Source organism: Rhinichthys klamathensis, unplaced genomic scaffold (genome assembly GCF_029890125.1).
Source record: "Rhinichthys klamathensis goyatoka isolate OS25496 unplaced genomic scaffold, OSU_Roscu_1.1 h1tg000407l_1, whole genome shotgun sequence".
NCBI classification, from domain to species: domain Eukaryota; kingdom Metazoa; phylum Chordata; class Actinopteri; order Cypriniformes; family Leuciscidae; genus Rhinichthys; species Rhinichthys klamathensis.
The window spans coordinates 66,277-177,905 of record NW_026606908.1 but is presented as its reverse complement, the minus strand read 5'-3'; the positions used below and the strand labels follow the sequence as shown (position 1 = coordinate 177,905).

At 38.4% G+C, this 111,629-nt stretch overlaps 2 protein-coding genes across 4 annotated transcripts; both read right to left on the bottom strand.

Annotated features, from left to right (window-relative positions):
- Positions 1-294: 294 nt before the first annotated feature.
- On the bottom strand, positions 295-14,435 carry gsdmeb (gasdermin Eb). The gene is made up of 10 exons (XM_056234900.1): positions 14,364-14,435; positions 13,363-13,604; positions 12,355-12,547; positions 8,484-8,652; positions 8,172-8,298; positions 7,833-7,949; positions 6,620-6,747; positions 4,617-4,788; positions 4,397-4,470; positions 295-608 (listed from the first exon to the last, which is right to left on the bottom strand). Exons 2-10 carry the CDS (start codon positions 13,568-13,570, stop codon positions 378-380), a joined length of 1,419 nt encoding a protein of 472 aa, XP_056090875.1. The 5' UTR covers positions 13,571-13,604; positions 14,364-14,435; the 3' UTR covers positions 295-377.
- Positions 14,436-16,969: 2,534 nt separating this feature from the next.
- On the bottom strand, positions 16,970-107,672 carry osbpl3b (oxysterol binding protein-like 3b). Of its 3 annotated transcripts, none has more exons than XM_056234895.1 (23): positions 107,303-107,672; positions 68,262-68,492; positions 55,918-56,034; positions 55,300-55,353; positions 53,883-53,996; positions 46,694-46,858; positions 45,470-45,581; positions 45,228-45,331; positions 42,631-42,723; positions 42,125-42,284; positions 38,412-38,542; positions 34,686-34,793; positions 32,836-32,973; positions 32,016-32,109; positions 30,813-31,057; positions 29,869-30,006; positions 29,413-29,476; positions 29,237-29,315; positions 21,864-22,008; positions 19,868-20,012; positions 19,537-19,663; positions 17,696-17,818; positions 16,970-17,477 (listed from the first exon to the last, which is right to left on the bottom strand). In XM_056234895.1, the coding sequence occupies exons 2-23, from the start codon at positions 68,355-68,357 to the stop codon at positions 17,381-17,383; spliced, it is 2,649 nt and encodes an 882-aa protein (XP_056090870.1). In that variant the 5' UTR covers positions 68,358-68,492; positions 107,303-107,672; the 3' UTR covers positions 16,970-17,380. The 3 variants fall into 3 exon arrangements, with proteins under 3 accessions (XP_056090870.1, XP_056090871.1, XP_056090872.1); XM_056234896.1 differs by lacking the exon at positions 107,303-107,672 and adding an exon at positions 68,606-68,681; XM_056234897.1 differs by lacking the exon at positions 34,686-34,793.
- Positions 107,673-111,629: the final 3,957 nt, after the last annotated feature.

The window sequence follows — 111,629 nt, the reverse complement described above, 5'->3', positions numbered from 1 at the left end:
TTATATATGAGAACAATCTTATGCACATCAAAATGTAAAATGATTTAAGGCAGGAAACTGGATACAGGGAATTACAAAAGCAGCCCAAATATGTGAATTATTATTTTTTTGTACATTTTTTCACAGTATTGGATATTCACTTTAAAAGATTTGATATTACAAAAGTACTTTAAAAACAACAAATATATAAATAAAACATATTCAAAGACCAATTCAAATTGATTACGGGTTTCACTAGATCCTCCACAAAACAGCCGAAAGGCCTCTTAAAGGATCAATGATTTTTTCTTTTTTCATCCCAGAGTAGATCATCCACCTGCAGGCTTTAAGGCCCTTTGGTCCTTGTAACTTAATAGCTTGCACCTGTTGTACTCCAGTCAGACAGGGGGCGCTAGAGATGCCAAACCTTTGACTGCAATGCATAGCATTAGGGGAAGGCGATCCTGTGGGTTGCTGATTTTTGTAACAAGTGAATCCTCCTCCTTAAGCAAGGTCACATTACAAGAGGCAAAGAGTGCTGTAATCTTCTTGAAAACCTCCGCATCGGCTAACACGGCCAGAGCAGCATCTTTCCAAGAGGACTTCTTATTTAGAGCCATATTTTGCACCTGCATGAAAATGGACAGGCAAAGAAAGGAAGCTCTGTTTCTTACATGTGGTACAGAACTGCTCAGTTTGTGGTACTACTAGCCAGAAGATAGATGTTCAAGCCAGTAATAAGGGGTTAGGAATTTTCTGTGGGTTTTAACAATGACGATTCTGGATTTATGAGTAAATTAAGGCCTGTAGTTAACATAACTTGAGACTTTTACAAAATGCGTGTGAACAAATATCAAGTAAAAATGTGGCGCTGTTGCTCATTCTACAGGCTCACGCTTTCAGAGCACAATCAAAATGAGCAATTGCTTTGATCTACCGTTGATGAATTATGGTTTTTATATCATACCCGCCTTTCTGTTTTGGTTGCATTTTCTTTTATTACCTCCTTGCATTTTCTTTTATTACCTCCTTGTATTTCCTAATAAAGTCATGTTTATAGAAGCACAGCACTACTTTGTTTGCTGAAGTAACTGGGGAAACTTCTATATTTCTGCTGTTTCATAAGTGCTATCTATTGTCAAAATGAATTTGCTATTTTATTAAGCGTGTCTGCCGTTTTTGTTCAGACAAAATGTGAAGATCGACACACATTTTACTCTGATTACACAGTGTTGTAAATGTGAACCTGTGGATTGATAAGAAGCTAATGTGCATTTAAAATCTGTAGAATAAAGGATCTAGAATATTATATATAATCATTTTAAATTAATAATATATAATCATTTTGACTTGTGCCTTTTCTTTAAAATGCAAAAATCTTTGATGTTTTTATCAAAAACTTGTATTACCGGTATTTGAACTGTGAAGTTGTTTAAATCGTCATTTTTACAGTCGCTTTATGGTTTAGGATGTTAACATAAACACTGACCTTGACCCAAAACATCAATAAAAGTCATTTTTACGCTGCAAAGTTATCACGAGCTGCATTTAACAGGACATTTATGTGTATTTACACAACTGCATTATGTTGCGTAATGTAAATAGCCTAAAATTAAGTATATAAATTAGAAAACAGGAATTCATTGCAGGGTAGGGGTGGATTATTACAATAATCATCGTCAATTATTGCTCTTGATATTATAATTATTATTAATGTTGATTTAATGAAATACATGAAAACGTTTTAATGTTTCGGGAAATGGCACGTCCTATTGTTGACAAAAGTTAAGAAGTGTATTGCTTCATTTACACTTCACATTGATTATACAGGACATTTTTGCCCCAAGCCCCCATTAATTTCTGACCTTGATGTGCTGTCATTATCACTATATTAAAATGAATGAATTACAAAACTTCTGTTGAAATGGTGTTGAAAATTAGCTAAGGCAGCTAACTGTTTTAGAACTGCCAAATGTTGCATATTGACCCATTTCTGTTAAAACCCTTTGAAGTCGTATAATTCACACACTTACTCGTGAATTTAAGCCATTTTGTGCTTTCAACACACTGCCATTCAAAAGTTTGGTGTCAATTAGATGTTTTTGAAACAATTCTGTTATACCGGTACTCACCAAGGCTGCATTTATTTGATTACAAATACAGTAAAAACAGTAATGTTGTTATAACATGAATAAATTACATTTTACATATATATTAAAATGGAAAACCGTTATGGCAAAGATGGATGCTGAATTTTCAGTGTCAGTGTCTTCGGTGTCACATGATCCTTCAGAAATCATTCTAAAATGCTAATTTGGTGCTCATTTCTTATCACAGTTGTGCTGTTTAATATTTTTGTGGAAACCTTTTTTCAGTGTTCTTTGATAAATAGAAAGTTCAGAAGAACAGCATGTATTTGAAATAGTAGACATTTATATTACAAAACATTTGTCACTTTTGATTTAATGTGACCTTGGTGAATAAAAGTATTCATTTATTTTAAAAATCATTCTGACCCCAAACGTTTGAACAGTAGTGTAAATTACGGACTATGATTGTATGACTCAAGCATGTAACCTCACATCCAAGTGCTTGTCATTTTTTTAACAATTTGTCACCAACTAAAATGCTTCAAAATTCAGATCTGATGTTTGACTGTAATTTGTTGCAAAACAACGTGAGTCTCTTCAAAATATGTTCACCACAAGCCTTTTCACTCATAAATCCAAACTGCCCACAGGAAATTCCAGAGGGACCCCATGGCTAATTATGCTGCGTTCCAGTCCACTTTTAGACATCGCACTTGCAAACTTCCCTAAGCACTTCCTCTTGGGGGAATCCCTCCCGCCATTTTGAAGTGCGTTTCACTTCGTGAAGTGGACGAGGGAAGTTTATATGGACAGACCCTCGTTCCCTCGATTTTGACAGCGGGAGTGAGTCTACTTCATATGTACACTACAGGCAGCTCCATATACCACAATGCAACACGATTGTGATGTCACCGCAGATCTCGTCTAATCACCACCACCACCACAAACAACTCTGATATATTAATTATGATTTTTAAAAAAAATGTATTTAAAGGTACAATATGTAGGATTTTTGCAGTAAAATATCCAAAAACCACTAGGCCAATGTTATATATTTTGTTTAGTTGATTACTTACAATATCCCCAATGTTTCCAACTATTTGTAAATCGTGAGAAAATTGCGATTTTAACCAAGGAAACGGGACGTGTCAGCAGGGGTGAGGAGTCGCCAGTCAATGGCGTTATATCCGCGTTACCCTCGGTTTCCGCTCGTACTGCCATAGTAACCATGGCGACAGACGTGGACAACTGGGTTATGCCTAGCAGGACGCTCACGCTGCTGTTGTTTTCTTCAAACATTTTGGACCATGGCAAGCAGACTTTGAGACAAAAAGAGGACTAGAACGAAGATCAAAATCTTTCGAGATGCCGAGAGCTCCACGTCCGCGACTAACTTCGACTTGATAGAGACGCGAGTGTTGCATGTACTTTATTAGACAGGTGAGCAAATGTACATACAACTAATCAATGTTATTTAGTTCAATATGATGAAATGTTAGAATAGCAGTAAGACATTAGAATAACATACAGATCATAGTCTCATACAGCCAACAAACAACCTAACTAACAAGATTCAACACTCAAATGCCGTTTAGTGTGATAGTGTATCTGTTAGAGCAAGTGAAACAGCGCTGCGTTACCTCAAGCTTCATTCGTCTAATAAACTGACCTGTGAGTAACTTATTAATTCTGCACTTGCAGGTAGTTCGGTAGAATGAAATGTCCTTGTTCCTTTATATCCGCAAGACTCGCGTGTGGCGCTGATATCGGTCTCTCATTAGCAATCGCGCCCTGCTTCATACCACAGTCATGTTAAAAACATCACTGTATTCACTCATCCATAAAAGATCCTTCAGCTTGACGACAAGATCCATAATTCCGCTTGATGCTTTGCGTCATCGATCTACGCCTTTGTTATTGTAAGAGATTAGCGACCCCTGGTGGCCAAAAATTACATGCTGTACGTTTAAAACAACCCAAACACATCTATATACATTTGGATGCTGCATTAAACAAATTCTTAAAGGGTAATTTAAAAAAAATAATAAATCAACTCCATAGCTGATGGCTTAGGACGTTCCAATTCAGCCCATTGCAGTTTCCGCCAGTAGTGGGCACTCATGCAATGACGTACATCCGAGTGAACGAGACGGAGGGAAGTTAGCGAGTGAAGGGCATGTCAATTTTGGACTGGAACGCAGCAATAGCCTTGCAAGACGCTCCATAAATAGACAGCATGACTGAATACCTCTCTTGAACATGCCCTATTTATTACATGTGGTATTAATACTTGTTTGTGATGACAATATTTCAGTAAGGATACTTACAAGATGGAGCAGAGCTTGCAGGGTTGCGTAACTGCAGCAGGATTTGAGCTTAAACAGGGCAGAGTCAGTCATCTCTACATGGAAACATGAGTGTTTATGAGAACAAAGGTCATTTTGACAACAGGTTTATGACAATCAATATGGCCTTGTTGCTGACAAAAATCCATGTCAAGTAAACTTATTATGACCAGATAATAATCCCAGACTTCATCCAACTCACCATCTAAGGAGCTGAAGAGCAGATGGGTGGCAGTAAGAGCGCTGGGTTTGGTCTGCATTCCTGAGGATTTTGAACCAGCAGCCTTCTGTACAAGCTTCAGTGTGGCCTTCAGAGCAGGAACTTCATCTAATGCACTGAGGTCAGGCTGTGTCCCATCACACAGGTCCTCTAGCTGAGAGAAGGACAAACAAGACCAAAGATATCCAACATTGGGTCTTTATCTTTTATTACTATACATCACCATTCAAAAGATCTTTTGTTTTAGAAATAATTAATACTTTTATTCAGCAAGGATGTATTAAATTGGTCAAAAAAAGTGACCGTAAAGATCTCCATCAACCTTCAATTTTTTTTATTTTTTTTATTGACACATCTATAAAAAGATATAGGCTGCAATCGAAATCGCATACTTCCCTACTATGTAGTAGGCGAAAAACAGTGTAACAATGTGACAAAAGAAGTATGTCCGAATTCACAGTACTCATAAAAGAGTAGGCAAAAAGCACCCGGATGATCTACTAGTTCCAGCAAGATTCTGAAGTGTGCATATGATGGACACTTTACTATCCCATGAGGCCAAGGGAGAGGATTTGTGAATGGCAGTGAAGCGACGCAACTGACGGCGGTAGGTCACATGATAATAACAGCATAGCGAATGTAGTATGTTCGTATTACATTCATACTATATAGAACATACTTCACGACTGCTAAAAAAGTAACTACTTATTCAAAATAAGTACCTACTCAAGAGTATGCAATTTTGAACACAGCCATACAGTCACCTGCCATTTTATTAGGTACACCTGTTCAACTGCTTGTTAATATCTAATTGGCCAATCACATGGCAACAACTCAATGCATTTAGGCATGCATTTCCTAAAAGCATTGTTAGCCAACTATGGTAACGACCATATGGCAACTTGCGACCATAGTTGGCTTTGGGAAACACTCTTGCTGAAGCTCAAACAGATGTGCAACAGAATGGGGAAGAAAGTTGATTTAAGTGACTTTGAACGTGGCATGGTTGTTGGTGCCAGACGGGCTGGTCTGAGTATTTCAGAAACTGATGATCTACTGAGATTTTCATGCACAACCATCTCTAGGGTTTACAGAGATCAGCCAAAAAAGAGAAAATATCCAGTGAGCGGCAGTTGTGTAGATAAAAATGTCTTGTTGATGTCAGAGCAGAATGGACGGACTGGTTCGAGCTTAAAGGCAGTAACTGAAGTAAACACGTGTTACAACAGAGGTCTGCAGAAGAGCATCTCTGAACGCACAACACATCAAACCTTGAAGCAGATGGACAGCAGCAGAACACACACCGGGTGCCACTCCTGTCAGATAAGAACAGGAAACTGAGGCTTCAATTCACACGGGCTCACCAAAAGTGGACTATAGATGATTGGGAAAAACGTTGCCTGGTCTGATGAGTCTTGATTTCTAGGTAGGGTCAGAATTAGGCATAAACAACATTTCAGGCTGGTGGTGTAATGGTGTGGGGAATATTTTCTTTGGGCCTGTTAGTACCAATCGAGCATCGTTTAAACACCACAGCCTACCTCAGTATTGTTGCTGACCATGTCCATCCCTTTATGACCAGTGTACCCATCTTCTGATGGCTACTTTCAGCAGGATAACACGCCATGTCACAAAGCTCAAATCAACTCAAACTGGTTTGTTGAACATGACAATGATCTCACTATACTCAAATGGCCTCCACAGTCACCAGATCTCAATCCAATAGAGCATCTTTGGGATGTGCTGGAACGGGAGATTCACATCATAGATGTGCAGCCGACAAATCTGCAGTGACTGCGTGATGTTATCATGTTTCATGTCAATAAAGGCCAAAATCTCTGAGGAATGTTTCCAGCACCTTGTTAAATCTATGCCACGAAGAATTAAGGCAGTACCGGTACTAGCAAGGTGTACCTAATAAAGTAGCTGGTGAATGTACACATCTATGGAATAACAATCTGAAGTAAGATTCCCGGCTCACTCACAGCGTCCTCCAGCAAGCTGATGAATACACTGTTCTGCAGGAGCACAGAGATCTGCTGGAATAATGAGCAGCGTGTGTTGGATGGGAGTTTAGAGAGAACCGCAAACTGCCCTTGGATTCCTTCAAGATCTAAAGAGAGAGAAAGAGGGGGCTGCATAGATTATTAAAAAAGCTTTTAATATACTGTACATCAACTCATTAAAACATTATACTCTACAGTAATCACCAACTCCATGCTCAAACTCCATTAGGGCAAGATAGAACCAATTTGTAATAAAAACAAACAAACTCTTTAAAGGTGATGTGCTTGCAGGGATGACATATTTTTGTAGGCCAAACCAGAAGTTAGCATCACACTGGTCCCCTCGACAAAAACCCAATAGGATTGTTCCATTGGCTTTTGAATTTTTGGAAAAAATAAGCTCGGTGATCATCAACAGTTTATGATACTTAGATGTTTTTTCCATCAAGATAATCTTCACAAATTAACACAACTTTTATGAATTTTGAAGCCTAAATACAATTGCTAAAAATAAAAAGCACACCTTAGGCTATAAACGAAATACACCACGGTCACTCGACTTCAACAATCACCACTACTAATGTGGTCATTCAGTCATTATAAATAAATAAAAACATTTTCCCTATTCAGTGTGATGACGTTTAATATCTCCAATAACCTCTGTAGTCCTATTAAGCAACTTGTTAGGAACCGCCTTTTTCAAGACACATAAAAGCTTTCAAAAAAAAAAAAAAAAAAAATCACGAGTTGGGTATTACTGGTGTGCTTTATTTCATAGAATAAAATGTGAAAATATATTGAGTTTGTGTTAACCACAGACCTTATATTAGGCTTTTAACCACCAGGCTTTGGTTTTGACTTTGGGGACGATGGAACCGGAATTGCTAAAATGCTAACTTGTTCCCAGGTTTTGACCTACAAAAATACATCATCCCTGCAGATCTCAAAAACAGACAGTCAAGATCACACCTTTGGTTGAGCCAATGTTGCTGCGTAAGGCTAGTCATAATGCGCAATCAAAAATGTGTGTTTTGATAGCGCCACAGAGCCATAATCTTCACACTTTTCAGAGATATTAGATTATTTTTATTTTTAAAAGAGGCTTACTTTATAGTAGTCTCTGAATAATTATGCTTAGATAAAAGAAAGTATTTTGTTTGTCAAAAAAAATGACTAATTAAACTGCGGTTACCTTTCTGCAGTTTGCTGGTTGTTTTCCCTGGTGCAGCACTGACGGAGTTAGCTTGCTTCACCTTCACTAGCCCGTCAACTTCAAAACCTCCTTTTACATTTGGCAGCAGACACAGTTCTGACAACATGGTCAATGGTACAATCATATTACTGCTTGTTTGACAGAATTTCTATTCCCATAATGTTTTGTACAATAAACAATTTTGGTACCGTTGCCACTTGAGTTGTTAAAAGTAAATATGGTTTCTCAAGCAAAAGCAGTAATTGGTACAAAACTTCCAATGAGCTACTACAGAATGATGAAACTCAGCTTTAGCAAGACATGCAGAGCAATCAATACCGTAGTGTCCAGTGTGAGCAACCTCTAGTTCAATCACGCTGTAAGCAATAGTGGTTTTAGGGGGAATGTTGATAGACACATTAGTGTCATACTCAACAAAAGGCTTCCCTTTATCATTGACTGACACCTGTGGAGAAACAAGAGAAAAAGACAGGACAGTCTCTATTAGGAGGAGAGGAGACATCAGGACCGGACATGCCTACTCTGGAATGTTGTTACTTGATGTTGATGATACACCCATGGTTATGTCAATGGAAAAGAGGGGTGTGTGATTTTTTTTTTTTTTTTTTTCACAAAAGAAGAAAGCCCGACCTTTATTGTCTTATTAAACCCGAACATTCCAGTGCAGGTACCACCCTCCTGAACCTCCTCAGTGACAGTGCAGGGCTGGGTGGTGAAGATTCGTTCCTTCACTACCGCCAACACCTCCCTCTGCGTCTCCCGTGTCTGCTGGATCAGAGAGTGCTGCAGGTCCAGAACTCTACAACCACAGCAAAGATTTAAGTGTGAGAAGTTTGTCACGTCTTTTTTTTTTTGTTCTACAGTAGGGATGCTAATGAGTAATCGACCGATTAATTGCCGATAAAAACGTAATAGATAAAACATCGATTAAGGTCATCATTAGAGTGCGATCAATGACAAATAAGGCTTTGAATACAATGAAAACAAAAAACTTTTCTATAAGATAGTTTAGACAAAGTGTGTCACACAAATCCTGAAAAGCAAAGCCAAAGCATTTTGATCGCCCTCTGGTGGCTGGTTGCAGTATAGGTCATAAACCCCACCCTCTCCATGTAATCAAATGGAGCGCAAGACAAACAAAATCCAATTGGTTTCTGTCAGTTTAGGTAGTTATCACGCAGACGCATGTTCAAGTGTTCATTTTACCAATATGTTTTGTTTTAGTTAGTTATTTGATGCTATAAAAACTGGGTGTAACGTCATGATTGACATCTGTGCCTTGCGTTTGATTGTGCGGGATTGGGACCTTGATACCGCAGCTCCACCTCACAATCACTACTGTGTAGAACCCGGCTTCGAACAACTGTCTCTGGGATATTTTGGCTTCATTTTTCTACAGTGGAAGGAAGCGGAGATGTTCTGTCCATCTTTTTTTTTTACAGTATGGTTTAGACGTGCACACAGAACTGTAATCTTTGTAAATCATGTTTGTTCCACATGTCTTTGAAAAATAGTTTCAATTACTTTAATGTTATACAAGTGGTATAACCATTAACATTTTCCGTACGATTTGCTTGTAATTATGCATAATTTACTGTTACTATAAAAAATGCATATGTAATTTTACACATTTTACAACTGAAAAAAATGCATTAATCTTTTTTTTAAAAATCTCCAACCCTGATAAAAACTCACCTGCCTGTAGCTTTCTAGTAATCCTGAAGACATTTATTAGCTTTTTCAGGTGTTTGATTAGCCTGGTTGCCAGCCCAAACCCCGCCCACAACATTTTTTGGTCGGGAAGTTCGGTCTGGACTCGATCCATTGAGGAGTAATTATGATCGGTTCAGAATTAGTCGGGCCAATCAAATTGCCAGGGCGGGCTTTATATGATGATGGACAGATGATCTGCAGTTACGTAATCATCACGTTATCAAAGAGCGCTTGGGTTGAACTGGTTTCCTTTCCTTTGGTCGCACTCATGGAGGACCAAGTAAAACACTTATTATTTTACTACTTCTTCCAGCATGCGTGCAGTTGAGTTCTGTTGACAACTTTGCGTAGCTCATAAAAAAACAAACACTTACTGGGTTGCTCTGATTGGTGATTGGTTGTAGGTCTATCCAATTGAGTGCAGAGTTTTTTTTTTCCTGGTTCGGTTAAAGGGATAGTTCACTTTGAAATTAATTTTTGGTATGTTTTAGCTTACCTCAAGGGCATCCAAGATGTCGGTGTCTTTGTTTCCGCAGTAGTTTCAATTTTGATATTTTTAGGTCAAACCGTTCTTGTCTGTCAGTCATATAATGCAGGTCTATGGTCACTTCCTCAAAGAGCATGCACAGAGAAGTCCAAATTAAACATGATTTAATGACTCGTAAATGTAAGTACACATTGATGGCCTAAGACACGAAACGAGCAGTTTGTGTGAGAAAACGAACAGTATTTATATCGTTTTTACCTCTTGTAAACACAGCCACGTCCAAGTGATCTGAGGGCGCCGGCGCTTCGGTCTTTTCCGGAAAGCGGTGGAAGTGATCTCTCGTGCGTGTGTACGTCACTCATTGTTTACACAGAACAGAGATTGTAGGTAAGACGGCTAATTAAAATGGTACTAGTTTGCGCTTATCCGGAATGTTTAAACCGTGAAAAAAAAAAAAAAAAAAAAAAATTTATTGTATAAAAAAAGTATGAGTGACGTACACGCGCGAGAGATCACTTCCGGCGCTTGCCGGAAAAGACCGAAGCACCCGCGCCCTCAGATCACTTGGACGTGGCTGTGTTTACAAGAGGTAAAAACGATATAAATACTGTTCGTTTTCTCACACAAACCGCTCGTTTCGTGTCTAAGGCCATCAATGTGTACTTACATTTACGAGTCATTAAATCATGTTTAATTTGGACTTCTCTGTGCATGCTCTTTGAGGAAGTGACCATAGACCTGCATTATATGACTGACAGACAAGAACGGTTTGACCTAAAAATATCAAAATTGAAACTACTGCGGAAACAAAGACACCTACATTTTGGATGCCCTTGAGGTAAGCTAAAACATACCAAAAATTAATTTCAAAGTGAACTATCCCTTTAAGAGACGCCTCATAATCAAAGCCCTATAGAGCAGTATCAGACTCACATTCTGACTAGAATATGAGTATGACGAAGTCAGGCTAGTGTTTGATGAGAGTTGGAGATAAACTCTGCAGGACAGTGGCCCTGGCCTCCAGGACTGAAGTTGCCCATCCCTGAACCAGGGTTAAAAGCAGGGGTTTGCATGATGATGACCCAGGGTTAGGGCTGCCCCCTATAGTCAACTAGAAGAGGCTTAGTCGACAACAACTCCTCAGGAATTGGCGAAGTCGGACAGATTGTTAACACGGTTGTCCATGTGTCGGGCAGGAATCCAAATGTTCGTCAATCATTCACCGACCTCTAATATGGCTTATCATTTAAAACATGCAAGTAGTAGCCTAACATTGGCCACTTTACATGGCTGCTCGATGTCCATGTGTCCATGCGGAGATCACACAGTGAAAATAACTTAAAATACTCAATTTTTGGTTATACAGATAAGAGTAATACATCATTCGAAACTACTTTCTAACTACTTTCTACTTTTATTTGTGTACGCTCAACTCGTGCTTTTGTAAAATAAAGAAAAACAAGATGTGCTTTCTGCGCCTCTCTCTCTGCGTCAATTTCTTTGATGAAGCATGTCACAAATATTATCATACAAGCAGATACTTGCCTCACAGACATATTCAATATGTCTATAGAAAGCTTGAAATATCTATTATCTATATATCTATATCTAACAAATATTCTCCGATTATGTAATGCAGCAGACTCAGAAAATACTAGTTTACCAATAAAATGTTAAAATGTTCAGTAAGTCTCCTTGTTGTTTTTTCAACACATTCATTATCTTTACTTTCAGTGCTATGTATGCGCTTGAGTGCTAATTTATATTTGAAATGCTCAATATTATGGTTTAGAATTTCTCTGTAATGTAGAACAAGTTTGCAATGTTACATTACATATGTTACACATATCATAAATGTGTTATTAGTCGACTATTCGCTTAAATAAACGACAACTAGTCGACTAGAAAAAACTTTAGTCGGGGTAAGCTCTACCTAAGGTTAAGCGCAGTGTGAAAAGTCCTATAACTGCCTTATATAATAATGCGATATGACAACAAAAAAAGCAAAGCAACGTTTTTAGAGACCTACAATACAGGCTAAATATCAGTTTGTGATCAAGAGCAAACTAAAATGGAAAAGGAGAACTTCACTGACAAATGGTTAGAAATAAAACAAGAATTTTACAACACAAACAACATGCCACGCACTCAAATTTCCCCTTTTTTGATTCACCAGTGCCCGTATCTGTCACTATGGGTGAGATTCACTTGCGTGTAAACCACATTCCCCATCACCACACTCCCTTATCTGACCAAGCTTGAGCTTGAGACCGTGGCTCTAAAAAGTGGTCAGTGACTCACCTAGATTTGGAATCCTGTAAGAGCTTCTGGACATCCATCTCCTGTTTCTTTAGGTTTCCAAACGATGACTGAAGTTTGCTGGAGCCAGTCCCCCCTATATTAATGCTCCCCGGCCCAAGATCCGCTGCAGCACTTCCACTTTTGTTATCCACAACCTTCCCATTATACGACAAAAAGTCTGTTTCAACCACAACTGTGGACAAAAATAACAATGTTGCATCAGTTCTCCCACACATAACACCTTATTAAAAACATCACCGTCAACCATCGCTGGTTGTAATCATCATTTTTGGGAACCATTTACAGAGAACATAAAGCTGGATGTGTTCATGATAATACAGTCTCTTGAGAAAAAGAAATGCACTTAATTCTAATAAATGTGCACTTGTAGAGTACTTAAAATTATAAAAGTATAAAAAGTGTACATGCACATTATATAATATTAATAAAATAAAAACATTTAAGGCCAGTGTACTTAAAGAGAGTATACATGACTATGTTTCTAAACACACTTTTAAAAGTGCATTTTGTAATAATCAAATTAAACTGCTTTAAAAAACATTTTACAATCTTTTGTCGTGCTTTGAAGAAGTACACTTATTTTGATATGTTGACTATCATACTAAAGCAAGTGTAAAGTACTTGATTATAATTTTAACTGTAGTGTAGTATTCAAATGTTCTAAATTGCAACTTCATCATTACAAATGTGTAATTACATATTGAAATGTATTACATAAAAGTTTCAATAGAAATTACATTTATAATTTATTTATCTTACCATAAATCCATAGTTCAAAGAAAATAGAATTATGAAATTACATGAAGATGTACTTAAGTGGGTCAAAAGTTTAGATAAATGCATTTTCATTTAATTGCAATTAACAAAGTATCCAAAAACATTACATTGTGTTTAGGCTTTCAAAAAAGTGATGGATTAATGATTAATGATCAATTCAAGCTTTCATAGACCATTTCAGTAAAGAGTGACAGAAAAGTTGCTCTGTACCTGGATTTATCGGATCTCCAACGAGAACATCATTTAGATTGAAGTCTAATGTCAGGTACTTGGGCCGCTGCCAAAACCAGTAGCGATTACGCTTGATGACCAGGGCCAGAGGAACCAGACCGTCCGAGTCATTCAGACGGGTCAGTGGGATCAGGGAACCTTCAGTGTCAATCTCAGAGAGCACGTTCTTAGTGGCTTTTGCAAACATCTTTAATGCTGACAGGGAGATGTTTGAGGGTCAGCTGGAAAAAGCACAAAACTGCCATAAGTGTATTTCATTTCAAAGTATTACTCCAACCAGTGTGCATTACTAAAAAAAGACAACCATAAGTATCATGGTTCTTTAGACATGTAGCCTACCATGACAATGCCAAGCACTTTGAAGCACCTTGTAAATACAATGTAAATACCATGGCACATGATTATTTGGTACACTGTCCTTGTTACACGTTACATCATGTAACGTTACTTACTCCAGTAAGAACAGTAAATTATGCATAATACAAGCAACTACCCATACTAACCCATTACTTGTTAACCCATACTTAATGTCAGTATTTAATTGTTATAACAAGGACACCTTAAAATTAAGTGTAAAGGAATATTTATAATAAATCATTCAGGACCGTGATATTACAACCATGCATATGGTTGTCTTCTGTACCATGAACGCTGGTCTAGCTGAAAGTTGTAATAAATACGTAACAGGCATGTTGACTATGACACACTTATTCAAATAACTCACTGTATTTACGTAGCGACAACAATATTATGATGTCTAGTTCCGTAGTTACCAGCAGAAAACTAATACATAATTTAGGCACAATGAAACTGACACTAAAGAAGCCGAAAGGTAACGTTGCAATGTAGCGATATAATTATTGTAATCCTTTCTCTTCAGAACATAGCAGTTCTGACAAAAGTGCAATAAATTAATTTTCAAGTAACTAATACAACTTTGCAGACAACAGAAAACTTGTAAATATTGATCCCGCGCTTACCGTCGTCTGCTCTTTTCGCGTGTGTGGCTGAAGAGAAGACAAGTCATCCACTACTAGCTAAAAACAAACAAAAGCCCGGCGAGTCATCGGAGAAGATTTACACACGCCTACTGTTTCCTCAGCCCCGCCTACACGTATTTCATTGGCTCACTCCCAGACAAAGATGATTTCATTCGCTGCACAGTGTGTCAATCAAAGAGCAGACTTTTTATCTTTTGAGAGAGGGTGTACTTGTAAATAAACTGTACGTTCTTTACAAAAGTTATCACCGAAATTCTTTGCTTAATTGAATTTGGAGTTGATTTCATGTAATAACAAATGTATGTAATTTAATCTAGCATACTATCATATAGCAGGTTGTGAAAACAAGTAGCCTACCTTTGTCTTTCTGGGAATTAAAAACCATTAAACGTTGAACCGTAAACTATATATTACTGATAGAAAGATATAAATATCTACTACTATGTAAAAGAGAGGAAAGTTTTTAATATCTGGTGTGGCTCACAGTAGGGAGGGGCAGCCTGGAGGGATGAGATACTGTCAATGAGGGTTATATAAGAGGTTTCTTTGTGTTCAGCAGCAGAAGAAAATACAGGTTTGAAACAACTTGAGGGTGCATAAATTTCATTTTTGGGTGAACTATCCCTTTAAGCAGTAATAATTTATTTTATTTTAATTCCTTTCTATGTAAAGCACTTTGAATTGCCATAGTGTATGAAATATTCAACATAAATAAACTTGCCTTGCCTTGGTTAATAATGGCAAAAAAACTAAAAAAACTAAAACCTGTGGATCAGTACTCAGGATTTTTTGCCTGTTGGCCTCATAAACTGCTTTCTTCAGATCCTTCAACAACATAAGGTCAAGACTTTGACATGCCACTCTAAAACATTATATTTATTCTGCTTTAAACATTCAATCTATGGTCAATCTACTTGTGTGTTTAGGGTGACTGTCTTGCTGCAGGACTCTCTTTCTGTGGAGTTTCAGTACAAAGACTGATGCCATGACATTTTCCTATAGATTCTGTGGCATAACATAGAATTCAGACTAAAGCATCCTGGGCTGCGGTTGCCAAACGCATTGTTAACATACTGTAAGTAGATATCGTGCCAAATGGTTTCTACAGACAGACTTATGATGCATTTGAGAATCTCAGCCCAGGTCCAGAAGTATCAAAATGGCTTCAGTGGCATTCATTACAGTTGAGTGAGGTTCCTAATTTTGAGTAAATTTTTTTTTTTTCAGTCGAGTGAGGTTCCTATTATTGAATTCAGTGTTTTTCAAACGGGACACTTCTCATTTAAACCAGAAAGTACTATTTCGACAAATTTACCCACAAAAACATTCTTCCAGAAGTTGTATGGCTTTAGACAGGAAGGAATTTCTAAAACTCATTCAAGGAAGCCTGGTGAGCTTCAAATAGGTAAGTTTATTTTGGAGGTCCTCAGAAATCTTTATTTAACTGAAACATGGCAAACTTAAACCAAAACTCTTGTTTTCACCACACTCGTTTGTAGATGTCATCTTTATCAAAACAAAACATCCAGTTCCCCACTTTAAACTGTCTCCAACAAATATACTTTATGTTTTTACTTTGCTTTAACTCATCAAAATAAGTTTTTTTATACAAGTTATATAAGATTCAACAAATTTTTTCAGTCAGTTTAATGCAATTTAAGTTGCAATGACTTAAATTTCCAAGGTGATTGTACTTAAAAAATTTAAGGCAGCCACTTTTTTATTTTATTACAGAAGATTTATCTATTGTTTAATTGGATTAGCACCACTATTTTTTTCAAAACTGCACAAGACTGCAATGAAAACTGCAGTTGTAAAGAAAAATCTCCTTTTTAACTCAATGACTCATAATTTCCAGTGTTGCAAAACACTTTGTGGGTCATTAGGGTTTTTCCTCAACCACTATAAAAGCCATTAAAAAGGGGGTCTACAGCTCAGGAACGATGTTTGCATGCAAACTGATTCATAGCAGTATATTTATACTTGAGCTGTGACAGAAAGAAAACCCCAGATCACACAATCTGAAACTTCAGTTCCCCAGATCCATTGCCTCAGCCAAAAAACGCCCTGCAAATGCTTGCACTGTCTCAATCTGAAATAAAAACAACAAAGAACAATCTTTTAAATGAGACTTTATTGAAGGACAGAGGAAACGCTGCAGCGATCAACACGCAAGTACCCCAGTCCCCCAACATTTTTTCGTCATAGTGCGTAGTGAAATGAACACAGGTTACAGGTCAAACTGTGTGGAAGAAGCTTTAAAACACTGCCAGGCTCACTTTTGTGACGGTTATGTTGAGTACTATTGAGCCATCTGTCAGTCTTGTGAATAAGTTAAGATGAATATAAATATTTCTGAGAACCTCAAACATTTTGTTCATTCAAGAGTCTCAGAATAAAAGGCATCATTAAATTACAATACTTTGTTATGATACATTGGTTTTGAATAAAAGTTCTAGCAAAGTATATGTATATAATTTTAAATAAGGCATTATATGTATTATATTCATAGCTAACAATTTCATTTTAAGAGGTAGGCGACACAGTTTTGTTCTGACAACATACTATACTTTTTTTTGTAACGTTTTAAGCTGCGGTCATCTGCAGTATTATATTTCACCACAAGAGACCACAATCCAACTGTTTTTCCTCTTGGTTTCTTGTGCCAGATATTGAGCACATCAACTAAACGAAAATATGAACTGGGCCAAGATTGCATATTTCTCATACTTCCAAGGGATCCATTTGCATAAATGAAACCATACATAAATGTAAGCATAGTAAGGCAACTGAACTGCTGGGACATTAAATAATGAATATTAAGGAATGATTCGAAACGGTCAGATTGTAATTCTGCGGCCATCAGTCTCTCACAGCTTTCTCATAGTCTCTACCTCACTTTAAAAGGTGTTTGTTGTCTCTTGAAGCTGTAATGTTGGCCAGAACAGATAAGAGCAGGCAACGGTGAGCACAGATGTATGTTGGCTTCCTCTGAGTTACCAGAGGACTGGACAGTCAAGGTTAGTGAATCCAGGATCTTTCCTTAAGTCCCAGTATGTGTTGTTGCTCACCCAGGTGTCATCTTTGGACTTCCTGTTGGTGATAAAGCAGAAAATAGTTATAACAACATGGATTTGGACCCCACACACTTTGGCCATGCATAACTCCCGCTGGAGTGGATTTTGTAGCTTTACAGACCTTTTCATGCTCAAACAGCAACATTACACACTAAAGAAAGCTGGTAATGTAAAAAAGCATAATGGGTGGTTTTTTTTTTTAAAAAGACAGTAAGAAGGATAATGAGTTCATACTGGAAGAATCGAGGTTGATGTGTTATTTGGTTCTCTTCCAGGACTCTGCGTCTCTCTCGCTGCAGCTGTTCGATCCTCTGCTTCTGCACCTCTGCAGATTCAACGTTCCCTTCCTCCAATAACCTGCATGCGCACATAAACAGTCTCATGTGAAATCCATTTGTCCTTGCATAAACAGAGTGATGCAGTGATGTCATCGTCTGGAGTCCCTAAAGGTTCAGTATGGTCCCGGATGTGACACATTTAACTCCAACCATGGATTACAAAATTACTGGTAGTTTGGTGCAACGTTTTCTATCGGTAGAATATCGTCTCAAATCGGTATGCGAGTTGCATATGAATATTCATTTGACTCATAACTTAATGAATATTCATGGTATATCAATTTTAATATTGGCATTCCCGGTTCTGCTGAGATATTGAAATTAGTATCGACAATTGTCCAAATTCCTTAGCATTGATATCATCCACTGCAGTGATGTTGTTGTTTAGTAAAACTATTAATTTTTTTTATTGAAATAAAGCTGGAATAAAAATAAAATATAAATATTGGACTGGCAACTGACTGAAATAAAATAATGTTGAGTTGTAAAGTGCTAATTACTAAAACTGAAAAAATAAAAATGACAAAAAATGTAAAATAACACTGATCTCCTGCACTTTTGATTTTCTGACTCTAGTTTCATGTTATAATAAACCATGGTCATAATAGTTTTAAATATTCAATTTAGTTGTATTTCTATTTTATTTTTCATTAATTGTGTTTTTTTATTTAGTTAAGGTTTCATTCACTTTATCATTGTTAATTTTACTTTAGTTTCAGTTTATTTAGGTTTCATTTTAATTTCTTTAATTTAGGGCTTCCAATGTTAATGCACTAACTGGTATCATTACATTTCTCAGCAGTGTCTAGTGTTAGTGCTATAGTGGCATTTTCAAGTTCAAGTTTTGTAATATATTTTGTATAAACGTATTTTATTTTAATTATAGTTATGTTAGTTTTTTTTATTATTTTGTTTTATTGCAAAAACAGTAACTTACACAAGGTAAGAAATCAATGACACGCATACAGAAGAGTGAAAAACAAAAACAAAACAAAAACAAAGAGATGGAAAACAGCTAAATATAGATATATAGATGGTAAGTTGGTAAGTAATGAGATATTTAGTGAGATAGATAGATAGATAGATAGATAGATAGATAGATAGATAGATAGATAGATAGATAGATAGATAGATAGATAGATAGATAGATAGATAGATAGATAGATAGATAGATAGATAGATAGATAGATAGATAGATAGATAGATAGATAGATAGATAGCGGCAATCACCTAGTTTGGTTGTGACCTGACATAACAAAATGTCATGTTTGGTTGCCCCCCTTTTTTTTCCCCTCTCTTTTTGGCTTGGACCTTGGTGTGCACTGGTTAGCTCCCCAGCCAGAGACACCACATTCAACCCAGATAGTTATTTTACATGAGAGAAGGGATTTAGGGCAAAGGCGGTAAAAGGGAGGGGCCTATCAACCCAACAACCGAGTTTGTAATGGCCATGCCAACAGGACATGCCAGTCGCACCCACCGACAGCACCCAGAACAGACCCAGACCATTTATATGTTATAAAATAATGTATACAAATTATAAATATTTATATGTAATGTTTTCTGAAATGTTATTTATATAGGCGAAGATAGGGAAGACAAATACTTTTATAGTATCAATACAAATACAAATACCATAACACAGTTATGTTAAGTTTTTATTTTCACTTGAATTAACAAAAATGTTTTCATATAACCTTTCATTGGAAGCTAAACAATATGGATATAGGTTTTTACCTCTGGTCGAGTCGTAGTCTGGTGTCCATGGGTGGAAGATGGGGTTTGGTAAGAGGGTCGAGCTCATTGAGCTCCATAGCAAACTTAGTGAAACCATAGTACTGCTCATAATCAGGAGGCATGGGATCTGTACACAAACATAAAAGCAGATGATAAATAGATTTTATTTCAATACATTCTGAAATATTAAGCAAATGAATCAATAACTACTAAATACTAGTAACTGTATTGTCTGGAATATGTCAGCCAGCAGGCAACAGAAAATTGGAGCACATCAATTGGGCCAAACCGTGTGTGTGTGTGTGTGTGTGTGTGTGTGTGTGTTTCCTACTCATCCTCCAGATGCAGGTAGCAGAGGGTGGGCTGCCGCAGTACATGCCCTCGTGCCATTTCCCAAACAGCTTATGGATGACTTTTCCTTTGTGGTCTGTGATAGCTCCCTCCACCTCGTTCATGGTGGAGTTCCAGTACTTCGCCTGCAAAGGACATAGATATGTTTGAGCAGAGCGCCTCTGAACAAAGAAGTGTGTACATATTTAAATGAGACCACCTGGGTTAAGTATGCTGATACTGAACAAATGAGTGAAAATACCGAATCAATTCACCATTAAGGTCTTGCTAATGTGGCATTATAAAGAACTGTGACATTTAACAGTAACTGCTGCAATCAGGTCAGATGAAGGAGATTTCCAGCAGATGTCATACTTAAGTCAGACGGTGAACTTAACTAATCTCATAGGGGATGAACCATGAATAATTATCTGACTTATGCAGAATCTCATTCTGTCCTGTTTCATGTTTGATCTTGCTCTCCTTTGCCCTAATTGATCTTTTCTGTCTTTCCTTCACCCCCCAGCAAAGCCTAAGCCGTTGTCCTTGAAGCCTGCTGGAAGTCTTTGAAGACCTCAGCGTCTGAGTTGAGTTATCTTAACTGTGCCACACAGATCCCTCATTAGATGCTAAAGAATGCGGTGCTCTCTGAAAGGCCAGAAAGAGATGACCGACATGTTTTAAGTCCCACAAGTGTGGAGGATGTCAGACTGTCAAACATGGCAGGGCAGAACAACAACTGGTCCAATTCTATGGAAGCTTTTTATCTCGCAATTCAGACTTTATAACTCACAATTCTGAATTTATATCTCACAATTCTGAGAAAGAAAGTCAGAATTGCAATTGTAAACGCAATTCTGACTTTATTGAAATCTAAACTAAGAATTGCAAGAAAAGAGTCAGAATTGTGAGATATACACTTGCAATTGCAAGAAAAATAGTCAGAATTGCACGTAAATATCTTGCATTTTTTTCTCAGAATGTGGAGATGTCAACTTGCAATTGAGAGTTATAAAGTCCTCATTGCGAGATAACTCGCAATTATAAATTGCTATTCTGACTTTTTTCAGAGTTTAGATATAAACTCAGAATTGCAAGAAATAAGTCAGAATTGTAAGATATATAGTCAGAATTGCAAGATTAAAATATTTTTTTTGCAATTGCAAGTTTAAATCTCGCAATTCTGACTTTTTTCTCACAATTACAAGTTTAGATATAAACACACACCCGAACTGCGCACACACAGAGCGGCACGTTTCAGATAGCACGCGATCTCTGAACTGAATCCTCTTTCACGTCTCCATGCACTTAGATGGACACATAGACAATTTTTTATTTTTTGTCAAAATACCCGTCTCGGCAAGTATTCTTGTAAACAGTTGGTTATGTCTTAAGTGAACGTAAAGAGTTGCAAAAGAAATCGGATGTGTATCATTATATTGGATCCGTGCATGAGGTCTTAAAGTGACAGCACCCTATAAATACCTGGTGTTGTCTGTCATTAATGTTAATCAAACCACAAAACACAGCTTTACCAAAGATTAGTCAACATAGTGTTATTTTATATTTAATTATTACATTTCTGTACCCAAAATGAATACAACAGTTAGACCTTACTTTATTTGTAACTTTGTTATATTGTATTTATCTATGCTTGTAATTAGAGTATTTGTTCTTTTTACTGACTGTTCACTTGCCTTTAAAAATGTTTCAACTTAATTAGGCTAGTAGTTTTTGCTGTGGTATGGACACATGGAGAGTACTTAATGTGAGCTTTAAGCAATAAATGGAAAGCAAAGTTACCCCCCCCCCAAAAAAAAGATTCTTGCTGATCCAAAAAATGATCTGATCTGTGATTTAAAAAACGTTATATGATGCGACCCATCATTTTTTTGGGTCCGTTGAACCACTACCTACCATATAATGCAGTGTGGAGAAACCTTAAAATATCAGAAAATAAAACATTTCAGAATATATGGGATGGAGAGGCAGCTGACCTTGATGAAGGTGACTTTACACTGGCATTTCTCACTGTTGTAGTTTTTGATGGAGATTTCACCATAGTGCTCGATCCAGCGCTGCCCACTTAGAATGTTGTGGATACATGATGTCACCTTATTCCATTCATAATGATCCCCAAAGCTGCAGGAAAGAGTAACGTGTGAGAGTGTGTCTACTGTAAATTCATAATTTGCCAGGTTATTAGTGTTAGTTTAAAATAGTGTTTAGGGTAATATTAAAATGGATTTTAAGCAAACATAATTGTTGTGCATTAAATTGATCAAAAATGACAGTAAAGACATTTATAATGTAACAAATATTTCTATTTCACATAAATGTTCTTCTTTTGTACTTTCTATTCATCAAAGAATCCTGAAAAAAGTATCACATTTTCCCAAAAAATGATTAAGCAGCACAACTGGTTTTGTAAAATGTAGTCTGTTTTGGTTTAGTTTTCTCTGTTCTGTTCCCGTTTTGCCTGCCAGATTTGAGAGTTAGTTAACGTGGTTCTTAATTAGTTAACACCTGTTCTGTTTCAGCTAATCATACCTTTGTATTGAAGCCCGCAGTTTCCTGTGTTCCATTGTCCAGTCTCGTATACGTTTAAGTGGTTGTGTTCGCTATTCTAAAGCTATCTCCTGAGTTTTAGTTAGTGTATTATAATATCGACTGTGTTTTTGTTCTTACTCCTTAGTCATGCGCATTCTCTACACCCACGCCTGACAGAAGACCAGACCCATACAATATGGATTTACGAGCGGTCCAACTGCTCTGTATGGACCAGGAGCAGCAGTCCCTCAGGGTCCACACTTGAAAATTTCAACATCTGCTATACAAACTTTCCTGACTGCTCCTTGTGCACTTTCTACCTCACAAGTCTGAATGTGGAAACGAAAGCATGCCTATCCAAAAGCGGCCACCACTATCTGCCTAGCAGAGGATTCCAGCCCCACTCCGAGCCAGAGACAAGCCAGCCATCACCCCCAATCAAAGACATGATGCCAGAGCCTACTGTAGATGGAGGGCTTGATTCTGCCATGATTCACAAGCCAGAGCCTGAAATGAGGACTGAGCCAACCATCACCCCGGAGCCCGAGCGCCCATGTGAGTCTGACGAGGTGTGTGAGTCGGCAACAGCATGTGTCATCATGGGACAGCTAGTGGAGTTGCAGGGAAAGGAGGAAGACCCTGCCCACACTCCCACTTCTGAGCTGAAGCTGATATTTTATGACTTATAAGAGGATGCTCACCTTAACCTCCTATCCCCGATGTTCCCGTCCGCCACAAAGTCTCCAGTGTCCCCGCTGGTTCCGCCCAGCCCGATGTCTCCTGTGTCTCCAGAGTTCCTGGCCAGCCTCACGCCTCTTCTTCCAAAGTCAGCCAGTCCGTTAGCCCTGCCTCCATTTTTTCCCTTCAGCCCCTCGGCTTCTCCTATAACACCACTCTGTGTGGATTTGCCTCGAATCTGCAGGTCTCCAACGTCGCCCAGGCAAGTGGATCCCCCGGCTCCGCCTCTAGCCACTGATCCCATCAGTCCACCTTGGTCCGTCAACCAGTCGGATCCGCTCTCCCTCCCTTGGCCCCCACCAGATACCATTGTCCTTGCAGCTCCACCGGGCTCCCTCGTCCCTCCAGCTCCGCCTTGGTCAGACGTCAACCTGCCTCCTCCACAAACTTACGAACCGTCTGCTGCGCCCCGTCTCTCCACCCCTTTGGCTCCATCTTGCTCTGCCTAGCTAAACCTCGGAAGCTCGTCACTGCAGCTCCGCCTCGCCTCCAGGACCGTTGGTGTCGCCCAGTCCCATCTGTTCTCCGTCTGAGCCTAGGGCTCCACTTCCATCGGCCTAGTCTCCATCAGTCATCCCCCTGGTCGGTGTCGTCAGCCAAGTCTTCACCATGGCTCTCCCTCCCTCGACTCCACCGTGGGACATCGTCCTGGCTGTCCTCTGGGTTCCGGCCTCAAAACTTCTGCTCCTGGATCTGCTCCTCCCACCGTTATCACCGCCTTAGTTTTTCCCACCGTCACCTTCCCCGGTTTCCTGTCCTTCACCTGCTCCACGTCCTCCTCTAGAGCCACCACCTTGGACTGTTACGGAGCAAGGACGCGCCTTCCAGGAGGGGGGGTGTAATGTCACGTGAACCCTGTTTTGGTTCTTTTTTTCCTCACAGAGTTTATATCTCGCAATTATGAGTTTACATCTATATTAAAAAAAAGTCAGAATTACGAGTTATAAACTTGGAACTGCAGGACATAAATTCTGAATTGTGAGATATAAACTCACATTTGCATGAAAAAGAGTCTATATCTGATTTGAGAGTTAGTTTCCATGGTTCTTAATTAGTTAAAACCTGCTCTGTTTCAGTTCAGTTATCATCCCCTGTGTATTTTAAGCCCTCAGTTTCCAGTGTTCCATTGTCTGTTCTCATCTAAGTTTACATGGTTGTGTTCGCTATTCTGCAGCTATTTTATGAGTTTTAGTTTGTGTATTATTATAAACACTTGTTTTTGTTCTTACTCCTTCGTTGTGCGCATCCTCTACACCCACGCCTGACAGTTTTCAACATTGACAATAATAATAAATGTTTCTTGAACACCAAGTTAATAATATTTTACAATATTACTTTTTTTGGATCAAATAATTGCAGTCTTGGTGAGCATAAGAAACTATTTTTTATATGTAAGTGTAGGAATTGAGAGCGAATCAGACAGCAATGACTCCCTCAAACTAACCAAAAAGCAGAATTCCGAGATAGTCCGAGTCAACACTCAGGACTCTAATTCAGAAGACTGTGTCATTTTGTGCATCAGCTAGTCTAGCTAAGCAGGTTTAAGACAATGCACGCTTGTAAGAGATGATCACAGCTAGGAAGAACGTTGTCAACTTTAGGCAGTTTAACAAGACAAATGGGTTTCAGACATGGCACATCTTGAGTGTCACGAGGAAAACATGAGTTAACGCCAAAGGGGGGTTTAATTCCCAAGACTTAAAACAGACCTTCTTCTTAAGACCCCTTGGTAACCTCTGGAACGCAGGACTGAAATCTCTAAAATCCACAGAGACTGCCTTTACATATCAAAATGCATCAGATCATTCCAAAACAATGCTTATAAATAATCAAATGTCATTTCATTGCATAATTCTCTACATAATGTCTGTAACCCACACTTTTGAATATCATTTTGTAATCACACATTGTTTATGTCTTTTTGATAACTATTTATTAATAGTTCATAAAAAGCATGGAGTGCTTGGTATCAGCATGAATGATTTTCCGTTTCTCAAATTGTGTTATAAATCAAATCTGTGTAAAATGTATCATATTTGTATTATAGAAATCATGTCTAAATTATCCCCTGCTAAAGCGGGAAATTTAAGTGACCATGTGACTAATAAGATGACAACTGTAATTTATGTGAGAGGAGGAGAAACCTGCACCTCCAAAGTGTTGGACAAACATCTGAGTTACACAACTCAGTACACAAACAAAGCATTAGATGCGATCAGATCAGATTTGGGAGACCTGTAAAATGGGTTAAGACTGCGGCAAGCCATCTAACTACTCTCGTCTCACTTATTTTTCTTTCTTTACTTAGTTACTTTCCTTTTTCTGTTGAGTCTCGCTTTGTAAGTTAAGTTTTTGCCGCAAAGATTCAGTCAACGACTATATAGTCTTCGCTCGTCTCAAACTTCAAACTTAAGCCACGAGACTCCGCTTCCATTCACTTGCCAACACTCCAACATGATTGGCCTCCTAAGACGTCACTCCAGAACCTCCAATGAATCAAAAAACCTGGGAAATCCCTTCCAGAAAGGATGCCACAGAAGGGAATCCCCATCAAAGACACAAACAACAAAAGAAAGTAACGCCTCCAGATCATAGACTGATAAACACATAGAAGGGTTAAATTAATGATTGATGGTTCATTCAGGTCATGTCTTATAAAGTGCATATATTGCTAGAAACTTGGGATTTCCTCATTTTACTCTCTTAAAACGTATTCTTTCCTCGCTTTCTTTCGGCAACTCGTGTGAATGTGTGTGTGAGTGTGTTTATGTGTTAGATATTAGTTTTTTATGTGTCTGAATAGTCAATAAAGTCTTGCTTGTATTTAAAGAGAAGTGTCTTGTGTTATGTGCTTAAGAATTTAAGGTCTTAAAGGGGTCATATAATGGTACATGCACTTTTACAAGTTGATTGTACTGAAATGTGTGTTGACAGTGTCTGTACACAACCATCATATAATGATAAAAATCCATCCAGTGGTTTTGTTTTAATCTCCTTATATGTTTTTCCCTGCCTCAAATTGAGCCGTTCGTTTTTGTGACGTCAATAAAACGGAAGCCCCTCCCACGATTGTGGTACCAGATATTCGTGTTCCTGCTGAATCTCCAGAAGAACGGAAGTGAGTGAAACGTTTTATTAAACTTTATATTAATATATTAATCTTTGCAAAGCGCTAGCTGCACGCTTCACAATGAATGCGTCTAAGGTTTACACTCAGGGTACATTACGGCATGTTTTCTATGTATGACGTTCTCAATATAATTCATAATTCCACGTTTATACTGAACAACGCGTTATGGTTATTGTGTTATTGAGTTACAAATGGTGAATGCACAGAACAGAGAGGCGGGGTGAGCAAAGCTCATTATCATTTAAAGTCATATGCACTGAAACAGCGTGCTGAAAACAGAGCTGTTTTTGACCAGGTAAAATAAGTGTTTTCTTACAATACTAATGAGAATTTTTAATTAAAGTATATTACAAACTTTTAATTTAGACCCTAAAGAATCATATTAGCTTGTACAAAAATGGCATTATATGACCCCTTTAAACTGCTGATCTTGTTACCGTGCTAACAAATAGTCACTATACTTTTCACTATAGTTTGGAAATTAATATCCACTACAGAGTTGATAGTAACGGCCCGTTCTATTGAGTGCTGGACGGATCATTTGTTCGGGCCGTAAAATAAGTGATTCTTTCAAAATTCCCTAAAAATTTATAAATAATTCCCATTGAGCTAAAGTTTCCTTTACATAAGGAATAATGTACATTCATGTTGACCACTGACTCTTATTATATGGCTACTGATTTTTATTGTGTAAGAAGAAAGAGGCCTTGGAGTGATACGAGAGACATTAAACTTAGCACATCTATTTAAGAAATCAGATCCCTGCGACAACAAATGTCAATTATACTGTTTAGAAGTTATTACTAAAAAACATAAGAAGACAGAATGCAATGATCGACTGATCAGAAGTATTTCAGAGAGCCGTGCAATACGTCAGCTTTATACGGCTTTAAGTACTTGCGATAGACAAATTTCTAATACAATACAAATGTAAATCACCAAAACTATAACACCTCACTACCATTTATAACTTTTACATTATGAGCTGAATTGGGCGGACAACACTGAGCTCTATTCATAGGATCTGTAAAACCTGTAGAACAGTGAAAGCAACGCAACCCACTCATCACAAACAGTCCGTCATCATATGTCATTACAATGTGTGCAGCTGAATAACTGGCTGCTGTTGTCACTGACAACTTCAACACCTCGCTGCCCCAGTCTGCTGTTTCCAGGAAAGATAAAAGCTCCATTGCTTAGGGAGAATGAGGACACTGACAACATCAACCACAGCTGCTGCTATAATTTTGACAGTGCCATCATTCAAGACACCAATTATTGCCCAGACTACAATCTGTTCTCACCTCTATGGTCTACATAGCCCAAAGCTCCAAAGCCCGTTCACACCAAGAACGATAACTCTAAGGATAACTATATTATTGTCCACACCAGTGGATGAAATTGTTCTGTAAGTGATTCCAGTGATATCGTTCCTCTGTGTTGTTGTCGTTATAGTTTCAGGTCGTAGCTAGGGGGTGGCCGTGGCCACCATTGACCTAAGCTTGGCCACACAGCTCACAAATGCTGTTTCTCTTTTTTTCTTGACGAGAATTGAGTTTATTTAAACGTAGAACCGTCTGTTTACGACCACAACAAACGGGAGACTTTTTAGGCACACACTCTAACTTCGCCTCAGTGGCAGGCGTGAGTCAAACGACGCGGAAAAGGTACAGGTGCCGAGGGAGCTTGAGTAGATCAACAGTGAACGCTGAACGGTAGATATACGAGATTGTGAAAGAGTTATTACAACATGATTAAATATGTTAAACATTCAATGTTTAATTTTTTTAGTTGCAAGGTTTTGAAACAGACCTTACAGTCTAACTCTATGAAGAGTTTATTGATTATATAAACTTAAATGAAGGTTGACGGCTTTTTATATATTTCTAAAACAATTTACTCGAGTGCCTTGTATTGTTTTTTTTATAAAGTTGACTAATCTTTGAACTATGTAGTCATCTGCATGCCTCATCCATGAGGATGTTGGGAGTTGGGAGTTTTGAGAACCAGAACCATCTGGCTGAGCAAGTTGAACTTTAGCTATAGGGTGAGCTTCTATTGTTAATAGATTCTAATAATATGCCTGGAGATGAGAAATAGCACAAAAACTGTCTCAATTACAATTAAGTTGTAGGCACTAAAACATCCAGCACTTTATAGTCAAACTACGGAGCCCCCCTAGTCCCACTTTGTCAAAAAAAATTATTATAACTATCTCGTGGCCTCAAGATAAGTAACTGGTGGCCTCAAGATACTATCTCGTGGCCTCAAGATAGTGTCTCTTGAGGCCACGAGATAGTTATAATAATTTTTTTTGACAAAGTGGGACTAGGGGGGCTCCGTATCAAACTCATTTTGATATAGAAATAATGAAGATTTCTGTGCCACCCAAGACTGGTTGTATATTTTTAGAACTATCTTTATCGTTATAGCTATCGTCCTTTGTGTGAACGGGCCTTTAAACATGTGTCTGTCCTGTAACATGTATTTGGAACTGTCAATTAATCTATGTTTTACTGTATGTATGTACAGCCCTGTCCTTAATGTATTAACAGACTTTCAATGTATTAATACTACATGTCTGCTTCTCACAAGTGTGCAATAGACCTGTGGTTTTCAACCTTTTTGAATCCAAGGTCCCACGTTTCCACAACAATATTCAAAGGTCCCCTGACTTTTCCAATTGTTTGTGATTTAGTGGATAAGGATTAAGGATAAGCATTTTTAAAAATGTTACAACATCTCTACCTGACAAAATATTGTAGAGTTTGCCATAACTAGAAAAATGTATATTAATTTTTATTCTGTATGGAGTTTTACGATTGTATTAATTTACATTACTTTTCCACGTCTAGAAATCACCATTTTAAAATTGACTTCCTCATCCATCCAGGAAGCCCAAAAACAGCAGACGGGATAGCATTTGAATAATAAATACACAGAAGAACTTACCCAGGAAGAACCACATGAGTACTTCCTACAGGTACAATCTCCATGGACTTTCCCCAGAACTTATTCCTCCACCTCACGTCTGAAATCAGTCATATATAACACAATCAGCTTCACATCTGCAGACATCAGCTCATTTGTACTGACACAATAAGCCTGCATTATTACTGTGGTGTTACCTTGCCAAAAGATGAAGTTTTTAGAGTCAGCATGACATGCTGATATGGGGGGATGATGGCTGACCTGGAGGAAGAAAACAGAGCAGCTGTGAGATCTGCACACACACACCCAAGCTATGTTTCCGTCCAAAGTTGTGAATTAAACTTCTGTGGAAAATTGTAATTTTGCTTAAAACATTCGCGAATAATGCACCATTTCCATCTCATGTGTTCCTAGGAAATTGGCACCATTTCCAGTTTGCAATCACATCCTCTGTTTAGTCAACGTCGCGTGAGTTTTAATAATTTGTTTTATAATTTATATGCTTTTTTTAGAATTTATGGGCATTTTGGCATTTCCATTCAGCGTTTTTTTTTTAAGCGATAACAAAAAATGTGCATAAAAATAGGTGGATGGAAACATGGCTACATTCACATACCAGTTCACAAAAACAAATCTTACAGAGAGCATCCTACCTGCTCGCCAACAAAGCGAAAGCCTTTGTCTGGGCGATCACACTCGTAGGTTTCGCCCAACACTGGATTAAAGGGTTTTCCTCCTGCTCTGTAGTAACTGGAAGCATAGCCAGACACGGCAAATGTAGCGATGTACACCTACAAACAGATCAGTGCACACTTGGTTAATTATGCGCTGATATATGTTGCCCATTTCATCACACTCTTTATTATGACTTGAACGCGAAATGGTATTCACGACTAATTTTATTTACATAATCTGGGGTGAAACTAAATATTCAACCAAAAAAAAAAATGTAGGAAGACAAAGACTTGTTTTTATCCATTAGGAATGGACTGGATCAGGAAAAGTGTGTATTTTTAGACCTGAATGTGACTTTGCATTTCATTGTGGAGGACAAGTCCTCTTCTGAAACACCGCCAGCACCCGGGAGGCTTTTTGACAGGGATGTGATAGCTGCAAGTGAAGTTCACCCTCTCTAGAGCATTTTGAAGTATCCCAATGGTAATGCTGCTTTATCAAACCTGTCTTTATTTGATTGCTGTAACCTTTGTTATATTAATATTAACTGGCATTAAATTACTGTGATAAGGAAATCTAGTACACCTTCATTTCCATTCAGTACCAGAAACATTTTTTAGCCAATCACCTGAGGGAAAATGTGGCCTATGAGACATCAGCCAAAAAGGAAAGTCATTTCTGAGGCAAAGTCATTAATTTTTTTCCGACCGAAGGCAATTTCTTTTCAATTTAATAATTTGCAATGATGATTCATGCACAATTAGATGAAAAAATGTGCAGTAGGAAAGTAAACAGGTCAATTTTGATTTCATATTGACTTAAAATTCGTTGTCTCTTGTGCTTAAACTACATGTTTTTTGAAATCCAAATACTTTTCATATGCAAACAGGTTTGTGCAATTATGCATGTGACCTCTGCCTACCATGCGCTCAAAAGGGTCCTGTGTGTGTGCGGCCTTGTCCAGCAGTTCGCTGTACTCCAGTTCCTCACACAGTCTCTGCAGTGTGTTAAGCGGCTCATTGAGTTGAACAGGCATGGCTACTTTAGACAGGTCCTTCCCGATGTTGTTCTTCAGTATGTTCCACAGGCTGATGTTGCTGGTATTGGGGCTGGGGGAGGGAAGACAAGACCGCCGCTGTTCTTGAGAACCACCGTTCTCTAGACAACCTAAAAAAGAAAAACGTTTGCGGTTCAGGAAATGCATCTAAGATTGATCTCCAGCAATTCTGTCTCTGGAAGTTTCTGTTCTGGCATGTTAAAATTGCTTGTCAGTGCTTTTTCTGAACATACAAAATGCTATAAAATGCAACAAAATGCTTCATACAGCTATAAAACAGCTGTCAAATTTATGAAACCCAATATGTATTTCATGTATAACACTGGAATGATAGCAGAATATCAATGACTTGAGAAAAAAATGTGGCATTCGAATGTTCCCTCTAATGTTTTTTTTATTGTTAAGCAAAACCTTTTTCAACTGGGTGGACATTCCGGTTACCTAAGCAAAAACGACTCTTATACAGTACCAGACCAGTCCTGCAGTTGCAATGTCTATATATATATATTTTTTTTACCCTTGATGTAACTTATGTGCTTCTATTTCTGAAAATAAGCAGGTAAAATTTCAGAAGTTACTAAATATGAAGCACATTTTTAGTTTACATGATTTTTTTATACAGTACAGCTGTGCCATCCTTTGCTAAGAAATTTAATAAAAACTAATTAAAAAAAAAGTCAAAACTACAGAACAGTTCAATATATCATAATATAATATACAACTGAGATGGTTTGTGATGATACCAAAGTGTTTTTAGTACAGTAAATTATACAAGGAGCTTATAACTTTTAATTACTTTTTCTCATGTTTTTGTGTTCCCCATTGAGATCATCCATTGACGTATTCCAACAATGACAGTTCATTCTTTCTATGAAACCAGTAAACCACATTCACCGGTTCTTTAATAACTCTACAGCGGTTGACCAGAACACTGCAATTATTTCTCATTCCCTAGAACACAATCAAATGGCTTTCCCCACATATTTTGCATCTCCCTTCTGCACAGCATCTCCCTTTCTGTGTGGGTGCGACATCATAAGCGTGCAACTTAGAGGGAACATTACCCACCTGCATTGAGTCTCTCATTCTCTGCCTCGTTGCTGAAGTTATCCATGGATATGTTGTCACTGATGTCACTGATATATGAGTCATCTTCTGAAGGCTAGCAGGAAACCACACATCATCATTACAGGTGTTTGGCTCTCTGACAGTATAAATTTATCAAAGCCTGTCTATTGACCATCTAGCAACTGAAATACATGAACATATGAATCTCTCTGCACCCTCTAATAAACCACATTATCATAAAGATGAAGATAAAGCAGACTTTAGTGCGTTTGTGTGTCCATCACTCCAGTAGAGTAGATGAAGGAAGTTTTTCGGGGTTCTAATTGTCACAGGAGCCAATTTCTTCATGAGGTATTTTTAGAGAGAAGCAATTATCTCAATTTTCATATTACTTCTGCTACAAGAGACGCTTGAGCAGGTCGGCCTCAATGTGAGGCAGAGAGGCAGAAATGAAGTTAGAGAGAAAGCAGGGATGGCAGGCAGGCTGGTTCCTCTAGCTGTGGAATGTCACCCGTAGCACTTATTACATGTTTAATATAATTAGTCCCTTCCTCTGTCTCCTAATAGGGTGTTTAGCTCAATGTCTGCCTGAGGTGAAGGGGAGAGCAGAGGCAGCTGGTTTCTTGAGGAAGTGCAGTAAATTAAATATTTGATGATTTGGTAAAGATGGGCAAAATGTATCAGTCTGTCAAGCTATTTAAAAAACCTGAAACTATATTATAACCTACTTATGACTCATTTCGGTCATAGTGCCCAAGTGTGATGATACTCATATTAGCTCATTTGTGGGACAGGTGAAAAGAGGGGACTTCATCCTTACCTCATTTTCTGAAGAACTAGCCGACAATAGAACTTCCTGTGCATCAAAGAACTCTGATAGAGACTCTGTAATGGAAGCTCTGCTCTCATTGGATGCCTGATGAACAAGGGGGCGGGAAACATCACTGGAGTCTTTCTTCTGTATGAAGAGAAAGCATAGCTTCACTTCACACACTCCACAAGAAAAAAATGTGGATCACATTTGACCCTAAAATTAAACATTATATTAATAAATCATATAAATAAATGAATATAATTCATAATACTATATTAATATATAATATTATATTACATTATATTATGCCTATATTTGGGACCATTCAATTTATTATTCTTTTTCTGCATTTTCACAACAATTAAGCACACTATCCCCCAAATTATCATTACTGTCACATACAAAAGTATCTTCCTACTTCTTGTAATATAGAAATGAATAATCCCGTCCATTTACATTTTTAAAAATAAAAATAATGTTAAAATCAGCATAAATTATCCCTCCTATTGCATTCAGTTCAGTTTTGACCCCGAATAGGTATAAAAACAGAGCATGAAAAACGAGAGCGCCATGACGCATGCGCAGGAACTGAGAAGATGACGCAGGGTCTCGGTGTAGTGTTGAAAATGGTTCTAAAGTGTGCATTTCCTGGATGTCCGAATCGTGAGAAACCAACGAGAAAACGTAAAAGTGCTTTACCAATGCCCCAAAATGAATGGCTTACCTTTAACAGTTTCCCATCAAATGATCGTGAGCGTCATCTTTTCAGTTCTCGCGCATGCGTCGTGGTGCTCTCGTGAACTCTTCGCATTCTCTTCGCTTGATAAAGTTTGAGCCACTGTAGTCACTTGGACTATTTTAACGATGTTTTTACTAACTTTTGTGAGCCAGGTCTCAGATTTCATCAAAAATATCTTAAATTGTGTTCCGAAGCTGAACGAAAGTCTTACGGGGTTGGAACAACATGAGGATGAGTAATTACTAACAGAATTTTCATTTTTGGGTAAACTAAGTCTTTAAATATGCCTAATTGTCATGAAAATGCCAAAAAACTAAAAAATGTATACAATTATTGGTCTTCAAATAGGCTTCATTTTCCTTATACAATACAAGATTTCTTATTTGTTTCTTTTCATTTTGAGGTAAGATTTGTCCTGGATATTTCTTGGAAGCTTTCATGAAATTCAACTCATTAGCTGATATACGAAGCAAACAGGATACAAGGTCCCAACAGAAGATTAAACAAAACAAAAATGCTAAATAATGGAGAATATTTCTCATCAGCACAAGACCAAGCGAAAAAAAAAACATAATTAGCAAACAATTTCTTTTGAAATCACGACTTGTTATGAAGCAGTAAGAAAAAAAAGGAAAGATAGTTGGCAGAGCTTTACAAGATAATTAGCGTAAAAGCATTATGTCGACTAGAATGTCAATTAGGGAAGTTGGTTATTGACAAAGCAATTCCACAGGAACATATCACTGATAGCATGTGAAGCGTGGGTGCTGTATATAAGGTTGTTAGTGTGCATGCAAGTGGGTTTGGGCGTATACTACCCAGAGACATGATTAACTGGCATAAGAAAGTCTGACTCAACCTCTCCAGAGAGTAGCTGTGGATTTAATTAACACAAATCAACTTAAGCCTCAGGTTTTAACCCTAGGTGACAACAAATATTCGGCTGACAAATCTTACACTAATTCTTTCAACAATAATGTAATTTCTTGTGAATAACGAGCAATGACTAATGAAAAGTAGTGTATGGTTGGTGGCAGCTGTAGAAATGATCTGGTCTTTATAATAGTATTGGAGTGGAGGGGGTGGGGGGTAATAATAGCACATTTCCCAGACCCACCTGCAGGGGGCCAGGACTGAGGTTTATATGGACAGAGGGCTCAGAGATGTGCGACTCAGCGTGAATCTTGCACAGACGCTCTCTCAGCTCAGTGTTCTGCGTTAAAGCCTGCAAAAGCAACCAGCAAAAACTCACATGGCTTCCACATAGTGCTCCTAACTATTAAACATACCTTAAGCAATTAACAGAAATCGGGTCATTATTCATTTACCCTCGTGTATTTTCAAACCTTTACGACAAAAGGCATATAGTGTCTAGGACTGTCAAGCTAAGAAAAGAACACTTATTCGGCAAAAAAACACTAATACATTCTCAAATATCGCACTAATTCAAATGTGGTGTGCGAAGATATGTTGCAATGGTTTTGATGTTGATGACATCAAATGGCACTGATTCTTGTTTTTTTTAATAAACGATCAAAGTTTTTGGATTGTACCTGTCAAGTTTGAATTAAAGGGATAGTTCACTTTGAAATTAATTTTTGGTATGTTTTAGCTTACCTCAAGGGAATCCAAGATGTAGGTGTCTTTGTTTCCGCAGTAGTTTCAATTTTGATATTTTTAGGTCAAACCGTTCTTGTCTGTCAGTCATATAATGCAGGTCTATGGTCACTTCCTCAAAGAGCATGCACAGAGAAGTCCAAATTAAACATGATTTAATGACTCGTAAATGTAAGTACACATTGATGGCCTAAGACACAAAACGAGCAGTTTGTGTGAGAAAACGAACAGTTTTATATCGTTTTTACCTCTTGTAAACACAGCCACGTCCAAGTGATCTGTGAGGGCGCGGGCACTTCGGTCTTTTCCGGCAAGTGCCGGAAAGCGCCGGAAGTGATTGTTGCAACAATTGCAATTGTTTTATTTTTTATTTTTTTTAATTGTTTTCTTTTACGACGGTTTAAACATCCCGGATAAGCGCAAATTAGTACCATTTTAATTAGCCGTCTTACCTACAATCTCTGTTCTGTGTAAACAATGAGTGACGTACACACGCGAGAGATCACTTCCGGCGCTTGCCGGAAAAGACCGAAGCGCCCGTGCCCTCAGATCACTTGGACGTGGCTGTGTTTACAAGAGGTAAAAACGATATAAATACTGTTCGTTTTCCCACACAAACCGCTCGTTTCGTGTCTTAGACCATCAATGTGTACTTACATTTACGAGTCATTAAATCATGTTTAATTTGGACTTCTCTGTGCATGCTCTTTGAGGAAGTGACCATAGACCTGCATTATATGACTGACAGACAAGAACGGTTTGACCTAAAAATATCAAAATTGAAACTACTGCGGAAACAAAGACACCTACATCTTGGATGCCCTTGAGGTAAGCTAAAACATACCAAAAATTAATTGGAAAGTGAACTATCCCTTTAAGGGTATCGCAATTGTACTTATATAGTGACATACCATAAAATTAACTATTGATATTGTGTTCATATTACACATATTTATAACATCATAAATAATCCAGCACCAGTATCTAAGCTGTTTTTCTCAAAAGCATCATGAGCCAAGTTGATCGTAGAGACCATTGGTGGCAATGGTTCTATGATGTACTTAGGCTTATAATGCTTTTGGGAAAGGCCGCCCTGGGGTGCGTTTCCCAAAAGCATCATTAGCCAACAACAAGTTCCGTCGTTATCAGCCTAGTTCAACGAGTCTGTGTTTCCCGAAAACATAGTTCTAACGAACATTCGCAAACAGCATCGCAAAGTTGTGTGGTTTGAACGACAGCTCTTGACCTGTGGTTAGAAGCATAGTTTCTTGTTTGCATGACATGTAGACTTAATGAATCCTTGTCTTGAGCAAAATAAGCAAGCTGACATTCAATGCAGTCTGTATCTTTTATTTAGAATACATACAAATTTACGTCTTTTAGTTTGTCAAGAGATTTAAGTACCGTTTATGAAGAGTGCGAATGTGCGAACGTGCTCTACCACGTAAGAACGAGCCTATGATTGAATCTGGAAATAGACCAAAAATTAGAAATAGTCCTCAGATGCCATGTCCGTAATTTAAAGCAAAACATCTATTATTAATTCAATCTCAACAGATTAATTAAAAGAAGTTATTACTCCACCACCTGAGTGACATCATTAAACAACGTGGTTGAACGACCAATTTGCGACAATATGGTTTCGGGGAACCGTCGTGACTAGCTAGTAGGTGATTTCTTCAACGATGCATCGTACTATGGTAGTGAAGCAGCGAAGTTATGTCGTTGTATGGGAAACGCACCCCTGGTTGACACTTCAACATAGTAGGTGGCGCTACTGCACTTAGCCACCAGTCATAGAACTGAAAAGAAAAGATAAGAATACACAGTGGCTGCATTACAAATGGGATATATACACCTCCGAAGGGCCTTTTGAAGTGAGAACAATCATGGTCGCCATGTTAAAGAGTTGTTCCAAACCAAAGTGCTCAAAACTGGCCACTCCAAAGGGCCCTTCGGAATAAAGGATTTCAAAGAGTGCAACTGATACACTTTGCGCCCATGATTCTTTGCACGGACAAGTAGCAGCTTTTTTTTTGGAGGTAAAGCCTTTGAAAGGATTAGGGCAAAGGGATGAGCCCTTCAGAATGGAACACAGGGAGTGTGTAGATACTACTGACACACAAAATCATGTTGGAGGAGATAACAGGTGAAAGCAAGACACTCTATCTGCACCCAAAAAAGTTAGCTCTGCAGTGTTGGAGCTTGATGGATTCCGTCAAAATGACGCAGTCTGCTGGCAGCAGGAAGTGCCGATCAACAATCGTTGAGAAAAAGTTCTGTTTGTGTGATTTTTTACAGCTATGGCTACAAACTATCTTTACGCCTCCCTACCCTCGCATTCCTCGTGTGATTTTTTTTGCCAAACAACAGAAAACGAAACAAAAAAACAAGGTTAAATATAACTTTGACTGATAACATTGTTTTTTTCTAAAAATTCAATCAATATTGCGATAATACTGTTATTGTGAATTCTTTTGGCCAGTTAAACGTGTAGTGAATTGATATTATGACAGCGCTAGTTTGAATATGCAGATCTGAATTTCAGATTTGAGTGCAAAATGAGAATGTGGCAGATAAAGTTAATGACTTTTTTGTCTTTTTTAGACATGTTAGGCATGTTTTCGTTGTGTGGAGAAGTCTAATAGAACACAAAGTTATTGATTTTAAAGTAACTTGAGACTAAATGTGCCCAATAAGGATGGAGCTGGACTCCGAATTTCAAAAAGATTCCCCTGCAGTTCTAACAGACAGCAGATGTTTGCCGTTAATTCTCAGAAGTGCTAGAGTTGGGGTCTGTTTTACAATAATGTGACTCACTAAGGAAGATGAGTCATTATTTAGCGTTACAGAACTCGAATTAGCACAGACTGTTTTTAGCATGTAAAAATGCCTCCTTGGATGGTCAATTCTATTGTTCACAAGATTCTTTAGAAGGTCGACATAATCATTATATTACAAAAGCTCTTCCACAGATAATTCTCAGCACTTTATTAGAAAGCACATCTAAATATTTTCTTATACTTTGGCCATTGTTGAAGATAAGACAAGCATGTTTACATCTGCACAAAACAAGAGCTCAGCTTGAGTAGCATGCAATGCTTTAAAGAAGTATTTAGGCAAGAAACGGAACGATTGTTAGTAAACAGTGTTGAGCATGAGGAAATGCACAGAGAGGAAATGTGTGTGTGTGTGTGTGTGCGCGTGTGTGTGTTTGTGTGCTTACTGCAGCCAGGGCACTCTTCAGTCCTAGGAGCTGGGCCGAGGGGGAGGGACAAGACTCGTGCTCCAGCATCTGTTTAAGTCTCTCTTTCTCTGAAGTCATCATGCACATGGCTGATTTCATGGTTGTATGAACTGGAAACAAACACATAAAAAAAGAAATGAGCACCATTTCAGATATATAAGGCAGACAAATCATTGAAGAATCTGTTTTTTATTCGAACATCTTCATGCATGATTTATAAAACACAATCTGTTTGTAATTTAAGGAAGAAAACATACATATGAATCAAATATCTGGAAGCAAAATGTGCATTTTAGACTAAATGTTGTCTCTGTTTCATATTAGTTAATGTGTACAGAGTAATGTGTAAAGGCTGCTCCACATGAAAACTGGTACACATGCAGATCATTTGAAAAAAGGTAGCTATATCAAGGAAACAGGAAGTGTGCAGTGAAAACATGTACTTGAGTTGATATAAATATACACATACACACACATATACATAAATGTATATATACATACTGTATATATATTAGTGCTGTCAAACGATTTAAATATTTAATCGGGATTAATCGCATTAATGTCATAGTTAACTCGCGATTAATCGCACATTTTTATCTATTCTAAATGTCTCTTGATTTCTTTTTGTCCCATTATTTTTTCTCATTTTAATGCTCTTATCAACATGGAAAAGCGGATCGGCTTGCTTTGTGCAAATGTTTTTTTATTGAAAACAACATTGGCATATACTGTGTTCAATTTCACACTAACATTCTCACTTGGAGCAAATAATCTCTCACACAATGTAACACTGTCCATCAATAAAAGGGTGAAATAAATACTGACGAGGTCCTGATATTGACGAGGGGGCGGAGAATTCGCATCAGCTGTGTGTGTGCTTGGCCATCAAGTGGTATTTCAGACTGGACGTGCTGCGATGATGATAGTTCAGTTCACAATGACAAAACACACAGATCACTTTGGTCTTGTCAATGGGACCATTTGGCAAGTTTTTAAAAGTAAACTTTCAATTCAGAATCTTATTGGCATCCATTTCGGCGTCTCGCGCTCGTCATCCACTCAAAACGTTCGTTAACCTACTATTTGGCCGGCTCGCAGACCCAAACGAGTGTGTGCGGCGTGCCTGTTGTTTTGTTTCCGGTCTAGCTAGATCCGCTTGCGCTTTGGTTGACGAAGCAACAAAACGTCCTCGCGCGGCACAAGCCATTGAAATGAACGGGTTTCATAGTGTCGCGCATGCCTACAAAAACTACAAAGTTTGCTAGGCCAAAAAGCCTGTTAATCGCGTGATAAAAAAATTAACGCCGTTAATAACGCGTTTAACTGACAGCCCTAATATATATATATATACACACACACACACACACACACACACACACAGTCACATGCACACATACATTATATATATATATATATATATATATTCGGCGCTTTACGATGAAAACCGCGTATGTCCATTTTGCCGATTTTGAGATTTTTTGACGGATATAATGTCCAGGTTCATTTACGTATACAGCATGCTTCACATTATCTAAATGACCAATGAAAAGTTGTGAAATCATGTCATCTGATTTTCACGTATATCCATTTGGTGTCAAAGCTGTCAATCACGCCGCGTATTTTCCCACCCTGTGGATGCATCTCGCCGGTCTCGTGAAGTTTTGAAGCACTGCTACTTGGGCACAGAGATATCACGCAACACCTGAAATAAAGCTTGCCACAAAGAACCGGCGAAGGTAATGATTATGCATGAAACATTTGAATTGTTGATAAAGTTGACGATGCAGACTCGCCATCTTCGCAGTAGTGAACGCGCCTATAAAGAGAAATGCACACTTCATATGAAGTGCTTATTTATTAATCCAGGCAAATTTGTTGATGAAACATTGATTAAAATGAAGATACAATTTATACAAAACGAAATAAAATTTAAGGAAAGGCTTTCTACAAAACAAAACTTAGTAGATCAAAATCTGACCCATTCCAAATGTTTTCCGATATAGGCCTAATTGGTCATCTTATGATCCTATCTTACTCATCTCATGCGGTTCCGTTTTCATATAATCAACATAGATGAAATAAAAAAAATAACATTGTATTATTTAAACATAAATATGAAACGTTAACGTATGTTTAAGTTTTTTAACTTATAAGCGTCACACCGCTCCGCTTTGCTCACATGCTATAATAATCAAATAATACCCAGCGATCTTCGAATATTATTTTTGCTTGAAAATTTCGTTTTGTATAAATTGTATCTTCATTTTAATAAATGTTTTCATCAACAAATTTGCAAGCTTTATTTCAGGTGTTGCTTGATAGCTGATCTCTGCGCCCAAGTAGAAGTGCTTCGCCTGTGCTTCCCCCTCATAGTATCAGTCTAGCATTGCCATGTCAGTGTATTGATTCATTGTCCCTTCATAGTTTGCAAGAGACATATAATAAACTGAGCGTATAAATAAACTGAGACGTAGGCTATTTAATAAACTGAGCGTAGCCTATTCATCTGTCAATATGAAACGCGACTGGGTCATTAATGATCGGAAAAACGCGTATCGACCACCGTTACTGTAAAATATGCACGTATGTCCATTTAAACTCAATTTTGGTCAAATGTGGATTATATCATTACACTGGCAAGAATATGGTTACATTTAAAGTTGTCGTACCAAGTATGACAATGCTACGTTCAACTGCTTTTGAAATTACGTGTTTTTTTCACTTCCTGAAAAGTAACCGTTTTGGACATACGTGAGTTTCATCGGGCAGCGACGTGTATACACACACACACACACACACACACACACACATATATATATTTGCACACACACGAACACACACACACACACACACACATATATGTATATATATTACTGAACAAAATTATAAACGCAACATGAGCTGAACTCAAAGATCTAAGACTTTTTCTATGTACACAAAAGGCCTATTTCTCTCAAATATTGTTCACAAATCTGTCTTCTGTGTTAGTGAGCACTTCTCCTTTGACGAGATAATCCATCCACCTCATAGGTATGGCATATCAAGATGCTGATTAGACAGCATGATTATTGCACAGGTGTGCCTTAGGCTGGCCACAATAAAAGGCCACTCTAAAATGTGCAGTCCGAGGGGGGAACTGGGTTTGACCCAGTTAAAAAGACGATCATTAGCATGAGATGCTTTGCTGCTATCCCTACATTTCTTAACTAGCTTAATCAGCAAGATATCTTTTGTCATCTATCTTCACTAGAAATACCATGCTAGTACATTATGTAGAAAAGCACCAAACCAACATAATACAACAGCAACTAGCATTGAAACTCATACTGTCTTCTCATTCTATACTATTTTATTCTTGTTGGTCAGCTCATTCAGAGAAGTTGTGATACTGTCCAATGAAACCTTGGAAATTTATTTGACCATGAGATACTGATTTTCACAATCCTCATGAAGATAAAGTGCAAAAACACATTTGCAATAGACATCTGTCACATTCTTCAGAGTTTTGGCTTTTCCCTCAGCAATTTCATTCTAATGACACATATTTTATATGCAAATAAGACATTTTGAGCCAAAAATGTAGGATTTGGGGTAGAATGATGAGGTATCATTTGTCACGAAAGACACATTCCAGTGATACATCACTTAATGTAGTTGAAAAAGATTCACTAGTTTTCTGTTGCAGCACTCACGGTTGTTTGCGACGCGGCAGAAGTCTTCCTGCAGTTTGGATACGTCTATAGGCGAGTCTAGAGGTTCATGGTAACTCTTCTCGTTGGTCAGGTCTACAGAAGAGAGGTTGGGATTGGACGCGTGGAGACGGACAGAGCCTGCTGAAATACAGCTCGGAACCTAAAAACATCAGAGGAAGGAGAAAATACCAGGTCAATGGTCAATGATGGTGCGATTCATTTTTGCAAAAGGAACACTGTGAGATAAATGGCCTGAGGAAAATGTAATAGAAAATTTCTAGTCCATGCAGTTATACTTAATGGTCATTTGTGTAATAGTTAAGGGAATCCAGGATGAGGTGTGCGAATGAGAGTGACTTTCATTATCATCACACTATTCATGCACATAATACATCAGCAAATTAACATTAAAAATGCCTGGCTCTCTTTTAAACTGAAGTGAAGACTGTTTTAAAGGAAGTTTTATATTTTAAAATCAGGTATGCAAGTAGAAGGTCACGGATCACCTGCAAGGTGGTTTTGTTGTCTTTCCCGCAATTCTTGCCAAGCCATTTCTTGGGATGTCTCTTCTCTTTTTTCGGGCTGTCGTACATTGAAGCCTACAAAAAACAAAAGATACTGAAAAATCCTGTCAATCCCCCAATAAATACTGAAAACCCTTCACTAAAATGGATTATCGGTACCATATCGGTTATCGACCGATATTAGATATGTGTTAATATACCAGTATCGATCAACATTGGATATATATTGGCTGATATTGGATATTTAATTATGCATGCTCATTTCCCTTAATTTTACATTTAGATAAGCTTTGCTGTCATCTAACAAGCTTTGCTGTCATCTAACAATCACTTACAGTTAATCTTTAAAAACACGAATAATTTAAGAATTAAAATTGAATGTAATCTTTAGCAAATCTCAAAATAAATATCCATTTTTCATACTTTTTCATACAATCAATGACAGATTTTAGCTTAGTTTTGTATTGGCCAAACTGTAAATAAAATTATATTACAAAATAAGGGGATTAATTCACAGCATCTCAAGGGACAAGTTTGTGATTTTCATCCAGCTTTGTATTTCTTACAATGTAGGTATATGTAAATGAACAACGTGTACTCTCTCCATGTTACCAGCACCCAGATCTCCCCGTTTATTTGTCCGCAAGATGACACAAAATTAAAATATGTGAACTTGTCCTTGAAGGTCCCCGTGAACCAGAAGTTACAACCAACTTTACTTCAGTAAAAATACAACATATTTTCAAGTGAAACAGAATATTGAATAGAGGGCGGGGTTTTACTTTAGCGCACCTCCTCTCCATCCCTCGCTCATAGCAGACTGATGGTTGGAGGGGAGTGGTTAAGGATATTCAACCCAAGCCATCAAACTCACGTCATCAGAGAAGGAACGCCATTCCAGAGCGGAAGCAAATTTCCAGATTTTGATTAAAGATTACCACAACAAACAAATATTTTTCAGTGTATTAACTTGGACGGATTAATTGTTCACCACAAGACTAGTAATGTGCGCTAACAAAGTAAATATGGTCAATTTTGAATTCATGACGACTTTAATTATAGAAATATCCAGAGACAACAGTTAAATTTTGCAGCAGCTAAAGTAAACAGATATTGTAATAAAATTAGGTGGCCCATTTGGAAGATGAAAAGGACAGCTTTCTGAATAATGTCTCATCTGTTATGGCGGTTATGTGGAATAATTTAATTTATTACTGCAATTCTCATCATGGCTATCCTTCTGAACTTGTGCTATCAACCGAATGACTGTTTGTCAGTTGGGGAGTCGAAAAGAGCATTAACAGCATTCACAGGCACAGCTAGACCACTGCCTGAGGGACTGAGATTGGCCTTTTTTGATGGCAGCAACTTTATCAAGTTTTTCTATTAAACATTATGAAAAGTTGTCCAAGTAATACTTTAAGTTCCCCAATTAAGCTATTTTATAGGCTGTTCATTTTGTTTTGAAGGTCTCTTACAATAGGTTTACATGCATCCAAGGTCACAAAAACACTATAATTTTCTCACATTGCAGCATCACTTCTTTCCTTACGGCGTCTGAAACGGTTTGATCAAGGTTCCAGTCTCTCTAAATCCCTCCTTTCCGAGAGCCTTCTCTGCTCTGATTGGTCAGATGGCTCAGTCTGTTGTGATTGGTCTACTGCTTACAGCACGTTGGGCGGCAGTGGCTCAGTGGTTCATGTAGGTTGTCTACAAACCAGAAGGTTGGTGGTTCAATCCCCGGTTCCACCTGACCAAGTGTGGAGCAAGACACCTAACCCCAGCTGCTCCCGACGAGCTGGATGGCGCCTTGCATGGCTGACACCACCGTCGGTGTATGAATGAGTGTGAATGAATAAAGCGCTTTGGAGGCCATTGGGTCTGTGAAAGCGCTATATAAATGCAGTCCATTTACCATTTAGAAACAAAACTCCCATTACCGTATCTGAATTTCAGCTCTGGAGGCTCGAATATACACAGTGATACGAATGAGAACGATGGCGTTGGTTTTGCTGTATCTATTCCAGCCCGAGACTGTATCCTTTGGAATTGCATGCAAAGTGGATTTGCTTTCACAGCGCAGAAAACAGGGGCTTCTCGACATGCCGACAACATGAACCAAACTCTTTCAGGCCTCAACTACAACTACATCGTTTGAGGGCGGGGCAAAGTAGATGTTGCTCGTGGGCAACCAATGAAAACCATCGGCTGGCAAATTTGTTACAAACCTACAAATAGGTTTATGCAGGAAGTAAGACTGGAATTACTGAAGACTCGTTTCAGGCAGTTCAGAATCAGTTCTTTCTTTTCGGAGACTCCATTAACTCTTTGAAACTTCGCAGACCTTTCACATTCACAAACAGCTATATTACACACTAAAGATAATATATAAAAAAGCATAATAGGGGCACTTTAAAAATGTAAAATAATACTAATTCAACTAAAAACATCCTTACATTTCTGGCTATGTAAAACAATTAATCTAACCAAAAATAAATTCTGATATATAGCTTGTGTAATTATGTTAACAAATTTATAATCAAAAAAAGTTTTTTTTTTTTTTGTGAATGACATGTAACCTGCAGAGCGTTGATGGCTGGGGCGGAGTAGGTGCGGTGTAACACCTCCATACTTCTTAACAAGTGATTCAGTTCCAGGAGCTGAGCCTCACATACCGAGAGTTCTGAGAGAGAGAGAGAGAGAGAGAGAGAGAGAGAGAGAGAGAGAGAGAGAGAGAGAGAGAGAGAGTAAAAAGCTGCAGTCACAGCATCTTGCATCTTCAGTGTGAGATGGATTTATAAATTGGTGTGTATGTGTGTACCTTTGGTGCACCTGTCCATGTCATCAGAAGACTGGAGCCAGGCGGTCACCTTGGCCTGGCTGGTAAAAGATACAGGCGAGTGAAGAGAGGACTGCTTTGCAAGAGATGCACGCTAGAGAGAGAGAGAGAGAAGCATTAAAAGAAAATGATAGGGAGACGATAGAGACAGAAAAGAAGACAGAAAATTATTAAGAAGAGAAAGAAAGAGAAATGTATTAATACAACTCTAGCTATGTACAACAATATTAGGTTCATAACATTCTGTTGTCAAATCACATCACAAGAAACAAATATTTTTTTCCCCTTTTTGTTATATGAAGGTCACATTTTTTACATTTTCTAATTTCTTTTATTTATGGATCATATTATGATATAAACCATTTCAATATTTATTTTAAAAACTACAACTGTCCCACAGCTGTGACATCATTTCCAACACACCGAACAATTGCAAATGTCATTTGTGAATGGAATATTTGAATTGTGCACCCTTTCCAATCAATCTGTGATTGTCAAATTATTCCATTATTGACTGAGTACATAAAATCTGTGTTGAAAGCCTACAAATAATGCATTCAATTTTTAACTGCCGGGTTGGATTTGGTACTTTTATCATATCTGCACTTTATCTGCAAATTCTTCTTACTGTCAGTAGATCTTGGTGTACTGTATAATGACAGAGCCACTGTCATACGGTAATCAATGGTAACCTTGGGAATTCCTCAAAGCATCAGATTCATCCGTGCAGTAGAGCATGTAACTGATGTAAGAGCTGTTCTGCAAGTACCATGCGATAGATGTCTTTAGAGCGACCAAAGTGTGTATGTGCAGCTTTAATTATGTGTATTCAGGACTAAAACTAGCTTTAAAGTTAGCCTGAGCAAGACAAAAGACATTTTATGCCAAAAAAATGCCATTTCCACAGTCATCAAAGAATGATATTAACACAATACATAATTTGAGATGTGGTGGAAATATGGAGGGAATTTTCATTACCTTCATACTATGATAAATGTGTATACACTGGTGGATATTATTAGTGGGCAAAATAAATGAAAAGTAATTTTTGAGAGTTAGTTTCTAAAAGTTGACACGACTGCTGTAGGCATTAAGGTACAATAGACCTTTAACATCCTCTCAGAGTTAAAGCACTAGCCCAGTCATTGTCATTTCATCTGACATTTAGCTTTCCATCTAATCCCTCAACATGTCCAATGGCGTTACCTTTCTGATGGACTGACTGTCGGGTGTCGTGGGGGAGGAGGTGAGGGGGTAATGAGGGTGGAAGAGCGTTTTCTCATGAGGGAACATGGCGATCTCATTCTGCCTGTAAAGTCTGTGGTGACGGAGCTTAGAGACCCATTCATCAAACAGCTCCTGGGACTTGATCTGCAAGCACAAGGAGACAACAGTTAACCTACTCAATCAGGATTCAGAAGCTGTTTTTCTTGATGCTGTGCTGCTGTTGACCTCATGACTTTGTATTGGAAGGACTTGCTTCCTATTCATGAGATCAAGAGTTCAAACTGGAGAAAATCAAACGGAAGCTGACAAAACCCTTTCCCCCCCCATAAATGATTCTCTTTTAAAGAGGATCCACTACATGGGAGCAGAATTTCATTTTAAAATCAACCTCTCTGTTGAGGTTTGTAAAGCTTTCTAATATTACACTGCACTGTTAATATGTTTTGGGATTGTATTGATTTTTTAAAAGCTTTTAACATGATAAGCCAGCCTATACAACTTAAAAGAAAATATTAGTAAAAACATGCTTGGAAAAATTTCATAATTAAAAAAATACTGCAATTCAAAGAAATTAAACAAGAATTTCATTATTCAAGTTTGTGAACAAAACATAAATAAATATTTTTTTATTTAGACATCTTATATATAAGTTTATATTAAGAAATTTCATATTGACATCAAAATGTAATTCTATATTGTTCATAAAATGAAGTTATTGAAAATAAATATAAATATATATATATGTATACACTAATATAATAAAATTATTGAAATATGTATGAATTAAATAAGTACACAATTATATCACTGTTGTTTTATTAGTATTATAAAACAGTTAGTTCCAACCCTTGATTCTGATTGGTCAATAGCAGTGCTTTATTCACGATGACCGCTTCACCCAACGGTTCTATTTATCACTGCGCCCTTAGCAACACCCTTAGGAACCACACGTATCAACATAAACATAGAAAAAAACTTAAGAATTAAAAAGGCTAAAATGTTTAAAGTAAATTTCGATTTACTAGGTGGCATGACGATGGATAAGTTTGGAGAGACTTCTACAAATATTTTTTATCTATCAAAATGATCTATTTATCAAATCTTTATTTATTATTAGCTCTTGTTAGGCAGCGTTTTAGCAACTAAATTAATAACATTAATAAAATAGACCTAACTGTTATCTATCAAAATATGTGCCTGTCAGGGCTCACAGAAGGAACAGACTGGATGGTAAGTTATTAACGTTTATTTGTGCAGATGGATACTCAGTCGGAGATAACAGGTAAGGATCAAATGACTTTGAAACATTAAACAGGCTTAGCTGAATGATAATGTCCTTTTCTCTCTTGCAGATGGGTAGGAAGCAGTCACACTGGAGATGGATGGTTTCAGAAGGATCGGGAAGCTGGTAAGTAGCAGGTTGGTTGAAGGAGAGTCTGTGAGTCATATATCGACGAGACCAGACAAGTGACTGCAGTGAAGGTGAGTGCTTTATAGTGCATGTGGGTGATGGGACACAGGTGACGGTGATTAGTAATCAGGTGATTGTGAACGGGGGAGTGTCCGACTGGGTGTTTGGGAATGAGTGGGCGGCGACGGTGATCGTGACGTGGATGGAATCCTGACAGTACCCCCCCCCCCCCCCCCTCCCGAGGCGGCTCTTGACGCCTGAGAGGAGCGCTGCCGGCGGCGAGGTCTACCACGACCCCTGGGAGCGGGACGATCCGGATGATCATTGTGGAATTGGACGAGAAGGGCAGGGTCCAAGATGTCGTCACGAAAGACCCAAGATCGTTCTTCTGGCCCGTAGTCCTCCCAATCGACCAGATACTCCAGCCTGGGACCTCGCCGCCGGGAATCGAGGATGGAGCGGACTCTGTAGATTGGTTCCTCCTCGACGGGGACGGGAGGAGGAGGTACCTCCGTGGGAGGATTATCTGCGGGAACAGGAGTGACAGGGTCAGTGAAGGGTTTGAGTAAGGACACATGGAAGGAAGGAGAGATTCTGTAATGACGGGGAAGATTGAGCCTGTAGGTGACTTCGTTCAACTGCCTCTGGATGGTGAAAGGTCCAATGAATCGAGGACTCAACTTACAGCAAGGCAGACGGAGACGAATGTCCCGAGTCGACAACTATACCTTCTGACCTGGTTGGTATAAGGGAGTGTCGAGTCGGTGACGGTCAGCTTGCTCCTTGTGTCTCCGAACTGCATGTTGTAGATGCACGTGAGCTGAGTCCCCCACCCCCTCGCTCTGATGGAACCAGAAGTCGACAGCTGGAACCTCCGAGGGCTCACCCGATCAAGGAAAGAGTGGAGGCTGGTATCCAAGGACACACTGGAAGGGGGTGAGCCCGGTGGAGTTCTGCCGCAGGGAGTTTTGAGCGTACTCCGCCCAGGGGAGGAAACGGTTCCAGCTGTCTTGGTACTTGTGGCAGTATGTCCGCAGGTAACGACCGATCTCCTGGATCTTACGCTCAGTCTGGCCATTAGTCTGCGGATGGTAACCGGAAGAAAGGCTGATGGTGACCCTGAGGAGTCTGAAGAAGGCTTGCCACACACGTGAGATGAACTGTGGACCCGGTCTGAGACGATATCTTCAGGGAGACTGAAGTTCCGGAAGACATGGTGGAATAGAGCTTCCGCTGCTTCCAATGCAGTAGGGAGTCCAGGTAGGGGGATCAGCTTACATCCTTTAGAAAATCAATCCACTACCACGAAAACACAGGTTAAGGCCTCAGAATTGGGTAGGTCGGTCATGAAATCAATCCCGATGTGTGACCATGGTTGTCTGGGAATCGGCAACGGCACCAGTTTACCTTCCGGAAGTCTCCTCGGTGTGTTGCTAATGGCACAGACTGAGCACCTGCGGACAAACCTGTAGACATCTCTGGCGATGGATGGCCACCAGTACCGTTGACTGAGGAGCGAGAGGGTACGCTTGCTACCCGGATGTCCAGAGCCCGGAACTGAGTGAGCTGAGTCCAGAAGGGGAGTCCGAAGATGAGGTGGCACGAAGATACACCGTTCTGGACCTCCCGGCGGAGCGGGTTGGCGAGCAATTTCCTGGTTGATCTGCTGGTCAATATCCCAGACGATGGGACTGAGGATTACGGCTGGAGGGAGGATAGGTTCCGAACGAACATCTTCCAAGGAGGGATGATGGAGTCGAGACAAGGCGTCCGCCTTACAATTCTTGCTGCCAGGACGATAGGACACTGTGAAGTTGAAGCGAGTGAAAAACAGAGCCCAGCAGGCCTGTCGGGGATTCAGTCTCTTAGCTTCACGGAGGTACTCCAAATTGCGGTGATCAGTGATGACAGTGAATTGGTGATTCGCTCCCTCCAGCCAGTGCCTCCACTCCACGAGAGGCCAGTTTGATGGCCAACAGTTCCCGGTTTCCGATGTCATAATTCCGCTCCGCCGGGGACAGCTTCCTCGAGAAGAAGGCGCATGGAAGGAGTTTGGATGGCTCACCCTGCCGCTGAGATAATACTGCTCCCACTCCTGTGGAAGATGCGTCCACTTCGACCACAAACGGGAGGTCCGGATTGGGATGGCTGAGAATGGGAGCAGTAGTGAAGGTCTCCTTCAGCCGCTGGAAGGCCTGGACAGCATCTGAGGACAAGGACAGAGACTTGGGCCGGCCTTTGAGAGCAGAGGTGAGAGGAGCACTGATCAGACTGTAGTTACGGATGAATCTTCGATAGAAGTTTGCAAAACCAAGGAACCGCTGGAGTTCTTTAATGGAGTTGGGTTGTGGCCAGTCTTGGATGGATTCCACCTTCCTCTGGTCCATTTCTACCTCGCGTTGGGAGATCACGTACCCCAGGATCAGAGTAAAACTGATGTTCTCTTAACTTTTCCAGAACTTGAATGACATGCTGATGATGTTCCGCCAGGGATGAAGAGTATATGAGGATCTCATCAATATAGACTACCACAAAGCGAATGAGGAACTCACGGAGGACTTCATTCATGTATCCCTGAAAGACGGCAGGAGCGTTGGCCAATCCGAAGGGCATAACTTGATATTCGTAGTGGCCTGTAGGGGTCACAAAGGTGGTCTTCCACTCGTCACCTCGCCAAATACGGATCAGGTTGTATGCACTTCTTAAGTCAAACTTCGAGAAAATGCGAGCTCCACGTAGCTGTTCCAGAGCGGCAGGGACCAGAGGAAGGGGATAACTGAATTTGATGGTTTGGGAATTGAGGTGACGATAGTCGATGCACGGCCGCAAGCCTCCGTCCTTCTTGGTCACGAAGAAGAAACTCGAAGCGGCAGGGGAGGTCGATGGTCGAATGAAGTGTTGGTTGAGTGCTTCTTCCACATACTCCTCCATGGCCTTCTGTTCCGGGATGGACAGAGGGTAGATACGACCTTTGCGAAGGGTAGCAAATCGATTGCGCAGTCCCATGGACGGTGCGGTGGTAACTTGGCTGCCAGTTGCTTGCTGAATACATCCTGGAACGCCCGGTACTCCACTGGGATCTCGACCTGGCTCTGGACCTTGGGGCTTTCCACTGATGTAGAGCAGACTGGAATCTCTGATTCGCCCGTTACTGATGTGGACTGAAGAGAAGAAGGGCTTTTCTGAACGGAACCGTGACAGGAATGAAGACAGTTCTCACCCCACTGGAGTACTTCTCCGTTTGCCCAGTGGAGTACTGGCTGATGTTGGATTAGCCACGGGCGTCCCAGGATGATGTCTGCGGTGGACTCCTCCAGCACCATAAAAGAGATTTCCTCCGAGTGTAAGCATCCGATTCGAAGAATGAGAGTGGGTGTGAAGTGGCGAATAATACGACCTCTTCCTAATGGCTTGCCTTGTATGGTATGGATGTGCAGGTCTTGGGATAATCGCCGTTGACGGATGTTCAGCTTTTGAAAGAAGAGGCTGGAGATGAAGTTCCCCGCGGAACCAGAGTCAACAAGGGCTTGCGCTGGGAGACAGACACAAGGGGTCAGAATATGCACACTGGTACGTGTCAAACGTTCTACCCTCGGAGCAAGTTGGATGGCACTTACCGCTTGACGCGGTGGACGCACTGGGCAGGAACTGATGAGGTGCTTCTCGGAGGCGCAGTAGAGGCAGAGAGAATGTTGTACTCGACGCTGTCTCTCCGCTGCGGATAGATGTGTGGAGTCCACTTCCATTGGTATGGGTGCTGGAGGAGTGACGGATGGAGCTGGAGGCGGAGAACTTACAGTGGGTTCGCTCAGGGTGCAGGCAGTGAGACGCTGAGAAATCCGAAGCGTTAGTTGGATCAAGTTTTCCAGACCCGCGCTGTCATCATATACAACCAGCTGATGGCGCATCTTCGAGTTTAAGCCATGACGGAAGGCGGAGATCAAAGCACTCTCGTTCCAGCCGTAGGAAGCGGCGAGAGTGCGAAACTGCAGGGCATATGCGCTTACAGATGAATTACCTTGACGAAGATTGAATAGCTGGTCATGAATGGACAGCTCGGACACGGCTTGCTCAAATACCTCTCTGAAGTGCTGTTTGAAGGAATTAATAGACTTTATCACAGGTGAATTAGAATCCCACAATGACCTTGCCCAACGAAGCGCTGGACCGGACAGCAAGGAAATCAGGAATGCCACACGGGCTTCGTCAGTGCGGAACTGATGCTCATTCATAGTGATGTATAGCGATACTTGCAATAGAAAACCACTGCAGTTCTCCGCCTCTCCAGAGAAGGTCGCTGGCCGGGCCATGGGACTCGCGGAGGCAGTGAACGAAGCAGCAGGTGATTGCGGAAGTGATGGTGGTGTATTGATCGCTGCATCTGCTGGTGGTTGACTGAGAGGAAGATCCTCCTCAGGCTCTGGCTGATTCTGCATCTTCTTTGGTCTGGTCTTCTGTCAGGGCTCACAGAAGGAACAGACTGGATGGTAAGTTATTAACGTTTATTTGTGCAGATGGATACTCAGTCGGAGATAACAGGTAAGGATCAAATGACTTTAAAACATTAAACAGGCTTAGCTGAATGATAATGTCCTTTTCTCTCTTGCAGATGGGTAGGAAGCAGTCACACTGGAGATGGATGGATTCAGAAGGATCGGGAAGCTGGTAAGTAACAGGTTGGTTGAAGGAGAGTCGTGTATCAACGAGACCAGACAAGTGACTGCAGTGAAGGTGAGTGCTTTATAGTGCATGTGGGTGATGGGACACAGGTGACGGTGATTAGTAATCAGGTGATTGTGAACGGGGGAGTGTCCGACTGGGTGATTGGGAATGAGTGGGCGGCGATGGTGATCGTGACGTGGATGGAATCCTGACAGTGCCCTTGTGTTTTTATTTAGGGTATGTAAATATTTAGTTTAGTGCAGAGAGAAAATAACGGAATAAAAAAAAATAAAAAAAAACGCTTTCTCATGCTGAGAGATAAGCTATGCCTATTTGTGTAAGGCAATTTCACAAATATTGTGTTGTAAAAAATAAAAAGAATGAGAAAGTTTGAGAACGGTTTGTTGTTTTTATTTGAGCTTTCATGCATATTACACATTGTAACATTTGTGGTCAGGGACTATTTTTTTCTAGCGGAAGGAATGCTTTTATTGATTTAACTTCATGAAAGTTGCACTAATACATTTTTTTTTTTCTTTAATATTGTGTGGTAACCGTTTTATAAAAGCAATAATGTACTCGAGGCAAGTGCTGTATCGTGAATAAGTAACGGCTGAAGGGAGTACTTATTCAAGATACAGCACAGCCTCTCGTCCCTTATTGCTTACGTATATTATACTATACACATTTTATTAATATGATCTGCTGTTTCTAGAAATACCCAATGTGTTGTGTACATGATGTTTATAAGTTTATTTGCATTGAATTTAATTGTAATTAAGTGTAATTATACAATTATGCATTCTGTTTGCATCTCAATTGACATTTAATTTAAATTGAATTATACTGCCATTTAAAAGGCATTCTAAATTCCGTTTTGGATGGGACATCAAAACTTTCTCATATAACCAGAAAACTTTAAAGTCAAAATAACCTCCTAGTGCTACTTTAATATGAGGCTAAAGCAAATCTCCTGTACCATCATAATGTAACATGTTCCAGTAAAGCTGCAGCAAAATTACATTCTCCACTAATGCTCTTCCTATGACCGCAGAACATTTTGAGGTCAGTCTAATACTATAATTGTTGTGATACCTTTAAGTGATAAATGTTTTCTTCTGCATCCAAATCAATGCACTTGGCTTTCTTCTTAATGGCCATGACGGACAGTCCAACATCAATGCAGCCGTGGAGCTTGCCTTTATCCACCTGCACACAGCACAGGCAGAAGGTTTGACCTATAAATATCTACACTACCTCATATATCAAAACAACATTATGTTACTCAGTTGCAACACACTCAAATTACTACAGAGCAAATATGTTGCTCTTGGTTTGAATATAGGTTCAGTGAATTCTTGGTTTTGCTTTTCCATAAATAATCAAATCTACTGCATCCTTTACACCAAAAATACAACAGATAGAGTGAGATAGCCCGAGTAATCCCATCTTACTGTGCCTATTTCATAGATTTGCACGAATGACATGAAAGTAGAGATGAAAATTGTGAAGAATTTAGAGATTTGGCTCCCAAACAGTTTCATTAACAAAACTTAGCATTTATAAGGAATAAATATTTGAAAAATATTAAAGCGGTTCAGGTGCCAAATAATGAAATAATACTTTTAATAAATTATATTAATACTTAAATTTGAAAGTGAATCACTTTAATACAATTCTCGCATAAGACTTCTCACAAATGCAATCCAACAAAAGGCCTTTAACAACACATTTACAAAAAAAATGTGGTAACATATTTCATTCATTAATTATTATGAAATTGTACTGACAAAATGCATAATGTGTATTTTTAACAACATACTGACATGAAAACTAATCAGTCAGTAACTACACTGAGTTTGATTCACTAAAAATAACCTGTGCACAAGAGTCATTTATTCTGTAATTAGACTAAATGTAATTCAGTTCCAATATTTATATATTTTATTTTTTAAGAACATGTTCTTGGTTCCCAACCCTGTGTAAGCATACTGTATTGCATTCAAAACAGTGATTTTTCACAAAAAGGTGACGTAAAATACAAGAGGGCTTTAGCTAATTTTGCTAATGCATAACCTTGTCAATGATGCATTCTCACAAGCACATTTGACTAGTGGCCTTGATTTAGAGGCTAAAACCCCCCCAGATAAATCTGAAAGATATACGGCAAGTTAATTATGTATTTTTGTTATATTTGAATAACCTGGGCATACACGTCCACTTCATAATGCTGCTTAAAAGGGTAGATTGGTGTGAGTGGAGGCAATCGCAGCACAGGGGTAGCATAACAGTTTCTGTTATAAAAATTTAGACATTTGTAAACTATCGGCTGTAGATGATGCTATCATTTATTGACGGAAAGATGGAGGATGAAGACCTCTGAAGATTGCTGGAGCCCTGTAAAAACTTGCATGAAGGAGAAGTGACCAAAAATCCTGAGTGCTTTAGTTCAATGGACTAAGTGAGTGTGTGTGTATACAGTATTTATATATGTGAGGCCTTTTAGACTCACATCAGCTTCACATTTGGCGTACTTCAAAATGCCCTTGTCCAAGTAGAAGAATCTCTGTAAAAAAACAAGCACAAAGAGGAGAGGACAGAGGAGAAACTTAAGTCAGATTTATTTGGTAAATGATAAATGTCCTTTCAGGCGACGCTAAAACACTCTTAATGAATGAGAGGCTGTATATCACTATGCCTCTTTTCTGTCTATTCTTGTATACACTCTTTTTGGTTGAAGGGGAATATGGGTATTTTCAAGGCATCTCGGTTGTTTTAAATGTGCTTTACAAATAAAATTGTATTGTATTGTATAAATACGGGTTGCATCTGCAGATTAAATGCCATAGGAGAAAGTATTTGAGCATCAAAAAAGATGTGTTATTGTGAGCTAAAATTGAACAAATTGATGCACAGGAAGATCATTCATCAAGTTCTTTAATCATCAGCCACCCCAGAGTCCATCAGTGTCAGCACAATGTGTTCAGACAGGTTAGAACGAATCCACTCAGCTGCTTTGAAATGTAACTTTGGAAATATCTGCACTTACACTAATTTATCCAATTATTCCATGTCTTCCAAATATTTTGAATAAAACATTGGTAGAGGCATGACAATTTCCCACACATACCTTGTGCCAACCTTTCATGGGCCATTTTCTCTTCTTCAGCATGTAGCCGGACTGCTTCTCTGGCTCCTGAACATTAGAGAGACCACCACGCAAGCCCTCGACGATCTCCCAGTTGTCCTGTACAATTCAATTCAATACATATTTACACTGTACAATGAAAAACAGTAATAAACTGTAAGTATAAAGTATGAGCTATCTTAAAAATATGTGTTATCAAAATGCAAAATACTGCCTATGAAAAATGCAATTAAATAAAGCATGTGACCATAAATGTGTCAACTGGTAGAGATACCATTTATACTGCAGTAAATATAATTGGATGGCTATCATAAGGTAGGACTGCTTAACATTATTTACACATGAGAATGACGAAAAAACATGCAGTGTGAAAATAAAGAGTCAACAAGTAATGCTGTCACAGTCTTTTACTCTAATTTTGATATTCTTTGTTTTGTCCTTAGTTTTGTTTCCCTCAGTTACTGTTTTCCTGCTCTGTTTTTGGTTTCCTTCATTTCTAGTAAAAAAATACTAGAAAAGGCAGTATCCTCCTCACAACTATGTTCCTTTTAAAAAAGAAATTGTATCTACGAGGATTTCCAGTCAGGATTTAGATCGTATCATAGTACTGAGACTGATCTCATTTGCTCTTATCATCCGATCTTGGTTGCATCTCTCTATTTGTGTTACTGGATCTTAGTGCTGCATTTGATACTATCGACCACAACATTCTTTTGAATAGACTTGAAAATTATATTGGCATTAGTGGAATTGCATTGGCATGGTTCATACTTATCTGATTGGTATCAATTTGTAGCAATAAATGAAGAGGTGTCATATTGATCACAAGATCAGTATATATAGAGTACCGCAAGGCTCAGTACTAGGACCGTTGCTTTTCACCCTGTACATGCTACCCTTGGGAGATATCATTAGGAAGCATAGCATTAGTTTTCACTGTTACACTGATGATACTCAGCTCTATATTTGTTCACGATCTGATGAAATATAGCAATTCACAAAATTAACGGAATGCATAGTTGATATAAAAATTGGATGACTAGTAATTTCCTACAACTTAATTCTGAAAAAAAAAAACCCGACATTTTAATTATTGGAACAAAAACCTCCGCACGTAATAACCTAGAATACAGTCTAACACTTGATGGCTCTGACAAGTCTTCGTCGTCAGTTAGGGACCTGGATGTGCTCTTTGATACCAATCTTTCATTTGAAAGCCAAATTTCTAGCATCTTTAAAAATTTATATTTAAATTTATGAATACAGAAAAGTTAGTTCATGACCTCAAGGATAGATTAGTGTAATGCTCTACTGGGTGGCTGCCTTGCACGCTTAAAAAACAAACTCCAGCTGGTCCAAACAGCAGCAGCTAGACCAGTATGACCATATTCTGTCAACACTGGATTGGCTACCTAATAAACATTGCATACATTTTAAAATCTTGCTAATTACTTACAAAGCACTAAATGGTTTAGCTCCTAAGTACTTGAGTTAGCTCTTAACATATAATAATCCTTCACGTCTATTGCAATTTGCAATCTCAAAATTCTGGCCAGTTGATAATCCCTAGAATATCAAAATCAACTGCAGGCAGTATATCTTTTTCCTATTTAGCACCCTCTGGAACAGTTTGGAGCAGACACACTCTATCAGTTTAAATCTAGACTAAAAACACATCTCTTTAACCTGGCATACACATAACACATTATCACATTTCTATAATTCACATTCATTAGAGCAGGGTTTCTCAACCTTTTGCCTACTGCGACCCACTTTTCTTTTGTATGCCAGTCATATGACCCACTAAATAAATCTTGAATCACTGAAATGCCTCTTTAGATCTATAGGCTACAACGCAGGCCTATATGCATATTATAATTAATGATAATCACGAAAACACACAAACATTTTCAATAATTAGGCAGACTATGAGGCAAACTGATTTTTTTACTCACGTTTAATGTGATAGCCTTGAGACTGCCGCTCTGATCAGGCCAGACTTGGTGGAATTTGTAAAAGTGTGACTCGTAGTGTCGCACACAAACTGTTGTCAGCCTATTCCTGCTTTTTGTTTTCGTTGCAGACACTGTTGAAAATCCCGACTCACAAAGATACCATAAAACGTTAAATAATAGCCCGGGCTTTTATTTTCCCAAATCGTCGAACTGCACCGGCTTGTAGGCCTATTTGAGACAGGCGTCTATAAATGAGCCTTTTGTGAAGCCCACTTATTGGCTGTGCCGGTTAACACAGAGAAAGTCTCGCGACACCCTATGGAACGAACAACGACCCACTAGTGGGTCGCGACCCCCTGGTTGAGAAACACTGCATTAGAGGATTGTTAGGCTGAATACATTAGGTCAACTGGAACCGGGAACGCACATGATGTAATTGTTGCATCTGTCACAGTCCTCGTCTGCACCAGTCTGTCTTTGTGTCTGCACTACACTTCCCAGAATCCTCCTCGTCTCCACACCTGTATTCACTCCCTCACTTACCAGCCCTCGTTATCATCATCAGTGTCACCTGTTTTCACCTTGTTATGTTTGATTCATGCTTGTATTTAGTTTGCTTCTGTTCAGTCTGTCCTGGGGTGCGTTTCCCGAAAGCATCGTTAGCCAACTATGATCGCAAGTTCCGTTGTTACCAATAGAGTTCAATGGGATTTGCGACCAACTTGCGACCATAGTTGGCTAACGATGCTTTCGGGAAACGCACCCCTGGTCGGTCGTTGTCTATGTTACCTGAGTGTATTCCCTGCCTGCATCTGTTTATTGTTTTGTTTAGAAGTAAAAGTGATTGTTTCTGGAAATCCTCGTCTCCTTGTGTTTCCTGCCATACACACTCCGTGACAGAACGACCGACCATGAGGAAAAAGAGAGTTAGCATTAAGGCAGATCACTGGATTGCCCAGGATGGACGATCACTGAAGGAGTATGTAGAGGTCTATATCAACCTTTATCAGGATGTGAGTAGAGATGGGGAATCTCTCAAGCAGCAATTCTGGAGTGGGATGGACGATCTACTTTCCCAGATGCTGCTGTTGGGAGATCTTCATCTTCCTTTTGTCGAGTTCATCGACCACACCTTATGGGTTTGTGGATCCTCCCTCACTGTGGGCCCTGAGTCATGTTCTGCCGAGCCTGAGTCTGAGCTTTTTGACGACCTTCCTGACCTTCTTCCGCCTGAGACCATCCAGCCTGCCCAGCCTGAGACGATTCACGTCATGCCTGCCCAGCCAGAGACGATTCACGTCCAGCCTGCCCAGCCAGAGACGATTCACGTCCAGCCTGCCCAGCCAGAGACCGTCCAGCCAGAGACCGTCCAGCCAGAGACCGTCCAGCCAGAGACCGTCCAGCCAGAGACCGTCCAGCCAGAGACCGTCCAGCCAGAGACCTCTTCGCTGCTGGTTCCGTCCAGCCCAGAGACCCCTTCGCCGCTGGTTCCGTCCAGCCCAGAGACCCCTTCGCCGCTGGTTCCGTCCAGCCCAGAGACCCCTTCGCCGCTGGTTCCGTCCAGCCCAGAGACCCCTTCGCCGCTGGTTCCGTCCAGCCCAGAGACCCCTTCGCCGCTGGTTCCGTCCAGCCCAGAGAACCCTTCGCCGTTGGTTCCGTCCAGCCCAGAGACCCCTTCGCCGCTGGTTCCGTCCAGCCCAGAGATCCCTTCGCCGCTGGTTCCGTCCAGCCCAGAGACCCCTTCGCCGCTGGTTCCATCCAGCCCAGAGACCCCTTCGCCGCTGGTTCCGTCCAGCCCAGAGACCCCTTCGCCGCTGGTTCCGTCCAGCCCAGAGACCCCTTCGCCGCTGGTTCCGTCCAGCCCAGAGACCCCTTCGCCGCTGGTTCCGTCCAGCCCAGAGACCCCTTCGCCGCTGGTTCCGTCCAGCCCAGAGACCCCTTCGCCGCTGGTTCCGCCCAGCCCAGAGACCCCCTTCGCCGCTGGTTCCGTCCAGCACTAAGCCCTCTCCACCGCTGGTCCTGCCCAGCTCAAAGCCTTCTCCACTGGTCCTGTCCAGCAAAGAGCCCTCACCGCTTGCCCAGCCAGAGACTGTTCCAGAGCCTGTCCCCGACTCTATTCTAGAGTCATTGTCAGACTCCGTCACTCTCCCCAATAATTTTTTTGGGGGGGGCCATAGGGCTCCGCCATGGCCGCCCGAGGGGTCTGCACCGCCATGGCCGCCCGAGGGGTCCTCACCACCATGGCCACCTGAAGGGTCTGCATCGCCATGGCCGCCCGAGGGGTCTTTGCCGCCATGGCCGCTCGAAGGGTCTCCGCCGCCCTGGACGCCCGAGGGTCCGACAGCTCCGCCCTGGCCACGCCCACGTCCTGCTCCGCCCTGGCCAAGCTCACGTCCTGCTCCGCCCTGGCCACGCCCACGTCCTGTTCCGCCGTGGCCGTCTGGACCATCCTGGAGTCTGTCCAGCTGCACCCGGTCCGTCTTCCAATCACAGACTCCAGGATGCCCACCCTCCCACCCCTGTTGTTCCACGGCGTGAGGTCACGCCTACTGGGAGGGGGGAGTAATGTCACAGTCCTCGTCTGCACCAGTCTGTCTTTGTGTCTGCACTACACTTCCCAGAATCCTCCTCGTCTCCACACCTGTATTCACTCCCTCACTTACCAGCCTGTCCCTCGTTATCATCATCAGTGTCACCTGTTTTCACCTTGTTATGTTTGATTCATGCTTGTATTTAGTTTGCTTCTGTTCGGTCTGTCCTGGTCGGTCGTTGTCTATGTTACCTAAGTGTATTCCCTGCCTGCATCTGTTTATTGTTTTGTTTAAAAGTAAAAGTGATTGTTTCTGGAAATCCTCATCTACTTGTGTTTCCTGCCATACACACTCCGTGACAGCATCGTTGTTGTATCTGAATCAGATGGTGGACCTGGGCATGACCACAATGCAGCCCTGAATGTCAGCAGACATCCTGTATATAAGACAATACCCTGTGAAGGTTGACACGACAGCCAGATCCTCAGCAAAGACAATAAGAACTAGACAAGTCCTCTACACAGACCTATGATCAGCTTCGTCAGCACTCCATACTGGAGTGATGAATCCGATCTTCAACCAAAAGGAACTGGATGAAATATGTTAATGCTACCGATCCACAATCTGAATTCTGACTTGTGATGCAGCCTGAATCATAATCACACCGTGTTTGTTCGTTGGCCAGAGGAGAATTGGCCCCCCGACTGAGCCTGGTTTCTCCCAAAGGTTTTTTTTTTCTCTTCATTCTGTCACCTGATGGAGTTTGGGTTCCTTGCCACTGTCGCGTCTGGTTTGCTTAGTTGGGGACACTTTATAATCAAAAATATTATTGATTTGACTGCACTGACACTATTGTATAAGAAATGAAGCTTAGCGCAAGTTCTGCCAGGAAGACTCAATTGTTCACGTCATGTATTACCTTCTTATTTATCCAATCATATCCTAATAGCCAGTATAAAAGGGTGGTACTTACTCATGTCTGAGTTCTCAGATGCTGTCGCTTTTTTAAAAAGGCTTTATAGATTAAATTAACCAATTTAATAATTGATGATCTTTAACTGAATCAACACTGAACTGACTTCAGCTGAACAATGATACTATTTTCTGTTAGAGCTGTTGTACAGCCAAAATGAAATCTGTTTGCATCATTGACTCATTCTCCTGTTATGACTGTAAAGCTGCTTCTGTATTAAGCCCTGTATAAATATGTATTGTATAAAGTGCTATATAAATAAAGGTGACTTGACTTGATTATGTCCTTGTTTGTTCCTTTGGTTACATTATCTGCACCTGTCTGTCATTATGTTCGCCTAGTATTTATACTCCCTGTTATGTTTTGTCGGTTCTTGTTTCTGTTTACGTGGGCGGGTTATTATTTCCGTATTTTCCTGTAAATAGTATTATTAAAGACTGTGTTAGCAAAATTATCTTCTTCGTCTAGCACTTCATTACAGCCACTTTCATTACAGAAGCTACTTGATACATTGTTATGAAATAGGGGTTACACTTTATTTAAAGGTGTCCTTGTTTCAGTGTAACTATACATTTAATGAGTAATATTAATTAACTACATGTACTTACTATTGTCAAAGTTCAAAGAGCCCAAAGACGAAGATCAAAAGTTCTAATCCAAAGGTATTTAATAAAAGAATAAACTGAGAACATCCAACATAGCACACAAACAATAGCCGACAATGAACTGAGGAAACACAGAAACTTAAGTATACAATGATGATGAACTAAAAGACTAAGGTGTGATGATCCAATTAAATGCCATGGTAACTGATTAGAGCGGGGAAAGTGAACAAAGACAACAGGAAATAATGAAAAGCAAACTAAAAGTCCATGAAAATGAAACTAAACGAACAAATGACTGAATATGTGTGACAACTATAGGGTTAAGGTAAGATTAGGGTTTGGCTTATGGTTATTTGCATGTAATTATGCATAATTTATAGTTATTACTTCAGTTACTACATGGAACATGTAACAAGGACACTGTAAAATAAAGTGTTGCCGAAATAAGCATCTCCACATGGTTATTATAAATAAATGAATATATAAACCATTTTTCAATTACTTTTCTATATTATTTGTCAATAACTATATATTTTTAGTGACAAAAAAACAATCACACAGGTATAGCCTATAAGATTTTGGTCGTATCGCACTGTCCTTATTTCTATGATAAATGCATAATAAATTGATAGAACATGTTTTATTAGGACATGAAGGCAGCGGGCCTAGAAAAATGGAGTTGCTGCCAGCTTATGATTCTTCTCCCCTTTTTTAGGAACACAGAAAAAAAAAATCAAACAAATCATTCCAGTATTTAGCGTATTTATAGGTTTAGAGCTCCCGCATGCAAGGACTGTCATTTCTTGATATCACAAATTGGAAATATTTGTGAATAAAAAGCAGTGTGAAAACGTCTTCATCCAGAAAATCTTGAATTTAGGATAAAATTCGGAACCAACACAAACCATGACACTACCATTCAAAAGTATAAAGTAGTTGTTTTTTTAAAAGAAATCAATACTTTTATTTGGCAAAGATGCATTAAATTGATCAAAAGTGATATTGTTTCAAAAGATGTCAAATAATTTCAAATAAATGCTGCTCTTTTGAACTGTCTATTCATCAAAGAATGCTGAATCACAGTTTCGACAAAAATTCAGCTTTGCTATCACAGGAATAAATTACATTTAAACCACAGTGAAATAGAGGTTCATTAAAAAATCCTACAGATCCAAAACATTTGACCTGTAGAGTGTAATATATTAAAATATATAAAAAGTGTCTAAGTGAAGAATGAATATACAAAGTCCTTATATGGAGAATGTTTAAAACGTTTATTATGCTAAATACTAACTGCAGGAACAAGGTTACTCATTCACAATTCTCTGGATAAATCAACATTAGAATAATGGTAATAACAAATTTATGTGCATAAACACCTGTTAGCAATCAGGTGGGAATTTAGAGAGGAGAGATATTCTCTCTATTATGTAGAGCCCTGACAGACGGGACAAAAATGTGGGTCTCCATTCTCCCTCTTCAGCAAACTCTGTCTCTTCCTCAAGGCAAGAGCTGCACTGCCCAAACACACTCAGCAATTCACTACATCAAGGACAACTTTCAAAGAGACATCTCTATAGCCAAGGACAAAACCCAAACATGCATTAAGAACCACAGAGTGAGACTAATGAAACCAAATGCTCTTACACAACATTTCAAATCAAAGAGCAAACACAACCTTCAAGGGAGTTATGACAGTGGAACAACCCAGCTGATCAACCAACCCTTGTAAAAAAGAACACTTTAGCATACTTTTAAAAAGAGTAATCATTACAGAAATAATATATAATATATGCTCTTAGAGTGCTTTTTGACCCAGTTAAGTAGGACTTAAGTACATTTTTATGTCATTTCATAATTAGTTATTTTGTCTTTGAAATGGTTGTCTACTGCAGAATATATAATTTAAATAATAAAGTAATATCGAATCACACTACAGTTTATATCAAATCACACTAAAAAATTATAATCAAGTACTTTACATGTGTTTAATATGTTAGTCAACATATTAAAATAAGTGTAAAGCATTACAAAAGATTATTAGAACATCATGAATGTACTTTAAAATAAAACATTTAATTTGACATTACAAAGTGCACTTTTTAAATGTGCACTTAAGTGACATGCCCATGCGCATACTCATGCTCTTAGTCATGAACGTGTACTCTCTTTAAAAGTTATGCTTTTTCGAATATTATCTTTCATGCAGTGTGTAATATAGCTGTCAGTAAACGTAAACGTTCTGCAAAGTTGTAAAGTCGAAAGTGCACGATAAATATGTTATTGTCTACCAAAAGAAAGAACTGACTCTGAACCACTTCGTCAGGAATTCATGCATATGTAACACGGTAGCACATTTGCATAATGCCAGCCTATGGTCTTCATTGGCTGCCTGTAAACAAGTCTACTTTGATCTGCCCTCAAACACTGTGGGCCCTATCATACACTAGGCGTGACGCAAGTGTTTTTTGTTAGTTTCAGCCTGACGCAGTTATCATTTTCACGTCCTGCACCACGTTGTTTAAATAGCAAATGCATTTGCGCCCATCTGTTTGCCTATGGGCATGCGGGTCTGAAAACGAGGTGTGTTCAGGGCAGGCGCATTGTTGGCGCGTTACTATTTTTAGGCAACTGAAATAGACTGCACCATTGACCAACAAAAACCTGGTCTAAAATCAATGGCGCCGTATTTTTTCGTGTGGATTCGGACACGCCCTAAGTGCACTTGCGCCGTGCGCTTTAGACCATGCGCTTAGATCGCTAAAATAGGGCCCTGTAGCTGGTTCGTGTTATGTACATGTCAAGAAGTCACTGTTTTCTGCTCTGCAAAAGCCAATTCTCTTTGTAAACACTTCCAAAGGATTAGGATGTGAAGAGTCAGTGGTTAAAAATACCACAGCGATACAACAGCCGTTCAAACTTTTGTCGAATGCATCTTAAATCTCAGAGAGGTATAAATGGGATTTACAAAACACTTATCCATTAAAGATGGGACAGTACCCACTTTATTTGGACCAACTTGCTCCTCAGAATCACAACCTATAAGTATGATTAATTATTGATGTATATATTTTGTACCGGGTGTTCAAAATACGTCGTTTTGTGTTTAATATTGTGTAGGTTATTACTGTCTTTGCTAATCAGCTGTGGGCCACTAATGCCTAAAACTGTGTCCAATAATGCAGATTGTCTGTTTTTCTTACTACTTTGAGTAATGATAAAGGATGAAGTAAGATTTGTTTTTACAGAATTGAATGTTAAATCAGTCTTTCACGTTAGTGCTCGGATAAGGTATGCTCTGTTATTGATAAAGTTAATGATTCAGTTCCCAAATGTGTACCGCAAAAAAAAATTAGATATACACATTCATTTTTTGATGGACATACTCTTGTTAATACTGATGGTGAGGAATTACAGTTGCAACATTGAATAATGTAATACTGGGTAGTGTATCACTGAGAAACGTCCTGCTCAAGTCGTCCTTGCGATGGAGGTTCCGGTTAAATAACTAGTTCTTCCAATGCTTCATCATCGGACTCGCGATTGGATTGATATGGTAAGATCGACGTCATCGTTACTGTCTTTACAGTGTGTACAATCGCTGAGAGCTGAGAAAGCCTCAGGAGCTGAAGTTCAGTTATGGTAATGGCTGTTTCGTTTCCGACACGCGCTGTATCCAATGTAGACCAATCACAACAGACTGGGACCGATCAGAGCAGAGTAGGCTCGTGGAAAGGAGGGATTTAGAGAGACTGAGTCATCCGTCGAGACGTTTGAGAATCATTGAAAAATGTGGTGATGTGCGATGTATATTATGGGAAAATGAAAGTGTTTTTTGACCTTTAATGCATGTAAACCTATTGTAGGAGACCTTCAAAAACAAAATTAGAAACCTTTAAAATAGCATAATAGGGGTACTTTAAGTACTTAAGTGGCCTTTTATTTCATAAATATTATATTATCTGGAAGTACTGTTTTTTTTTTTTTTTACTTTTAAGATTTTAAGTACACTACAAGTGCACATTCAATACAAAAGCGCACTTCTTTTCCACAAGGGAAAATTGTCAGTTGTGATACAAAGTATACAGTTAGTATGCACAAAGTAAACTATAAAGCACTCTCAGAAAGTATTTATTTGCAAGGTAGTTCTGTTAATGAGGGCAATTCTCTGATAAAGTGGACACCAGATCACCTGCTGGGAAGTTTAAACTCACAATTCCATGATGTTGGTATTGAGAGTAAAGTCTGCCACCAGAACAGTTAAACATATCTTTGCTTAGGAGTAATGAGCTTTATAATGCTACCAAATGATGAGATTAGAGATTACAGCCTCATAATCAGGTCAGCGTGTTCATCTGAGGAGAAGGACACCCATCCGCCCTCCGGAGCTCAGAATGAAGGCACACACATGCAGGTGTACATATGCACACAGAGTATATGAAGTCTATACACAATATAAATAAACCTGTCCTGCATGAGCAAAGAGTGATTGAAGACACGTAATGGTGTCCAAAGGTCTGAGAGCACTTTTGAACCCTGCTGTATTTATCCTTCATTTCCACAGAAGATGATTAGTTTTCCACTAATTCCTTCGCATAAAAGCCTCAGGAAGTGTTTTGGGATTTTTTTGTGTTTTGGAAAGAAATAGGGAAAAAAAGAAAGCAAAGGGCTGCTGAGTTTTTATTCATCTGGCACTCAAGGCTCATTTCATAGATCAGTGATATTCATATTTCCCACACAGTCATCTGACTGAGAGAAGAGGGATTAATGCTGTGTTTCAGAACAGCGGGTAATGAGACAGACGAAGATAAAGCGGAAAGGAATAGCTGAGAAATTTTTGGACAAAGTCCAAAAACATTTTGTCCGGTACACTGGTTTCTGCTTTCATCTGTCATGCCGTCAAGTTTTCCTTTGCTTTCAGAAAATTACAAAAAAGAACTCATTTTGAGCAATGTAAAATATTTATACGATTTTGTTCAATATCTTTTTAAATCAAGAAAAATTATCAAGAAAAATGTACCGGTAAGTGATGCATGTCATCCTAAGAAGTATAAACAGAACATCAGACATTTATAAATCAGGGAAACCACAGCTGATCTACAATAGAGTCTCATATTTGCTCTATTGAAACTTAAGATAATGTTTGTGTAGTTCATGCATGTTTGCATGGCATTTTTATTTCTTGATGTTTTAGGTTTAAATTTAAAATACTATATAAATACTTTCATATAAATGTGTATGGGTAAGTATATTTCAGTCATGACAACCCTCAGTTTTAGCATGTTAATGGTTATGACAATGTTAACTTATTGATCTTGGTGGACTAGCTAGATCTGATATCCATGCTTCTGCTGCTTTGATTGCTGCTTCTACTGCAGAGTAAGTACAGAGACTTGCTCCTGTCAATATACATACACAGATATTCAGAAGCTGTACAAATATACGTGCATAAAATTTCCCATATATAGCAGATCTACAGTATACAGGTGGTGCTGGGGGAGGTGGAAGTTATCAGATAAACTCTGACAGCATGATGATGGACCGGCTTACAGAAAACTCTGAACCAGTCTATTTAAATGTTGAGCAAGCAAGCTGATTGGCTGCAGATATAGCTGAGAGCAATCAGCTGAACAACTTGTGCCATATAGTAAATTGTGTGATTTCTAGCAATTACATGCCAAGGTGGAATCAGTCTCCGCCATCTAGAGTTTCCTGACTGAACTGGTCTTATTTTACTTTTGAAGATTTATTCTATATTTTTTCCTAAAGAACATAGTATGCAGGCTTTCAAATTTTTTTACGATGAAAGAATAAGAAAACATCATCTAAAAATAATTTTAGATTATGTATTTCATATCACACCACAGGATGTCAATTTCCAAAAAGTATTTCATGCCAACTACCTATTTGCAGAATCAGCAGGGCAAATATTAAACCTAGAAAATCAACAGTGAGAATCTTCATTTATATCATACAAACTAATACAAAACAACTGGAAGTCTGTCTTCTTCATCCTCAGTTCATTTGATAGTGTTTTTTTTTTTTTGGCGTTGTATCATCCATCAGGTAAAAATCATTCTCTGATAGCTTAGAAAAGTAATAGAACACCTCTTCTCACAATGCCAAATGATTTGAGGTTTCTTATCCATTCAAAAGTGCAGGATGAGTTTAATAGTACATACCAAAGTGATACTTAATATAAATGTAACCTAAATGTTACATAAACGTAACTCATTAACTGTCAAATCATGCACAAACTCACCTGTCTGCTGTCATGTTTGGAGGAGGAACTGCTATTGCTGTGAGATGGAGAGGAGATCTTCTGGGACATGGTGGAACTTTTCTCCTCTGAACTCATCTCCTGCTCTCAGTGAAAAGGAGAACGTAAAAAGAAGAGGAAGAGGAGGAACTGGAAGAGAGGAAAAGAGGGAGGGAGAACCGATAGCTCAGCAGTTGTGGGTCTCCATTTGCTTGTTCTTCCAAAGCTTTGAGCCTGTGGACAGATGAAGAGAGAAAGAAAGGGTCGATCAGAAGATGTATGTGAAAGGCAACCTCAACACGATGTCTGGCTTTCATCTGTGCAGGTAATGAACAGCACTCACCCACCACAGGATATCAAATAGCAGAATTATCTGAAAGCATAAAGGCTTGGTCAGCACAATCTGAGGGTTGTGTTGAGGAAAGATGCCAGCGTGAATCACTGGACATACTATAGATGTCATCCACAGATCATCTCCTACTCACTCAGCTTCTTTGAATTATGATTACAGAGTTATGAAATTAAGTGTGGGAGCTACACTGAACACACACTGACTCTATGAATCTGTGCTTCATTTATAGCAGAAACAGACGTCAGTGATCGCTGCTCTGTTGTAACCGTCCTTCCTTCCCTGTCTCATCTCGTCCATGCTGCTCTGTCTTCCTCTCAGTCAGTGTGGTTCTCACATGAATGGAGAACAAAATGCAAATGTCCACTTGCTTTGTGTCTGGGTTTGTTTGAAGTCATGTGTCACGACAACACCATATGCATACTCATGTTACAGCACCTGTACCTAGTGTCAAATAATAGCGCAGGTTACAGGGTGTGGTGTATAAGTCAAACACACACACACACACACACACACACACACACACACACACGCACACACACACACACACATACATATTACGTCACAAATTCACAAAACTGTCACATTAAGTTTAAATACACCTGTGGGTTCTATTTAATATAAATTTGACATTATGTATGCTATTGCTATTATAAAATATTATCATCACATATGCTAATAAAAATAATGTTTTAACTTTTAAGCCTATTAAAACTAATGTTAGAAAAAAAATTGTGCTTGTTTATTTGATTATTCACAAACCTATAGACCAATATATCACCAAGGCTGAGATGTTAGCTGATACTTGTTATTTTGTAAATTGTCAATAATAAGTGTCGGAAGCATACTTTAATTCTGACAGCGCATGAGAATGCAGGTAGTGTAGCACCTGAGCTGAGACACAACGTAGTTTTACTACAGCCACAATGTTACAGAAGACCGAACCTAACAAGAAATGGATCTTCCTGTGGCCAGATTGCTCTGTTTAGAGCAGAAAGATGAAGCCACACAAGGGACTTTTTAGACCTGGCTTGCCTTACCACCTTCCCCTACCGCTCCCTGAGTGTTTATTTCCTGACCAGCTTAAATTATCAGTATAAGGCACGCCCTGCCCGTAATGCTCCTTGAGGGACATTTGCTGCTTTTGTGGAGTGGGTGCTGGCTAACAACAACTCCCCCATGACCGTCTGCCTCTCGGGTGAGGCCAACGCCAATCCAACTCCAGAGACCAGCCAGCCACCAACAACACCCAACAAGGACATTATAACTGAGCCCACAGCAGGCACAGAGAGAGTGCTTGAAATGACACCTGAGCAATACCTCGCCCTGGAGCCTGAGCCCAACAGTATGTCTGACCAGGTGCGTGAGCCGGCAACATTATCAGTACCTGTAGGTGTCATCGTGGAGTTCGAGGGAATGGAATGGAGCCCTGCCCATACTCCCATTGCTGAGGGTGAGCTTGTCAAGGTTTCTGTGTTATTGTTTGAGGAAGAGGGTTTTCCTCGTAGTTTCTTGTCCTCGCTGGTCCCGCCCAACTCCCAAGTCTCCTGCGTCTCCGCTGATCCCAGCCAGCTCCAAGTCTCCTGCATCTCTGCTGGCCCTGCCCAGCTCCAAGTCTCCTTCGTTGATGATAATACAACCCAGCCTCTCCTTCCTCGGCATCTCCTCTGTTTACTCCACTCTGCTGCGCGGATCTGCCTCGGGTCTTTTGGTCAACAGCTCCGCCAGCATCCTCCTCCTCGAGCTGCCGAGCCCGTCATTCCACCTCGGCCAAACAACTGTCAGCAACACCCCCCCCCCTACACCTACCTCCCCCTCCCCCTCCCCTTCCCCTTAGCTCCACCTTGGACTGTCATCCTCACGGCTCCACCGGGCTCCCTCGTCCGTCCAACCCCGCCTTGGTCAGTCGTTCCTCTGCCTGCACGACAGACTTCCGGCCCTTTGGCTATGCCTCGTCTCTCCACCCCTTCGGCTCCGTCGGGCTTTGGGTTCCCACCTGGCTCCTCCTGTCTTCGTCTACTCCCTGGCTCCTCCAGCCATCATCGCCGCCCTGGTTTCTTCTTCCATTATCTCCTCCAGGGCTTCTTCTTCGTCCTGGGTTCGTCCTGGGCTAACCCCGGTATATGATTAGAATTTATTAGTAATAGAATAGCAAGCTCTATAAAATCTCACATATAGGGCTACTGTCGGCATTAAGTAAATACGCATCTATATTATATTATAAAACAGAAAGTTCTAGTCCTTGATTCTGATTGGTTGGGCCACGTTCGAAGCCGTTGTAAATGACTCAACAAACATACACCTGTGCCCACATTACATTAGTATTACTGTGCAACTGCCGTTTGTGATTCTTTGTTGCTGCATGTGTTGCTTGGCAACCTCTTTGGAACTACATTGCTTGGCGGAGGAATAAATGTGTTCTAACATTATATTTTTTGTTGCTGGTGTTTATTTTATAAATAAAATACATATTAAAATGAATATTTTTATGGAGTAACCGTTTTATAAAAGCAATAAGCCCCTTGAAGCCGTGTTTTACAATAGAACAGCTAAGGGGCGTTGTTATGCACGACGCGGAGCTTATTGCTTTATATACTGTATGTTTATCCACGAATTGTTTATGGTTTGTGGTAGTGAGTCTACTACCACGAGTCTAAAATGCACGTGCAAGGCATGTGCATTTTATATTGGCTGAGATTAGTTTTACTTTTCCAGCAGATATCTAGTATGTATTTTGATGGCATTTTGAAAAGCATATTCTCTCTCTCTCTCTCTCTCTCTCTCACTTTTTTCATTATGAGCAGCGGCACAGGTCACAATGTGGGACAGAGGATTGCAGCAAGGTTAATTAGATTAGTTCTGCACTCCGCAATCAAACACCCTTTCATTTCCATCAGCCTGTGGAAGTCAATAGAAACACACATACTTTCTTGCAAATCTCTCTCTCACACTCTCTATCGCTCTTTCGGCCGTTTACTCCTTTTAGTAAAATTATACTTTCTCTTCTCTTGGAGCAGGATATGACAGGAAATTGTGTAAATGAGGATGTCGACTCTTAAGCTAATAATCATCATCGTGTCTGCTGCACATCAACAATCTAAGGTTTAATCACTTCCTGTGAGGATGGAGAAATCTGCGTTTTTTATAATGCAGCAGTGTGGTGACGTGATTTTTAACTGACAAGCTATGAATTGGATGACTGAAAATCTTCAGACTAGAAAACATGCTGAGAGAGTGATCTGCATTAATCACATCCAGTCATAAAAACATATCTTAACACCCATTAAAGTGGATAGCCGAAACGGGTTGCCATTTCCACTTGATATTAACATGCATTCAAAAGGGTCCCCTGTGACACTCGTGAATTTCATCAATGGCATTTTTGTCAATGTGTCACTACTGTACATGTTGAAAAAAAACGCAGAAATAGTATGTAATCACATAATGCTGTTGAATTCAATCTGCTTAAATTTTTCTTTCACCACAAATGTTGAAATTAATTTTTGATTTAAATCATTGTCATTTCAGTTGAATACCTGTCAGTAATCAGATCACAAAATCATATATACACCTGCATTTACACAGATGGAGTGTGTTAAGCACCTCACTGATAATGACTAATAGTAATTTCAGTTATCATTTACACTTTACACTTTTACTGGGTGCTGTTGCGACCTTTAAAACACTAAGAAAGAATTGTTGTCTATTTGTTTCTAGATGCAACTTCAGGTTAAGTAACAGCTGGATATTCTAATTCAACTTTCTCCTTTTGTGTGTTTCTTTTTATCTCAGATTGTTCGATAGTTTGAATTGACCGCAACTTCCTAAACCTCTTACCGAGCAATCGAGGATACAAATACGGCTAATTACGGTCTCAGCATGTGCTCGCTTTAAGTAGCTGTGGCGACTGGTTTGTTCCGGTAAACAGACTCCTGGTTGTGGGTAAACGGCACTCTCCACCGCCGCCTGTCTCACCTCACCCCACGCCACTTCAGAAGCCAACAGAGAGCAGCTGCCTCCGTGTGCCGCCCCTATTATTTATTCATTCACTTTCCACTGATCACACTCAACACACACAAATACTTTACATGCGGCCATACAAGTAGAAGCACACACATAAGTAGCTGACATGAAATGATCAGTATGAAATGAATACGTGTGGGAATTTATATTATGCATTGTAATATGATATACTCCACCTAAAACAATTTAAACTGCTTTTTTTTATTCTTTAATCATTATGCATGAAGCTTTAATAACCTAATTTTATTTGGAATATTTGCACATAAAATGTTTTTAACTATTTTAAAGACAAAAGGTTGATTGAAATAGAAAAAAAAAGTTAATTTTTTTTCTTTAAAATTAATATTTCAATATAAGTAGCCCATCATCATCATGACGATTGCAGAGTATATGTAAATGTTTCCAAAAATGCATCTGTAAACGCCTCCAATTACTACATAATCTTGGCCGACCATCAGAACCGACCGATGCTCTGGACGCGATTTTTTCTCAGAATGACAGAGAGGTAAATCGGTCATAAATTGACCTGAAACTCCTGTAGTTTGAGCCTGGCTTAAGGCTTAAACTAGCCTATTTTTACAGCTCAGACAAACTGCACAACATTAATCGTCTTTTATATTGGAATCTAATATTCATCTTAGCTTGACTTGACTTTGGTCAATGATTGATACCGCTGACTGCCGTCCGTTCCGACATTTTACACACATTTGAAACGTACAGCACAAACCCAAACACACTGTAAACCCCAATGTTATCATTAATAAAGAAATCAAGTTATCATAACTTAACATTACTTACAATAGCAAGTTTTTGCATCAAGAATGAAACAGTTGTGTTTAATGTACTCATTTGGCAGCAACAGTCTTTCAGATTAAGATTTTAAGTGTTATGAACTCAAAATTTCAAGTTATTTAAATGATTCACTATGTGTCGGTTTAATATGATTGGCCGTGCCTGAAATTCTGCCTTGACAACACGCTGATTGGTCGATACACAAGGCAGTATTTTTTTTGTTCATCGTGAATTTGTTGATGCAGGCAGCAGGCCAGAGGGACTGACTGACACTGCATAAAACAGTCATTTAGGGGTTAAATCGGTCCTGTCCATCACGTACAGACATTTCAGGCCTCGCATTTGGATCAAGACTTTCAATTCCTGACGCCTGTAAATGGAATCTTTTTTTAATCGACGACTGTCTCGAGTCTCGACTCTCGAGCCTGTTCTCCCCCCTCCCCCGCAGCAGCCCCTGACTCACTGTAGTTCTTCTTGCGCGCGCAGAGCGTCCGGTATTTTCCAATAGTATCCAGCTGCAGACCCGCAGCACCACCAGTTTCAGAACCCCAGCGCCAGAACCGGGAGTAAGGGGCGGAGCTTACGTTCTAACACCAGCGCCAGGACCGGAAGTGAGGGGCGGAGCTTACGTTCTAAACCGAGTAACGCCACCTAACGTTTTGGAGCGTAATTTGCTTAGACACGAAACGGCATTTTTACACACGAAACGTCATACTTTATTCGTATTATAATGATACATTAAGGTATAGTACAATAAGCATTTTAAAACATTGATTTTGTGTAATATAATTCTATATAGTTATCCGTTTCATTGTATTATGAGAGTTACTTCCTGATCATGATGGTGAAAAATAATACTTGAAACTTATGGTCATTTTATATAAAATATACTTTATTTCACAAGAACATGTGCAGCATGCATTTTTCTTTATGTAAAATAATGTCAAAAATCTAAAAAGAGAGAGAAAATCCGGCATTGTTTTAAAAGAAACAATAAAAATGTACCGTACTTGTCTCCTTTACACGCCTGGTGTGGCTGCAGGTCTGGGTAAATAAAGGCCGGTCTCAAATAGAGGTCGGGTCTGTTTTTTAGTTTCAGGTTGTATTAAATCTTCTAAAACCCGTCAGATCGTCCGCTTTTTGGCGGCCGCCAAAGCAAATTTGTGTCCCGCCAAAGCCTATTTTGATCGGTGAGTGATGTAGAATAGAATGACTGCTGCGCATGACAGGGCAGAGCAGAGAGAGAGAGAGCCCTGGCCGCGCGCGCGCACTCTTACGTCTTCAAACAACACGAGCGCTGTCTTGCTCTTTATTTGTCACATACCAGTTATAGTTCATACAAGGAGCAGTGACTCACTGTGTAATAAAAACATACCCTAAATATTATTTAAAAGGTGCAACAATTTTAAATATTTTCAAATACTTGCAAAAATAACCATGCTTGTGTCATTGTAAATAATTCCGCCCCTCCCTCACTTCCGGTTCTGGCGCTGGGGTTCTGGCACTGGGGTTCTGAAACTGGTGGTGCTGCGGGTCTGCAGCTGGATATATCTCGTATTTTCTGAGGCTGAGAAAACGTATGGTAAGTGTGAATTCATAAAACTATTTTAAATAACATGTTTGCCAGAACATAACATCACAATTTGTTCAATGTTGTAACAGTTTTTTTAAACTGTATTTTCTAGCCCGACGTTGTTTTCGAGCCGTTTATTCCCGCCCCTGCTCCATTCAAATCTTGCGCGCTGACAGAGCCCGGTATTTTCTGTGAGATTTACATCAGACTAAGGTAAGTGTGAATTAATAAAATCATTGTATAATGTTTACCATAACACAACGGCAAAGTTTTTCAATGTCATATTTTTTTCTGAACTGTATTTTAGCCCATTGCCTTCAGTTACTGCGTGCACTGACAGCGTCCTGTTTTTCCTTTCCAGACATTTATATCAGACGAAGGTAAGTGCAAATAAAAACTTTTTCATAAAACCTTTTTAAATAGAGTATTTAACAAAAACATAAGATTGAGTGTTGTTGATTTAAATTGAGTGCGTTTATGTTTGAGTTGTTAACGTATTCTCCTTTGACAAATCAGCAGACACTTTCTTCTCAACTGTCCTCAGAGGCTTCAGAAACAGTAACTCACTGAAGGAAGAACTGCAGCTGACTTGATTCATGTGAGGCAAACAAGTTTTTTAGCAACATACTTAAAATGATATCATAATTGTTGAAGTGCAGTGTAAATTTCACTCCTTTTGTTTGTTTCAATGTTCTAGTAAGTGTAGAAATCTACCATGTACTTAGTTTTATTATGATGTAATTTACTGTGTATATATATATGATTGTTTTTAGGCCAGGTGGTAAACGCTGCCATTCTTCACGAATAGGCTACTGCTGCTCTTCAAAGATCTGAGTCATCAATAAGGTAAAGCACACAGAAAGAGTTTTTGTTTGAATACAATTCAGTTTCCCAAGTTATCTTGTATTTTATTTAGTTACTGAAACGGCAAGAAAGCACTTTGACTTGCTTTGATTATTTCCATTCTTGTTGCTGTCCAACTAGCAACATTCCTTTGTATTGTTACATTTTTATTATTATATCACTCTAACCTGTGCTTAAACAATGAGTACTGTACGATGTATTAAAAGAAAATGCGTCTTAATTATTTTTTTTATTTTAATCACAGGATCCTTCGATCCCTGCCCCAACCATTCATCTAAAGGACTGCGGCAATGAGACCCTTTGGACCAACAGTGGCAGTTTACCCAGGATGAGATCTCGCTGATGTTAGCCTGCAGTACTGACACATTTTTTGGTTTTCCAGCATATTTTGAAATTTTGAACCCATTCTAAAAGTGACTGTATGATGTTGAGATCTATCTATTGACACCGAGGACAACTGAGGGACACACACAACTATTACAAAGGGTGAAAGATAAGTAGATGACAATATTTACAATAACAGACAATGTCTGTTGTTGTTCATTACACTGTGTTTTTAATTGTTCTGGTCAATTGTTCTGATCTGGTCAATTTCACTTTTCAATTAAAATTTTTAATCAATTGATTTAATTTACTGCAAGTATTGTAATTGTATTTTTTACTGATTAAATGTTAATATACAATGTTCAGTCAGTATGCATTATAGAAGTTAAGATATGTAATGTAAGCCTAATAAAGCTGTTGTGAAAAACAAAACTTGGTTTAATGATTTATAATTTATTTAAAATGTATTTAATAATAAGTAAACAACAAAATATAACCTGGAAAATTTGAGTTTACTCCATTAGCCTTTTAAGTTATCTTTACTTAAACATTTAAGTTAATTCAATGAGAAGACCACATTAGGTCAACTCAATTAATTAAGTTTGAATTTTCCCATTACTCAAAAAAACTTACGCAACCACTTTCCTCAAATCATTTGAGTAGTCTCAACTTATTAGGGTTTACAGTGCAGGTATTTGCACAAACGTTGGCATCATTTTGCCTGGAAAAGAGGAAATTTCTGCTTATTATATCTTATTCAAAGTGAACTTGAGATGATTTTGATAGTATGAACGTTACGTGTGAACACTAGTGAACAATAAATTAAGACAGCTAAATCCTACACTGGGATTGAGGCTAATTAGTACTCATTTTTGCAAAACTTCAAAAACATATCTATGCATTTCATGGCAGTTGCAAGCTCAAATGACCACTAGATGCAGTAAACGACTACTAGAGACCCCAACAACTTTTATTCCTACACAAGTTATGCTTACGGGGCAGTTTATTAATTATTTATAGTCAATTATTTTCATGCGGTTCCTTGCACATTACCTGAAAACACTTTTACCATAGTGCATGATTTATAAACAAATACATTTTGACATTTACATGCAAGCCAGCTCCATATGTATAGCTTTTGTAGTAAACTTGCTCAGTAGCTCACCAGGTACAGCATTGCACTTGCAATGAGGAGTGCTCGGATATGAGTCCTGTGTAACACAAGTCATAATAAAAGAGCTCACAGACTTATAGAAGCAAGATAAAATGCCATAGTTGCTTTAGCAAATGTGTTTTTATCTCACATTTGCTTTTGATAACACTATCAACTAGGTTTAGTGTAGATAATAAGTTATTTTCAAACGTTATAGAGAATTAAGCTTTTAGTACCATTCACCAGACATTTTATTTGCGAACAGCCGCAATATGTACAACAACCAGCGTAACAAAACACTGCTAGATTCACATTCATCTGCTTCGGAACATGCTTTTAGTGCCACTCACTGTACATTTCACTTTAAAAGTGTTGCAATATGGGAAAGAAGCAACTGTAACGACTGAGACAAATCAGACACAAGTATTTGTTATAGGCCTAGTTAGTTAACAAAAAATATTTAAATCTCACTCTGGGATCTGTGGTCCTATCCCCCCAAAAGGGCAAGAAGGTCTTAGTTACCATGACTACGATCAGATAAGTTGGTTTTATTGCTGTTAAAAATGTGGTCAGGGCCTCTGCCATTAGAGAGAGAAAACCTTCATCCAGAACAGAGTCGAACTACCCATGCAAGTTCCTCATATCTTCTTCATCCAACGGAGAAGAAAACGATTGCAACTTCAATGTTTGACACTCAAAGGAAACATCAACATTTTTCCAAGATCTTCAAGAAATGTGTCCGCTGCAAATGCCTTGCAAGTATAATATATACATTTAATGAGGTTCTCTGAAAATGATAAGCTGATGGTCCTTTTCATTGTTAAATGGATCTTTCCCATAGTTCCATTTCCTGCTTCCGATTCCATTCTTTCACTCACCCTTTTACCCATGCATGCATGTATGTGTTTAGATTATTTATGTTTGTGATTTAATTAATAAAACTTGTGCACAATACGAATACGTATTTGGTTCTGATTCTCTGCTTGCAACAAAGTTTACTTTACGATTTAGATTTTGACTACAGGCTCTTAGTACTGTACAGTAAGAAAGACATTTCCCTTCCCCAGAAATAAATATTTCTTAGAATTGATAAACAATTAACGCTGAGTGTTCATGACCAACAGGTGGGTTGATTGTAATATTAATTTTACTACATTAAGTTAATTATATTAACTGATCTGAACTGAACTGATTATTGATTATTAATATTCCATAGAGTTAATTCGTTACACAACATAATATCATTTTTCAGAAATGTCGCCACAACCACGTTTTTCTAACAAGCCTGGGTTGTAAAATCTAGCCTACATGCTGACAAAAAAAAAAATCCATGGACATGCATTAACTATTCTTATTCACAAGCAGCAATATGCAAACATACATGTGCACAGAAGCATATAAACCATGCAAACACACACACAATAAGCATCTTACAAAGACCAGCAGAAGTGCAAACACATGCACACACGGCATGTTAACTCTAGCTTTACGAAGCACGCCGTTTATCTAAAGAATATCTCTGGGCATTGAGTCACGTCTTACTGTCATGCGTGCAGTTGAATACAGTACAGGCTATTTTCCAATATGCCAACACAGTTGTAAATATAGACGTTGGATATCAGTTAGATATGAGATATTTATGTTTTTCACATTCTTTCTGAATTTGATGCTTAAATTCTGACTGATCTTTAAATAGCACTTTTGTTGAGTTTATATGTTCATAAGATCCTTTTTCCGTTGCAGCTTGCCGTCTGTAATCAAGGAGCTCGAGCACTCGACTTGAGCTTCAAAGAAACAGTCCAGCCAAAAATAAATATTCTGGCATCATTTACTCCCCCTCATGTCATTTCAAACCCATTTAACTTAACTAAGACATTTTAAATAACTTCTCTATGCAATTGAAGTGAACGAAGATTGAAGCTTTCAAGCTTCAAAATGGACACAAAAGTACCATAATGGTATCATAAAATGTGACTCGTAGACTATTACATGCCTTCTGAAGGAACAGATTGAAATTGTTGTCATTATACACTGATAACTTTCTTCTTCTGTACTGCTGTGACCGGTCAGCAAGTTCAGATCAGCTCAAATTATTCAGACCGGTTTTGTGTTCCCGATCAAGCCATTAATTGAAAAGATCTGACTGACAAGAATAACCATCCCTGAGTGTGGCACGGTGTGCAAGAGCGGATGTCAAGATTTTCAGTAAATAACTAATTTCTGTCTTCTCTTGAAAAAACATCATTCAGCGCTATATCCTCTAATATTTTTATCTAGAGCCAAGCGCGCTTCATTCAAGCCCTTTCCATTCCGTGCGCATTGCTTCTTTACCCAGCTAAAGCCTGGTGTTTTGCATATGTAATTTGATTGGTGGTTGATGGAGAAACTATTAAAGAGTCTTTACTATCGACATTTATTGTAAATAATCATTCAGGAAATAAAATAGAAACTGTATATGTGTGATCTTGATCAAGTATTAATACAGGCTGACAATATACAGGCAAAACAATATAAAAGAACATATTATTACATAGGAAAATTGGATACATGATTGTATATACTGTATCTCAAGTGATTATTAAGGGGAATAGGATTGGGATGGACTGTATAGAAAAGGGGTACATTTGTCTGTTTCAAAATGAATTTAGAGTGAAACTCTTATCTTGATGATTGGTCTTTGTTATCATGGTAACCAGAGGCCTGTTCTGTTCAGGCCAGGGTGTTAGTTGCGGTTTGGGGAAACTTTCCAGACACCTAGTTTGTTTCTTGGGTAAGGGGTCTGGTTGATCAGTTATGGAATATAAAAAATAATTGTGTCTGATCAGTCTCAAGTCACTACTCGCTGCTTATTTAACCACCATAGTACAATGCATCATTATAGAAACTAACTAGTCATGACTGTTTCCCGAAAACGTAACTTTGTCGCACATCCGTCGTTCGAACCACGTTGGTCAAAAAATATAATGACGTCACACAGGTGGTGGACTCATAATGTCTACCAATTAATCTGTTCTAGATCGAATTAATGTCAGATTATTGCTGTAAAATAACGAACATGGCATCTGAAGACTACTTCGCTACTACTTTCTACTACTTTTGTTCTTTTGCTTTATTTCCAGATGTTTCATTCAATTGCAAGTTCTCTCTTATATCATTCCGGGGTTCCCCGGTGCGCAGTGCTTTAATTCTCTTGACAAACTGAAAGACGTAGAATAGAATTTGTATATATTTGGAATGAAATGTATAGAATGTACTGTATGTTACTTGTTTATTTTGCTCAACAGCATGATGTAAGTCCACATGTCTTACTAATAAAGCTTCTAACCACAGATCGAGAGCTCTAGTTCCAACCACAAAACTTTGCATTGCTGTTTGCAAATGTTCGTTGGGACCATGGTTTCGAGAAACACCCGAAGTTCGTTGAACTATGCTGGTAACGGTGGAACTTGTGACCATAGTTCGCTAACAGTGCTTTTGGGAAACACACCCCTGTTTGGCGATATGTGAATCTCTGGTCGTTACGTCACAGAAGAGACAGACTGGGGAAATGGGTCACATCACAGCACTCCAACCCACAGGCAGCCGGTCTGAATAAAAGATTCATTAATGCTGTGGGCAATCCAAGACCCTCTCACACTACATCAATTATAGACACAGAAATAACAGAGAAACACTCTACACAGACTCTTTTTAGTACTATTTATGACCTATTCATTATTTATTAAGGAAGCAGGCGAAAGGGAAACAGACCAATAGACTATCTTAACAGAATCACAAGATCAACAAACTCTGCCTTTGCATTATACACCAATTCAACATAACAGCTTAGATTTGTTACTATGTATCTATCTGTGTGAACTTCCCAGTTCCTATCTCATCCTCTATACAAATTATATTTTCAAATTATTCAGTATACATACATATATTTATTAATATATAGATATATATATATACACACACAGGAGCCATTGACTTTCATAGTAGGAGAAAAAATATATGGAAGTTGATGGCTACCGTCTTATTACCAACATTCTTCAAAATATCTTCTTTTGTGTTCAACAGAAGAAAGACATTTATACAGGTTTGGAACAACTTAAAGATGAGTAAATGCTGACCAAATTAATTTTTTTGTGTGAACTATCCCTTTAAGTTATTTATACTACTGCTCAAATCCAATCAAGCCATTGATAAAAACAATATAGACATTCATGACGTTACAAAAGATTTATATTGCAAATAAATGCTTTCTATTCTATAAACTCCCTATTCATCAAATAATCCTGGCCAAAAAATGTATCATTCGTTTTTCTCGGTTTATTACTCATTATGATTAAATCAAATTACATTATACACTACAATATATTAAAATAGAATTTAAAATAAAAGTTATTTTAAATTGTAATACTGTATGTATGTACTTATGTATATATATATATATATATATATATATATATATATATAGTACATATTTTTATATTTACTTAATATTTATATTATTTGTATTATTATTATTGTTATTAAGATACTGTAATGAAAGTACAATTATAAATATAGATTATGCTCAATTTTATTTAAAAAAAAAAACATTGTACCAGACATTTTTTTGTATTACAATACTGTATTTTTTATACTTTATTTATATATATTTTGGCATTACAAGAACAAGTTTATTTTTATTTTTTATTTTTATTTTTTATTATAAGGGTTGTGCAGAATGTCCAAAATGATGCCATAATGCAAAAATCTTAATGGTCTTATGCAGACCATTATTATAAAGACCATAATATAAAAGTAATTAGGATTATGCACAGATGCAGAACAGCAGAAGGACACAGTGAAAACCACCTCCGTGGGTCGAGACCCTGCACTTGTAACCCCAGCATCTGCAAAGATGAGGGAGTGACGTAATATGGGCTAGGTGAGATAGGATGGCTGGCAGCCCTCTCCGTGTCTGCGGCCCTGTAATTTAATCTCTGTGTCACAGGGTGCAGCGTATTGTATGTGTCTTCTGAAAGTGAGCATGGCACAGACAATGCCAAAAATAACTACACAAAGCTTTGACAGAAAAACGAATGACAGTGGCAGTACAGGCAGGGCGCCAGTGGACGGATGAGGTGCTATAATGTTCCAGAAAATGAGAGGGTGATATCATGGGGTCTCAGTAAATGTAAGATGCCCACTCTCTCTCTCACACACATAGAAATACACCTTGAATGATCGCTCTAGTTTTTTATTTTAAAAAGGTATATAATTAAACCACAGAACACTTAATTACTGTAAATGTAAGAGGCGGATTTAGTCATGGACAGAGGCATAAATGCACTAGAGTGATCGTATTGGCAGATTATCATTAACCCTCAGCCTCTATCATAAGCAAGCGGGATAATCAGGAGAATTTTACAGCAGGCTGGAGTAATTGGCAGTATTACAGGAGCGATCGAGCTTGGTTAACAAGGTTTACATCTTACAGCGGTAACAAGATGGTGGTTTAGCAGACTGGAGTACATTTGAGGGGTTTATGACAGGCACTTCACTATTGAGGGAGGGACCTGTGGGGATAGAGACATGTTAGAGCTTGATTTATGACACAGGCCTGTTTTTCCCTCAGGAGAAGCTGGTTTAATGAAAGAAATTTAGCTGCATTAAAACAACCTCTATGACAACCGGTGCTCTTTGGAGACCTCTGGATTAATTACATTTTAGGTTGATTAAATATACTAGTGTGAGAGTATAGCAAAGATTTGGTTGCTTTATTTTTTAAGTTCAAAACAACTCAAAAAGTGTTTGAAGTATTTATAACTTCTTGTGAAGTTCTGAAGATTCATCACTTAAAGTGCCCCATGTAAATAATAGGGATGTCCCGATACCACTTTTTCACTTCCGATACCGATACCGATGCCGCAGCTTTGGCTTTTGCCGATACCGATATTAACCCTCTGGGGACCAGAAACGCGCCCGCGCGTTTTGCTGTTTTTTTTTCACATAGCAGCAACATAGACTTAAAATACTCCGTCATTTATGGTCATATAAATAAAATCAATACATGATTATAAACTATAGAGGGTCTTCTTTTTTTGTGTACACTCACATTAACATCAAAACCGTGTGTTTTATTTTAAATAAATAAAATAAACAGGGTGCGCTTTCAGCTCACTCTGTCTCTGCAAAAATCTTTCTGAAACATGTCTGGAAAATTAACGGAAACTCAGCCAATACTTATCACACAAACATGAAACATACCTCTAAAGAACGCTTTAAATTTCTACTTTTAAATAAAACAATTCACATTTAAAACAAATATTCTCCTGCAATGTAAACTGTATAAAACTAAAGAGAAGTACAGTTTCTCCGGTCTCAGCTCATTATCGTTAATTTGTTCACACCCACTCGCAGAGCGCGCTATTCATAAGATAATGTGTTGAGGCCATATGCAAAATAGAAACGCCCCCAGGCAAATGCCTTAAAAGCAGCAAGTTTCATAGTAAGATTCACTCACTTTCCTGCGCATTTGGAAGATGACACGATACACCGGCGCGGAAGCTCTACAGCTCTTCAGCTCGTCCTGGACAGTGACGAAGAGTTCACATTTTCCTCAGAAGAAGAGCGGGACTCCGACGATGAGCGTTTGTATTTTGAAGAGCGACTTGATCCAGCCATGGATACAATTTCGGATGAGTAAGTCTTTTAGTTGAACTTACATTAGTTGACAAGCTATTTTATATAAACATGTACATATTTTACTGGTTGGACTATTTCCAGACTTGCCATCCAGTAGCCTATTCAGAGTATTGAAATTTAAAATATATCTTAATAGGCAGGTTTTACTTACATTTAAATTGTCTAGCCTATAGGCTAAATGCTGTATGATATGTAAAATGATTTTAAAAAATATTATCTATGTTTAGATTATATTTTGACTAGGCTATAGTGTTTATGCTGCCTCATTATCATCAACTAAGCGTGTGCTTGCATTGCCTCGCAAATATCTGTTGTAAATGTGCTGAAATGTGTAAATATGCCCGGTTGATGAAGTGCGCAAATGTGTTAATGTTAGTGCTATCTCCGGTAATGGCACATTGACACGCATATACAGCATGCGTCTACCATTTTTCACATCAGTTATTCATACTATAGGCCAATGGTACTATACTTTGAAATATTTATGTAATAATAGTTTTCAACTTTTTTTAAAGGAATGTAGTTGCAGCATCACTACCTTCACCTGCCACTCGGAGGGCGCGCAACACAGTCGAAAATCAGAAAGAGTAAGTAGATATTTACCCACTATTTTACAGATGTTAGTTCAATTTTGTTTATATAGGCTACTTAGTGATAATATATTTATTTATATTTGGAGGTTGGTTGATAATGTTACATATGTTTTATTTATCAGCATGCTAATGCCTATCAGTTATGCATGTGCTGGAATAGTAGGCCTACTCTGTAAATTATGATAATAAGTTTTCAACTTTTTTTGAAAGGAATGTAGCTTGCTCACTCTCACCATCAACTGGAACTCGCACTAGGAGGGCACGCAACAACACAGACGGAAATCAGAAAGAGTAAGTACATATACCCACTATTTTACAGATGTTAGTTCAATTTTGTTTATATAGGCCTACTTAGTGACGATACAATATGCATATGTGCCTGTGTGGCTTTGCAAAAATTGTGTTGTTGTTGTTATGCATGCTAATATTACAATTAGTGATTGGTAATGTTAATATAAAAGCTTATTTTTTGTTATTTTATCAACATGCTGATTGTCCATCAGTTATGCATGTGCTGGCATAGTACTTTGTTAAACCTTTATTAATATTATTATTTTTATAGGAATGTGGTAGCATCACTCTCACCTTCACCTGCAACTCACACTGGGAGGAGGGCACGCAACCGGTGTCGTTCAGTTTTGAGAACAATTGAAAATGACAAGTAAGTACACGTATTCCCTTTCTTTCAGATATTAGTATAATTCTGTTTACATATTCCGGTTTTGTCTGGGCAATATTACTTTTAGTGATTGAAATACAGTTTTTTGTGTAATAAACATGCTCACAGTTGTTTGTTTTACAGCTATAAAGATGATGGTGATCATCAGACACCTGTTGCAAAGAGGGCCAAGACAAACATTCAAACAAGCAACAAGCAGTCCACTCTGTCATGGAAAACAGAGACTGACATTGATCTGGTTCCACAGACTCTGAGATTCCTGCCAGCACAGGAACCTGGACCACAACTGAGACCTGCTGACACACACACTCCTCCTTGGAAATGCCAGGCATGTAATGTTCACTTGTGTCTTCAGTTGAACAGGAACTGTTTTCAAAAATGGCACCAAGACATGTAACTGTATTCTCAAAACAATTGGATTGCTTTGATTTCACTACTTAAATCCACCTTTCCGAACTTCCGCTACTAGCCTTAGCCCACTAGCATAGCAGGCGTGGTCTGCGAGGATAGCGATCTGCCTTTACTTTTGTTATTTTACTCACATTTGATTTGCTTAGAGCCCGCATCAATGGGGCATAAGCATTTACTGTGAGATACCGGTCTTTAGTTTTGTTTATTTTACTCACATTTGATTTGCTTAGAGCCCGCATCAATGGGGCATAAGCATTTACTGTGAGATACCTGCCTTTAGTTTTGTTTATTTTACTCACATTTGATTTGCTTAGAGCCCGCATCAATGGGTAGGGCCCTATGAAATCCGTTTTATTTTTTCCCAAATTCCGTTTTATTTTTTCCCAAATTCCGTTTTTTCCGTTTAAATTTTTGGGAATTCATTTTTTTTTTACCCTTTACTGTTATTTTAGTCATAAAAAGAGTGTGCTTTTAAAGTTAATGATTAAAATGTATACAAATAAAATAGGAATGACCTTAAATTACAGACATTTACTCAGTAGCCTTTTCAGGACAAATACTGCATGATGCAACATGACACTGCACTCTTCAAGTAACAACAAAATATGGTTATGAGCTTTAAACTGTCCAGTAAAATAAATTATATTAGTTTAAATAAAAGTCACACTCTGTCTCTCTCTCGCCCAGTGTCGCTCGCGGAGTTCGCTTCGCTTTTGTCCAGTCCGGCGCCTCATAGACAGACGCGGTGTGTGTGTGTGTGCGCGTGTGTGTATGTGAGAGAGACGCGTGAGTGTTAGAGAGACGAAACGGAATATGTGGCGGCCGGAGTTGATTTTGTGGCCGCGAATTAGTCTATGTGTGGGAAACACTGCATAAAAGTCACGTGCAAACTGCTCGGCTCGGTACTGAGGGCTTATAGCGTCGAGTTTCTTAACTTTTTCGCCGACGAAAGCAGAGTCGTGGAGAGCCGCTTCGCCATGCTTTCATTGTTTTGATGCCGTCATTGGAGCTGAAATGACGGGAGGGGTTGTGTCGCCCAGATTTGCTTCCCCCGGTCTGCATTTTCACCAGACATACGTTCTTCTCCCACACAAAAACAGAATTTCAATCCAAATATGTAAAATTCCACAAAATTCCGCGTTAACACTAGATTCCGCGTTAATTTGCCAATTCCGTAATTCCGTCCGCGATTCCGTAATCGCGGAAATCATAGGGCCCTAAATGGGGCATAAGCATTTACTGTGAGATACCTGCCTTTAGTTTTGTTTATTTTACTCACATTTGATTTGCTTAGAGCCCGCATCAATGGGGTATATGCATTTACTGTGAGATACCTGCCTTTAGTTTTGTTTATTTATCGCTCACAATTGCTTTGTTTATAGCCGACTGATTATTTATTTATTTTACTCACATTTGATTTGCTTAGAGCAAATTTAGAACATTTAGTTTCTCCACATAGAGGAATTACAATAAAACAGATTGAAAACCTTTGAATCTCCTCTCATTCTTTGTTCAGGCTGCCTCACTTGATGGGCCATTAGCCATTGGGAGAGTGTCTGTCACACCCCTGGTCTGAATCTCATTAATATTGATAGGCCATTACCACTCCCACGCATAAACCTCTTCTGACCAAAAAACTGTCATACAAAGTATAAATGAATGTTATTGTGTTATGTGAACGATCAGGCAGGATGATTTTCACATCATTTTGAAGCCAGAACTCGAAGCGACAACATCCATTAGTCAAAAGTCTTGTGGACACATATTTAGTATGTGTTTTGTGTTTTTATTTCAGCAACTTTCATTTTTATTTTTTTCAATAACCACGCATAAACATTATTCTCTTAAAAAAACAAATATGTACATACATGTTGCTCACATATTATGGTAGCCCCGTTTGTGATATATAGAGTGAATTTACACCTTTGCCATTAACATGTTTATAAATAACTGAAAAAAGCACAAATGTCAGTGCATGTCAAAACATCCAAAGGGCCCCAAAAACACTCTGGTCCCCAGAGGGTTAATCCGATATTTTTATTTTATTCTTAAACTAATAAAAAATATAGCAATTTTCTCAATTAGCCACCTAAAATATACCTCCTATATAGTCCACAACATTATGAAAGATTGCCACCCTTTATTCAAACACTACAAAAAAATAAAGAAATATATAAATGAAAGAAAATACAGGTACTTCAGTACTTAAAGCTAGCTAGCTACCAACAGGTTTAAAGTTAAAACAATTTAAACAGCAGCATTCTACATTGTAAATACCAGTACAGTTTTTGTTTTTTAAATCAAGTAGAATTTCTATAACTGTGTGTTAAACTGATTATCACTCTTGTGTGTGTTAAACACAATCTACTTAATACAGACAGCTTCATTATAAAGATAAAACAACAAATCCCCAAAATATATGATCATAATCTATGACAAAAATGCTATTATAAACTAGATTAGTGGATAATACACATTGCTCTTTTTATTGTTGTAAAATACATTCATGAAAAACAAAATAACAAAAATGAAAAAGATAATTATTTTAGATATAGCTAAATCTGCTATAAAATTGAGACATGTTTTAAGTGTATTGCACAGCTATTTAATGAGGCAGCAACATTAATAATTATTAATGTTAATAAGCTTTAATTGCGTCACTGCATTATGATATGAAAGGCTCCAATACAGTGCGGCACAAAGCGCTTATGCGCATCCCGAGCGGAGAATGATGCGCTTGAAGCCACGTGGAGTTACAGCACGCAGCGCGTCGAGTCCGCTTTGAAAAGTTCAAAGCACAATGGAGATACATATTGATGGACAGTGTATTATACAGTATCTATCTATGCAATCGTTTATTGAGCCTTTTCTTTTAACAGTTTTAAATTTCAGTTACTGTGCGCGTGAGGAACAATTATAGTGCTCTGACTCTAGTGTTGTGATCAAACCGACAGCGTCCTACACCCGGTAGAGAGTAACACGATTGAGTTACAGCAATAAAGTCCAGCAAGATAAAGTTGTTTTATGCGAAAACATAGACCTTTATCTTACAGATCAAGTATAATAGTATTAACATTGAATCATCTTGAAGATAGTTTCATCATTGACTGTAACCGAACGCGACGCGCTGTTTGAATGCTGAATGGAGAATGACTGACAGCCGCGAGAGGGAAAAGTTTACGTGATCTTGAATTTAATGACTTAAATATTAATTTATATCTCTCATAATGGCTTCAGAACACTTATAATAGAGTGCACGAAAACGTTATGGTACTTTAGAATGTTTTTGTGCCTTTTGTGGGGCTTAACAATAACACATAATAGTATACCCACAATATCGGATTTGGATCGGCCTCGTCTGATCGATACCCGATCCTGCAAAAATGGCAGTATCGGAGCCGATACCGATCCTGAGTATCGGATCGGGACATCCCTAGTAAATAATAAAGAAAAACATATTTTAAACAGTGGCTTTGTCGTGACTTTCAATATCGACCCTGAGAAAAAGTGGTGGGGACATGTCCCACCCGTAAATTACACCTATACTTTTAAAAAATAGTTTATAACACATGTGGCAAGAAATGTACTTCATTTTTGATTTTTAGAAAAACCTTTATATTATTTCTGAGAAAAAAAAAAAAAAATTTAGAATTTAGAAAAGAAGGTAACCATGTCAAAAAACCTTATTTACATATTTATTTACACCTTGAATACATTTGAGTACACACATCCTAATTTTGATCAAAAATGAGATACGAAGGAAAATATTTCCTAAATGCTTTTGCGTTCTCTTGAAAAATGATGTGTGAAGCAGAATGACGATTCAAGAAAAGAACTTTAATAAACAAAGTGACTAAGATAACGTTAACGTGGAACACTGAACAGAAGAAACAGAGGGCTTATATACAGGATGGCAATCACAGAGACAGGGAATAGTTGTGCACTAATTTGGAACCATGGAATCAAACTACAAACTAGAACTCAGGCAAAACAGTGACAACAACTATGTTCAGAATGCCAGCAAAAATATATTTTTTGCATATCCAGATTTTATCCAGATGGGTTCTTGAAAGTCTGGACAGCAAAAAAAAAAAAAAAACACATGAAATTTCATTTCTTCAAATTTGATTTGGAGGTGGATTGAAATGCAATTCCAATCATATTTTTTCATATGCGTCTCAGTCTGGATGCTCTGGCTGCTCAAATCGATTTCAAATTGTCTTTGCATCACTCTTAATGCGACACACAATGATAACGTCAAAACCAGTGATGGAATGGCGGAAGTATTCATATTGTATTCAAACAGCATTGTCCAAAGATTTCGGCTGTGACTACATCACGGAAAATTGCGATATATAGGCCTACCGTCGCTGAGTTTTTCTGGTGTGACGGAGGAGTTCTGCACTGCAACTTGACAGAGCTCTGTCAAGCTTATTTGGATGCAGATAAATTGGTTATGTCTGGACATACAAATCTTATTTGATCGCATTAATAGTGCGGACAGTCTGCCTGAAAAGATCTGATTTGAGAAAACATCCGATTTGCCAGAAGTCTGAACATAGCCAACGAAAAACATGACCTAGAGACTAAACTAAACAGAACATGACAATGAAACAGAACATGACTTTGAATTAAACAAGACCTGAACATAGCAAATGCCCCTTTAAGGGTTAATTTGTTTTGTTTTAACAGTTTATTTTAGTTTTAGTTAACGATAATATCCCAGGTACTATATTTAACTACCTAAAATAGCATTCCCATGTAATAAAAACGATATTTTAACATTTCTAAAAAATATTTTATACATTTTAAAAGGTTAATTGACCTTGCCGCACAGTCAGGTCTGCAGGAGTCCTCTCTATGATGTCATTTCCTGTTTTATGTGTTTCATTGAGTCATTGATGTATCATTGCTCTGAGAGAAGATTAACACTGACATGAAACTTTGCTCTGCAAACTCAACAGTTTTCTTCCCCTCAACTATCATTACAGAAATGGCAGTGAGAGATACAACCCTCAACGGACACATTGAAGCTCGAGTAAATTTTGGCGAGTAAAATTACTCATCAGACTTTTTACATGGAATGCAAGAACAATGCAAATGAAATAAACAGTGCTTTTCAGGTTTTTCAGGTAGATCTAACAGTAGTTAGATACAGTTTAGGTAGATTATGAACAGAAATTGAAAAAAGTAATCAAATGTCAATACTTATTAAAGTTACAAAAGATATTCAGTCAAGAGCATTGAGTGATTTTGCAGTGAGTCTGTTGTTTGATTAACATTAAAAACACAGAAAGCTGCGGCTGCTGTCACAATAAGATATAATGCACGGATGCATTATACCGTTACTATACACGTGCATTTTATTTCTTCAATGACTGTTACATTCACTTAACACGACTATGCTTACTAGGATACTCGCTAAGTATACCGGGCATATTGACATAATTTTTTTTGTGAAATTGTCTGTTCAAGCGCAAGAAGACGTGAGAGAGAACTCAATTCAGTATGCTTCGGATGTGCAGTTTGTGCACACAAAACTTCCCACACTGCGCGCGAGAGTTATCTTTTGCATCTTCTTGCGCTTGAATGTTTAATTGACAAGGCTTAAAGACGCGTGCAAATGACAAACTTTCATGATGGTCACTGGTCCGATCGGGACAGTGACAGTTCTGTCATCGAGCCCTGAATGTGCTCTCTCTTTCTCTTACTGTGAGTGCGCGTGTGTGAGAGAAAGCGACAGAGGGCGCTCTCAGCCAAACGACGGTGCCTAAAGCTCCAGAGGCAATTAAATTATATCTGTGATAAACTTATTTTTTGCCTCCAACTCAATTACAGGCAACTGTAATCGTACAATTTACTAGCCATTGGCTAATTAAAGAAATATTTTAGTTACCTCTCGTGAAATTTGGTCGCATGTGCGTGTGATTTACTTGCATTGTAGAGGGTTATATTATCAGGTCCATCTCCCCTGGTCAGAGAGAACAGGGTCCAAGATAATGCTGGGACTTTAAATAACTCCCTTTAACTGTGTTTGGGGTTACATATTTTAATTGCCAAGGTGCAACAGTGCAGATTATGTTGCAGAGAAAACGGGTGTCAAAGTCTGACTATATCTTACTGTATATGTGTACATCGATACATTTTGAGTTCACTGTCAAATTAAACAGTAGATTAATAAATGATCTTAACAAAATAATAAAGTCTATGCTTTATGTATTAGTATTTACTGCCTTGAATTACTTATTTTCTACATTTTATTTTGGGGTGAAATGAGACCCGGAGATGTTTTTGTAAAATTCACCCTTTAATATCATGAAATTTTCAACAATAAAATATTAAATAATTACTTACTTTTTTATTTTCGGGCTTCTGGTATTTGTGACAATTTCATGTCACTGATAATTTTCCCCTTTGCCGCAGCTTTATATATCATTTGCATATTTTTAAACACATTGATGATATTTGAGAGCTCTGGCAGAAGGGAAGATTAACAGTGAATAGCAGCTTAAATTTCAGTCTTGTTCCACATATGAAGTGATCATATGGACTTGTAATATAACACACAAGTCATGTGAATTAATAAATAAAAATAATAATAATACTGGTTTGGAACAACATGAGGTTGAGTAAAAATGCTGACCAAATTTTCATTATTAGTCAACTATTCCTTCAACAGTCCAGCCCCCATAGCATAACAATCCAATTTACAAAAGATGTCACTCTGAAGTCTAGTCTCTGGTTCTACACGTCAAAAAATATTACATTGGCTGACTTGAAAAAGACCTTGTTTTGAATCAGACATGGTCAATTATTTTGAGAGAAGAAAGAAAACTATATGACTGCTCAATGTTACACTATGATAGTGGGGTCTCTGGGTGAATGAGCACAGACATAGAGTAAAATCGACAGAGACAGAACAGAAACACAAAATGAGAGACAGAAACAAACATGAGCAGAACATAAAAGAGAACTAAACGAAAGGGAAGAATGAATAAGGGGAAAATGGCCAAGCCAATAAAAATTACATATTGCAATGTTTCCTCCACAAATGTTTTCCCATAAACCATGTATTATACCGTTTTTATGCTGATATTTTGAGAGCATTGAACTTTCCATCAACATTACTGGAAGAAAGTTTGTTCATAACTTTGAGAGAATCTTTTCAGTTCGTTAGCCAAAGTTCTGAGAACGTTCCTTGTTAGCTGGGAATGAAATTGGTTCATTGAAATGATTCTGTTCAAATAGAATAAAATAGTAACATTCATCAATATAAAAATGATAATAAAAAAGTTAGACTTACATCTAATGTATAGTCTAATAACTGAAGAGTTTTAGATATTTGTTATAAGAAATAAGAAATAGCAATTAGTAATTTTTAATAAATGGAAATTTTCATAAATGGAAAACACACAATGAGGTATGTTGGAAAAAATGTTGTTAGCCACAGTTTTTGAAGGGGTTGGTACTCTATTCTTGGTACTCTGGTACTCTACTGCTGCAAAACAAAAATCCTTAAAAAGTCAAAAAGCCATAAAGACAAATCTATACAACTCATTGTCTTTTAATGTGTTTCCAATAGATTAAGTTAGGAAATCCCTACTTACTCTCCATTGAGAAAGCCCTGCCCAAAGAGGCTTATGCACACTGTGCCACCTCTGCTTAGCAGCCCTGAGTCAAGCCCGTGCCGTGGGCAAAGCCTCAATCTATTCAGCTGGTGGGCTTGAATTATGCAGCAGATCCTGAAGACACTCAAAAACAAAGTGCCGCATGGCAAATGCATTGCTCTCTGATTCGTGATGAATTGCTGGGGATGAGACACCGATAGCGCTTTATTGATACTTATGTGAAGCCTGAGGTTTAGAGGCATGAATGACTCATAGTGTTGTGCAAGAAACACGGGAGCTTCAGCTTTGGAAGTGTTTTATAGGTGTGATGTTTATCTCTATCTTAACAGTGTTCCTCACACCAACAGATCCAGACTGATCCAGAGGGTGAAATCTTGTTTTTGTCACAACTGTACTCGAGAACTATTTGTGGAACACAAAAGATATTGTGTAATTAAAAAAAAATTTGCTCTGAAAATTAAAGTCAATTGGGACCAATATTTTTTCGGATGCCATTGACTTTCATTATATGGATAAATACTTTTTCTTTTTTTTTTGCACGGTACTATATGAGCATAAAATGTTCCCTGTCCCACCCAAAGTACTTAAATAGTTACAATTACCCAAAACACACACCCCTAGAAGATGCTGGGATTTTCATCTTTGCAGTTAGAAAAAAATAATAACAAGAACAATGCCGCCAATGACATTCTCATGCTTAATGACTTTTCTTGCTTCTTCAGGACAGATAAACGTCTTACTGGGATCCATTAGGACTCTTATAATGACATTAGAATCAGTATCATCTCTTATTAAAGCTATGCTGTAATATTGAGCTCCAGGCTTCATTTCAAAGGGAATTTCAGAAGCAAAGAGGTTTCTTGTTTCTCAGAGGATGTTCTATCTCAGCTGGACATCGGTCTTCATTAACTTTCACTCTGGCAGCTCTTATCATAATATGTCTGCTCCAGCTTACTGTCCAACATAGAAAATTCAGCTGGTGTGTTGATCTGATTCATCATAACAAACTCCACTTTGCACCTCCGTTTGTATTTACATTCGAATTTAAATATGCAGGTAAAATGCAAATATTTACAATAGACAAAAAGTATTTTGCTTTTGTGTTTTGGTGCATTGCACTAAGCTAGCATCTGTCATTTAGAGGAGAATGTGTCACCTGTCAACATTCAGTACATTTTGCTTGTTAAATACTGTGGTGTCTGAGAATACAATGTTTAAAATGTAATTTAAACCTGGAAATTAACTAAATGTTTTAGGATTTTAAAATAATTAAACCCAGGTTTTAGACAAAAAGGTGGAGTTTATTTAGCTCAAGTGCTGCTGTAAAAAAAACATTTTGAAACTGTACATTTTTCAATGTAATCTTTCAGGCAAATCGTTATGCTGATAATTCGCAAATTCACACTTACATAATCGAATAAAGTAGAGAGTATTTGGCGAGCTGTCCGAGGGGAGGGCTTCAAACTCGGAATGTGGCCCAAACCCAGAGTACTCCCTCCCCCATCCCTGGGTGGGATGGGAACAGATAATTATGCGTTGGGGTGGACGAGGGATGTTGCAAAACTGTCATGGGACAGATGTGAGTCAGCTATTTATATATTGCCTCCTCTCTTGCTGACTGGGTAGATTATCTGAACGTGCCCCTCCCAAACTTTGTTAAAACATCGTTACAATTTCCAATGACACTGAATAAGAAAAATGTAAAATAGAAGAATTGTTACTGCTGAACCCCACTTCATAGCAAATTTGCATTCAAATTAAATAAAAAATAATGATTTTCTGTTTGTTTCCATTTTTTTCACAATATTCCATTCAAAACCACTAATTACACACTTCACAGCACACACTCAGCTAGAGCTTGAGCTTGAGCACAGACACTACTTCTGGCTAATTTATCAAATGACCCCCAGCAACTCTCCTGAAATCAGTGTAGTGTCCTATTGGTCTATTCCATCTGTCTCCTTATAGGTAGAACATTATGCTGTACAACATTAGAAACACTAGTTGCTTTAAAGACACTTTAAGAAAAGGAAACACACTGTGGAGTGTGTCGGTCAAGCATAAATGGAAGGGCTAAATCAGGGCTAATCAAATTTCATGTGGTTTGTGGGCTTTTTTTAAGGTACAAGAAATTCTATATCAACATAATGGTATCTACTGTATCATAATATAGCCTAGTTATTATTTTATATATTATATAACCATGTCACAATTCATATTTCTGATAATCCAGTGAATTCCTAGAAATGCTTTCCAAATGAAAGGTTATTTGGAACTTGATGGACAAAACCAAACCAAACCAAAGATAAGATTATTCATAACAACTGAATAAGTCTGGCAGTCGTGCAAAAACAGTTTCACATTATGTAACACTTGAGTTAAAAAGAAAAAAAGAGTTCAATGTTACAAACATGACTGGATGAGCCCAGTACCATTGTTAAACAGTTAAAATACACATTGTGACCGCACATCAGTTCAATTATATTAGCAGATGCTGGGTTTTCATCCAACTATGCAAATTTTGCTGCTTAATATCTCTGTGTAAAACACTAAATGTTTTTGTTTCAGGATTCTTTAAATAGAAAGTTCAAAAGAAACGCATTTATTTGAAATATAAATCTTTTGTAACATTATAAATGCCTTTACTGTCACTTTTCTTCTCTTTTTTTAAATCTTACCACAAACTTTTGAGTAGTAGTGTATCACAGATTCCATAAAAAAAAAAATTAAAAAAAAAAATGCTGATCTTTTGTACTTTCTATTCTAGTGTACACTCTAGGCTGGACACAAACGGAGCATTGTGATGGGTTGAAATTTCGGCCATTACAATCAACAAATGTTGTCTACACAGAAAGCATGACACTGATATGTATTAAAGGCTGTACTTTCCCTCCAGCATGAGACTGCACAGATGTGCTCTTTTCCTCATGAGATGCTGTAGAGCTCCATCTGAGCACCTGCCAAACCCTTCTGCATCAGCCTCCAAGACATAGTGCCAGCCAAACTAAGTGCGCTCACATTTACAAATGTACTGGCATTAGTCTTGGCGCTCAGTGTGAATGTAGAATATTGAAAAACAGCTCTTCAGTGAACTGTGAAGATAGCATCTAGTTTTTCAAATGGTGTGCAGGTGGGCATGATGGAGGTTGGATTTTGGTTAAAAAAACAGTTAGGTTATCCAATGATGTCAGTTTCTTAAGAACTTGCTGAGATGGAAAAGTTAATGGTTCTGACAGAACGTGGGAGGATTCATTGTTAATACAGTTCATGAAGTCTAGCGTTGTGCGAGACATTTTTCCGATTAAATGTTTTTTGAATGCACAAGCGCTGCTTCCTGTGCCTTTACCACTTCCGACCCCCATCCACACTACGGCCCCTCCCATCCTCGTAAATCTCTTGACATGAATTCAGACTGTTTGAAAACCACATGCCCTCCCTTTCTTCAGCTGACGTGATCTGCCAAATACTGACTCATTAGAGCTGAGGGGAAGACAACAATATCCGAGACGGGGAAAACCATCTTCTTCGACAGACAGCAAACGGATGTTTGCTCGAAATATTTCATCAACTAGCCTACTTTGATCTAGAAAGATCAGATCTCTGCAGAGACACTGTGAATGGCTACTAGAAGTCATGCATATCTTAAAGAAGAGAGTATTTTAGAGATGTCACACGGACTTCAGCGAGAGCAAGACTGTGTAAGAGCAGCAGAAATCTTCCTCTGGCAAGAACGCAAACAGGCCAGTTCAGTCCCAGCGGACCCTCAGAAGCCCAGAAGGAAAATTCTGCTCACATTGAAGACTCCTTGTGTCAGCTGAGACTGAGGGCCTGACCTAATAAATCTACTGCCTTGCAGAAATACAATGTCAACAGCAGATACTTTATAACTGCACAACCTTGAATTTATACTTGGACTCGAAATATTTTTAAGACAAATTCTCTAAATATTACTGCATGTTAGAGGTTGGATCGATACCAACATTTTGGCTGAGGAACAATACAAGGTCTTCTACTACGGTAGTGATATTAAAGGGTTAGTTCACCCAAAAATGAATATTCTTTCATCATTTATTCATCCCCATGTCGTTCCAAACCCATAAGACTTTCGTTCATCTTTGGAACACAAATGAAGATATTTGAACAAAATCTTAGAGATTTCTGTCCCTCCATTGACAGTCTACGCAACTACCACTTTGACGCTTCAAAAAGTTAAAACTAATCCATTTGTATTGAGAGGTTTAGTCCAAAGACACGGTCGCCTTATATGATGAATAGATTGAATTTAGGCTTTTATTCACATATAAACATTCATCAATGAGGGTTAGTAAATAATGACAGAATTTAAATTTTTGGGTAAACTAACCCTGCAGGCAACAAGTAAACCCCCTCAAATGACTAATGTGAAAAAAACAACGTAAATTTTTTAACAGCAATGCATAAAACCTTGCCGCTGTGAAACTTGTGTGTTTTTCATTTATTTCAACATAGTATCACTGGAGAAACAAGACACAAAAACTCACATATGAATTGGATCAATGGGGTCCACTGAAAAAATCAGTTGAAACATGAGTTACGCAACTTTTTAAAAAATGTATAAGTTATTCAAGATTAAAAAAATGTAAGTCAGTTTAAAGCTAAGGTATACGATTTCAAAGATTGTTCATTATTAATATCATCGTTTAGATGCTGGTTATGGTTATATAGTACAATCCTAACAATAGGAATAGAAAAAAAGAATGAAAAAAATCCATTCACTCTATTGGCTGTACAGCCGCAGAGAAGTTGACCAATGTAAGCTGTCCGGCCGGACAGCTTACATTGGTCAACTGCTCTCATTCAATAACCAGCTTCACTTGAAACTCCGCCTGGCGCTCGCGTCTCCACCGCCCCCGCCCCCCTCCTGCGTCATGAAATTGCGCGCGTAAGCAGCTGACAGCTGACTAGCTAAGTAGCATATCAGCAATGGATTAAAAAAAAAGACAGCATCAAGCGTCCCCTGCTTGTCCCTACAGTAAAGTTAGGACGAAAGAGAAAGTCATTAGAGGAACGAGCAGAGATAAAAAAAAAATGTGAAGAACGCCGAACTTTGAGTAGGATAAATATATGGACCCTCTCCACCATTGACCATTGGAGGAAGCTTCAGGAAGATCTGGGACTGAAGACCGACGCTGACACGGCTAACTTTTTGTTGAGCAGGTAAACATTTTTATCAGTTTGACAACTTGCTCATGCTGTCGGTCGGCATTGGAATGTTAGCCGTTTAGCATCGCCTATCACGGGTCAAAGTAATTATATTTCTTGAAGTCCTTGAATATATTTCAGTAGGCCTAGCGGGTTTCTGTTCGAGCCGATCGAAATTTGAACAAGATGCGCTGTGTGCTGCAATAACAATTACTGAAAACCTTAGCAATACTAGTAGGATTATACTAATGGGGGTGGGGAGTTTAGAACATTTCATGTGTTGCTAATCTTGCGTTGACGTGAACTCAAACGTGACATTGAATTGTTGATGAAGCAACTAAGTTCAAGTGTCTAAAGGCAATTTTACATATGATGTGTCATTATAGCGAGGTCATTAGATTGAACATTACATGAACTGACATTACATCTCAGTTCCGATGTTTACTACCGATGATCACAGCTTGACTGAGTGACGTAGTTCAGTTCGTTTCCCGGTGGGAGGGATCAGATAGCACAGAGGGGAGGGGTGTGTGTGTGGAGGGGCGGGATGCGTTTTTTAAAAATTCAGGCTTTCTCAACCGATTTTCAAAATCGTATACCATAGCTTTAATATCATTTAAGTTGAAAGTTATACCGCCAAGTATAAACCGCCAAACTTTTTGTTTTTTGTTTTTATTTTACATTGTACAGTGGCACATAAATTATACAATCTAAAAAATGTTGGGTTGTTTCAACAAAGCAGCTCTGATATCAATAGCTCCATTGATTTTCCAAAAAGAAATCCACATCATCAAATCATACAAACATCAGCAAAATAGCATTTCTTCTTTTGATGAAATTTGTAGAGAAAATGCAAGAGAGGTGAATCTGGACACCAAAGGTTCTCCTAATTTATGCATTGTACGGCTAATTATCACATTTCCTCACAAGCAAAGCAATGACAGTGAGCCAAACTTTAGCTATTTATTTTCTGTGTAGGCGTTTTTGTTTTGCAGGGCTAGTGTCTGATTCTTTTGCACAAAAAAAATGCATGCAGTGAGAATACCAATAAAAGGTTATCATTTTGTTGCTGAAATGGAAAGACGGTGGAAAACAAAGGCAAACCGGGCTTGTATTTCAGTGGTGCTCTGTAAAAAATTCCACCTCTTGAAATAATGCGTCTAATGTACGATAATTCACATCAGTAACAGAGAGCTTTAATAAGAGCCCAGATAAGAGCTTTATCCTATCCTCCCATACACCCCCAGCAAATAACAGGCCAACTCTGATGCTCTAAACTCGCTAAAAGCGACATAACATATAGTAATCTGAAGCACTCTAAGAGATGAGAATATATTAAATTACACTCTTATTGCATTTACAAATTCCAGCGTATCCAGGCAAGCTCAGAGAAGCAGAGGAAAGATAAAATATAACATATTTTCAATCAGCGTCCATTTGATAAAACCTGATCACAGCTCGAATTGAATAAAACTCTACTTTTCACTGCAGTCTTGTGCAGTAGAATACCATCGGCTCGTATCTTCAGCAGGAAGTATTTAATGAGGTTTCTTAAGCCTTGTTTATACTCGACGCGTCCGCACGAGCGCGAGTCTCCGCTGACTGCGCGCGGACCTCTCCATATGGACGAGGCGTTTATACTTGACGCGCTCGCCGTTGTGCTATTCTGTGAAACGACAGGGGGCGACTCGGAGTAATTCTCCTCTAAACCACCAGGAATCAGCAGTGAAGAAGTAGTTTGCCATTTATTAGTAGTTTATTAATTTCTGATTCATATAAAAAGAGTAATAAATGCAGTAGGTTTATTGTACTTTCACTGCATGTAAACTAGTAAACAACTGAAGCCTTATTGAAGAGTGTTTAAACCTTAATTTCATCAGCAGGGCTTACTTCTGCTATTGTAGGCTTATTTTGTAAATATAAGCAGTTACTTTAGAGTGCAAACTGGGTGCTTAATGTAAATGTGTTCCTATTCAAAAAATGAGAGGCTTTTATGGTCGCCCATCAATGCAAATGTCTCTAAGGATCATAAACATGCTGATACAGACGCACCAGTTCGGCCAGATTCGGCTCGAAGTCGTTCATCTTCGGATGCGGCGCCGCGCACGATGTTACAAAAAGTGCCGTGCACACCGCCAGGCGAAATGGGGTCTTGCGCACCCAACGCGCACGACCGCCCACACCGCAATGACGTCATTTTTGCCGCGCGCACTTCGCGCTCTTGCGGACGCGTCGAGTATAAACAAGGCTTTAGGGTGATTTCACACCTGAGTGTTTGTTTCGGAACCTGGTGCGTTTTCTCCCTTGGTTCGGATCGTTTAGGCATATGAGAACACGGCAATCGGGCTCGGATCCGACATTAAAACGATCGCTCCAAGATCGCCTGAACGAGGTGGTCTCGGGCCCGAATGCAAACGAACTCAAACGAATGGTATTATAATTCATAACGGGAAATGTACTCTATGAATAGCAGTAATGTATTTCTGTGAGTGAGCACATTAGTTATCACAGTTGAAAACCAAAAGAGCACCTGTTCATCTTAAAATGTTGTGCAATTGCGCTTCTCCGTGCGAGAATGCTGTCCCGATGAAGCCTTGATTCCTGCTGTAGCTGGATTATAACATTTGTGTTTGCGTGTGTCTTGACTAGAGCTGCACAATATATCGAAATTATCGAAATATCGCGATATGCATATCGCAACGGCTTGCAATAACTGGGGTCATGAACAAAAGACAGAGAGAATCACTCACTGCTCTTGGCTGAATAACTTTTCTAGCTTTAATAAGAATCTGTATATATTTAATTAGTGAAAACTAAGCAGTGTTTTATTTTTGCATTCGATTATTCAGTTTCTGTTGTTAAATAACCCTAATGTAGGATGAACCCCTGAACCCTGTGCTTTACACTGATGTTAATAACACTTCTTATGCGACAGTAAAACACTGCTGTTCACTTCCAGAAGTTGTAGGGATGTTTTCTTGTCACAAAAAGAATTTGAAACACGTATTTAGGTTACATAATAGATCATTTAAGTTTATTTTACACACTTTAAGCATTATCGTATCGCATTATTTAATGAGTTCTCGCATATCGCATTTTTCTTCAATATTGTGCAGTCCTAGTCTTGACACAGTTAACCTCTAGACAGCGCTGGGAGATCAAGAGAGAGCGTGTTTGAATTTGCTGTAGTATTAATACGAATGTAATATATAATTTAACCGCGGCAATGGGGGCTACATTCGTATAGTGTTTGCGTGTGTCTCGAAAGTTACAAATAAAGCCAAAAAAAGCTGATGGAGCAAACTTGTCAATCATCTTGATGGATGATGCAGAAGAAACCCTGACCAATAAGAGGACAGTACTCGCATGTGACTTGCGTGAACACATTTTGGTACGCTTAGAAAGGTTGCCTTGTGAAAGGCAAGAAGAACCAAGTGAACCAAGAAGAAAATGCAACATTGTAACAAATTAAGTCGCTGTTGCGGAAAAAACAAACAATCTATAGGTGTGAAAAAACCCTTAGATCATACAGGGACCATAGACTCTTATCTCTTTCACCAGAGGCCTCATTCCAGAGGTTGCTGGGATGCAGATGTGCTTTGGTCGGTTTCTATTTAAGGCAAATCATTTTTCCAGACCACAGCCATTTTGACCCTTTAGTTACAGGTATTTTAAAGAGGCAAGAACAGCAGGGGAACAGTGGAGGAGCATGTTGGAGCTATTTGTTGTCTTTAATATTTATAAGGACGAGGAGCCAATTAGTCATGACCTCTGAGCTTGACAACTCATCCGTCTCTGCAAACTAGCTCAGGTCTTTTGATATTCTGACCTTTTCTGCATTCTATTCGCAAGACTTATTAGACCAGAAAACCTGTCCAGGAAGAAACACTTGCACTCTCTATGACTGCCAGGATTTTTAATAGTTTCGAATGAGCTTGGGTTGGAAAAAAAAAACACGTTATCCCTTAGGTGGACTGGATATGCAGCATCATGCAAAAGCTACAATTTTCACTTTGTAGAAATGCATTTGCAGTCATTATACATTTTTTCTGAATTTTCAGTCATGATTAATTTTTTCTGTTCAAAGATGTACTGAGATAAAGCGAATATTCAGCAGGTCATGTGATCTCAACATGGGGCCACCGTGTTTCAATAAGGCAAGCTTTTTTTTAAACAGCTTTTATTAGGATACTGATATGCGGGTCATATCCTCAAGACAAGTACTATACAATTCTTTACTTTAACTTTCACAAGAGAATGAATGATTTTGTGACAAGAAAATGATGGTACACAGGCACAGCATGAATGAATTGCTTCTTACAGAATTCAAAAATATGTTAAAAATAGTAGTAATGGGTTGCCTTGACTCAGACATCAATCACGTGTACATTATTTTAAATGTTTTGAACTGAAAAGACATTGGAGAAAGCATTATTCAGATGAGATGAACTCACTTTATGACACTTTTGTGGGTGAGGTAATGTCAACTTTAAGTCACATACCGGTAGTCCTGCCCACAGCCTGTTAGTAGACAGTTTGGAATAGTAAAGGCGAGATCGGGATGAAATTACTAATGTGATTGGTTGGTTACTACATAACTAATCATTGGGATTTTAATGATTCCAGTTCCTTAACAGTTGATTTAGTACATTTAAAGGGATAGTTCACTCACAAATGAAAATTATGTCATAAATTACTCACCCTCGCGTCATTTTAAATACCACAAGACTTTCTTCCATCTTCAAAACACAAATTAACATATTTTAATGAAACCTGAGAGATTTCTGTCCCTCCACTTAAAGGCCATTCCACCAAAACAATTATGAAAACTTCAAGTAATAGTATTCCATATGAGTAGCACAATTCTGAAGAGACACGATCACTTTATCAGATGAACAGATTTAATTTAGGCATTTATTCACACCTTGAACAACACACGAGCACATCAAATATGTTCAACGGAAGCTCAAGCACACTTGTTTGACGCACATGAACAAACTTTATTGATTCTTGAGGAAGCATGTGTTAGCATGATATGTAAGAAGAAACCTAATGGGTTACCGCCAAATGCCCCAATTATTTAACGACGAATTGTTTGGAAAAAAGGAAACACAATCCCATTGCTAAAAGATGAAATTCTGCAAGTAGTGTGTTTAAATAATAGACTTTTTAATTACTGTTAGCATAAATATAATAAATTAAATAAATGTAATGCTAATTTTGTCATTTTTTTCTGTTTTCTGTAAGCGAAGAAGATTTCACTGTGGGAATTGCCCTCTTTCTACAACACAAAGACAGCAATTAATATAAATGACACCAAAAGGAAGTTGAACCGAGCGATTGATATCAGCTGTCTACAGCACAGACCGTCTGAACAGACATAATGAGATAATATGTCGCTTAAACACAATGTTAAAGATATCAGATTTTGTGAATGCAGGTGAATGCAGCATGTAAAAACAAATTGCTTTAAATAGACAACATATTAAATACAGTGAAAACCAGACAAGTCTGAGACAGAATATCTTTCCATCTAGCTGTAACCTTACCTACCTGTTTAGGTATAGAAATCACATCTTTTATGGATGAGGAAGGCAGACAGCGGCAACACCTGCCACTGCGCTTGAGCAACGACAACATCTGCTCTCAAAGCCCCTGTACATCACTCCAGATCCACAACACATTTAATACACACACAGTTGAGATCATAGAGAGCTTCCCATAAGAAACATATCAAAGAACCACAGAATCAAACCACTTTCACCCACCTGAGGTCTCTTATCAAACTCAACTTATTTCACCTCACACTGTGACTATGGCAACAGCGTGTGTGGTTTTGTAAAACGGTCCTGAGCTCAGGCTGCTGTCCTGGTGTGAAAATAAAGGTGTATTTTCTAGTTAAAGGACACGGCTACTATGTGCAGCCCCATACTGAGGAGGATTACCTGCATAGCTGCAGTCGCAAAAGAAACCAAAAAGATAAACATCTATGGTAGATGTCCAGTTAAAACTTAAACTTCTTCCCAAACGCTCTGGTCCAATCCAATCATTTGCCCACAGTTAGTCTGAATACTCATCTATGTACCTAGGAGTGTTTTTCACACTCACAACCACTAATCTGAGAGCTGGGCTGGGAATTGGAGAAGCTGTAGGACGTACACAAAGAGTTGAAGAAATGGAAAGTGCCCCATAATGGCACCATAATCCAATATTGATGGAAAAGGAAATTACAGCCTCTAATGCATCCTTTAGGTTTGTCCAGTCTGGGCCACACCACGCACAGAAATAGAAGCCAGAATGGATGATATGGAACATTCTTTTAGTTTATTTTTATGAGAAAGGGCATATAGAGGACTATCACATCCCCTTGCAACTACTATTTACTAACATTTAAATTAATCATTTGATGAACTTATTCTGTACGTACATGTTTTGTACATTGTATTTATATTTTAAAATAAATCTGTAAATACATATAACTAAGTAGTAGAGCTTTAATCTGTTTACAGATGAAATTAACTAATTTAATAATTGATTAGGCCTATTTTTACAACTGATCTGAATCAACAGTGAACTGACTTCAGCTGAACAACAGCCAAAATGCATCATTTTTCTGTTATCACTGTAAAGCTGCTTTGAAATAATCTGCATTGTATAAAGCGCTATATAAATAGAGATAACTTGACGACAAAAAGTGTGAGCCATATTTACATTATAACAATGTTATAAACACTTCATTGAACCATTATTTAATTAACATGAGATGCTAATTAATTAATAAAATAAATCACAATTAAGTGCATAAATTCATTATTAGATAAACGTCCTTTAATGAAAACATTTTAAAACTACTTTACTTAGGCAAATGAATAAACAGATATTACAAAAAGTGGGAAAATATGGTTTAGTTTTTTTCCCCCAAAATCATTGAACTTAATCTCTGAAATTATTCTGAGTTTGTCAATATGTCTGAAGTTGACTCTTACATTTGCATTCTTGGATTACGTCTGTTCTGTTTGTCAGTCGACATACTATATATGAAACTTTTTTAATATTTTCAATTTGTAACATTTTTAGTTAATACAAATAATTTATTGTACTAATTATTTAACCCATTAGGTTGCGGACTAGTTTAAAATGAATGTCTCATGACATAGTGGCACTGAACATGAGGCAGGATAACTGCAGTCATTCATAATTTTAGATGTTATTAAAGATATCTGCGGCCTATCAGATTCATTTTCAGTCCAGTCTGTTAGAAACAAGCCCTTTCACACATCACTTCAAAAATCTACTGGTGTTTAAGCTACGCAGAGGACAATTTGACACCCTGTTCCATCCAATCATGTTACGAAACACTGACACAGGCTGAAGAAATTTACAAACACAATCACTCTGACTCAGCGTAAATGTGTCTTGTACATCAATAAAATATTGGGCTTTCATTACGCATTGAATTTCAATGTGGGATACTGTGTAAAATAATCATTATAGGAATCTTTGCAGAAATCCTCTGTCCTGTTCAACTGCTGTGTTCAGTTTCCAAAATTGTAATGCATCGAAGTCTTTGTTTCTTGGAGTATTGTTTATAGAAAGTGACAAATAAAGAGATAGGGGGGGGGAGAGAGAGAGAGAGAGAGAGAGAGAGAGAGAGAGAGAGAGAGAGAGAGAGAGAGAGAGAGAGAGAGAGAGAGAGAGAGAGAGAGAGAGAGAGCATCCACATCATAGCTTCTACTCTCAACGGCTGTGAAGGAAGATAAAAGAGTCCACCCACAATAATACAGATATTATCTTGCTGTGAAAATATTCACAAATTGGCCACTGAGGCAGCTCATTGTCCCTTTAAATAATGTGGTAGCACTAGCAAATATTTAAAAAACAAAATGTACTTCACTGGCACACAGTTCTGGTTAGGACTAGTAACGTTACATACATAGAAAAACAGATTTCACAATCTGTTACCATGGTGACGGGGAAATGACAAAAGAGTGTATTTCTAATGGATACAGTGCTCTTGTCACATTCAGATAGTGGTCAAAGTCAGACACCCAGTCAAACCCAGACCTCTCAAATACATGCTTTGACATTAACTGTTCAAACCAAACCATCATCATCACCTTCATCATCTACACTTCCAAGTATGCCTTTTACTGAGGCAATTAGATAAGCTTGTAAGTTGTACTTTAGAGTGCTTGTTATTTAATACATGTTGAAGTGCAAGCACCAAATTTCCTACTGCAACTTTAATGAACCTATTTGCATCTAAAGAGATTAAGTCATCAATAGAGAAAGACTCTAATACTGACACATGCGTACTAAGATCTTAATACCTTCTTAAATGAAGAAATATGAAAGAGTCACTTTGACAGGCCAACAAAATAAAGATCACGTGTGATGCCTTGTGGATTTAAGAAAATAGCCTACCTTAATATAATGCCATGAATTGTATTGTTTATAATGACAACCAACACTCACAATTAAGATAACAATGCATGCAGCCCTTAAGCAACTCTCACACTAAAAACACTAACAGAAGACTTTTCTCCTCATAAGAGAATTGTAGTTATAGCTGTGCATGAATTCCTGTCGTCCACGCCCCAACTAAAATAGTTTCCAAGAGGCATCAGTTATTAAAGCGTTTTTACAATGTCTTGACTTGGAAGACATTGCTTGCAATCATGCATGGACATGTTTCCAGACTGCATGCCACGCAGAACACATGACATAGTGAAAAGAATAAGGACTGACATAGTCAATTACAGTAGTTACGAAAAATTGAAGAAGTTTTTAACTTACCTTTTAAATTGAAGTAACTAGTGTTAAAGTGACCGCCACTTCCGGAGGATAAGAAAACTGCGGATGGAACTACGAAATGTATCCGCGCGGCATCTTGTCGAACACACAGCCTATCAAGCCAAAAATAATAACAAACAAAACAGATTTGTCAGTTGGCTGACTGTCGCCTCTTTTGAAGTTTACGTTGGGTATTAACGCAACAGACCTCCAAACAATAAAACTGGATACATTTAAATATTGAAACAAACCGCTATTATTCGACATGTAGAAATAAAACGATTAAATGAAGTAAAACGAGTCTGAAGATGCGCTGTCCTCGCGCTCACTGTGCAAATAAAGGGCGCTGCAACTGTTGTGCATGTGGGCTCTGCGAGCGGTTCACAGACGCAACTGAAAGTGACCTTAACCAATCAGCGGGGGAATTACCACGTACGTCACTTGAAGAGGCGGGGCTACACCGGGTTGACAGCACCTTTTCCGTGACGTCGCCGCATTCTCAGAGCTCACTAGTTCTAAGCCTCTAAATGCACCCAATTTTGTTGCTCTTTGGATACTTTGATGAATATAAATGGTTCTTTTTAACACAGTACCTACATTCCCTAATGTATTAAATACATCTTTGCTTAACTGCTTCCCCTGGCCTGGCTGGTCAGCATTGACATTTAAAATATATTTGGTGATGGATGTTGGTCCTTGCGAACTGCGAAGGTCACTCCAAAAGTCACGTTGTATACAACTTTTATAATGTTTGGCATTATTCTGGGTATTTTTATATTCTTAGACTTTCCTTGACTTTTGACACATTTCCAGATGGACCAGAAAGACAAAAACACAGTGACTCCCCTACCCAGTTGGATGCTTGGGTACTTGGAAAGATTTCAATGTTGTTGAAGCTATAATCTAATGAAGTATAACCTATAATCGAAAGTGAAATATTAGATTAAATATGAATCTATATTAATATTACAATTAAATATTACAATCATTGAAAATGTATTTATTTTTGTTTATATAATAAACCTATAATAATATTAGTCAAATGATGAACATATTAATTTTGAGGAAAGAATATAGCCTAAAGCACGTGTTCTTTTTGGTTAGGTCATTTGTATGAATGACAGTCATAGCTGAAAACGAACATTCACAAGCCAGATTTCAGAAACTTCAGAAAGGTCAAAACTTGTGAACGACAAACAAGCTCAGGTGTCCCATTAAATGAAAAGGTGAGACAAAGTTGGATGAGTCTGTTTTTCATTGTAAAAAAATGTATTGTAATTTTAACTGTAAAAGACTGTAAAAAACTGTTAATTGGTTAACAGTAGGCTAATAGATCTATGTAAAACTTTACATTTCATGTAATTTTACGGTAAATAAATGTACCATTTTTGGAGGTAAAAATAAACAAATAATCGTACTTTTTACAGTAAAAAGCCATAAACTGAAGAATTCCAGAATTCCCTGTCTGAAACATTATGATTTTTCATTTTTAGCCTGTTTCTTCTTAGTTTTTTTTGTGCACATTAGGGTTTCATGTTACATTTTATGTTGTTAAAAATGAATGTTTATTGCATTATTTTACTGTCTCATGTTACAATGTTTTGTATTTGTGTATGACACTGTTTGCACCTTCAGTATGTTATAGTAGCCTACTTCCCTCAGCTTTACTCTAAGAAAAAAATGGGGTTCTATATAGAACCCTAGGGTTCTTTATTAAATTTTTAAGAATACTTTATGACAAAAAGGTTCGGAATAGCTCACCCAAAAAAAATTATAATTCTGTCATCATTTACTCACCCTCAAGTTGTTCCAAACACAAAGTTCTTATTCTGCTGAACACAAAAGAAGATATTTTGAAGAACATGGCTACCCAAACAGTTTTGGGGTACCATTGACTTCCATAGTATGGGGAGAAAAAATACTATGGAAGTCAATGGTGTCCATCAACACTGTAAAAAATATCATGATCAACTCTTTTAAACAAGTTATTAAGTCAATGTAATTTAAAGGGGTGGTTCAGAATTTTGGACATCGGGCCTCATTTCCAAGTTAGCCTTAGTGTTATTGATCAGTGGAGACAGTTTTCAAAAAATGTCATCAAGTCGTTCCAGTTGCATAGTTCGCCGGTGCTATGCTAGCGCGAGTCAACGGTAACTGCTAGCCTGCTATTAAAAACAGTTTTACCCACTCCACAGTACACCAAAAGCAAATAAATTATAAAGGCAGACTATCGTAAATGTCTGTTAAGAAAATAATGTTAAAAATCAAACTACTCTTGCATCTCAAATAATGATCGCTAAACATTTACAAGAACTAGTTTCTCAGCAGCGGCGGAATTTTACTTTGCTCCGGTTAGTAGTACTGCGCCGAAAAGTAAACAGAACCAGAGCACTGATCTATATAATGACATGTCATTCTATATAGATCAGTGAACCAGAGCCATATATGGCTCTGAACAGAACAAAAGCCCACTACAGTCGGGACTACCTGTCCTACCTCTCTCTACCGCTCTCTCTCACTACCTCTCTCGGTTGCCTAGGTAACTTAATATCACTCCGCCGCTGCTGTAGACTGCGCTATTAAATACAGGGAACAAAGTATAACTAGTGCAATGCGATGAAAGGGTAGTTTGATTTCTAACATTTTTCTCTCAACAGACATTTACATCGATAGTCTGGCGTTATAATTAGCTTTATTTGCTTTTGGTGTACTGTGAGAGTGGGTAAAACTGTAATGGCAGGCTAGCAGTTACCGTTGACTCGCGCCTAGTACCGGCGAACTACCGGTATGCAACTGGAACGACTCGATGAAATTTTTTGAAAACTGTCTCCACTGATAAATAACACTAAGGCTAACTTGGAAATGAGGCCCGATGTCCAAAATTCTGAACCACCCCTTTAAGCCAGCAACTTCTTCTTTTTTTTTCTTTCTTCTTCTTCTTTTTTTTATACAGTGTAGGCCTACTGTTTGATTACAAGTTGTTTGGAACAACATGAGAATGAGTAAATTACAGAATTTTCAGTTTTGGCGGGTGAAATATCCCTTTAAATAATTGAACGATACTTTCACATTTAACTTTTTTTGGGGGGGACCCACTTTAAATTAAGTGTTTACTAACATTTAAATTAATAATTTGATACAATGCACTTAATGTGTACATACATTTTTGGTAACACTTTGTTTTACAGTGTCGTTGTTACACGTTACATGCAGTTAGTATTAACAATAAATTACACATAATTACATGCAACTTACCCTAAACCAAACCCTAATCCTAACCCAATTGCAAGTACAAGTGGTTAATTATTATTACTCAGTACTTAAATGTATAAAAACAGTGTAACAAAGACACCTTAAAATAAAGTGTAACCACATGTTTTTACATGGTACACCTGCATGTAATTAAAAATCTGTTATTAATTTCTGTAATTACATCTTTAATTACACTTTTGACCCTTCCCTTACCCCTTAACCCAACCTTAAACCTAACCAGACCATAAAACCTGTCCCTAACCTCACCCGTATCCCACTTCAATAGCAATAGCAAGTGTTCATTGTACCTAACAAATATTTTTATGTAGGCCTATGTACAGTAGTTAAACACACCTCATATAAATTGAATAAAAATAGAATAAAAATATATTAAAACTAAATTATTAAAACTAAACCTATAAGATCCCAAAAAGTGAATCATTGTGATAATTTTCATGAAAGTGCTAATGGTTTGGGTAAATGGACTATTCAGTCGTGGAGGCACCTGACACAAAACGTTGGGAATCACTGCTCTTACCCAGTCATAAAGACATAAAATATATGATGCTACAGTATATTGATTTATGATGTTTCCGTAATGTTTTAAGGTCATTAAGAATACATGCCATATCCTTTTTGTTATAGCAACATCCACTCAGGCACATACATTATGTACAGGTTGTCACTATAATAGTACGTCATCAATAAGAATTGCACAACCCTTCATAGAATGAATTATTAGATAATTAACCTAAATAACTGTAGAGCATCCAAGAGTGTTCAAGAGCATCCAGACCTTTATTGTGATGTCAAAACCAATCAGCAGCAAACAAAGAGAGGCCAAATAATACATGAGTAGCTCTATGTATCTTTCATCAGTTTGCTGTTGCCTGTAATGGAGGAGAAAGTAAAAACAGAGGGATGTTGAGGGTATTGTTAGTCATAGTCGGACATGCTGTGTACTATGGGGGTGTGTTCACCAAGCCGTGCATATTTTTAGCACATTCCCGGGGTATTACACATACCCTCATCATTGAGAGTGCTCATGTGTTAGAGGACACAGTACTCATTCATGTGA

Bases quoted from the DNA above. Each gene is read 5' to 3' on its own strand.
- gsdmeb (XM_056234900.1), bottom strand. From the start codon at position 13,570: ATGTTTGCAAAAGCCACTAAGAACGTGCTCTCTGAGATTGACACTGAA. The intron at 12,548-13,362 runs GTACAGAGCAAC...TTTTGTCCACAG, and splicing joins TGGAGATCCGATAAATCCAG to TTGTGGTTGAAACAGACTTT. The intron at 8,653-12,354 runs GTGAGTCACTGA...CTGTGGTTGTAG, and splicing joins TTACAGGATTCCAAATCTAG to AGTTCTGGACCTGCAGCACT.
- osbpl3b (XM_056234895.1), bottom strand. From the start codon at position 68,357: ATGAGTTCAGAGGAGAAAAGTTCCACCATGTCCCAGAAGATCTCCTCT. The intron at 45,582-46,693 runs GTAACGCCATTG...CTCTCTCTCTAG, and splicing joins ACAGTCAGTCCATCAGAAAG to CGTGCATCTCTTGCAAAGCA. The intron at 29,477-29,868 runs GTAGGATGCTCT...TTCTTCCTCCAG, and splicing joins TTCGCTTTGTTGGCGAGCAG to GTCAGCCATCATCCCCCCAT.